The following is a 142,294-nucleotide window of genomic DNA, read 5'->3' as shown; positions in this document are numbered from 1 at the left end:
AAGATCCTGACTTTGAATTATAAGTCTCAAAATCCAGTGTTCAGGTTCATTTGGCCTGACAATACCTTATTAGTGAAAACTCTTTCAATGATCTTTCTGTCTGGTTTTCTGCCTTTATTCAGTTTCTGGACTGAACATTTCTCATTGTCTTCTTAACTCATGGATGCATTCAAAGGGATTTTTTTTCTTTTATTTTCTTTAGCATTTTAGTTGTTTTCAGTGGGAAGTTTCAAACTTGACTCTTATTTCACCATGTCATCAGAAACAAAAGTAGAATTTTTTTTATCCTCACCCTAAGATATGTTTACTGATTTTAGAGAGAGAGGAAAGGGGAGAGAGAAAGGGGGAGAGAGAGAAAGGGGGAGAGAGAGAGAAAGGGGGAGAGAGAGAGAGAAACATTGATATGAGAGAGAAACATCCTTTGGTTGCCTTCTGTATGTGCCCTGACTAGGAATCGAACCCATAGCCTTTTGTTGTCAGGAGGACACTCCAGCCAACTGAACCACTGAGCCAGGGCTCAAAAGTTGAATTTCTTATAATTCTTTTAAACTCTTCTATTTTTGTTCAGTTAGTTTTTTAATAATTAAATTTATTGAAGTAAAACTTACATGTAATATTTTACACATTAAATGTATAGTTCAATGAGTTTTGACAGATGCATATATACTCTTATGTAACTACCATCAAAATCAAAATATAGAACATTTTCATCACCCCAGAAAGTTCCCTCAAGCCTCTTTGTACTCAATTCCTCACTCTATCCCCAGTACCAGGCAACTATTGGCCTACTATTATTATACATGGCTTCTGACTTTTCTGGGACTTCATATAGATAGAATCATATGGTATGGTCTTTTGGGCCAGATTTTCTCCATTCAACATAGTTTTGAATATTCCTCTATATGGTTGTATGTATGAGTAGTTCATTCCTTTTAGTTGCTGAGTAATAATCCATTGTTTAAATATATCATATTCAAGTATTTTTTGTGATAATTTATGCATATTTCAGGGCAGAGAAAAATGAGCCAATAAACAGGATAAGAGGTATGTTATTAATGTGGAAGGTTAACATGGGAGATTCCTGCTGTATTTTCCTTATTAAATAAAATCCTTCTATGTCTTTATTCAACCATTTTAATTTGATCTAAAAGTCTGAATTTAGCTTTTTAAAAAAAATTTAATATTTTATTTTTTATGCTATTACAGTTGTCCCACTTCTCCCCCCTTCATCCTCTCCACCCAGACCACCCCCCACTTCCATAATCAGTCCCCTCACCATTGTCCATGTCCATGGGTCCTTCAATATGTTCTTTGACTAATCCCTTCTTCTTCTTTCATTCAGTCCCCACTTCCTCACTCCCCTCTTATAGCTGTCAGTCTGTTCTATGATTTTATGCCTCTGGTTCTATTTTGCTCATTAATTTATTGTGTTCATTAAATTCCTGTTATAAATGAGATCACATGGCATTTGTCTTTCACTTATTGGTTTCTTTCACTTAGCATAACAGTTCCATCCATGCTGTTGCGAAAGGTAGGAATTCCTTCTTTCTTCCTGCTGCGTAGTATTCCGTTGTATAGATGTACCATTTTTTTAATCCACTCATCTACAGATGGGCACTTAGGCTGTTTCCAAATCTTGGCTATTATAAACAGCACTGTTATGAACATGAGGTGCCACAGTAAATTCTTTAGTATTTGAATTTCAGGATTCTTTGGGTATGTTCCCAGCAGTGGAAACACTGGGTCAAAAAGCATTTCCATTTTTAGTTTTTTGAGGAAACTTCATACTGTTTTCCACAGTGGCTGCACCAGTCTGTATTCCCACCAACTGTGCGCTAGAGTTCTCCTTTTCTCCACTTTCTCACCAGCATTTGTTGTTTGTTGATTTATTAATGATAGCCATTTTGACAGGTGTGAAGTGATATTTCATTGTGGTTTTAATCTGCATCTCTCTGATGGCTAGTGATGTTGAGTGTCTTTTCATATGTCTGTGGGCCATCTGTATGTCCACACTTGGAGAAGTGTCTATTCAGGTCCTTTGCCCATTTTTTAAATGGATTATTTAAATTATTTCCTGATGTTGAGTTATATAAGTTCTTTATATATTTTGGAGATTAAACACTTGTCTGATATATTAGTGGCAAATATGTACTCCCATATAGTCGGTTCCTTCTTTATTTTGATGATGGTTTCTTTAACTATGAAGAAGCTTTTTAGTTTGATGTAGTTCCATTTGTTTATTTTTTCCTTTATTTCCCTTGCCCTAGGAAATATATTGGCAAAAACATTGCTACTCAAGATATCTGAAATTTTACTGCCTGTGTTTTCCTCTATGATTTTTATGGTATCACGACTTATATTTATGTTTTTTATCCATTTTGAGTTTATTCTGGTGTGTGGTGTAAGACAGTGGTCTAGTTTCATTTTTTTGCATGTACCAGTCCAGTTCTCCCAACACCAGTTATTGAAGAAATTATCTTTACTCCATTGTATGCTCTTGCCTCCTTTGTCAAATATTAATTGACCATAAGGACATGGGATTATTTCTGGTCTCTCTATTCTGTTCCTTTTCTGTTGACCTATGTGTCTCTTCTTATGCCAGTACCAAGTCTGGTAGTTTGATATCAGGTATTGTGATTCCTCCAACTTTGTAATTTTGTTCTTTTTTCTCAAGATTGCTGAGGCTATTTGGGTCATTATTGGTTCCATATAAATTTTTGGAATATTTGTTCTATATTTGTGAAATATTCCATTGGTATCTTAATAAGAATTGCATTGAGACTTCCAACCAAGATGGAGGTGTAGGTCAATACACTTTGCCTCCTTGCACAACCAAAAGTTCAACAACAAATTTAAAAACAAAAACCAACCAGAACTCCCAGAAAATCAAACTGTATGGAAGTCTGACAACCAAGGAGTTAAGAAGAAACATTCATCCAGACTGGTAGGAGAGGCCGAGATAGCCAGACAGAGAGGACACACAACAAGGCAGCAGCTACAAGACTGGGTGGGTAAGACAGTGGCTGGCGATCCCACATTTTAGTGCAGAATAACCAGGAAGAATGACAGGGGAGCAAGACAGACCACACAATCTAGGGTTCCAGCGCAGGAAAACAAAGCCTCAAAACCTCTGGCTGTAAAAATTTATGGGAGAAAGCAGTGGGAGAAACCCCCAGCTTCACAGCCGAGTTTTATGGAGAGACCTATGGGGTCCTAGAACATACACAAACCCACCCACTCGGGAATCAGCACCAGAAGAGCCCAATTTGCTTGTAGGATGCAGGAGAAGTGACTGAAAGCAGGGTAAGAGCCGAACAAGCGGTATTGTTCCCTCTCTGACCTCTCCCCCACAGACAGTGCCACCACACAACATGAATTGTCCCACTCAAAGGTATTAGAGAATACCTAAGTCTCTGCCCCTCTCAATATAACAGGTGCACTGAGACAAAGAAATATGATGCAAATGAAAGAACAGATCAAGCTTTTTCTGAAGAATCAAGGTAGTGGAGGAGTGAATGGAAGTCACACTGACCTCCTCCGAGGACCAATCTGGAATTACAACTAAATTGTAGAGAAATCACCTGGAACAAACAATTGAACAATAGCAAGAGAGGAACCTTATAACCTCGTAGACAGAAGAAACAGCTTTAGCACAATCTAACTGGTAAGGAGTGCGGTAGAGACTCAAGAAGGCAGGCAGGGTGCCCATGGGTGGCAGTACCAGGATATTGAAATGGCCAGTTGGATCGCCCTGAGAAGAGCGGGGTCTAAACCATACAGAGGGATCTCCAGCCTACAGCACCAGAGCCCAAAAAGTACACAGAAAACAGCCACCTGCGAAGAGTGACAGGGTTGCTCTCTGCCAGAGACAGGCGGCTGGAGACACAAAGAGCTGTTTCAAGAGCCAATGAATAAATTTTTATTTGCAGCCACTTACTCTGGTCTTCGGCAAAGGTGGGGGCAGAGTGGGCTAGAGATGCCTGAGGAGAGGCTGGGGACAGAGGCTTTGGGGAGAGAACAGAGAGAGTAGCGGGTGGGATCTCAGTGCTGACTCCTCCCCTATACAGCAGCAGCCATCTTGCTCAGGCAGAGATCACTCCCCTGAGGAGCATTAGAGGACCCAATAACCCTGCCTCCAGGAGGGACTCCACCCTGCCCTGATCTGTCTAAGCCGGCCTGCTGAGTACAGAGTGACTAGATTAACAGCTGAAGGAGACAGTTACAGATAGTAGATTCTTGGAAGTCTCGAACAAACTCCCTAAGGCCAGACAGGGACATATCTGACATCATCAGAGGCAGATCCAGAAAGCAAAAACAGCAGTTTCCTACCCTAGAAGTTCACACCACAAAGTCAGGAAATCAAGATAGATCAATTTAAGAAGGAAAAGCAAAAAAGAAGAGTCTCACAAATAATGGGAAGACAAAGAAATACCCCCCACTCGAAGGGAAAGGAGGACTCCCCCGACAGAGAACTAAATAAAATAGAGGCAAGTAAGTTATCAGATATTGAGTTCCAAACAACAGTTCTAAGGAAGCTCATTGAGCTCAGTGAGCTCAGAGAGAATTACAAAAAACTACAGGGAAACTACGAGGAACTTACTGAAAACTATATCAACATGAAAAAAGACATAGAAACTATCAATAAGAGACAAGAGGAAATGAAAAATACAGTTTCTGAGTTGAAGAACACAGTAGAAGGAATAAAAAGCAGGTTAGATGAAGCCAATGATCAAATCAGCACGCTGGAGGACAAGGTAGAAAAAAGCTCCCAAAAGAGCAAGAAAATGAAAAAAGACTCAAAAAGAATGAAGAGGCGTTTAGGGAAATGCACGACAACCTGAAACACAGTAGTATCCGTATAGTGGGGATACCAGAAGGAGAAGAAGAGGAGAAAGGATAGAGAACCTGTTTGAAAAAGTAATGATGGAAAATAGACTTCCAGGAGATCCAGGAAGCTCAGAGAGTCCCAAGGAATTTGGACCCAAGGAAGCACACACCAAGGCACATCATAATTAAGTTACCCAAGATTAAAGATAAGGAGAGAATCTTAAAAGCAGCAAGAGAAAAGGAGACAGTTACCTACAAAGGAGTTCCCATAAGATAATCAGCTGATTTCTCAAAAGAAACCTTACAGGCAAGAAGGGGCTGGCAAGAAGTATTCAAAGTCACGAAAGACAAGGACTTACATCCAAGGTTAGTCTATACAGCAAAGCTATGCTTTAGAATGGAAGGGCAGATAAAGTGCTTCCCAGATAAGGTAAAGTTAGAGGAGTTCGTCATCACCAAGCCCTTATTACATGAAATGTTAAAGAGACTTTTCCAAAAAAAAGATGAAGATCAGGAACTATGAAGAGTAAAATGACAACAAACTCACAACTATCAACAACTGAACCTAAAAACAAAAACAAAAACAAACTAAGCAAACAACTAGAACAGGAACAGAATCACAGAAATGGAGATCAGAGGGGCGGGGAGGGAGGAGAATGGGAGAAAAGGTACAGGGAATAAGAAGCATAATTGGTAGGTACAAAATATACAGGGGGAGGTTAAGAGTAGTGTAGGAAGGGGGAAGCCAAAGAACTTATATGTATGAACCATGAACATGAACTAGGAGGTGAGAATGATGGTGGGAGCAGGGTACAGGGCTGAGGGAAATGAAAGGAGGAAAATGGGATAACTGTATATTTTTTAAAATATATACTTAACATATGTTACTTAACATACTTAACACATACTTAAAAAAGAACTGCACTAAATATAGAATAGAATTGCAAGCAATCTATAGATTGCTTTGGGTAGTATAGGCATTTTAATGATGTTAATTCTTCCAATCCATGAACATGGTATATGGTTCCACTTATGTGTATCTTCCTCGTTTTATTTCTTCAGTGTCTTACAATTTTTCAAATAGATCTTTTACCTCCTTGGTTAAATTTATTCCTAGGCACTTTATATTTTTGTTGTTGTTGTTACAACCATAAATGATGGGATTGTTTTATTAGTTTCTCTCTCTTTCTTTAAAAAATATATATTGTTTTCATTACACTATTACAGTTGTCCTGATTTTCCCCCTTTGTCCCTCTCCACCAAGTACCCATATTCCCTTCAGAAATCTCCCCCTCTTATTTCATGTCCATGGGTCATACATATAAGTTTTTTGGCTACTTATCCTCACCTTTCCCCCTCACAGCTGATAACCCTCCAAATGATCTCCATATCTATTATTCTTTTCCTGTTCTGGTTGTTTACTTAGTTTGTTTTTTAGATTCAATTGTTGATAAGTTGTTTATTTATTGCCATTTTAATGTTCAGAGTTTTGTTCTTCTTTTTATTATATAATTCCCTTAATATTTCATATAATAATGGCTTAGTGATGATGAACTCCTTTGGTTTTACTTTGTCAGGGAAGCGCTTTATCTGCCCTTCCATTCTAAATGATAGCTTTGCTTGTTAGAGTAATCTACATTGTAGGTCCTTGCTTTTCATCACTTTGGATACTTCTTGCCAGTCCCTTCTAGCCTGAAAAGTTTCTTTTGAGAAATCAGCTGACAGTTTTATGGGAACTCCTTTGTAGATAACTATCTACAAAGTAGATTCTCTTGCTGCTTTTAAAATTCTCTCTTTATCTTTAACCTTTGGCATTTTAATTATGATGTGTCCTGGTGTGGTCCTTTTTGGGTCCAATCTGTTTGGGACTCTCTGTGTTTCCTTGACTTGTATGTCTATTTCCTCCACCAAATTAGGGAAATTTTCTTTCACTATTTTTTCAAATCAGTTTTCAATTTCTTGCTCTCCTCTTCTCCTTTTGACACCCCTATGATTCAGATATTGGTATGTTTGGAGAAGCCCCAAAGCCTCCTTATTCTATCCTTGTTTGTTTTGTTTTGTTTTTTGAATTCTTTTTTCCTCTTGCTGTTATGATTGAATGCTTTTCTCTTCCTTATGTTCCAAATTGTTGATTTGATTCTCAGCTCCATCCCCTCCACTGTTGGTTCCCTGTAGATTTTTCTTCATTTCACTTAATGTAACTTTCATTTCTGCCTGGGTCTCTTTTATGCTGTTGAAGTACCCAGTGAGTTCCTTGAGCATCCTGATAATCAATATTTTGAATTCTGCATCTGATATCTTGCTTATTTCCATTTCATTTAGTTCTTTTTCTAGAATTTTCTTCTTTTCTTTCATTTGGCCCATATTTCTTTGTCTCCTCAACTTGGCAGCCCCCTCATGTTTGTTTCTGTGTGTTAGGTAGAGCTGCTTTGACTCCCTGTCTTAATAGCGTGACCTATTGTATAAAAGCACACGTGTAGGTTGTATAGAGCGGAGCCTTAGGTAATTGCCAGGGCGGGGCAACCCATGTCACAGCTCTGTGGCTCCAAGTGTGTGAGAGGGCCTGGAGAGGGGACAATGCTGCCTAGCCTCTGGAGTTTTGCCGCAGGAGAGAGTTGTCCTGCTGCCAGTCACTTCACTTTCTCCCATTATGCCATTGGTGCCCTTCCAGCTGTTGTCCTGGTGCTGAATCCCAGAAGGGGTTAGTCTACATAAGTCCTAAGTCCATTGCAGGCCCTTTATGAGGAGTTTCCAGACTATCCTGCAGTTTCTTCTGCCACCCAACCCCCACTGATTTTTATAGCCAGAAGCTATGGGGGCTTATCTTCCTGTTGCTGGACTCCTGGGCTTGGTAGTCTGGTCTGGGGCTTGGATCTCTTGCTCTCAAGGTGTCACTCCCAATTTTTATCCATCACACGTGGTTGTGGCACCACCTGTTCCATGTCTCTGCACCTCTCCCTGCATCTCTACATCTCTTCCCTTCCTACCCATCTGGATGATTGTGGCTTCTTTTAATCCTTGGTTTTTGGACTTCCATACAGCTCAACCTTCTGATGAATCTGGGTGATATTAGTTTTGTAGTCCAGTAATTTTTGCTCTAGTTCTGTGAGGAAGCAAAGTGTGTTTACCTCCACCTTCATCTTGAGTGGAAGCCCTGTGCTGCTCCTGTACCTCCCCATGCATGAGCTCTTTAGGTCAGCACCACTCTAGTTTCTCTTTCTGATTGATCATTATTGGTGTATAAAAATGCCATCGATTTCTGAATGTTGACTTTGTATCCTGCTACTTTGCCAAATTCATTTATGAGGTTGAGTAGTTTGTTTTGGTGGAGCCTATAGGGTTTTCTATGTACATTACCATGTCATCTGTGAAGAATGACAGCTCTACCTGCTCCATTCCAATTTGGATGCCTTTTATTTCTTCTTGTCTGATCACTGTGGCTAGGACTTCCAGTACTATCTTGAATAAGTGTGGTGGACACTCATGTCTTGTTCCTGGTTTTAAGGGAAATGCTTTTAGTGTTTGCCCATTGATTATGGCAGTAGGCCATAGAAAGAGGTTGGCAGTAGGTTTTTCATATATGGCTTTATTATGTTGAGGGATGCTCTCTCTATTCCCATTTTGGTGAGTGTTTTTACCATAAATTGGTGTTAGATTTTATCAAATGCCTTTTCTGCATCTATTGATATGATCATGTGATTTTTTTTGTCCTTCATTTTGTTTATGTATTATATCACATTTTTTGATTTGTGGATATTGTACCATCCTTGCATTCCTGGAATAAAACCCACTTGATCATGGTGTATGATCTTTTTGATGTATTGCTGGATCCAGCTTCCTAATATTTTTTTTAAAGATTTTATTTATTTATTTTTAAAGAGAGGGGACAGGAGGGAGAAAGAGAAAGAAAGAAATATTGATGTGTGAGAGAAACACTGCTCGGTTGCCTCTTACATGCCCCCAACTGGGGACCTGGCCCACAACCAGGCATGTGCCCTGACTGGGAATTGAACTGGCAAGCTTTTTGGTCTGCAGGCCAGCACTGAATCCACTGAGCCACACCAAGCAGGGCCAGTTTGCTATTTTATTGAGGATTTTTGCACCTATGTTCATCAGAGATATTGGCCTGTACTTTTCTTTCTTTATTGTATCTTAACCTGGTTTTGGAATTAGAATAATACTGGTCTCATAAAAAGAGTTTGAAAGTCTTCCCTCTTCTTGAATTTTTTGGAATAGTTAGAGAAGGATAGGTGTTAGTTCTTACATGAATGATTGGTTAAATTTCACCTGTGAAGCAGTCTGGTCCAGGGCTTTTGTGTGCCAGGAGTTTTTTTTATTATTGTTTCAATTTCTCTGTTGTATTTGGTCCATTTAGGTTTTCTGCTTCTTCCTGATTCAGTTTCAAAAGATTGTATGTTTCTAGAAATTTATCCATTTTGCCCATGGTGTCCAGTTTCTTGAAAAATAGTTGTTCATAGTAATTTATTACAACCCTTTGAATTTCTGTGGTATTGGTTGTTACTTCTCCCCTTTCACTTCTGATTTTATTTATTTGAATCCTCTCTCTTTTTTTCTTGGTGAGTCTGGTTAAAGGTTTGTCAATATTGTTTATCTTTTCAAAGAACCAGCTCCTGGATTCGTTGATCTTTTGAATTGTTTTTTCAGTTTTTATGTCATTGATTTCTGCTCTAATTTGGATTATTTCCTTCCTTCTCTTTACTCTGGGCTTTCTTTGTTGTTCTTTTTCTAGATCTTTTATATGTAGGTTTAGGCTGTTTATTTTAGCTTTCTATGCAAACTAACGAAACTCCAGAGCCTGGACTTAAAAGCAAGACTCAAAAATCAACAAAAAGACATTCCTTATGAAAGTAATGAAGATGTTTCCTCTTCCTTGCAGCAGCAGAGGAAGATATATCATTCTGCATTATGACACTAGTTCAAGGAATATGATTTGAGAAGGGGTTAGAACAGGACCATTTACAAAAATGTCAATCTTGTTTTTCACTTCTACTTTTGCAAATGGAGACTTGGTGACTACTATTATCAACTTGCTCTGTTCTCTCTTAATATAAATAGGTCCTTGAAAGTATGACTTGAATAAAGGGGTCCTGTAAAACTTTCTCCTGGGAAAATTACTTTCAAAATAAACCTATAGTTCTTATTAGTTTTCTTACATGATCATGTACTTGATTTATCACCCAAATAATATTGTGCTAATTGGTATTTTTATGTTCCTATACAGTATGACTATTGTAAGCATAAATACTGTCTTCTCAAATCAGAAGATAATTGGCATAATGTAAAACATAAACCCTCCTAATTCTGTTAGGTTTATTATTATCACAAAGAGATTGAGCCTGGCTTCATTTAAATTAATGAATGGGAATAATTGTGAAAGAGACTCCCTCCAGAAGCAGGAAAGCATAAGAATCATTTACACTTATGGTAATAGTGTGATTACAAAATCACATCACATGTGCCAAGAAAATATATGTCATTTTCTATAACCGATCAAATCTTCATAACCCCAATACCACTAGTTGTTTGGTAACTTAATCTTGCCAACTAAGAGAATCCCCATCTCTTTCAGTTTAAACAGACTCTTCTTGGCAAAAAAAAGCCCCTTTCAAGCAAATTCTGATGTCTTTAGAGAGTCTCCTCCTCTTGCTTCTTTCTAATACATCTTCAGGGAGTATGAAATGGCTATGTGACTTCTGGTCACATAGTGGATGGAGAGTCTTAAATCTATTCTCAGAGGGTGCCTGGCACCCCCGGTTTCTGAAACACTTTTCTGTCTTTCTGATCACTGGGAACCTTGTTGGCAACTGTCCTTGAGGTCTGCATGCAATGAAGTCTTGGTCTAATCTCTTGGCTCAATCAAGACTGAACAGTGCCTCCATCGATATCTCAGCCTTATTTTGGCTCTTGTTGACCCTGAGGATCTCTCTAAGTCTTATCTATGTCCTGCATGTGTTGCTGGTTTAAGCTGAAACACTATTCCTCGGAAACACTGGGGTGTCTCAGGATATATAGGAGGCAATCTCATGCCCTCTTTGTCTGCTTATGGCACATTACCACATCTACATTTCTGTGTATGGCCAGAGAGAGAGGGGATTTGAGGCACAACTCATCCACTCTTGAATACCTCAAAGTCTAAGTTCTTTGCTTTACCTCTGACTTCCCCTTTCTTCCTCAACTCAAGGGATTTTTAATTTCTCTGGAACTATAAAGAAAAAGATCTGTATCAGAAAATTTTCTTTCAACACTATTGTTTATAAAATTTATGAATTGGGGCTGTCAGTCTCCTGGATTTTTACATTGAAAACTTTTCTCTCAAACTATTTATCTGCATGAGTTTAAAATAGCAATTTTAAAATGAAAGAGTTGATAGGATATCAAAAAATTTCATTAAGAAAGTAAAAAGCAAGAAACCATATGGAAAAAAACATTTGAAATGTGTATAACTGACAAATGACTCATAGCAGAATATATAAAGAACTCCTAAAAATCAATAAGAAAAAGGGAGACAATCCTAAAACTCCTAAAAATTAGTAAGAAAAAGGGAGACAATCCAATAGAAAAATAAGCAAGAGAATTAAACAAGCAATATACAAGAGGATATTCGAATGACCAATAAACCAATATTAAAAGATACTCAATCTTATTTGTCATTAGGGACATGGAAGTTAAAACATCAATATTATAGTACTTGAATCAATTGTGTTTACAGAATTCACAGATGTGATTGAGTGAGAACATGGAGAGGCTAATGCCATTGAGAGAAGTTCTTTATTGCTTAGAGGAGAAGGGGGCACACACTCCATGCAGGGCCACATGGGGAAGCACCAGGTTGGGTCAGGAAGCAGAAGCAGGAATAGGGGGAAGCATGAGCCACAGTCTTTATTGAGGTTTTTTCAAGAAAGGCAAGGCTGGATAAAGTAAACAGATTAGGATTGGCTGGTTTGAACAACATCGGGAAGCTCTGGACTGCGGAGTGGGCTGTAGTCGTCTGGTACCTAGCCCTGGGTGATTTAGGGGAGGGGAAATATTGACTTGACTTGTGAGAGTGAGATAAAAGACAGTTGGGGGTATGAACTTGAGATTGGTTGGGGAATTTGTAATATTGGTTTGCATGCTCACAAAAGCTGGACTGCAGGGGATATGTAAACAATTTTGGCTATTAGTGTGGTCCTAAGGTTAATGGATGCCAGACAGACAAGTATAGTATCTAAGAAAGCACAGTTAGAACAACCCTACCTCTAGAAAGGCTAAAAGTAAGAAGAGAAACCAACAATACCAAAATTTGGCAAAAATGTGGAGTAACCCTAATATTCATAAGCTGCTGCTGTATAAAGTTCAAGAATATGAAAAACTAATCAAGGATATTATAGAAGTTGGAATAGCGGTTTAATCTTCTTGTGGGAAGTATAACTAAGAAGGAGTGGGGCAAAGAGTATGTTGAGCTAGTGAAGTCTTTTTCCTTGGCATAATTAACAAAAAACAACAGATAAAATACACAACAATAGTTATTTACATATTGTCTCATGGTTACATGAGTTCTCTGGCTCTACCACAATTTAGTACATAGAGATCTTGACCAACTTACCCATTTCACAAGATATCTTGCTGGTTATGACATAAGAAGAAATATATATTTGATCTCTCCCCCCAGTTCCTGTCACAGAGCTCCTAATACACTTATAATTCCTGAGTGATGGGAATGTTAGGAGCATCTTCCACTGAGCTCCTAATTCCCTTGGGGTTTTCCGGATGACTGAAGTGTGTTTTGTTCCAAGGAGGTGACTCTTGGTGGGCTCCTGGATGGCTTCAGGATGGGGGCTGTCACCAGAAAGACCAAGCCATGATTAAAAGCTTGAAACTTTCAGGTTCACAACCATTCCTTGGAGAAGAGAGAGGCTGAAATCCAGTTAATAATCAATGATGTTTATATGGTGACATCTCCATAAAAATCCCTGAACTCTGAGATTTGGAGAGCTTCTGGGTTGGTGAACACATCCACATGCCAGGGGAGGAGGTTGGTACGCAGTGCTCAGGACCCTTCTGGGCTTCACCTTATATGTCTCTTTATCAGGCAGTTCATTTGTATTCTTTTTAATAAACCAGTAATAGTAAATAAAGTGTTTCCCTGGGTTCTGTGAGCAGTTATAGCAAATGATCAAACCTAAGAAGAAGGAACCCCTGATTTGTAGCCAAATCAGACAGAACTGGTCCACTGAATTGATGACATTTGGCTGACATAGTATACTCTACTGTACTAGTAGAGTATAAAACAGCAGGTTCCTTACATGCTTTGGGAAGCACATGTATACCAAAGGACAGGGAGACCACAGTATACAGAGGCCGTCACTTCATTGAAGTTTCCTGGTGTTTTGTGTTTTTGTATACAGGTGTCCCCTCCAAAATGAAAGACAAGTTGCTTTACTTTGTGCTATCTAAAGTAAATGAAACAACAGAGATATCACTTGGGTGAGTTTAGACATAATGTTTACCATATCAGAGTGTACTGCTCTCACCTCCTAACCTGGTCACCTGAACTGAAGCCACATTTGAGTGAGATTCATAGAAAGAGAAGGTTTTCTAGCTGGTCCAGTCTTCAGTGCAGCTTGGTCCTTATTATCCTTTTGACATCTACAGTGTTTGTGGCAGATTGAATTACTGCATGGCCTGTGTCAAATTCTGACAGAAGAATCTCAGCAGAGGCTCTTTGACCATGACCTCTGGCAAGTAAATATTCTCCCTTTGAGAATCAGCTCTCTGCTTGATGATGGGCCTTGGACACAGAATGGTGATGGAACTTAAACTGGTCGTTAGGAGCTGGTTACTATGTGGTCTTCCAGGTGTGAAACTGGGTATGGATCCATCATTAAGTAGAAATGATATATACAAGATGAGGCTTGAGCAGATTGTGAAGACACATGTGGTGTAATGGGGCACAGCCAGGCCCCCCGCAAAGGGTATTTGTAACAGGGTCCAGAGATTGGGGTGTCCAAGAAAAATATTCTCCCCACCCCAGGGCAGGCTGCCATGGGGGATGGGAGCCTTGAGCAGGGCCATTGAGAGTCATTTTGTCTGTCAATAACAGGATAGCTTCATTCTTCAAATGCAAAGAGGGTTATTTTGCATATCACCAAAGCTAATCAGGAAGGCTAAAAAAGACTTATACAGAATGTAACTGGGAGAGAAAGAGGAGAGACAGGGGCCTGCAAGAGAGACAAAAGGACACAGACTCTGGGGAACAGTGTGAAGACCACACAGGAAGAAAAGGAAGAAAGAGGGGAGAAAGGACTCCTGCTAGTGGGCCAGCAGAAGGTGCCACATGGTTATGGATTAAGAGCTGGAGATCACCGTGACGCAATGGATGGTGCTGAGACCCACGAGAGGCCTGCCTAGCCGAGCCCCGGACTTCTGTTCTTTTTCTTCTGAAGGACAGTACCCCTGACTGGCCTAAGTGGGCAAAGGGGGGAAGGCAGGACGGCGTGTGTGCTGGTGATTGTTTTGAAGGGATTTTGATGTTTAAGGGTGACATTTAGCCATTAGTCAAACCTGTAAAACTTTTGAATAAATAGTTCCTTTCCTTTTCCCCAAACTCTGCCATTCAGAGCCGTAATTCCAAGGGCAGTGCGCAAAGGACCCACAACCGAGGGGTCCCGGGGAAGGAGGGTGTTGTTTTTTGGTAATAGCATCTGGGCACCGCCCCCCGCCTCATGGGTCCTTTTGTTCAGTAACAGTGGCTCACAGTACGTAAATCCCTTCTGCTACATTACTACTTCTGCTACCACTATGATCTGAGGAGATGTGCCCTGTTACCAACTGTCTTCTTTCTTTCCCCAGTATGCCAGCATTAGAAAAAAATGGACTGCTGCAAAATTATGGCCCTCAATCAAAGGTGACCCTGAAGGACACTGGGAATAGGAAGGACTTCAAGAACTACATCTATCTGCTAATTTTCTCAGGTGAGAGAGCCTGAGGGAAGAATCTACACTGATCTGTGTGGCTCTGTTGGGTGTCACCCTGCAAAGCAAAAGGTTAACGGTTCAATTCTCAATCAGGGCATGTGCCTAGGTTGCGTGTACGAGAGGCAGCCAATCCATGTTTCTCTCTCACCTCAATGTTTCTCCCCCTCTTTCTCTTTCCCTTTCTCTCTCTCTCTAAAAATAAATAAATAAAATCTTAAAAAAAGAATCTACACTGATTCTTAAATAGATTCTTACTGGTTTAGCTAGATAAAGAATTAGGAATAATATTGAAATGAAATTTGGAGAAGAATAATGTGGATGGAACTCTCAGGATATGCCCAAATGCGAGAATATCTGTCAGGCTTCGGTTGCAGATCACAGATACCACTCTAACCAGTTTAGGAGGAAAGGATTTATTACCAAGGATTAGGTAGTTTATCTAATATTTGGAAGGGCTAGAGGAATGTTTGTTTGTTTGTTTGTTTGTTTGTATTTTGGGGGGGGCACGCTAAGACTGGTAGTAAAAGAATAAGTTTTATGTGGAGCTTGCAGGAGCAACTTGCCGCCTCCAGATACTCACCAATTCTCCTGTGCTTGGATAAGCTGTGACTGCCACCACAGGAAACCATCAAATTCACAAACTGGTTACCACAGAACCACATTCCTTTGCCATAATCCACAGCAGCCAAGTGGATACTTCACACTTTGCCTCTTCTCTATTTAACTCAGTTAATTCAAGTTTAAACTCAAGTCTCATATAAATGCATCTGATTGGCAGAATCTCAATCACATCTGGAACACTAACTGCAACAGGATCTAAAACTTTCAGTGTTTAGCTTCTAGACTATGAGTATAGAAGGCACACTAGAAAGAGATTGGAACATATACTGAGTAAACCAATCTGCAATAGCGAGAATATTTGTATCCTAAGAATAGAAGAGGCTTTCAACAATCAGGTAGACACTATGACCTGTTCTGAGTGACATCAGGCTTCTACGCTAGTTGTCCCAGAGGTTGGTCTATGAACTGATGAACAAAATGACCATGGGACCATTGATGGGCGTTTATGCAAAGAATCAACAATCTGGACTTTCTCACCAAAACTGATCCGACTACTGCCAACTTGGATCCCTTCCATCATGGGGAGGGCACCAATTTGTTCTCATTATAGAAGAAACTTATTTTGGATTTCTTTGTCTTTTTCCTGCCCATGATACTTTTGCCATCATCACCATCTGGACACTTACTGAATGCCTTATAGTAACATATCACACAATGGTGCTTTTGACCAAGGAAATTCATAGTGGAAGAAGTGAGGTAGTTGGGATACACAATTCAACCCTTATGGGATTCCTTAGTCTGGCGTTATTGAGTGGACATATTGAAGTCTTAGTTTTGCAACTGCAAACTGATTTGCAAACTGGAAGACAAGATCTTGTAATATTAGAGTACTATCCTGCAGAATGTGTCGTGCTCAGAACCAGTGACCAATTATAGTGGAGCTATTGCTCTCATAGTCTGAATTCACAAGTCTGGGGAGGAGGGTATAAAGTGAGGTGGTACCCTTTAAACTTATACTTTCACCTGTAACAAATCACCACAAATGTAGTGGCCAAAACCAACACATATATTACCTTACAGTTGTGGAGGTCAGAAGCCTCAAAATGGTTCTCAACCGGGATAAAATCAAATGTCATTATGGCTGTGTTACTTTTGGAGGCTCAGGGTAAATCTGTTGCCTTGGCTTTTCCAGCTTCTAGAGGCAGCACATATTCCCTGGCTCATGGCCCCCTTCCGTTTTCAAAGGCAGAAACGGCTTGTCAAGTCTTTTTTTTTTAATTATATTTTATCGATTATGCTATTAGAGTTGTCCTGATTTTCCCCCCTTTTCCCCTCCACCCAGCACCCTCCACTCCCTCAGGAAATCCACTCACCATTGTTCATGTCCATGGGTCATGTGTTTTAATTATGATGTGCCTTGGAGTGGGTCTCTTTGCATCCATCTTGTTTGGCACTCTCTGTGTTTTCTGGACTTACATGTCTACTTCCTTCACCAAATTAGGGAAGTTTTCTTTCATTACTTTTTCAAAGATTTCTAATTTCTTGCTCTTCCTCTTCTCCTTCTGGCACCCCTATGGTGTGAATGTTGGACATCTTGACATTGTCCCAGAGGCTGCTTATACTATCCTCATTTTATTGGATTCTTTTTTCTTCTCATTCTTCTCATGGGTTGTCTTTAGTTCCTTATGTTCCAAATCATTGATTTGATTCTTGGCTTCATCCACTCTACTGTTGTTTCCTGTAAATTGTTCTTTATTTCAATTAGTGTATCCTTTGTTTCTGACTGGATCTTTTTCATGCTGTTGAGGTTCTTACCAAGTTCCATGAGCATCCCTATAACCAGTTTTGAACTCTGCATCTGATAGATTGTTTATCTCCATTTCGTTTACCTCTTTTTCTGGAGTTTTGATCTGTTCTTTCATTTGGGCTATGTTCTTTTGTCTCCTCGTTTTGGCAGTCTCCCTGTGTTTGTTTCTATAAATTAGGTAGAGCTGCTTTGACTCCATGTCTTGGTAGCATGGCATAATGTAGTAGGTGTCCTGTAGGGTCCAGCAGCACAGCCTCCGTGATTACCCAGTGACTACTGGATTACCTCCGTGATTACCTGAGTACTTGAGGTGTGCCCTTCATATGGGCTGAATACACCCTCCTCTTGTAGTTGAGCCTTGGATGCTGTTGGCAGGTCAACAGGAGGGATTTAGCCAGGCCAGTCAGCTGCAGCAACTGGCTGTGATCACCTACCACCAACCTGTGCTCTCTGTGGAGGATCCACTGGGCAGGGGCAGAGTGGTGATGACATGACATGGTCTGTAGCTGTCCACTGGGTGTGCTGGCCCTGGGGTTCCCTGGGTGGTGTAGGCCAAGGTCAGCCCCCACCTGTGTTTTGCCCAGGTCAACCTGCCTGAGCTATAAAGAAATCTGAGATGGCTGCTATTTGTGCTGAGTTTGGAGATTCCCAGGTGAAGCGAAGCTGTGAATCTGAACTGGCTGCTACTAAGACTCACTGAAGCCAGCTATTTCTTGTTTGATAGGATTTAGGAAGTTACGAAGCTTGAGGCAAGATCTGCCGTTCATATGGAAAAGCAGCTTGGGTGATCACTTATATTGGGTGGGGCAGAGTCTCTGAGGATCTCCAAGGCAGGTCAAGCAGTGTTAGCCAGGTTGATGGAGTCTCAGATGTGGCTCTAGCTTACTGGCTTGATGGAGGGAGGGTTTAGAAAAGGGACAATGGCCTCTTCTCACCTTGACAGCAGACACTTCAGTTTCTCCCTATGTGCCACTGGTGCCTTTCAAGCTGCTATTCCAGTGCTGGAACTCAGAGGAAGTGAATCTTAGTAGCTGAGTTTGTGTGTGGGTTCTTTAAGAGGAACTGCTTAGGGCTCCAGAAATTTCTTCCAGCAACTCAATCCCTACTGTTTTTTGCAGCCAGGTGTTGTGGGGACTTATCTTCCTGACACTGGAACCCTAGGCTGGGGGGGCCTGGTATAGAGCTGGGACTCCTTGCTCCCAAGATATCCCTCCTGAATTTTTAACTACCATATGTGGGTGTGGGACCAGGCCATTCTGTATCTATGCTCCTACCATTCTGTATTGATGTGGTTTCTTTAATTCTGTTATTGTCAGACATCCATTCAACTCAATTTCTGATGGTTCTGGGCGATAGCTGTTCTATATTTTAGTTGTAATTTTGACATGGTATGTGAAGAGGCGAGCCACGTCTGCTTATGCCACCATCTTGACAGGGAGTCTCCGTCAAATCTTTCTCATGCTTGATCACTGACGTGGACTCTCCTGCTTCTCCCTTTCATTTATAAGGTAACTACCTGTGATTACAGTGGGTCCACCTGGATAATTCAAGATAGTCTCCCCATCTCAAGGTCAGCTGATTTGCAACCTTAATGCCTTCTGCAACTTTAATTCCCTCTCCCCATGCAAACTAACATATTCACAGGTTTTAAATTTTCTGCCTACCACAGCATCTACCAACTCTAGGCTCTGCTGCTAGGACAGATTCTATCAGTAGGCATAACAGTTGAGGGTCAGATTGCCATGTGGCCATTTCAGACTCCTCTTTGAAGTGAATCAACAGAGAAAAATAGAAATTACAGTATTGACAAGAATCACTCATTCTAATTTTCAAGAAGAAATGATTGTGACTGCACAATTGGCCAAGAAGCATATGGATGGGACCCAGAGGACCTCCTGGAGTGCATCCTCACATGGCTGCATCCAGTACTGAAGTTAGTGAAAGATTCCTTCAACCTCTTGAATAGGCAGGACAACCAAGGATCCTTCTGAAATGAGATTTTGGACACATACTGGGTGATTAGCACTAGCCAGCTGAATTTCTACATAAAGGCAAAGAAAACATGGAACTTGTAGAGAGGGTAGAAGTCACAAATAGCCACATCCTTATAATCAGTTGTGAAAATGAGAACTGTAGTCTCTACCCATATTTCCTTTTGTTTTTCCCTACATATATTCATATATCTAGATGAGGTTCCATTTTTTTTTCTCTCTTTTCCCTTAAAAATGGTGTGTTGGTGATTGATAACTTTAGAAGTTAGTCTACAGAAATATCAAGATGAGACTGGGTAGAACTAGAAGTGGACATCTCGGAAACACTGGACTTGGAGCTGGATGCAGGGACTGTGGAAACTTTAGGCTGCCTTTTTTGGAGAAGGTAGTGAGTGACTTTCATTTATAAAAGGAATGTTTAAACTGTGTTGGATAGGAGAATTATTTTTTGAAAGAGTAAGTTGGGGAGAAGAAAGTATGTGGATAATGGGCCATAAGAGGGATTTTCTGAGTCTTGGTCTTTAGATTTCACATCAATAATCTGAAGTGCACAATTTACATTCGATCATTTTATTTTTTGCATAAGTTAGCAAAGTTGATTTTTTTTATTTTGCTTCCAACTAAAAACCCTGAGTGACACAGCCTCCCAGCCTGTTTTTACCTCTTCCTCTCTCTCTTCACACCTATCAATTCTTCCTAAAACATAGAAAGGGTAGATTACTTTTGGTGTGTGTGTGTGTCATCCTACACAAAAATCTCCAAAGTCTTCTCCACTGCTTTTGGGCAAACTCTAAACTCCTTACTCTGGAATCTAAGGTTCTCACCAGGCTGAAGCCAAGCTACCTTTCCAAATGTGTCTTTGCCTGCTCCCCTTTAAAAGTGCAGAATTCAAGCCAGATTGTATCTTGACTGCCTTGGGAATCACCCAAGAACATTACAGGGTAACCTTTTCTCAGGACAGAGGAGTGTAGCCTTCTTTGACCAACCCAGTCCTCAAAAAGGTCTCCATATGCAGAACTCCTGTCTGCAACAAGTGGACTTAATGATTCACCACCTCATGATATGTTTTTATTTTTTATGGATATCTTGAGCTGCTACAGAAAAACAAACAAATCTGTGAGCATCTCAAAGCTAAGGCCACATCTAATTCATCTTTATAGACCAGTATCTAACAATGTTCCTAGCAGCTATTATTAGAGTTTTAAAAAATTCAGGGATATTAATTTTTTTTATTTTTGCAAGTAACAGTACTGATATGTGTTAGTTTAAACTTAAAAATAGAATCTGTGAGAAAGTTAATTTTATGTGTCAACTTGTCTGGGCCATGGTGCCCAGATTTTGGTTAAACCTTATTCTGGGTATCTTTGTGCAGGTATTTTTGGATGAAGTTAGCATTTAGATTGGTGGACTTTGAGTAACTCAGATGACCTCATGCAATCAGTTTAAGTGACCTCTCCCAAACAAGAAGAAATTATGTTAGCAGAGAGCCTTCAGACTCAAACTGCAACTCTCCCCTGAGTTCATAGTCTGCTGGCCTACTCTGCAGGTTTTAGACGTGCCAAGCTGCCACAATTGCATGAGAAATTCTTTATAATAAATCTCTCTGTATACATTCACATCCTATTGGTTCTGTTTCTCTGGAGAACCCTACCTAATACATAAGGTTATTAGGTTATCATGGTATGGTAAGAAATATATTTAGTCTTTGTCCTCAGTTTCTGGCACAAACCTCCTAAAAACTTTGGAATTTCCTGAGTGATAGAAGTGTCTTTGGTTATTCCTAAGGAGCCCCTTATGAGTACACCTGAGTTTATTAGAGTGTGGTAACTTAGGATGGGGTCCCTAAAGAGTTTTAGAATGGGGCTGGTCAGCAGAAAGACCAAGTAATTAGAAGGCTGGAACTTCCGGCTCCATTCACCAGCCTTTGGGAAGAGGAAGAACATGGGCTGCAGGAGCTCTATAAAGTCTTGAACAATGAGATTTGATTAGCTTCTAGGCTGGTAAATGCATCCATGTGCTGGGGGAGGGGCCCACCCCAGTTCCACAAGGACAAAAGCTCTTGTGCTCAGACCCTTCTGAACCTCACTCAATGCACCTCTTCGTCTGGCTGTTCATCTGTATCCTTTATAATAAACTGGTAAACAAATGTAAATATTTCCCTGAGCTTTGTAAACCATTCTAACAAATGATTGAACCCCAGGAGAGGATTATAAGAACCTCTGATTTACAGCCAGCCAGTCAGAAGTACAGATGACAGTCTGGACTTGTGATTGTTGTCCGAAGTGGGGGCAGTCTTGTAGGACTGAGCCCTGAACCCATGGGATCTGATGCTATCTTCAGGTGTCAGAATTTAGTTAAATTTGTAGGACATCCTGTTGGTTGGAGAATTTGAGAATTGCTTGATGAAATTGGAAAACATTCCAGAATTATCTCATAAAGTCCAAGAGAAATTTTAACAATCAGATATTGCGAAGAAAAGTAACCAAGGTATCCATTGGAACCTAAGCAGCTGGAGTTATGCAGACCATTGCCAATAATGTGACTCAGCACGTAATGGTTCTGTGCATTGGTGTCTCTTAATGCAAAACTCCCAGGAGAAACAAAATGATTGGCTCAACTTGAGTCAGATGTCCATCCATGCTTCAATCAACTGTGACCAGGGAGTGGTATCTCAGAGCACAAACGTGGTTGGAAGTGACATGTCCTTTGGGGGAGGCAACTCCCAGAGAAGGGTGAATTTGTTGTGATGACCACAACAAATTATGGTATAGCAAAAAAGAATATTATAATTTTACTTCTCATATTACTATTTTTGATCCCAACTTGACCACAAGCACTTTGAAGGTAAGAAAGTTGAAGGATAATCATTAGCTCATATGAGAACTATTGATAATGTAAAGAAGATTCAAGCTATGTCTGCTTTGGGATTCAGTCTTGCCTTAGCAGGTCTGATGAACCAGCGGGGAGGGCCTGGTAAACTAGGCTGGGGACCATTCTTGGGAAAAAACTCATTCTAAGGGAACAGAGAATCTGACAGATAAACTTTGACTAATGACAAAGTCTCAGTAATGGTTAATTGTATGTGTTAACTTAGACTGGTGATGAGGTACCCAGACATTTGGTCAAATATTATTGTGGATGGGTCTGTGAGAGTGTATTTCGGTGATATTAATTTTTTTTTATTTTTTAAAGATTTTATTTATTTACTTTTAGAGAGAGGGGCAAGGGAGGGAGAAAGAGAAGGAGAGAAAAAGCAAGGTGCAAGACGTGCATCAGATCAGTTGCCCATCTCACATTTCCCCAACTGGGGACCTGGCCCACATGTGCCCTGACCAGGAACCAAACTGGTAACCTTTCAGTTCACAGGCTCATGCTCAACCCACTGAGCCACGTCAGCCAGCATAGATAAGATTAAAATTTTAATTGGTAGACTGAGTAAAGCAGATTTCCCTCCTTAATGTGAGTAGACTTCAATCAGCTGAAGGCCTGAGTAGAACAAAAAGGCTGACCTTCTCACAAGTAAGAGGGAACTACTCCAGCCTAGCTGCTGAACTAGGACATCAGTTTCCCCTGCCTTTGGGAAATCAAAAAACAAAAACATTGGCTTTTCTTGGGTCACAAGCCTGGTAGCTTTCCGGCTGGAACTATATCATCGGTTATTGTGGACAAAAAGGGGCCACAATACTGAACCTGACAAGCCCAGGAGAGGCCTGTGTGGCAGACTTATTAACTCAGAGACCTATAGTAACCACAAAGGATGGTTAAAACTTATTAACTAAAAGCAGTTTATGGCAGGTAGTCATGTCCTAGGCTAGAATCTTCCCTGACAAAAGTCAATCTTTACCTTAATTAAGCCTGTCTATTACCTTTTTGCATCTACAATAACATACCTTTGGAATGTCGAAATAATTTCCTTTTTCTCAACCTCTCAAAGCACAGATACCACGCAAGAGCACCAGAGCACCAGAGTGGAGACCACAAATCCTCTCATTATTATTGAGTTAATTGTTGACTGTTAAATTAGCCTGTACCCATGTATGTAAAAGAAGGATGTGTCTATCATTTTACTTCTTATCCAGTCCCAGAAGTGTTCCTGCTTTGCTTTCTCCTATAACCCACTCACATCCTCTCTTTTGATTGTAATGTATAAAGCAGGATGCATAACTGCTATTCTCTGGAGCATTTTCTCAATCCATTGAGATTTTGCTTCCCAGCAACTGTTGTCAGTTTGGCTCAAATGAACTCATAAAAATTCTTACAGGTTTGGATGTTTCTTACGTTGATACTATCCTGAGTCTCCAGCTTGCCACTTAATAGATCTTGGGACTTCCCTATCTCCATAATTGTGTAAACCAACTCTTATTTAAAACAAACAAACAAACAAACAAAAAAATCCCTCTCTCTCCTGAAATCCTAATGGGAAATTCAAGTCAGTTCTTACTTAGGCTATTTGCATATTGCAACAATCTCCTGTTTTCTTTAAAAAAAAAATCTCTCTTTCCTGTTGGTTCTGTTTCCCTGGAGAACTCTGACTAATACAGTCTCAGATGTAAAAGGAGTGCAGCAGGTGTTATTTTTAATTCACAATTCAGGTAAAAAATAAAACCTCTTAATTTTTTATAACTCAATTTCATTTTAAAAATATTTGCTTATTTTAGAGAGAGGGGAAGGGAGGGGAAAAGATAGGGAGAGAAACATCGATTAGTTGCCTCTTGTATGTGCCCCGACCAGGAGATCGAGCCTGGACATGTGCCCTGCTCAGGAAATCAAACTGGGACATTTCACTTTGCAGGGATGATGCCCAGCAAACTGAGCCACACTTGTCAGGGCTCAATTTCATTGTTAGTTTTGAAATCCCTTTTGATATCATAACCATTGTGTTAGATTAGTGGTCCCCAATGAACCATACCTTCATGTATTCATTTGCTTTTGTGTAGTCCCCTCCCACATTGACTCTGGTCTTGGTCAATTGACTTGCTCTAGTCAATAGGATTTTAGCAAGTGTGATGCCAGTAGAGGTTTGATAAGCATAGGCATATGAAAAGCTTGCATATCCTCTTGTATTGTTTCCTCTTGGATACTGGATGTTAGGTCTCTGTCTCTGTCTGTCTGTCTGTCTGTCTGTCTGTCTCTCTGTTCTCTCCCTGTGTTGTCCAGCAAAGTGCCAGACTTCTTATGTAGTACCTCAGACACCTAAAAGCTAGGCACATAAAAGCATTGCGAAAAAGGAAAAAATGAAAGCTGCTAGACCTCCTAAAGTTCAGGCACAGAACTGGCCCAGTGTCATTTCCATGATATTCTACTGGTTAATGTGAATCATAGACCAGACTACATTCAGAGTTGGAAAGGACTATCCACCAGAATAATTATTAGGAGGTATAATTCATTGGGGGCCATCTTTGAAGAGCTTTCACAGATGGTGTGGCTGGGTATTAGGTCTAAATTGAAAATTATTTTTCACTCAGTATTTTGCTGCATTTTACTTATTGAGAAGTCCAGTACCAGTCTGAAACCTGATCCTCTATTGCACCCTCTTTTTTCTCTCTGGATGATTTTAGGATATTCTCTATCTTCTGGTAGGCTTTTAGACGGGCCTTTGTCCACTCATTATATTGGAAACTCAGAGGGCCTTCAAAAATTATTTTATTTCTTTGATAATTTTTTCCTCACCTTTAGCCCTGATCTCTCTGGAGTTCCTATTGGTCAGATGTTAGATTTTCTGAAATGATCATCTATTCTTTAAAAGTCTTGTTTGTCTCTGTTGTCCACATCATTGGCATTTGTTCCACTTTCTAGATTTCCTTGTCTTTAAATTCCACTCTTCAATTTAAATTGTTATCTTGCCCATTAGATTTTTAACTTTCAAGCACTCTTTCTCATTTTGCTTTTATATCCTATTTCTTTTCTTTGTTTCATGATTGCAATACCATCTCATATCTTTTTGAGGATATTATTTTTAGTTCTAATTTTCTTTTGGTCCCCTTTCTTCTGCTGTTCCTCTGAGTCTCCCTCCCTCCCTCCCTCCCTCCCTCCCTTCCTTCCTTCCTTCCTTCCTTCCTTCCTTCCTTCCTTCCTTCCTTCTTTCCTTCCTTCCTTTGATCTCTTTGATCTCTGATGTTCAGGTAGAGTTTGTTCTCAGCTGGTGATCCTTGGCTGTCACCTATAGTTAAGAGAGAAGCTCTAAGAAGCTGAACAGCTTTAGGTGCAGCATGTGGGCTTCATTGAAGAGCTCCCCAAATGTTAGTATTTCTAGGCCTTTTCTCTAGAATGATTCAGTTTCTTCAAGGGAGAATCCTCCAGTCTCCTGGCTAGACATATGGACCTGCTTGCTTGCATTTTGGAAGCAGGTAAAGAAAGGACTGGAAGGTCTTGACAGGCTTTTGTCCTTTTGTCCGTGTAGTGTCTCATCATCCTGCTCTGCTGAAGAGACTGCTCCAGAAGTAATCTCCCGTCTTCTATCAGGGAAGGGAAGGAGCAGTCATCTGGCTACCTGGGCTAGGAAGAGATCAGGGATCCATCTGCTGCTTATGCCAAATTTAAACCCAATCTTACTCTTCCAGTTTTGCCCCCAATCCCACCTTCAGAGTTACCTGGCATCTCTAAGACAGTGAGGGTGCTGAGTATGAACTATCGGGTTTCTTCTCGGCTACCCCTACTTCTCATTCCCTTTATTCTTTGTATTTCTGTCCTTTTTGTTCCTTGGTCTTGTTTTCTCTTTAAATTGAGGCAACATTTACATAACAACAAAAAAAAATTTAAAGTGAACAATCCAGGGGTGTTTAGGGCATTCCTATCTCCAGGTAAGGCCACATTTTGAGGTATTAGGAGTTAGGACTCCAGTGTATCTTCTTCTGGGGGATACAATTAAACCCATAAAGGTGGCATTGATATTAGGTGGGGATTAGCATCATTTGCCACATTTACTTAGAGAAAGAATCATTGGGCTTGTCCTCTGTAGCAGGATGAGGAACTTGTCCAGGCAAGGGTAGCCTGGGAATAGGAGTCAAGCCCATAGGAGTAAGGAGGGCTTCTGTTCCACGGGGGTGAACTGCTGTGGGCTTCAGGAGCATGGGTGGGTTCAGGAGGATGTTCCCAAGATGGAAGCTGGCAGCAGCAGCCTGACACAAGGTGCCGGAGTCCAAGCAGAGTGAGAAGAGTGTGCAGGGGAAGGGGTGGTGATGGCAGTGGGAGGTTGGTAGCGTCCTGGGTGGCTGATCGATCAGGAAAGTTCGCCGGCTATTTGGATTTCCTCTTTTGAGAACTTATTCTAGTATTTTGTCCTTGTTTCAGTTGGGGTATCCATTTTCTTCTCTGTTTATAGTTGTTTATATGATGTGGTTATGAGTCCTTTTTATGTGTAGCATATACCTTTTCCCACACCATTCTCTTAATGCTATCTTTTGATAAATAGAGGTTCTTAATTATCCTAAAGTCAAATTTACCCTGTTAGTTGTGTTAGCCTCAGGTCCTCAGAAACCAGGATCTAATTTTATTATCAAGAAGTTTAGGGAACCAGTGTGAGAGACCAGGTGCATGAAGCAGAAAAGAAAGGAGAAAAAACAGGATGCTTCATCATCCTCATTGCCACTATATTAAACTGATTGCTGGATCTGGAGATTGTGTCCTCAATAAACAAATTTTGTGTCAAAACCATCCTAGGAGAAGTGAGACAAGGGAAGAAATGGGGGCAAGTTATTCACTAGCTCCTGTCTCCCATTGATCAAAATTCCACTCCACAGGGCATTATCTTCCTCACACTCCCAGGTTACACATATAAATTTATACCTTTAGGAAAGACAAAACCCTTTACTGTCATTTTAATGAGGTTTAGGGACTTAATAGTGATAAATGCATGGATTGAATCCACCATCCTTAACATAAAATTGTATTAACCTAATTGGTTATTACTGGTATATAGAAACATTGATGATATCAGGGAATTGCCATTTCAGCCACTGAACAGGGAGTGTTTATGCTCTGTTCTCATCTAAAGACTGTCAACATTTTTGTCCTCTACCCACTTGGCACATAGCTTTATGTAAAGCTATAGCCCCAAGCAGAAGTTTGGTAATAGTCTTGTTCAACTTGTATGTAGTGGCTGGGATGTTCTTGGCCTCAAGCTGAAAACCTGGCCCAGGCCCTGCACCATCCTGGAAGGCACTTAAATCTCCATCCACAGGAGCCAAATCTCTGACTGCTATCTTTGCCATCAAAGACCAGGCCTGTGCCTTCAGCATATTCACAAGGGTGTTTATCTTGTTTTAAAGCCTGCATCTCCACTTTTCTCTTTTCAAGTTTTATCTCTCATTGCTCTATGTCTGCTACGGGTGTGTGTGTGTGTGTGTGTGTGTGTGTGTGTGTGTGTGCGTGCGCGCGCGCGCGCGCACGTGTGTGTGTTTGAAAGCCTTAACCTATTTCACCATTCTCATGAGAAGTCTAGTAATTTTCTTGAATTGATGACAACAGTTGTGACAGGATATTAATTAGATTCTTCCTGGTGTCTTTGGAGTTTCAGCAAAGGCTTCAAAAACAGAAAACAAGAAAACAGAAGCCAGGTAGCCCCTTCCCTCATCTACCTCACAGGGAGTTGGGAAGAAATTATGAAGCAGTCTGCGAGCATCATCCAAGCTAAGTCTATATAAGAGAATGAGGATTGTGTTGGAGAGTTACCCATGGGCTGGGAGAAAAAGGCCTCCATTCCCTTTGTCTAAAGCCAAGTGAGATAGAGGCCTCCAATAGCACCTCTCAATTCTTGGCTTATATATCCTGGGGTTCAGAAGTCTATAGGGACTGATGTCATGACTTCCACCTAACAATGTCCAAAAGCATGATGCTGGCTGACTAGCTGTCCTGGGATGACAAGTAAAGTGGGTGGCACAGAGAACAAGCTGTCAGGAGACAGTGCACAGGAATGCATTGTCCTGTGGTCAAGTATACCTAGACGAAAACTGACCTGGAGTAATTTAAAAAGGATCCTTCCCACGAGGGGTGCCCAGAGACAAAAGGGCCCCAAGAGACTGAACTTTATATGGGATCAACTGCTGGAAGGCCAAGGACCGGAAGGGGAGAGGAGTCATAAGCAGTCAACCAGAGGTGGGCCATTGCTTCAGTCCCAGCAACAGAGTCATAACAAAGCCCACAAAGGTGACATTGGAGAGAAAGAGCCATTTGTGAGTCTTCCATGTCCACAGGGAACCAACTTTAGAAGACAACAGTACCCTGCTAAGGCCAGGAAAGACTGTGCTCTTTTCCACTAATTTCTTCTCCTGTACCAAACCCTTGGTTAGCGAGTGGCGTGGTTTGTGGTGGGGGTGTCAGAAATAGCAGCTAGCCAGTGGGAGAGGAGGAGTAAACTCTGGGAAGTAAAAGGCAGGGATATGGAGAAGCCTGGCACACCTTCCTTCATCATAGCCATCTTTGGCTGAAGCAGGCAAGAGCTGAAGAAGGGGAGAAGCTTTAGCTTGAATGAGCTTTTAGAGTTGCAATTATTATACTGGACAAGATGCTTTTGTTACTGCAGTAAGACTATTTGTGTGACTAAAAAGTACTTGAAAAGGGATCTGTGAAAGATTCCATGTAGGACATTGAAAGAATTATTCAAAGGGCAGGTTGAAGGGGAAGGAGAAGAGTTTTTCAATTATATACCATGAGGTCCAGCTGCCTTTATAAAAAATAATTATTCAATATTAAAAGGATTGAGAAAGAAAAGTTGATACAGAGTATAACTAACCTTGATTTCAAATGTATTAACTCCATGTATCTATAAATACCTATCCACATTTTTTTAAAAAAGATTTTACTTATTTATTTTTAGAGAGAGGGGAAGGGAGGGAGAGAGGGAAACATCCATGCGTGGTTGCTTCTAGAGCGCCCCCCACCCCGCCAGGAACCCTGCCTGCAACCCTGGCACGTGCCCTGACAATCAAATCAGTGGTCCTTTGGTTCACAGGCTGGTACTCAATCCACTGAACCACACCAGCCAGGGCCACATTTTCTTCATGTTTATTTAGATCCCACCAAAACATGAGTAACCAAAATTCAGATATAGTCTAGTAAAAGGGCACACCTCTGGCATATTTTAAATTATTTTTCATTAAAGTGACTTTTATGGCTTTTTAATTTTATATAAATTATATAAATAACCCCAAAGTCACAAAACACAGACGAGAAAAAACAAACAATCAAAAAACACCTCCATAATAGTCATATTAGGTGAGGTTATACTGTGGTAGCAAATTATGCCCCAAATCTTAGTACTTAACACAACAAAGTTTTATTCCGTTCATAGTACATGTTCAACTAGGATAGGAGTGGGGCTCTGCTTCACTCAGGGACCAAGGCTGACAGGCTGAACCATCTGGAACACATAGTTTCCTCAGTTGCCCACATCAAGGGAAAAGAGGACATGGAAAGTTTATAGTAACTACTCTTTCTTGATTAGGCTTGGAGGTTATACAAAGTGCTTGCATTCACATTCCATAGTGACTGGAACTAGTCAGATGGCCCCCTTTCTGAAAGGGGAAAGGAAGTATCCTTTTCCTCCTGCCCAGAATGAGAAGAGAACCAGCTATCCATAAGCCCTGATTATATGGCCTAGATCTCCTAGTCCCACCAACCCAGAGATGATTAAAATCAAGTTCTCTAGACTATTTTATATGGCAGCTTCACTTACTTAGACTGTCACCATTTTCTGACAGGTCTTTCATGCTATGGAACTCATGTATCCAAATCTCTGAGGTCTGCTCTTTGTTTCATAGGACAAATGAAATATATTCCAGATTGCTCAGAAACCTGGCATATTACTCATATTTTTTGGTTAAGGGTCATCATATTCTCAGATTGCTTTATTTTCTTTTACTTCCATCATCTATCCTGGTATTTCTTTTACTTCCATTATTTAAAAATCTTTTTATTGTAAGTAACACAACAAAAGAGAACAATAAAATTGGATTTAGAGGTGGAATGTTAGTATTTGGCAGGGTTCATTCATTAGCTGAGTAACTCATTTCTTCACTATGGCTTCCCAGTCTACAGATAATCTCAATGCATGTTTGAAAGAAAATTGGCTATCCATTTGTGAAAAATAATTTTAGATTTAATTTAACAGATTATGTGAGGATTCATACATAAAATTCTCAGTAAACTGAATATGGAAACAAAAATCATTAAAGTGTTAAAATTTATATAGAAGACTTAATAACCTTGATATGATTAAGGTCTCCTAAGAGCCACAAAACCCAAAAGTCACAAATTGGAAATGCAAATGCCCATGGGGAGCAGGCAGGTAATGTTAAGGAGTGAAGTAAACTGAATAAAATCAAATGGTAAAAATTTTTCTTACTTTTACTGAGCTATGATGTAAGCATATGCCATTATATGAATATGTGAAATTGGATACATCTTAAATTCAATATATAAGTAAATTAGAAAGTGGAAATCTTTTATAATTACTTTTTTCCTTTGTTTTGACTTTGCTTTGGAATCAGAAACTTGATTTTCATACCAATTTCATGTATTGTGTTTCTAGTTGCTAGAAGAAAATTGTTAAGCCAGCTGTTGTTTTATTTTAAAGAGTTTGACTTGTCAGGGTCAAAATTTTTTTGCATGTTTTAACCTTTTTTTTTTTGTATGTGTTTTGCCTTCTTCTTGACTTTCGTACTTAATAAGCAGAGCTCTGCAACTGGGGACTACTCTACAGACAGGTGTCCAGGAACATTATGGTCACAGGTTGGGGGGTGTCAGTTGCTCACATCCCCCAGTCACTCACAGGTCTTCTCAATGTGGACTTATTACCAGCAATGTTGGCTCTTGGTTCTTGAGTTCAGCAAAGAAAGAATTCAGAACTCTAGTGCAAGAGAAATTTTGTTTAGTATGCAAAGTCAAAGTGCATGTGAAGGGAAGATTCAAACAGGCTGCTCAGAGAGCTGCCTTGGCCCTTTAGAAAGAGTCACAGAAGCAGAAGAGGAGGGCCAGATGGGCTTCTTGGATTCAGGAAACAAGTTACAGAGGCAAAATAAGGATCTTGGAGACAGGTTCAGGGGATTAGCCGGGGAAAAGATGACTGCTGCTCCCCTGGTTGCACATCTCCTGGGAACCTTTAGAGCTTAGGAGAAAGAAAACAAAGATATGTGCCTGGAGGAAGAAGGGAAGTCCAACTGGGTCTTTTGTCTTAAGAGTTTTTATCTGCTTTCTAAAGGCAGGAGATTTAGGGGAGGTCTCAGGGAGGATCTCAATAACGATGCACCAGGTTTCCAGGTGTATACTTTAATATGCTGACAAATCAAAATGAGCATGTAGGTCATTCTCTGGTCAGTTTTGCCTTCAAAGAATGTCACTGAAGAGGAACCTGGACCAAGAGGGTCTTCCCTAGCACAGTCTGGACTGTGTAAGATAGACCTTACATTAATTATCTGATTGTAAATTGCTGGGCTAGTTTGTTCAGCTGTCTGTCTGTTTTCCCAATCCACTTGCCATGGAATTTTCCTAGCTTCTTACTATCCTGCCTCAGACTCATGGTGGTAAGTGATCTTCCACATGAACTAAGTGTTCTGGTTGAGAGACTGAAATCTTACTCTGATGTTTGCTTGGAGTTGAATTTTTTACCTTTATCCCACACTTTCCCACCCTCAGCTTCAACGTCTAGAAAGCAGGCAAATTGTAAACTGATGGTTGTCAGTGGGCTTCTGTGAGGGGCCATGACTTTGATGGTGGCTGTTGCTCAGGTGCACAACCTAGTGTTTGGGAGGTTATTTATATTTACATCACTTATAACAATTTATTGTCCGCACCTAAATTAATAGGGTTGGGGGCAAGAGAATAACCAAGGTAAGAGCAGGAGAAGATTGAAGGTGCTCCCAAAAGCCTCAGAGCCCTCAGCGGCCCCGCGCCTCCAGCATCCAAGGAAGATCAGCCCCACTCCTCTCGCTTCCGTTCCTCCCCACCCTTCTTCCCTAGTCACCCTAAACAGAGGCCTTCGGTGTCACGTGGTCGCGGGGGGGAAGTGGGCGGCTCAGCAGCCGCCATCTTGAGGGCTTGGAGGCGGAGCCTGTGGAGAGCAGGTCGCGCGCTTCACTTCCCCTCCCCTCGCCCTTCCTCCCGCCGGCTTCTGCGCTCCTCCCCACTTCTGGCTGGTGTGGCCGCTCCCTGACTGGGGAAGCGGGGAGCCCCAGAGGGCGGGGGGGTGTGTCGGACGCGTGCTCGCGCCCTCCAACCGCTATCCGCGGCCGCGGCCGCGCGCTCGGCCGGCACCCCCCCGCCACCCCCGCCCGGGACGGCGCGGGGTAGAGAGAAGGGGGCTGCCCCGGCTGTGGGGGCGGCGCGAGGCGGCCGTGGCGGCCAAGGCTGCAGCTGCGGCGGTACACTGGTGCCGCGCATCTAGGGCGCCCGCGGGTCAGACTTGCCACCGCGAACGCTACTGCCGGAGCCATGTACCGCAGCGGCTCCCGCTCCTCCGGCTCTTCACATCGGCCTAAAGAGAGCGGCGGGAGCTGCCCGCGCACCGGCCGCGGCTCCGGCTCCTCCTCAGGCCCGGCTCGCCGCACGTCGCCGCCCTGCGGCTCCTCCTCGTCGCGGACCCCGGCCCGCCGGCCCCGCTCGCCTTCAGGGCACCGCGGCCGCCGGGCTTCGCCTTCCCCGCCACGGGGTCGCCGCGGCTCCCCGTCACCACCCCGCGGCCGCCGGGCCTCGCCGTCCCCGCCGCGGGGTCGTCGCGTCTCCCCGTCCCCACCGAGGGCCCGTCGCGGTTCCCCGTCGCCGCCGCGGAGCCGACGACTCTTCCCTCCGGGCCCGGCGGGTTTCCGAGGCAGCAGCCGTGGGGAGTCCCGCTCCGACTTCTCCCGGGACGGCCGCGGAGACCATCCAGGCGACAGCGGCAGCCGGGTAATCACACCTTTTGGCCAGGACTCGCTTCGTACCCTAGTCCCGTCACCCAGGGTTTTCGCTTCCAGAAACGCCCTCAAGCGCCCGCGCCTCCAGGCCTCCAGGCCAGGGTCCCAAAATCGCTCCTCCACCCCCTCGGCTAAGCCTGAACCTGGAGGTTCCTTGTCACCCGGGGGAGCTTCAATTACACAATGAGGACTCGGGACCCGCTCGGGCTCCAGGTCCGGAGGCAGTGCTCCATTTCCTGGGAATAGGTTGGTTGTCGCGCTGTGGGTGAGGTGTGGAAAAGTTTGCCAGGGCCAAGGAAATTTTCTCCAAACCGTGTGTCTGGTACTTTTTCAATAGTTGATGCTTTCTCAAAGTTGCATGATTTTGTATTCCGTTAGACCCGAGCTGCCCCCTGGATCACAGAAAAGACACTGTAATATCTTTATGGAGAGTTAGCGTTGTTTAAACTGTGCCAGGGTAGACATCTACACTGTAAATATTGGCTATCAATTGGAGCTGCTTCTCAGAAATGAAGTGTGCATTCCCACAGTCATTTTAATAATCGTTATCACTGAGCTATGTGGAAGTAATTAGGCTTAGCCCTTCAATGTATACATTCTCTTTGAACATCAACAAACCTTTGAAGTGAGACATTTAAAATTATTCCCTATTAAAAAACAGCTGAGGGTCCAGAGAAGTTTAAGTAATTTAACCAAGGTCAGGCAGTGAAGTGGTGACACTGTGATTTAATTCATATCTGCCTGGTTCCCTTTTTTGTTTTTTTGTTGTTAATCATTATGTTTCCCTGCTAGAGGGACAGAGAATGAGGTTTAAAAAGTTTGGTTTGGACATAATATTGACCTGTTACCATAAGCATTATTCTAGTAGAGCCTCTGGGTAGGGTCTGGTGTTTTGTGTTTTGATTTTATTTTCAGTTCACCAGTCTTTTCAAACCCCATGACAAAGTTTCTGTCTTCTTGAGGGTCTCTAACGGTATGCCCTGGGCACTCTGGTCATAGGCGAATTGACTTGTCACTAAATTAAGATTTTCACAGATGAGCAGCTGCAGTCTGAGTGTTAGTTACTACAGAGTAAGCAAGGAAAACAGAACACTTGTTTCCAAACCTCCCTTTTCTTCTCCAATGCACAACCTGTTTGCTCCATTTTTTTCTGTCTCAGTAAGTGACATCACACATTGTTCAGCCCCAGACAGTCATCATCTCCCTTTTTCCAAGCCTGATCTGTCAGATTAATTTCATCTGTCTAACCTGTCAGCTCTATCTCAAGAATACATCCCCAAACTGTCCTCCTCCTGCCATCACTTTATTATGTCTTCCCTGGGTTATTACATTACATTAAGCTCCTTTACACTCCACCCTTGTTACCTTCCAGTTTATTCTGTACCCAACAATCAACATGATTTTTAAAGGTTTATTTTATACATTTGAGAAGTATTTATTAAACATCTGCCATGTGTTAGGTGCTGTTATGGGTCCTGGGGGCATGAGTGAGCAAACCAGTTAAAAACTCTGCCTTCGTAGAGTTTATATTCTAGCAGAGGGAGTTGGGTAATAAATAAAATAGAGAAGTAAAATGTTTGGCATGTTAAATGCCTAAGAAAATAGAGAAGGGAGGTATAATTTTTGATAGGGTAGCCAGGGAAGGCCTCTGGGAAGGTGACTTAATAAAGACCCCCAAGGAGATGAGGGCATGGGTAGTTTGGGCATCTGGAGGAAGAATGTAGTCAAATCATACCACTTTCCTGCTTGAGATCCCTCTGTGGCTTCTTATGTTATTCTTAAGAATAAAATCCAGATTTCCTAACAGGGTTCTCCCTCTCTTCTGTCACTCTTATGCAGTCACAATGGTCACCTTTCTATTGTTAGTCAAAACCTGCTAAGCTCATTACAGAGCTTGTTCCTTTCGCCTGAAACATCTTTCCATCTATTCTCTACAAAACTGACATCATTCAGATCTCAGGTGAAATGATATCACCTCAGAAAATCCTTCTCTAACCATCCTATTAGATGTAGTTCCTTTTTCTCCAGTCTCTTTTGTGTTATGTTTTAATGACTTTCTGGCACTTAGCTATCAGAAGTACTTTTCAACTGTTTTTGAGTTGCCTCCTTCACTAGAAATGTATAGGTTCTGGGAGCAAACTTAATTCACTTCTCTAGTCCCATGCCCAGTACTAGTAAAATGAAAGAACGAGAGGTCACTGGGAGGGTTCAAAGTGTGGGCTTTCATCTAAGAAAGTGATAGTTTTTTAAAAAGTGCTGTATTTTTGGAGTAGTATATTACCATAGCCATTTCTCACCCTGTTGGACCACAACTTTGTGACTAGAGAGGAGAACATTTTTGGGTATAGGGATCTTTTGACCTCTTGACTACTGTATTATCTTTTGCTTTTGTAGAGACGTTCTCCTGGTCTGCGATCTGATTCTTCTTTGGAACAGAGCTTAAGGATCACTGTTGGCAATGACCACTTCTGTGTTGGCATTCCAGAACGGCGGCGGCTTAGTGATCGACTGGGTTCACCAGTGGATAATCTGGAGGATGTGGACAGGTAGGCTTCATCTGAGGCAGGGGTATTATGGCAGTTGAAGGTAGAAATGTTGATGGTTTCTGAAGGGTGTATTTGAAAGAGTCGTGCCAGCAGTGAAGTTATTATGCCTGATGTCCATTACAAAGTATAACATTTGAAAAGGCTTTCTGAGAAGGGAGAGAATATTAACGTAGACTCTGTTGCTGAGAGAAAGAAGAAAAGACTAAAGGTCATCCAGGTCCAAACTGGAAAAAGGAAAGCTGAGGGAATATAAACAGAGTTTCCCACATTAAAACAGTTGAGCCCTAGCTTGTGTGGCTAAGTGGATTGAGCACTGGCCTGCGAACCAAAGGGTCGCTGGTCCAATTCCCAGCATAGGGTACATGCCTGGGTTGCAGGCCAGGTCTCCAGCAGGGGACACATGAAATGCAACCACACATTGATGTTTCTCTCCCTCTCTTCCCCTCTCTAAAAATAAATAAATAAAATCTTTTTTAAAAATTAAAAAAAACAGTTGAGATGATATGGATTCTAAAATACTGGTATTAGGGGTTCTTTCTGCAAAGGAAAGTTCTGGACAAAATAGGAATCTTTAATAGTGTTATTTTTCTGCTTGTCCAGGCTGAATTATAGATTCAGAAAGGATTTAGATAAATTCACATGTAACATGTATATCCATATTAAATACACAGGCATTAATAGAAAGTTAAAGATCTTTAAAATTATTACTACTTTACAACTATTAAGTGCTGAGGAAGGGCAGATACACTCCACAGAGTGTTAAATATAAATGTCAGGTATAGGAACTTAACTATAAATGGGAAGTAAATAATCATATTAGATGCTTTTAACCTCACAAAGTAAAAGAAGGACAGGAGTGCAGGGAAAACACTCAGATTCTGAGAGCTGAGAACTGTGTCTTTGATGGTGTCTGCTCTGCACATTGGAGTTTTCAGAAATGATTATCAGTAGCAATAAATCAATGTAATGTTCTTTCAAACTAAGACTTCATGCAGTGGCACACAGAGCATAGGCAGGCAGGTGGGGGACAGCTGGCAGGAAGTCTGAGGACCAGTGCTGCTCTTTGGTAATATTTACTTCAAAGCTCCAGTGGCTATTTGATGCATTGAAACAAGACAGCATGGTCCAGTGTCATATAACACTGAAGCTTCTGAAGATAGGGCTACAGGGTATGTGACTCTATCACTTAATTGAGGAAACAGTCCTTGCCCCTCTGGCTGCTTCTATTTTAGGAGATGATTGAGTAGGCACTGTGAGTGGGTGGTGCATGATGTGATTATCTTCCTTCCTTGCTGAGGTTTTGAGGTAACTTTAGCATTTCCTCTTGGTAGGCCTAGGGTGTCACCTCTCTTTCCATGAGCTTCATTAAAGCATGTGTTCTTCAGATAGCCATTTGTTGGTTTTTAAATTATAAAAATTAAAATTTCCCTTCTAGGGAGTTTACGGCAGTAATCTTTCTAGAATCATGTATTTCAGAGACAAGTCTATTTTAGAGAAAGTGAGATTAAGGTTCTGAAAGGCGGTACCAGGCCATTCTTCTGAATTTCTGCCCCCTGTACTCTTGCTCAATATAGTTTGGGTAGATAATTACTCTCCATTAAAATCAGGCCATAGGAGAATTGGCATTCTCAGGGTGTCTCCTGAAAGTGAATCCAGTTTTCAGCTAATGAAATAATCTGTGTCCACCCTTGTATGTAGGTTTTTGTTTATTTTTTTTCCCCTAAGATCCCCAAATTCTTTCTCTTCTCTTATTCAATCTGTTAAATTTTATGTCAGGTTTGGGTTGTGGCCATATTGCCAGGATTATCAGTATCCTCACCTTGGCAGCTCTGTATGTAGGACTGTAACACTCTGATATGGGAACATGATCAAATTGTGTGGAAACGGTTTCTAAAGCCTTGTGGATGTGAGGTTGATTTCCCTTGGTTATCAAAGTACTCTGTACATTGTAAGTTCCATTCACAAAATTAGGAATTATTACACCCTAACTCCTCCTTGCCCTGACATATGTAGGAGTGGGATTTGCCTTCTGATTTGCCTGAGGGAAAAGGCAGGAGCCAACAGCTTCCTTCAGGCATTTTGGGGAATCAGCAGAGGAAAAGAATGGAAAGTTTGGACTCTTGAGGACCTTTTTTTAAACAGCTTTATTGAGCCATAATTCATATACCATACAATTCACTCATTTAAAATGTTCAGTGACTTTTAGTATATTCACAGAGTTTTAGTATATTCAAAAAAGTCTGCATTCATGCCACTATGGTTAATTTTAGAACATTTTTATTACTTGTACTCTTAACTATTAGTCTTCCACACTGCCTGCCTAGCCTATCACTAATCTACTTTCTATCTCTATGGATTTTCCCATTCTGGGTATTTCATATAAGTAGACTCATATAATATATGGTCCTTTGTGACTGGCTTCTTTCACTTGATTTTTCAAGATTTAGTCATGTTGCAGCATATAATTGTACTTCATTCCTTTTTGTTGCTGATAATATTTCATTGTAGGTGTTTTGTTTATCCATTCATTAGTGATGTATAGATGGGTAACATCTGAATTGTTTCCACTTTTTGGCTATTATGAATAATGGTGCTGTGAACATTGGTGTACAAATTTCTTTGTGGACATAATGTTACCATATATGATTTTTAACTTGTTTAATGATGTTTGTAAATACAAAAAAAAGTAGAATAGTACAGTGAACCTCGTACCCATCACCCACACCCAACAATCAGTTTTTTTAATATATAAATAGTCCTTATTTTAGGAAAGAGTTGGTGTTAACCAAAGCTTTTAGAGAGTCTGTCACTGGAATACTCTGAGCTACAGAGCATCAGGTGGCCCTTTTTAGGGCTCATTTTTACTGCAGCCAGTTCTTTGACTTATCCTTTGGGAGACCTAGAGAAGGAGGAGAGGAACTTCTAATAAACAACTTGATTTTTGCCTGTATTTACATGATGATTCATTATTTTAAGTTTCTATGTGTTCTTTCACTGTTTTTTGCCCCGTTTTGCTGGAGATTGCAAATCTGAACTGAGACTTTCTGGAAGTTATTATTTCTAGCTTCTTGGTATTTAGTGCTGGATTAGATCTTGGGTTATTATGCCATTTGGTGGTGACAATAATGTTTCTAGTGGGGAGCTGAATGTGGGAGCATGCGTGAACTTGCTACTTCTGTTTTATCGCCTTCACTATTAGTGATCAGAGACTTTTTGTATGGTAGGTGGTGTTCTAACAATGGAGTGACTAGCAATGGACATTACTCTCTGGAAATAGGTGTGTTTATGGCTGACAAACCTACAAAGTAAAATATTACTCTAGTTACATTTGGTTTCAGATATTGTCCTTGGTTTATTCCCATTTTTTTCCTATTTCATTCTACATTGAGAGCTTAAAATTCCTCAGGTTCTTGGGGAAGAGGTAAGTAATGTGGACCTGGATTCACACAGATGACATCCTTTTAGAGGAGGTGATAAAGTTTATCCTTGGTAGTCTTTCATAAAGTTATTTATAGCTGTTAACCAGGTCTAAAACTGAAAAAAGACTGGGCTGGTGAATAAAAAAAGGCAATTCTTTGATATTCTGCTAACTTAATTCCAAAGACAAGAAAGCAACTATTAAAAAAAAGAAGAAAAAAAAAAGTCGTTTCTAGAAACTCACAAAAAACAAAAGTAGCTACCAGAAACTGTAGAAGACACCAATAATCACCATCCTTTGGATGGTAATTCATTCTGGAATGTGAATGACATGTAAATTTTTCATTCAGATTACTTAAAAGTTGTATGCTTAAAGTGCTAGAGGCTCTTTATTTCCGTCTGTGATTTAGATTAGAAATTTTCTTTTTGGGCAGTAGAAGCTCTGTGACCATAATGCCCCAAAAGTTTAAGACTTGTGTGTGGTATAGAACTCTGAGTTGAAAAGACAGATGTCCCATCTTGTATTTTTACCTTCATGTCTCAAAGGTCCAAGACCTTTTTAGTTCTGTGAAGTGAAAATATATAGTGAACCAAACCATCACAAACTCTTTCCTGGGCCCAAAATTAGCAGAGTGCATGTGGATACCCAGGCAAAGCAGGAAAAGAGAGTAACAAAACAAGCTGTGAGGAAGTTTTATGGTTTTTATAATATGTGAGCCAGCAAAACAAAGCACTGGAAAACCTTCTGAAACTTACGAGAAAATCATTGCAAATTTTTCCCTCACAGTGCAATCCCTCTTTTCCAAACGAAATACTGTCTAGAGCTTTACTATATAAACAGATGAAGTTGGGGCTAGTATGATTCAATGAGGTGGAAGGCCCAGAGCCATGCAGACTCTACTCTCCTAGTACGTCCTTCCTTTAGGCAGCTCCTGAGTACTGTTCAGAATCTCTGTGGAGCACAATTTGAAAATCAGTGACCCAGATCTGTGTTTTTCCAATTTTAAGGTGCATACAGATCACCTGGAGGTCTTGTTAAAATGCAGATTCCAATTTAGTAAGCCTCAGTGGAGCCTGACAATTTGTATTTCTAAAAAGTTCCCAGGTAATACTGACGCTGCCAATTCAAACCACATGTTTAGTAGCAAAGAGCTAGAATTTATCTAGTGTGGAGTTGTGTAATCCAGAGCTCTTTGTATACTGGTAGCGGTGTTTTCACATTTCCTAAGTCCTAACATGATATTCTGCATCCCCAAAGTCTAGTCAAAGAAGTCAGCCTAAGAGCTCTTTCTATATAGATTAGTAGTATCTCCCCTTTATTATAGGCTAAAGCTGCTTGTGCCTTGCCTGGGGAAAGGGAAGGGAAGTGTGTTCCAAGAATATATATATATATTCTTGAACTTTATGATTATTGTCTTATGTCCAAAGCATTCTACAGCACCGTTGTTGAATGTCAGTCTTGTCTGGTCCTTCTCTTTCCAAGTCCACTGTATTCAGTAAGTCTTGTCTCTTTTCTCAGGGATGACTTGACTGATGATTCTGTCTTCACGCGAAGCTCTCAATGCTCTCGAGGTCTTGAAAGATATATTTCCCGGGATGAGGGGCCTCTCAGTCCCTTTTTGGGACAGCTTGATGAGGACTACCGAACAAGGGAAACTTTCCTGCATCGTTCTGATTATAGTTCTCATATCACTTGTCATGATGAGATGTTGCATGGAACAGAACGGAGTAGAGACAAACTCAAAGGTTCCTACTCTATACGACCTGAGGAAAGGAGCCGGGAGGCCAAACGGCCCCGTTATGATGACACAGAGAAGATGCACAGCCTGGGTAGTGATCACCCAAATTTTACATCAGGAACCCGCAACTATAGACAGCGTAGACGGAGCCCAAGCCCTAGATTTCTAGACCCTGAGTTTCGAGAGCTGGACCTTGCCAGGAGAAAACGAGAGGAAGAGGAAGAGCGAAGTAGGAGCTTGAGTCAGGAGCTGGTGGGAGTTGATGGTAGCACGAGCTGTCCCATCCCTGGATTATCAGGTGTCCTAACAGCATCAGAGCCAGGATATTCTTTACATCAGCCTGAGGAAGTATCTGTGATGCCGAAGAAATCGATTCTGAAGAAGCGGATTGAGGTGGACATGGAGCCTTCCGTGCAGGTCTCTGTTACATTTCTGCTATGGTCTCTTGTTAGTTCCTTTAATATCTTAAAGCCTGGTTTCTTTTCTGGGTGCTCTGTCCCTGATGGTATCTTCGGGTAATATATGCTAGACCAACATTGTTATGCCTATGAGCTGCACTTTCCAGATCTCCCCAAAGGAAACTAGGTTTCATAATGCACCAGTGAGGGGCTTCTATTGTCATATATTAGGTTTCCTAACAAACATTTTGGAGACTATCTATTGTAGCTATTTCTCTAAATTAAGATGCCCTGTAGGAATCGTTGCCTATGAATTTCTTGGAAATGAAGCTTGCAGGGCAAAGGAAAATGATCTAAATTTTCCTCATCTCTCTTTAGAGAGAAAACAAAATATATGAGTGGTAGGACACTAGACCAGAAATCAGGTAATTCTGATTCTGGACCCACGTCTGCCACCAACTTGCTATGTATTTAGTTTCAGAGAGATGGGAAGGGAGGGAGAGAAAGAGAGAGAGAGAAAAACATTGATATGCAAGACACACATCAATCGTTTGCCTCTTGCATGTCCCTGACTGGTGACCTGGCCTGCAACCCACGCATGTGCCCTGACTGGGATTCGAACTGGTGACCTTCCAGTTCGCAGGTCGGCAATCAATCCACTGAGCCACACCAGCCAGGGCTATATTTTGTTAACTTCATTTTTATTTTTGACACTCTTACAGATGTCCTCATTTTGCCCTGCCCCTTTGCTTACCTCTACCCAGCCCCAGCCCTGCCTTCCTCTGGCCTTGATTTTTTTTTTTTTTTTTAACCTATAAAAATATGGTCAGGCATGAGCACTGATGTTTACCTGTCCTCTTAAGAGCTAAAGGTTTCTAAAGAGTTGCTACAGGCACTTAGGGAAGCAAGGGGAGGCTGATCAACTAGTTTTTCAGAGTTTCCTAACTCCACTCCAGCTAAAGCAGCTTTATACTTTTATATGTTTTTTTTTTCCTTTGGGAATTCATAGAAAACAAGTAAGCTCGGACATCTCTAAAGTTCTTTTGAATTTAAATTCCTTGATAAGGACTACAACGAATGGGCAAAAGTGAGGATTCAATCCAATCTGCCTTATTTCCTGTTTCTTTTTGCCATAGCAGAAACGTCTGGAAAATGGGGGCCCAAATCTTGAACCTCCCTGACTAAGGATACTGTACTTTCCTTTTATCCATACTTATCTTTCCCCTATTAATTCAAGAATAACAAAGCATCTAAATATGTATCTCCTTTGCTAGTTTTCTGAGTTTCTACATAGAGACCAAATTGGTTTTGTTTGTCTTTGCAGCTTGAGAGTTTTTCCAGCAATACCAGCTCCAGCCAGGATCACCCTCTGTACTCTGGACATCCATCTGTTCCACTGAGTGGTGCTATTGCTGCTTTTGCTTCAGAGATTGAAAGCAACAAGGGAACTATGGTAGATACTACCCTGAAGGAATCTCAGGGCAACCTCTACCAATGGGGTCCCCTCCCTGGGATGCCCAAAGACAACAGTCCTCTCAGAGAGAAGTTTGGAAGTTTTCTGTGCCACAAGGAGAAATTGGATATGAAGGCTGAGGGACCTGAGCGACACACAGACTTCTTGCTTCCCCATGAGAGAGCTAGCCAAGATGGCAGTGGTTTTTCCCGCATTCTGAGCATGTTGGCAGATTCTACCAGTACACAGGAAAAAAGACGACGTAGCTTCCCTGACATTGAAGATGAAGAGAAATTTCTCTATGGAGATGAAGAAGAGGATTTAAAGGCAGAATCTCCACCAAAGCCCCTCGGGGGTTCTGAGAGTGAAGTTATGAGGCAGAAGGCAAGCTCCCTGCCCACGTCAGCTCCAGCTGTAAAGCTAGAATCAATAGAAGAGTCCAATCCAGAATATGCCAAGATTCATGATTTGCTCAAAACCATAGGCCTGGATATTGGGGTAACAGAAATTAGTAAACTGGCTGCGCGTACCCAGGAACGACTTCATGGCAAGAAGCCATCACGTTCCTCCACTGACCGCCGTTCTTCAGTTGACCGGCACTTTTCAGCAGACCACTGTTCCTCAGTTGACCGCCGTTTCTCAGCTGATCGGTGTTCCTCAGATCCTCACAAATTAGAGAGCAGGGAGGCACACCATAGCAATGCTCATTCCCCAGAGGTGTCCCATCCACATCCAGTCTCCCCTGTGGATCCTTACCTGCTCACAAAAAACAGCCCCCCATTCCTAAAGTCTGACCATCCAGTGGGTCATATTGCAGGACCAGAAGTGGTTGGCAGTGGGTTTCAGTCATCTGTTGCAGTCAGGTGCCTATTGCCATCAGCCCCATCTGCCCCAATTAGACTTTCACACCCTGCTTCTTTATCTCAGTTTCATGTGCCAAGGCCCTCTCAGTTTGCTGCAGCTCGGATACCTTCAAACTACCAGGGACCTGCCATTCCCCCTGCTTCCTTTGATGCCTATAGGCACTACATGGCATATGCAGCCTCTAGGTGGCCCATGTACCCCACCTCTCAACCATCAAAGCATCCTCTGCCTGAACCACACCGGGTAATGCCAGTTACCAAGCAAGCTACTCGTAGCCGTCCCAATCTCCGTGTGATCCCCACTGTGACTCCTGCTGAGCCCAAGCAGGAGGAGTCAGTGCTGAGTTCAATTCCTACTGCCCAAGTGCCTGTCCAGGTGTCCATCCCATCACTCATAAGATATAATCCGGAAAAGCTCTCTGATGAAAAGAATCGTGCTTCCCAGAAGCAGAAGGTGAATATTAGCTTTGGGGATCCTGTGCCTGAGTCTTTTAACATAAATACGTATTTGTCTTTTAAAGGGAGCTGAAAAGTTTTAAGGCCCTTTTACTTTAAGTTCTTTGGAGGCTGCTATCATCACCCTAATTAATGTATGTGTCCTCTCTGTTTTTCTTACATGTTTTCTCATTAAGACTAAAGTCTGGCTGTAGGTCCCATCGTGATTGCTAGACTTCTTTTTTCTTATTTAAGTTTATTTCTCTATTCAAATTATTTGCTTCAGAACACTATGGATAGGAGCTGGGAGCGTTGAAGTCTTCAATATGACCTCATCAGGGAGTAAGGAACCAAAATTGGGTTGTATGAAGGAGAATCAAATAAATCTGTTTCATCCCAGTAAGTTTTGGATCCTTTTCCTGTAGTGATTATGGGGGTTAATAGCTAATAACTAGTTGTTGCTTGACAATTAAACCAATAAATAAGCTTTTCTTGTACTGGTTTAGAGTCCAGGAATAACATTTTTATGGCTTTTTTAAAGTAGTTTTTATACTATCATGGTTCATTGAGTTCCCAGGCTGTAGGAAGGGAGCAGTGGCTGGGGTAAAGGTATAATAATTCTAGATATTTTAGGGCAGTAGGTAAAAATTAAGCAGGGACATGCAATAATAAATAGAAGAATTTCAAATGGAAATACATGTATTGTTAATTTTCAAACAACATAACTAATAACTCACTTTTTTTAGGAACATAAAAATAAGTATAAATTTGACTTGCTGATAAAATAAGACCTAAGGAGAAAAAAGAAAAAATTAGAGGACTAATCTCTTTTTTCCCCAGGTTAGGAGAAATATAGCTAATCCTTGAGAAGACCAAAAAAAAATCTGTCTTTCATTTTGTTGAAGTCTTTTAGGAAAGAAGGGTAGGTTCAAAAAGACGAAACCTAACTGAAAGACACTAGAAACTGGGCGTTTTCCCTTTAAGAATCTAGCACTTAAGTCGGGTCTGATAATAACGCAAGTTTTCACACTTGCCCCTTAATAGACAAGTCATTTTTTTTTTCCATTAGGTGGTAGTGATATAATTGAAAGATCATGAGCTTTAGGTCACTTAAACCTGGATTTTAAACTCTTACTATATGACCTTGAATATGTTACTTAATTTTTCACAACCTCAATTTTCTTACTATAAAACAGAGATAATGTCATGAGGATTAAATAAAATGATACGATGTAATGCAGCTAAAACACCCTCACCCATAACATACTTTCTTCTTGATGGGTCCCTTTGGGCTTAGAACCACTAACAGTTGCTGTCAGTAGTGTTAAAATGGATAGTGCAGTACTTCCCATATAAAAATAATACTTTTGGGGCTATGTAGCTCTAGAAAGGATAGTTCTATTCTGGAACTTGGGTCAGAATGATGTATCACCTTCACTGTGAAGTCAGAGCTTCAGTGTACAGGCATTTAGATTCTTGCATTCAGGTATTATCCAGCATGAGGGCTTATGAACAAGTACAGTAGGAAAGGGAGGCTGTTGGAGGCTGAAGCACTCTCTTACCATTTTGTATTTTGCAGGTTATTAAAGAGAGGGAAAAGCTAAAGAGTGACCGGGAAGCTCGGCAGAAGAAGATGTACTATCTCAGGACCGAGTTGGAGCGACTTCATAAACAACAAGGTATCAGACATTCCTTTGCACGGCTGCCTTTTTGTAGTAACTTGAGTAAATGACCTAAATGAAGAGCTTTGGGAACTCTCAGGTCCAGTGACCTGAAGTCACACTTTTAAAAAGCTTTTTTGAGCTAATTAGACTAATAGAAAAGTGACAATCATAGTGTAAATAATTCTCATGTATTCTCCGTGATTACTAGCATTTTACTACATTTGCTTTATCCCTTTTTTCCCTTTCAATCTGTATGTGTGTGTAATTTTTCCTTATGCCTTTAAGAGCAAGTCATAAATATGATGATCTTTTACTCCTAAATAATCCAGTGTCTTTCTCCTAACAACAAAAAAATTGACTTATATAATCATAGTACATTTACCAAAATTAGGAAATTAACAGTAATGTACTAGTCTGCTGATATTATTCATATTTTACCAGTTGTCCAGATAATGTTCTACTACAAAAAAAAAAAAGCAAGATTATACATTGCATTCAGTTCTTTTAGTCTCCTTTAATCTGTAACAATTTCTGAATATTTATATTTCATGACATTGACATTTTAGAAGAGAAGAAGTGGCCCTGGCCAGGTGGCTCAGTTGGTTGGAGCATCGTCCCGTATACCAAAAAGGTTGTGGTTCACTCCCTGGTCGCGGTGTGTGTTGGAGGCAGTGGATCAATGTTTCTCTCTAACATTGGTGTTTCTTTATCTCTCCCTTCTCCCTAAAAATCTATATCCATACATACATACAAATACGTGTATATATATATATATATATTTTTTTTTTTTTTAAGTTTTTAAAAAGAAATCACATATTTTGTAGACTGTCCTTTAATTTTGGTTTGTCTGATGTTTCCTCATTCAGTTCAGGTTATGAATTCAGGTTAGCAGGAACATCACAGAAGTGAGGCTAAGTTGATATCAAATGTTGATTTGTCCCATAACTGGTGATGTCAACTTTGATCATTTGGTTAAGGTGGTGTCTGCCAGGTTTCTCCACTGTAAAGTTACTATTTTACCCTTTTAATTAATAAGTATCTTATAGGGGAGATACTTTGAAACTATGTAAATATTCAGTTGCTCCTCAAATTTATGCCTACTAGTTTTAGTATTCATTGATGTTCTGGCCTGACTTAATTATTATTATCATGGTTGGTAAATAGTGATTTTCTAATTTTATCACTCTATCTTTATTGGCTTTCTGTTGTAAGGAGGAGCTCTCTACCACCCCTGCACTTCCATTTATTTATCCATTTATATCAGTGTGAACTCATGGATTCTTCATTCAATAGATTATAATAAATGCTTCTAATTATTTATTTTCATACTTAAAACATGCCAGATTTGGCCAGTGGGACCCCTTTAAGTTGACTCTGCTGTCCTTTTAATATGTCCTCATCATTTTTTGAGGACTTCCTTACTTTTTGGCCCAAAAAGATGTCCCATGGTACCTCTTTTGATTCCTTCTCTTCATTTATGCTTTTAAGAATTAACATATACCCCAAGGAAAGAATACAACAAGGTTTCTAAATACTACAGCTTGGTGAAAGCACGGAAAAACAGAGTGGGAGAAGTTATAATTTCTTCTGTTCGGGTTTGGACTATTTAGGGATCAGACTCTGATTTTTGCCCTCTGAATAATTCTTTGCTTCTCTGAAGAGGATAGCCACTAAATTCATAGTTAAAACATCTCTTAATCTTTTTGGAGGATACAGGCACACAAACTTGTATTTTGGGGATTCATGGAGGCCCTGAAGCCTATCTGTAGATCCTTAGGTAATAACCCCTACCTGAAAGATAATGTAATCACTTATCCTTTACCTCCATGGAAGCTTTACCTCAACCAGCCCATGTGGATAGAGAGTCCCACTTGCTTTTAAAAAGTTTTATGGGAAATATTTTGTGACCAAAAGTCTTGAGAGATTACTACTAATTACAGAAAAATAATTTGCCTTAACTTAGTTTCCTTGTGTTTCTCCCTATTGACATTTGACTACTTAGGGGAAATGCTGCGCAAGAAACGAAGGGAGAAGGATGGCCACAAAGACCCACTCCTGGTGGAAGTGAGTCGACTTCAGGATAACATTATGAAGGACATAGCAGAACTTCGACAAGAGGCAGAAGAGGCCGAAAAGAAACAATCTGAACTGGACAAAGTGGCTCAGATCTTGGGAATTAACATTTTGGATAAATCCCAGAAGTCTTCAAATGACAGTAAAGAGCATACAGAGAAGCCTGGGAAAGCAGAAAAATCTAAGAGCCCAGAAAAAGTATTATCATACTCAAACTCTTTGAACAGCAAGGTAAAAACTCAACATTTCCATTTCTATTATATTTTTTATTTTTATGGACTCCTAAAGAAGCTTTCTAACCATTTTCTTAGCTTCCTTTTCCAATCTATTTTTACTATTGTTAGAGTTTTGTAAAGCATAGATCAAATTATGATAGTGTCCAGAATTTTAGCAGTTTCCTATTGCCCACAAAATACTGAGGGAATCCTAAACCCTCAGTATTCAGAGCCTTCTATGTTCTTGTTCTAGCATTTACCCACTCACATTTGGGCTTCTAGTCTTACCATAACTTATATGTACCATTTTATGGGTTCATGTTTGGAACAAGATCACATGATCACAAGATTACATTTCTGTTCTAAAATCAGTATTTGACATAGGGAATCACCTACTGTTAAAAATGTTTCTTTCCTTAGTTTCTATCACACTTCCGTCCTTCCTATTATTCTGGCTGCTATTGATTAGTCTCCTTTGCTGCCTATTCTCTTGTACCTAATCTTTAACTATTTTAGTTCTTCAGGGCTCAATCCTAGGTAAGTCATCCAGAATTCTGCTTTCTTCTTAGGTCATTTTGTCCAGCTCTATGCTGAAATACCATGCTGACATCTTCTAGTTTTATATTCTAGCTCAAATGATTTTTTTTTTTTTTTGAGCTCCAAACCTAAGTGTCCAACAGGCTACTCACCATTTCTACTTCATTTTCTCATAGACACCTCAAAGTCAACATATCCTAAACTAGTGATTGTGCTCAACCTCCCTCTAACTTTTCTTTCCTCCGATGTTACCCATCTCAATAAATGGCACTACTATCCTACAGTTCTCATGCCAACAACCTAAAAAACATTCTTAGTGCTTTCCTCTCACTTACTGCTCCATACCAAATCAAGAACAGATACTGCCAGTTCTCCCTCCAAAGTAAATCTCAGTTCCATCCATTTTACCATTTCCATTGCCATCGAAGTTCAAGCCACCTTCAGTTCTTGCTTATACTGCTACACTCTTATTTCTTCCTCCACATACAGCCAGTGATCATGATACTTTCTTGCCTACCTCTTCATCCTCATTTCATGTATCTTTTTCCGCTTGCTCACTATGATTTCATTACTGGCCTTTTCAGTCCTCAAATCTGTCATTTCCTCTAACATCTTTGCATTTTCTCTTCCTTCTGGTTACCATGCAAATCCCACTTTTTCCTTATCCCTTTTAACTAACTCATGTTCATTCTTCAGGTTGTAGCTTAAATTATTTCCCTGACTCCCTTCCTGATTTCCCAGGCTATTAAAATTGACTAATACACACTGATAATACTTATAATTTTTTGTCTTAACATTTATGAGAGTTATAAAGTTATATGTGTTCCCCAAATTAGGTTTTAAGGTTCAAGGGACAGGGACTGTATCTGTCTCATTCTTCAATATAATCCCCAATATGTATCTCAGTGCCTGACACATAGTAAATGAGTAGTGCTCAATAAATATTAAACTGTATTTTAGACTCCTACAGCCCCAAAATGCTTGCCCTTTTCTAGATGGGCAATACGCTATTTTGTGTTTCTAATTTTGCATTAATGATCCTCTTAGCCTGGATTAATTTTTCTTCTCAACCCCATTTGTCCACTAAGGCCCGACTTGAATACTGCATTCTCCATGAAAAACTCCTGAATTCTATCCAGATTTAGTCAAAAAGATTTTATTTATTTATTTTTAGAGGGGAAGGGAGAGAGAAGGGGAGGGAGAGAAACATCAATGTGTGGTTGCCTCTTCCGCAATCCCTACTGGGCACCTGGCCCGCAACCCAGGCATGTGCCCTGACTGGGAATCAAACCGGTGATCTCTTGGTTGGCAGGCCGGCACTCAGTCCACTGAGCCATACCAGCCACAGCCCTTCTTTAGCACTCTTAATGTATTACTTTGTTTCTTTATAAGATATATTTCATTCTGTCATATTTAAAACATAATTTACAAAATGTCTATTCTCACTGCTGTCTCTTTTAGTAAATGAGAGCCTCTTGAGAATAAAAGAGTATAACTTTTACTCTTCATATTTACCATGACATCCAGTATGTGTAGAATATAGTAGATGTTGAGCTAATGTTTGAGGGACGTTGAGAGTAGAGGATATTGTGTATTCTCTATCAACCAAACTGTAATTATTCCATGTGTTTCTAGGAGAGTTCTCTTTCTCAGTCGAGTAAGACTATTCTTTTATACCAGGGCTATTGAGTTAGGGCATTAATGTGAGAAGAGCTTCAAAGTTCTGGCCCTTTATAGTTGAGTTATACATTGTTTTGGAGTCTGTTTATACATCAACCCCATGATAATCTGTCATCTTTCTTTGAGTGAATCTTCATGATCTCTGAACCAATAGGGATATGTTGCAATTCAGTTTTCATTTCAGCAATAAGGAACATTGTGTCTCTAACCTCTATTGGTATTTCTTTCTTTGCCTCTCTTTCAAATGCATATTTGATTTTTTGGTTTTCTATTCATTTCATAAAAATAAATATTTTCATAATTGCATTCACCTAGAGACAACTGTTATTAATATCTTGGTGTATATTATTCCAAATGCTTAACAAATATTTATTAATCTGTAAGAAAGTGCCAGGCACTATTTTAGAAATGGGAAGAAAAGCAGGAAACTGTATAGACAAGGTTCTTGTTCCTTATTCTCATCAAATAGGAGAAGATAGACAATAAATAAACAAGTTCAGATTAGATAATGACAGGTGCCTAAAAAAACAAAACAGGATAAAGAATATAGAGTAGTTAGGGAAGGTCTTTTGTATAAGGTAGCATTTGATATTCTATGCCTATTCACATATCTATTAATTATTCAAATGTATTTTCTTACATACTTTTCACAGTATGTATAATGAACATCTTTCAATGTCAATAAATAGACTTCTCTAATAACATTTTTAATGACCTTATTTTTTTGTGGTAGTATCGTTACCAAAATTCATTTAATCAATCAACTCCCCCGTTGCTTGACATAATAATTTCCTTAGGATAAATGTTAAGGAATGAAATTGCTGGGTCAAAGAGTATGAAGAATTTTAATATGTAATATGTATTTCTAGATTTTCATCCAGAAAGATGGTGCCAATTAATACTCACCAACAATGTATGCATATGCCCATCCCTCACCTGCTGCGTGTGTTCTCCCTAGTGTCTGTTGAATAAAACTCTAGCAGGGAAGGATTATTTTTGAAGTGCAAATTGTTGCTTTTTCTCTATCCTGTCTTCCTTTTCCCATCAGTCAATATTACATGTGCCCAGTTCCCTGACCTTGTCTGCTATAGATCCTCATGTATACTTAGCCACTGTGTTTTCCAAAATTACCTTTTTTCTGTTCCTCACTACCTAACATTAACCAAAATTGTTATTTCCTGTCTGTTTCCCAGTTTGCTGACAAATGAATTAATATTAAAATACTTACTGATAACTTAATGTTTGGGAATTAATATGTTTTAAAAGAGAATTCATATTAACTCAGAGGTATTAAATTGGTGGTATGAAATACCAGTAGTGCCCTGGCTGGTGTGACTCAGTGGACTGAGCACTGGCCTGCAAACCAAAGGGTTGCTGTTTTGATTCCTGGTTGGGACACATGCCTGGGTTTCGGGACAAGTCCACAGTTAGTGCACGTGCGAGGCAACCGATCAATGTTTCTTGCACACATTAGTGTTTCTCTTCCTTTCACCCTCCCTTCCCCCTCTCTTAAAAATAAGTAAAATCTTTAAAAAATAATACCACCAATGGTGGTATTTTAGGCAGTTAGAAATATTTTACCCAAATTTCTCTAAGTCATCCCATATAAACTACTGTCTGCTTTGTGCACAACATCAGCCCTGCCCTGCAGTGTTCCATACCAGTATGCATCTGTGGTGAGTTCACTGTCATCTAGTCTCTGCATTTACATAACCTGTCAATTACCTTTTCCATTTGGTTTTTCTTCCCTCCATAGTTGTCATTATGATTTTTAAATTTAAGTATTGTATTTAATTGCATAGTAACACTTTCAACATCTACCAAAGGGTATACAGTTCTCCACTGCCCCTCTCCAGAGGCAGCTAGCATTTCAATAATCTTGAGTATTCTCCTAGATATTTTAGGATAAGCAAAATATAAGGAAATGTATTGCCATTACCATTGTGATTTATTTTCCATTAGAGAAAGCACTCTGGAGTCTAATTAGTTCTGTTTGAGCCTTAGAGACAGATTTCTTGTGGGGTGTTACCCAGTTTTTGCAGCTTTAGGGGCTGGAAATATGATCATAGAGGCCTATTTCTATAATTGTGATAGGCTACTTGCTTTTTCTGAGAAAACAGATCTAAACTGCCTTGAATTCCTAAGTGCAGGTTTTTTTCCCTGTAGGACTCAAAGGTAAACAATGAGAATTCTCATACTAAGAGCCCCAAGCCTGCGGAGAGCCCCCAGCCAGCTGCTAAGCAATCTGATCAGCCCATTGCTGCGTATGAGTATTATGATGCTGGCAATCATTGGTGCAAGGACTGCAACACCATCTGTGGGACCATGTTTGACTTCTTCACCCATATGCACAATAAGAAGCACACACAGGTAAGTACCCTGCCCTCTGTTATTTCTACTCTCACTCTCTTCCCCTCAAACTTCTATACCCCCATCTGCATTACAAAGCTGGCAAATGAAACATTCTCATATGGGCAGGAGCCCCAATATGAAGAGCCAAGAGATACCAGCAAAGGAGTCACCATCCCCAGGGCTCAGTCCAGGGGACCTGCCTGTAACTAAACACCATGACAAGTGTAAGTGAGGCTTCGGCCTCTTTTGATTCCTTGAGTACCTGATTATTTGTTTTATTTTATCCATTGCTGGTACTTGCTCTAACATATGTTTACCTTTTCCACAGGTGATTTCCGTTTAAACAGTTGGCAGAGTGGGTGGGGGTGGGTACTTGGGGCCTTCTGGTCCTTCTGTTGTGTAGGGAAAAAAGAAAAGTGGGGCATTGAGTTTTTAGTGCTGTTGTGTGAGCGCCTCTGCCTCTTGCAAATAGACACTGGATCCCTACAACAGACCTTGGGCTTCAAAGACCCAGAGTGAGGCCAAACAAGATACTGTAAAGCGCACTGACAAGATAACTGTTCCTGCGAAAGGTATGTTTCCCCTCTGGCTTTTTTGTGGTTTCCTCATAGTCAAGGAGGAGGGGTCCCTGAACTAAGGTGCTAGGAAGCAGCATAGGGTGAGACCTGAATACTTGTTTTGACAAAGCTGTAAAAATGCCTTCTATGTGCAAAACAGTGTACTAGGACCTGAAGAAATACAGAGCTGTATAAGACAAGAATGATCTCTACCTATGTGGCCAAAAGTCTAACAAATATTAAACATACGTATACTATTTTAAAATATAATTTTCTTTGTCCCTGGCTTATGCACTAAAATCTTACTTATTTGAAATCCAGGTTAAAAAAAAAAACACTAAAAAGTGCAGTAATTTAACTGCCTTTTCAACTAAGAAATATTTTTGAATAGTCATTATTAAGGGGGTAAATTGAGAAGTAGAAAGTTTCTTTGTCTTTAAACTTCTCAATGTCTTACTTTCATAAGCACTCAATGCTGCTACATCCTTTAGATCTGAAGAAGATAGATCATTTCAGAGTCATTAATATCAACATGAGAGAACCTCATACAAATGGTACTGGGCTAACTATTTGGGATTATAGTTTTTAAATCTCCTAAAATACTTAGTGCTAGATGGAGTTTAAGAAGACCTGGCAACAGAAGTGAATCTAGCACAGGAAACTCCTGAATATACCAGTTAGTGTTCCCAAGAGGTAGAAGGCATAGAGGTTCTGAGTTCAAACTTAAGTTGGGAAGGCTGTACCATTGGAATTCATCTAAATGCTACTTCTGACTCAAAAATGGGTAATGTCCTCTGTACCATTAACCATTTTAATTGCAAAGAAGAAGAGGGATTTCCTTTGGTTGCTCTCATCCTAGGTGGAAATGACTTATTTTCTTGACCATCTTCCACTTCTTCCAGGCTCTGAATTTCTGATTCCCATCACTGGATATTACTGCCAGCTCTGTGAAGAATTTTTGGGGGATCCAATTTCTGGAGAGCAACATGTGAAGGGTCACCAACACAATGAGAAATATAAGGTTGGTCTTTGTAGTAGCCTGTGAAGTTTCCCCACTTTCTGCAGTAATCCTTTTGACTTTGTCAAACAAGTTGAGAGCCAGAAAAAGTCATTAACACTTCAAATTCCATATAAATACTAGGAGGTTCTCCATCCTAGTGAGAGATGCTGACCTGATAGAACCATTTACATCCTTGAGCAAAATGACTTCTAGAGATTAGCAGGGCCAAGATTTTCTCTTTTATAGTACTTTGACTAGTTGTTGAACCTTTACCTTTTCTCTTCCCAGAAATATGTGATTGAAAACCCATTGTATGAGGAGCGGCGGAATCTGGACCGCCAAGCTGGCTTGGCTGTGGTCCTGGAGACAGAACGGCGACGTCAGAGTGAGCTAAAGCGCAAACTTACTGAGAAACCAAAGGAAGAGAAGAAAGAAAAAAAGGCAAAGATCATGAAAGAAGTAAAGGAAGATGAGAAGGTCTCTGAGGAATTAGAGGACCAACTCTCTGAGGGTGAGAACTCCCCTGAAAAGGCTGAAAACAAGAGGAAGCTTGGCATCCAACTCCAATTAAAAGAAGAAGTAAAGAAAGAATCACCAGCATCTTCTTCTTTTGGGAAATTCAGTTGGAAGAAGCCAGAAAAAGAGGAGGAAAAATGTTCAGTGGTCCAGAGTATTCCCAAGGAAGAGATAGAAGGCAGTAAGGACAAAGAGGATGTTAAAGCTGAAGCTGGGAAGGCAAAGCCCATCAAAATCAAGCTCTCTGGGAAAACTGTTGTTGCACATACTAGCCCTTGGATGCCTGTTGTGACAACTTCAACCCAGACTAAGATCCGACCCAACCTGCCTATCCCATCCACAGTCCTCCGCAAGTCAGGGTCAACCACAGTCAGCAAACCAGCTCCTCTTAACACCTTTCTATCCATCAAGTCTTCTGGAACCACTCCTAAGCCTTTGCCCGTGGTTAAAGAGTCTTCATCTGATCTCCTCTTACCACCCGACATAATCTCCAAAGCATTTGGAGGGGAAGAGGTGATTCTAAAAGGGTCTCCAGAGGAAAAAATGGTGCTGGCTGAAAAGAATGAGCCATCCCATATACCTGAACAAATGCTCCTACCTCCTCCACCACCTCCTCCGCCCCCACCCCCACCACCTCCAGTTATACCTCATCCAGCTGCAGCTGCCCCTTCTTCTGCTCAAGCAAAGGCTGTCTTGGCTCCAGTAAAATCAAATCCAGCTGTATCTCACACTCTTAACTCTTGCTTCCTGGGTCCTAACATTTTGAATCCAGTGTTGCCAGTAGCCATCATGGCCTCAGCACACCCAGCTGCCATTCCTTCTGATGAGACAGCTCCTGGGGTGAGTGAGAGTGACCGGGACCAGACCCTATTCTCTGTGTTAGTGCGCCCACCACCTCCCCTCTCAAGTGTGTTCAGTGAACAAGCCAAAAAATTGGAAAAGCGAAATTCATGCTTAGCCACAGCCAATGCTAAGGACCTGTATGACATATTCTATAGTAGTGGTGGAAAGGGGACTCCTGAGACTAAACTGAGTGGTGGTCCATTGGCCAATGGGGAAAACAGCAACTTCTCTAGAGTCGAAAGTTCAGACACATTTTCCACTTCTACTTTGAACAACGGTGCATCCCAAGAGGAGTTCCCTCCAGACAGAAGTTTGGTTTCTGCTCCTTCAGTTGGAAACCCTAAAAAACCTATTGCAAAAACTCTGGTGTCCCTAGAGAAATGGCCAGTTGTAGAACATGTAGACTCAAAAAACAGAGGCAGTAGCTATGGCTTCCTACAGCCTCTGACAAGGTTGTGCCAAAGCAAACCTTATGAAACTATTACCCCAAAGACAGACACTTTGGCTTTGTGGACTTCTACCTCCTTCCAGAGTGACAGTAATAGGGTTGTATCTCCAGAGGGGAAAATTGAGCTTGACTTTGGAGAGCCAGGGCCACCAGGTGTAGGGCCAGCCCCTCAGCTGTCAGATGTATGCTGTAATACCATGGCATCTCAGAAGTTGGTAGAAACCCACTGCATGGAACCTGGTAACAAGGATGAAAGCCAAGAGCACCACAAAGCTAAGGATTGTGGAGAAAGTGAGATAGAGACAAACGCTGAACTAAAACAAAGGGGAGCAAAGCTCCCTGAGAGGATAGTAGGAAAGAGAACAGGCATCAGTGTTGGGCCCAATAACATAGAGGATTGTAATTTGAACCATAAGAGCAGATATATGTGTGAGGGAAAAATAGAACAGCCCAAGTTGCAAATGACTGACAGAAAGACTGAACAGTCCAAGAAATTGATAACAGGAAGTGAAATTCAGAGTGAAGTGATTGAATTGAATGCACAGGCACTCTCTTCCACAAAGGCAAAAATAGACTCATTTCCACCAGAAGCTAGGTCTTTACTTCAGAACCCACAAGACACAGTTGTGAAAATTTCTGCCCCAGAATTACTTCAGTCCGCAGCCAGATCAGATACATGTTTAACAGATAGTGCACAGGAGCAAGAAGTTTCAACTGGTAGCGAGGAGTGCCTAGAAAATTCAACTCCAGAATCAGCTTCCAGGGCCTCAAGGTACAGAAGCCTCAAGAGAGAAAAATCAAAAGAAAGTCAGGATAAATTGATCTGTGACCTGGTTCTTTGGGATGAGAACAAGAAGCCAGAAACCTGGAAGAGCCCAGAGAAACCAGAAGCAGAAGCCCTGGAGCTACAAGATGGCCATCCAGAATTAACAATGGCAATAGAAAGCAAGGCCTTAGAAGACTTTGAAGTTACAGACTTGAAAGTAACAGAGCTTGCTGCCCAAGGGAACCTGGGAGATATGGTTGTTGAGTTCTGCAGTACTCCAGTAGACCCAGCACACAGATCTCCAACCTCCCTGTCTCAGAAAGTATGTGAAGAAAATTCTGTGTCAACTGTAAGATGTAATCCCTCCACTCTCAATGACTTTGAACCAATCCCATCCTTTTCTGAGTTTCCCTTAGATTCTCCCAAAACCCAGGTGCTTAACTTCGGAGCAGAGGGTGAGCAAAATTCATCTAGTTCCAGAAGTGGGAGGATCACTCCTAACATTTTGAAAACTCAACTTCCTATAGAAAATGTTGACCTTGGCTTGGGGAGCCTAGAGGGAACACACCAACCCCTTGACCTGTTAGCAGGAGGAATGATGCCTGAGGAAATAGAAGAAACTTCTCAATTAGAGAAACAAGATTCACTTGTGGAATCAGAAACAATTAATCCTGCAGGCCTTGGGCCATCTCCTTGCCTTCCAGACCTTGTTGACTTCGTCACACGGACATCTGGAATTCAAAAAGAGAAGTTATGTTCTCATCTGTCTATGCCAGGTGATGCTTCTGAGTGCAGCTCCTTGGATGTGGGACCACTACAGCTAGAAACAGTGAAGGCATCCATCACAGAGGTAGCAATTCCTCAAGTAAATGAGGACAATGACAACCCTTCAAGTTTAGTAAAATCTTTGGCTTCAGAGGCCCCTACAAGGGAGCAGGTAGTTCGAGACAATACTGTCCCTCAGGAAATACCTACACAAGAAGCTGCAGTTGATGCCATCCAGGACCACACAGAATCCAGTGTTCACAACTAAGAATACATATCCAGAGCTACTTGTGGATGAATCAAATTGGCTTCTAGAAATCAGGTGCCCAGATGATCCAAGATTACTTGGCTATCTCATCTGGAACCTACACCATGAGATGGCAGTCAGCATCTTACAGCAGATGTTCATGGAAGCTAAAAAATTTACCTCCTTTTTTCCTTTCTCCTTAAGATACTAGACAAATCAGTCATAATTTCTATACATATCTGTAAAAAGAAGTGTTTTCTCTTGTTTTTTTTGTTTGTTTGCCAATTTATTTTCTCTTTGTCATTAAAATCAAATGTCTATCTGGCTCACCACATAGTGTGCTTTGATTGTATTTTGCCTTTGACTCTGCCATTTCTGGAACGTGGGGGAGGAGGAAGACAGCTGACTTCTCCGATTGCTGTGTTGTATCTCCACCTAATTTTCTGGGCAGCTTGATGGGTCTTTAGGAAAAACACCAGAAAGCCTGCAGAAATGGAAAACCGATGAAGGAAGGATTGTTCATCTCTTAGGTTTCCATTTGGATGGGCCTGCCTTAACATTGTTTGAAATGCAGTGTGAGTAGCTCTTTTGTTTACTGTTTACTTCCTTGTGGCATGTCAACCCCCAATGCTTTCCTTATTCTGTTGCTTTTGCCTGAAATGGCCCTGATAACCAACAAACCTGTTTGGAAATCACCTCAGTAAACATGGAAGAAAATCTAGCGGGCTCACTTTTGGAGGACAACAACTCGGTAAGGCTTATTCATGGCTCAATGTCAGGAACAGATATGCTTTTTTTGGGTCACTTTTATTTTCGAAATGGCTTTTGTTCATTGTATTGTGATGGGGTTAAATTGCTTAGCAGCCATTTCTGTTCTGAAAAGGTAGAAGATCTGAAACTTTCTGGGATTGGACTTATTGTCTGTTCTACAACCCATATGTATTCCTCCCTCTACCTCTCTTTCCCAAGTTATTTCCACCATAGTGTGATGTTTTGGGTTGTACATTTTTGTTCAAATGATTAAAGAATTTATGAGCTGGCTTGGACAAGTTTAACTTTATTTTTAATGTGTTATTTGGAATAAATGCATTAATCTCATGTTTCTCTGGATTTTTGTGTTTAAACCACACACATTTGACCTTCACAGGAAAACTAAAGCAGTGAACCCTCCACAGCCCTATTGACTATACCCTTCATTTTTTTTGGGGGGGGGGGTGTTCCTTCATGTCAGATTGTTAGGTTATAGTCTGTGCCCCAGTGCTGCCTATATGGGTAGTAAGCAGAGGACAGTGATCTAGTTCTGGCATCTTTTTATTGTGAAGCTTTTTGTGTGCCCTTGTGTTGACTCTCCCTGTGCTCCTCAGGAAACAGTTCACCCAAGAACACTCATATTCTTGCTGAGAGTGCTCTTGGGAATCAGGGAGCTTGGTCCTCAGGTATTCTAATTTCTGTTCCAGTTTCCTCTTGACAGCTCATGTCAGCAATCTATAAACTATCTCAACCGAGACTTCAGAGTTACTCTTCCCCTAAGCCCCCTTCCCCAACTGCTCAAAACTAATACAAAGTTGATCCTTTTTCCTAAGAATTATTTTTCTTCCTGTTTCCTGTGTGCAGAGCTACAGAATTCCTACGTTGAGTTTGGGGAGGCTATTTACTTTTTCTAGAGCCTTGACTAATGTTTGTTTAAAGTTGTCCTGGCCTCTCTTTATCATATTGTGGGGAGGGCATGATTTGGGAGAGTTAGGTCCTTAAATGTTTCTCAGCCATTTGCCCTGCTGTTACTTGAGACAAGTTACTTCACCTCACTATGCCACAAGTATTGTTTTTTTCCTTCTTTAAGATGATCATTATCTCCATCTCGGCACCAAACATGTACAGGGTCAGGCCTTCCTGAGTAGTTGTCTAAGGTTGCTTTTTTAGGCTAAAGCCTGAGTTCAAATGTACTTTTCTGACTTGGAAACCAGACTGATTCAGAAGGTGCCCTTTAGAAAAAAGTAAACCCAGGTGAGCTTCAGAGATATATTTGTTCTTCCAGAAAACTCCCCATTCTGGAGAATTCAGAGAAAAGAAGAGTTTAAAATGCTAGCTGTTAACTGATTTTCAGGCCTGTTCCCTAAATTCCACCACCCTTTAGGGACAGATGGGTAGGTTTAGGGAAAGTCGGGTGGGATTAATCGTATTCAGATACTACTCACTCAATCTCATTCAGAATTTTTTTCCAGTTTGGGAGGAGACCACCTGAGAAGGGCAGAATTAATTCAGATAGCTGGGGCTGGAGTACTTTGTGCAACTCCTCCTGTATTCCCTTGATAACTTGAAGCTTTATACCAAAGGCATCTACCATTCTCAAAGGTTTTCTAGAATAATGGCCATGTAAGAGCTGAAGCAACAGCATTCTTCATATTTGTCTTGAACCAGCAGAGAGAGTTTTTAGATTCTGTGGTTTGGGCAGGAAGTGTTTGTTGCTGGCTTCTAATCCGTGGGATCTAGCTTTGGAACCCATCCAGAGAAGCTATATGAAAGGGCAGAATTCTAACCCATTTGTTTGCTCCTAGAGGTAGGGCCTATTTTTATTCAGTTCTATCGTGGTACTGAGTAAATTTTTACCTTAGGAGACAAAGGCAAAGGTCCTAGTCTTTACGTGAGGCTTATGGTATGTAACTGTGTTTTAAATTTCTACAAGTATCAAAGTTTTTGTTGAATTCTCTCAACTGTGAGAACAAGTAATGAGCAGTTAGGTTTAAATTTGGGCAAAAACTTATTTTACCTAAGTTGTATAAATAATACCCTAAGAATTACCCTTGGCTTTGCGAATGGAGACCTCTTTCTTATAAGCCCTATTTCTCCTATTTACAGCTAGCTTCAGAACATGCAGTACTCTTAAAAACTTTTCTATCAAGTATTCCCACTTTACCCCATGTTATTCCACCTCTTAAAATCACCTCTGGCTTGTGTGGCTCAGTTGGAGCATCATCCAATAGACAGAAAGGTCATGGGTTTGATTTCCAGTCAAAGCATGTGCCCCGGTTGCAGGTTTTATCCCCAGTTGGGGCACATACAAGAAGGCAACCAATCGATGTTTCTCAAATGAGTTTCTCCCTGTCTCTGAGAGCAATGAAAAATGTCCTCAGGTGAGGGTTTAAAAAAAATTCTTGTTAAGTTAAAAAGTTAGCTAATGTTTTGGCAGCAAAGCATGACAGCATATGCCCATTTACCAGGCTGCCAGGTTCAGGGACTTGGGAAGAACGGTGAGAGGTATGTTTGGGTTTGGGGAGAGATGTTAAATGTATTTTCTTCAATGGGTAGGGGTGAGTCCAGGGAGGAGATGGTGTAAAAAGAAAGTCAGGTATAGTTTTTAAAATATACATTCCTAAACCTTGGTTCTCATCTTAACCAAGCTTACCTACCAAGCCCAGGATGAGAATCTAATAAGCAAGATCTTCGTTTATTAACAACTTTGTGAGAAAACAGACAAATGAAAATTGTTTAGGGTTTTGAGTATATTTCTTCTGTATTTAGAGTTTAATTTTGTAATGTTTATATAATTTTAAATAAAAAGTTATATATACAATAATAATAATTCATTGATAAGCCAAGCAGTTGAATTTACAATGAAAATCTTCTGCCCTTAAAAAAAAAATCACTATCCTGATTTGCCTTCAACCCTTACACATTTTCAAAAGACCACGTACAGCCCTCGCCAGGTGGCTTAGTTCATTGGAGTGTCATCCTGCACACCATAAGGTTGTGGGTTCCATCCCAGTCAGGACACATATCTGGGTTGCAGGTTTGATCTCCAGTTGGGGTGCTCATGGGAATCAACTGATGAATGTTTCTCTGTCACATTGATGTTTCCCTCTCTCTCTAGAATCAATTTTTTTTAAACCATTTACATTTTCATTGTAGCACTTAATGTGGTTATATTTTACATTTATGTTTCTTTGATTAAATATATGCCTCACTTCCTTCCAAGTAGATTATAAACTCTCTGAAGCAGGATAGTCTGTCATTGCTTACTGTTTTTTCATCCTTGTGTTTACAGTGCACAGTTACTGGCACAAAAAGAGTGCTCAATAAAAATCTGTTAAAAGGATCAATGTGGTAACAGTAACTTTTTAATTAACGGTTTAATTGACAGTTTATAAGTTAATAACTTTAAATTGCTGATTGTATTTCTTGGGTGCTTAGCACTCTAGAAGCCAACTTGTCCTCTTTCTTCTCTCCTGGATCTTTGTATATCAAGCACTATTTATAACAGTGAGTGCATATCAAGACTTCCAATGGCCCCTTCGTTTCAACATCATTCTGGAATAGTGGTGCCAGTCTAGAAGTGGGACACACTGGCCCTGAAACTCCTAGAAGAAATACTGAGGTTGGGAAATAGGGGTAAACTGACCTTAGATTCAGCAATAAAAGGCTTTGGGGACCCTAATTTTCAGATGGCTCCCTTTCTCCTTCCAGCCAGATTTCATAGGCATGTTGAAGTCAGTTGGTCAAACCCCAAATATCTCTGATTTGGCTGAAGGAGTAATTCAACCCTTCATGGCCCAACATCTTGTCACCTCATCAAAACTCTATATCAAGCTGCCAATTTTATTCCTGGAAGGGAACAAAAAAATTAACCAAAAAAGGTCGCCTTTGGAAGAGGGAAGAGGGATGCTTTCACTTTTTATTTTGTATCTTTATTTTAAACATACCATTAAAATGCATTTTTATATAAAATACAAATATTTTATACACAAAGCATGTACATACATATATAAAATATATAAATTTTGTATCAGAATTATGTGGTGCTGTGGAATTATAGACCAGATTTTTCTTGCTATATACTGTATAGAAAATATAAATGCATTAAATATATTAAAAATTGTTTTTTCAAGTTGTGTCTCTCCCACTTAGTGCATTCCTGTCTTCACTCATCTCGTCAGTTTCCCATAATTACAAATAGGCCTTGCTGCTTTTCCTTCAAGGCTCCTCCATAAATTCCTCTACTCCCATTAAGGCTGGGCAACATACATTCTTCAAGAATCTCCATTCTTAAAGAAAACCATTCTTTTTTTTCTTCCTCTCTTCTGTTCCCTTTCTCTTACCTCTACCTCTGTTGAGTTGGTTATGCATTTCCTTTCATGCTGTATAAGTACTTGGACATTAAATTACATAAATCAAATACTTGTCTTCACAAAGCTTACTTTAATGGAGGTACACAAAGTCCGTTGCATGCAAAAAGACAAGATAACCCATATGTATTGACTGAAAGCTTTAGTACCTTTTGTTCCTTCTACTTGTGGAGGATTGGGCGAGAAAGGAATTTTGTAGAAGTAAGGGAAATGAGCATGCTTAATAGAAGTGAATGAGCAGGGTAAAAATGGAATCAGTTACATAATGGTAGAGGATGTAGAGAAAGATAGCAAAGAGATAAAATCAACCATACTGAGGTATTATTTTTCTTTCATCTCTCTGATACTTTGCCCATACTGTAATTCTCTCCAGCCCTCCTATAGCCTACTATATAAGAATAGTGATGACGTTTACTGACTCTCACCTACCTATCCTTTCTTTTCAGGAGCAATTGCAGAAGTTTTCAGATTTCCAGAAGGAAGAACTGCAGAAGACATCTCTGCCTCCCAAGGAGGCAGGAATACAAGCCACAGATACCACAGAAATGATGAGTGCCCTTGGGGCCAGTAGGCAGTTACCTCTAGGATCTGACTCCCAGAAGGTGGGTATGGCTGCTGGGGTAGGAATGAGTTGTGAGAAGGCCCTGTCATTTTAGCTGCCAGTAAATGTTGAGTTGGGTGAGTAAATATATACGTATGTCTATATCTTTGTATTAGTAGAGGAGGAACAAGATGAAGATAAGCATAGAAGAGATAGATTTTAAATTTGCCACTCCTCATCTCAAATTATCTCCTAACTTCCATCACTCATTTTGTGCCATAATACTTGTTTTAAGCTGTGGAGTTCAGCTTCTGGGCCGTGGGTCCAAAAGTTCCCAGTCAGTAGAATATCTCCCATCTTGATTTCAGCCTTTCTTACTGGTCCATACAAGAACCAAGGTAAAAAATGCATGTCTTTAGAGGAGAGGGTATGAGTAGACAAAGCAGGCTCCACAAACAATCACAAAGGGATTATTTAAACAATCCTGGGATTTCAGAGTTCAGGACAGGTGTTAACCAGATTTAATTCAGTCTTACTAACTCCCCTACATATATTGAAACATCTGGTGCACAGAAGCAGGCAAGCATAATTTCAAAATACCAAGGAAACACCTTACTCTCTGTCCATCTAAATTGCCAGTTTGTATTTCTTTTGTACTTTGGGACTGTAGGCTCAGGAACGCAGTGAGGATGAGAGCCAGAACTGAATAAATTTTAGCTGAGCTTCAAGTTCTTTAAACTCTAGACTCATTTAAACCTGAGCTTCCCTTGCTCCAGATATACCCTTAAAAATATTAGCTGAGTTTTGTTCCTGATATGTAAATCCAGGCACTTTCAGTGTCTTGGAAGTCAAGTTCACTGCCCAAATAAATCTATGATTTGGGTAACTTTTGGGAATACTCATAACACTACAACTAAAATTGTACAACCAATGCCATCAATAAGATAAGGGGTAAGATGTATCTCAGGGCCTCTTGCTGCTGAGCTTATATCAGTTGACTACTCATTCCTAAGCCATGACCCTGTAGATGAGGCAATGGAAAGCAGCCTGGTGCTAGGGCTGCTAACATTTTGTCACCACCGCTTTCTCTCCCTTGCTCCAGCCCAAAACCTGTTTCTCATCAGCTGCCACATTCCTCTGTTCAGGGTCAGTCAAGAGTATTGGTCACAGCTTTCGTTCCTAACTGTAACTCACCTACTAACAAGCCCTGGTTTGCTGCTTAGACCCACATTTTCCAGTGGTGTCTGAAGTCCACCTCGAAAATGTGTTGATCTGGGAGATGGGAAGGGGGAAAGGGAACATCTGTTCGAATATTGTTTTTCCCTTTGGGATTCTTTTGTATGTTAGAATTCACATATATTTTGAATGATGAAATATTTATTTTTTTATCTTTTTTTTCTTTTTAATTTTTATACTTTTAATATAATACAAATAATAATTGAATATATTCTCAAACAATAGAAAAGCACATGGAATGAATTGTGTAAGTACCATCCTCAATTCTACACACACACAAGGGACGGCTAAGTTTGGTACATACCATTCCAAGATTTTTTCTTTTCTATGCATTTGCATAATGTGTATATATACATGTGTTTTAATATATGTAAATTGTGCAGTTTCCCTTTTCACTCCCAAGCCTTAGAGATCTTCCTGTGTCTGTAAGGACCTCTTTTTGGTAATGGCTACATTTAGTATTTAGAATACTAAAACAGAAATACACTGGATCCACCCTCTCCCTTGTTAATGGGCACTTGGGTCATTTAAAGTTGTTCTGCATTAGCACCAGTTCTTCAGGGAAGATTGTGCATTCATCTCTGTGCTTAAGCCTGAGCATTTCTGTAGAATAGAATCCTAAAATATTCTTGCATCAAAGGGTTTGTTTTTCAACTGGATAGATATAGCCCTTCAAAATGCAACATTGTCCCCAGAGCAGGTACTTATTCACACTGGGTGCACAAGAATCGCTTCTCCTCATCCTTCCTGATATCAGCTGGTTGTTTGTTTTTTTTTAATTTAAAATTTCAAATCTGGTAAATTAGTGAAATCCAACAAGGTATTCATATTGTTTTGCAACCATTACCACCATCCATTTTCAAAATTCTTTTCATCTTGCAAAACTGAATCTCTGTACCCATTAAAGAGTGACTCCCCACTTCCCCCACCTCCTCCCCACCCCTGGCAGCCACCATTCTATTTTCTGTCTCTATGAATTTGGCTACTTCTAGGTACCTCATATAAGGATTTGTCTTTTTCGTGACTGGTTTCACACTGCAAAGTGTCCTAAAGGCTCATCCAGGTATCACAATTTTCTTCTTTGTGTAATATGCTACACTTTGTTCATCTATTTATAATATTTTATTTTCAACTATCTTTGGCTGCACAGAAATTCCAAATGTCTGTGTAATCCACTCTGCAATCTCATTATTTCTGTGCTTTGTTTAGTTTAGGAAGGTCTTTTTTTTTTTTTTTTTTTTTTTTTTTACCTAAAATTATCTTGTCTCCTAATACAGAATTTTGTTTTTTTACATTTGGTTCTTTACAATATCATACTTTTGTTTAAGGTTAAAAATAAGGATTAACAGTTTTTTTCTAGAGTTATCTTGATAGCAATTTATTTAGTCATCCATCTTTTTTCCCCCACTCACTTGAAATCCTGTTTTTATAGTAAAGTAAACTTCTGCTTCTACAAGGGCCTGTTTCCGAACTTTACTGTGTTTCACTGATCTTTTTCTGTCTCTTTTTAGGTCAGTACCATCCTGTGTTAAGTGCTATAGCTTTATAGTATTTTATACCTATTAGCACCTATTTGTACTTTTTAAAAAATTTTAGAAATGATTCTTGTACATTTTCTCTTTTTGTATAAACTTTATAAATAGCTTGTCAAGTCTAGTAAAATCCTGTTGAAATTTTTCTGAGGATTCCCCTGGGCTTATCATTGTCAGTGATTTTTTATTCCTCAGTATGCAATCCAGTGTGAGCTCTGAGCTTGGAGGAAGAGGTGCCATGTGAAGGTGCTGCCCTTTGGGGAGGGACTTTCCTGGTTTCATGTTCCACGTTAGCTGTGCCAACTTCTGTCAAAGTGACTTTTAACTCTTCCTAGCCTTAATGTCCTTGACTGTGTATGGAGATGATAATAGAATCTCCTCAATAGGCTGGTGGAGAACGAATGCATGTAAATCATGCAGCAAAGCGCCTGACAGAGTTAGCACCCAACATATGCCTGCTGGGATTACTGCCATAGAAGGAACAAATATGGCTGGTGTGGCTCAGTGGATTGAGCACTGGCCTGTGGACTAAAATGTTGTTAAAAATGCTTTAATTCCCAATCAGGGCACATGCCTGGGGTACAGGCCAGGCCCCTGGTCAGGGGCATGTGAGAGACAACCAACTGATGTTTTTCTTGCGCATCAATGTTTTTCTCCCTCTCTTTCTCCCACCTTTCCCCTCTCTCTAAAATAAATTAAAGAAATATTTTTTAAAATAGTTAATATAACTTTATATTTTACATAAGATCCCCCTTCTAAAGTGTATAATTTATTAATTTTTAATATCTTCAAGATTGTGGCACCATCACCTCTAATGGTGAATCTATCACCATACTAAATCTAATGAATCTAATGGTGATCTAATTCCAGAAAATTTCTTTCACCATACTAAACAAAAAAACACAAGCACTCCCAATTATCCCCTACCCGAAAATCACTACAATCACCAATCTTTCTATCTCTATGGATTTACCTGCTCTGGGCAATTCATATAAATGTACAATATGTGATCTTTTGTGACTGGCTTCTTTCACTTAACATAATGTTTTTAAGGTTCATCCATGTGATACTGTGTATCAGTTCTTCATTATATTTTAGAGTTGAATAATATTCCACTGTATATCACATTTGTTTATCCATTAGTTGATGGAGATTTGAGTTACTTCCACTTTTGGGTGATTATTAGTAATGCTGCTTGAACATCTGTGAACAAGTATTTGTGTGGACATGAGTTTTTCAGTTCTCTTACATTTATATGGGGTCATATAAATAGTAATTTTAATTTGGAATAAAATTTTATAACAAGGGATAAGATGCATATAAAAAACAAAAGCATAAATTAGACTTCCAGCCAAGATGGAGGTGTAGGTAGGTACACTTTACTTCCGCGAACAACCAAAATAAGGACAACAGCAAATTTAAAAACAGAAATAACCACAAGTGCCAGAAAATTGAACTGTATGGAAGTCTGACAACAAAGGAGCTAAAGAAGAAACATTCATCTAGACCAGTAGGATGGGCAGAGACGGGCAGCAGGGGCAGAGAGGACATGCGGCAAGGCTGCAGCTGGGGGACCAGACAGATGAGTTGGTGGCTGGCAGACCAGGCAGACCCACATCTGCATGAGGATAAACTGGAGGAACAGCTGGAGAGCGAGACAGACTGTACAATCCAGGGTTCCAGTGTGGTAAAAGAAAACCTCAAAACCTATGGCTATAAAAACCTGTGGGGGTTGAGGCAGCAGGAGAAACTCCTAGAGTCACAGGAGAGTCCATTGGAGAGACCCACAGTGTCCTAGAATGTACACAAACTCACCCACCCATGAATCAGCACCAGAATTCTGGGCCCACTTTGCTCTTGGGTAGCAGGACTGAAAGTGACTGAAAGCTGGCCAAGGGCGGAGCAAGCAGCATTGTTCCCTCTGGGACCCCTCCCTCATAGACAGCATCACAACTCAGCAACCTGGGTTGCCCTGCCCTGGTGAATACCTAAAACTACACCCCTTCCAACGATTTCCAAGACATGCTGAGACAAAGAAATATGGCCCAAATTAAAGAACAGATCAAAGCTCCAAAAATAGAACTAAGTGATGAACAGATAGCCAACCTACCAGATGCACAATTCAAAACACTGGTAATCTGGATGCTCACCGAATTGGTTGAGTATAGTCGCAAAATGGAGGAAAAAGTGAAGGCTATGCAAAGTGAAACAAAGAAAAATATACAGGTAACCAACAGTAAACAGAAGGAAACTGAGACTTAAATCAATGAGTGGGAGCAAAAGGAAGAGATAAACATTCAATCAGAACAGAATGAAGAAGCAAGAATTCAAAAAAAAATGAGGAGAGGCTTAGGAACCTCTGGAACAACTTTAAACGATCCAACATCTGAATCTTAGGGGTGCAAGAAGGAGAATAGGAAGAGCAAGAAATTGAAAACTTATTTGAAAAAAGAATGAAGGAGAACTTCCCCAATCTGGCCAAGGAAATAGACTTCCAGGAGATCCGGGAAGCTCAGAAAGTCCCAAAGAAGTTGGGCCCAAGGAAGCACACACCAAGGCACATCATAGTTAAGTTATCCAAGATTAAAGATAAGGAAAGAATCTTAAAGGCAGCAAGAGAAAAGGAGACAGTTACCTTCAGAGGAGTTCCTATAAGACTGTCAGCTGATTTCTTGAAAGAAACATTACAGGCAAGGAGGAGCTGGCAAGAAGTTTTCAAAGTTATGAAAGGCAAGGACCTACATCCAAGATTACTCTATCCAGCAAAGCTATTATTTAGAATGGAAGGGCAGATAAAATGCTTCCCAGATAAGGTAAAGTTAAAGGAGTTCATCATCACCAAGCCCTTATTATGTGAAATGTTAAAGGGACTTATCTAAGAAAAAGATAAACTATGAACAGTAAAACGGGGAAGGGAGGGAGAAGAATGGGGGGAAATGTGCAGGGAATAAGCAGCATAAATAGCTGGTACAAAATAGGCAGGGGGAGTTTAAGAATGGTATGGGAAATGGAGAAGCCAGAGGACTCATATGTACAACCCATGGACATGAACTAAGGGGGGCGGGGGCGGGGGAGAGGCTGAGGGGTGGGGCAGTGTAGGGTGGAGAGGAATAAAAGGGAGAAAAAATGAGACAACTGTAATAGCATAGTCAATAAAACATGTACTTTAAAAAAGGCAGGGTACAACATTTCAGGTACTGTGTAAAAACAACTGGATAAGAAAGGGGGTTAAAAAAACAATAGTGGCTTCATCATGCTAACAGGATCATGGGTGACTCTTTTCTTTTTACTTTATTCTAAAAGTTCTTTAGTGTTATTGAATTTCTTTCATAATAATATATATATTTTTAAAAACCAAAATCACACACATCACAAGTGTTAAACTCAGTAATTCTCACAAAGCAAACACACCTGGGTAACCAACACCCAAATCAAAAAATAGAATATGACCAACACCCCTGAAGCACCCTCGCATGTCCTCAACCAGTCACTGCTTTCCCCAAATGTAACCACTATTCTATCAAGTGTTAGTTTTGCTTTTTGATGGAGATGAAATTCACATAACATAAAATTAACCACTTTAAAGTTAACAATTCAGTGGCATTTAGTGTATTCATAATGTTGCCACCATTACCTTTGTCTAGTTTTGAAAACATTTCATCACCCCAAAATAAAACCCTGTGTCCATTAAACAGTTAGTTCCCATTACTACCATCCCACAGCCCCTGGCAATCACCAGTCTGCCTTCTGTTTCTATGGATTTACAGATTCCAGATATTTCATATAAATGGAGTCATGCAGTATGTGACCTTGTCTGTCTAGCTTCTTTCGCTTAGCATTATGTTTTTGAGGTTCATCCATGTCATAGCATGTATTACTATTTCATTACTTTTTATGGCTGAATAATATTCCATTGTATGTTTATGCCACCATTTGCTTATCCATTCATTTGTTGATGGACATTTGGGTTGTTTTCACCTTTTGGCTATTGTCAATAGTACTGCTATGAACATTAATGTGTAAGTATTTGTTTAGTATCTTTTTTCATTTCTTTTTGGTGTATTCTTAGAAGTAGAATTGATGCATCATATAGCTATTCTATGTTTAACTTTTTGAGGAACTGCCTAACTTTTTCACAGCATCTGAATCATTTTTTACCTTTACCAGCAATGTACGATGGTTCCAGCCTCTCCATATCCATAATACTTGTTCTTTTAAAAAATATTCTATAGCTATCCTAGTATTTCATTATGGTTTTGCTTTACATTTCCCTTGTGACTAATGATATTGAGCATCTTTTCATGTGCTTGTGGTCATCTATATCTCTTCTTTGGAGAAACATCTAGTGAAGTCCTTTGCCCATTTTTACATTTGAGTTGTTTATCTTTTTGCTGTAGAATTATAAGGATTCTTTATATACAAGGTCTGTCCGAGAAAAGTCCAGCCATTGTTAATATAATGAGAATGGTTTGTGCTACATCGATGTAACCTAGTAGCTAAGAAGACTGGACTGGAATGCGCTCGGATGCATGGACAATGACAACTTCATGGTACCTGTCAGTGGGAGCAGCAGACACCACTGAGTGAGCATGTATACTGTGTGGCCATCACGTTCAAGAGGACTAAGTGAGTAGAGCAACAAATCTGCATCAAATTTTGTGTTAAGCTTGAACATTCCTCCACAGAAACTATTCAGATGATTCAGAAGACCGCAGCTATGGGCCACTGGTGATTGGCAGCTTCATCATGATGACACACCCGCTTATGCATCACATCTTGTGCAGAGTTTTTTTGAGAAATGTCAAATCACCCAGGTGACTCAGCCCTCCTACAGCCCAGATTTGGCGCCCTGTAACTTCTGGCTTTTCCCCAAACTAATATCACCTTTGAAAGGGAAAAGATTTCAGACCATTGATGAAATTCAGGGAAATATAACAGGGCAGCTGATGGCTATCGGGAGAACTGTGTGAGGTCCCAAGGTGTGTACTTTGATGGGGACAGAGGTGTCATTGTCCTACATACCATGTTTCTTGTATCTTCTATCTTCTTCAGTAAATGTCTTTATTTTTCATATTATGTGGTTGGATACTTTCTGAACACATCACACACACACACACACACACACACACACACACACACAAATCCCTTTATCAGATATTAGGATTTAAAAATATTTTTTCTCAACATAGGTTGTATTTTCACTTTTTTAATAATCTCCTTTGATGTACAAAAAACCCCTTAATTTTGATGAAGTTCAATGTATCTTTTATGGTTTTGGTGTAATATTTAAGACTCCATTACCAATCCAAGGTGATAAAGAATTACCCCCATGTTTTCTTCTAAGAGTTTAGTAGTTTTAGCTCTTATATTTAGCTAAATATAAGATTCATTTTTTGTTAATTTTTGCATATAGTATGAAGTAGGGGTCCAACTGCATTCTGTTGCATGTGGATATCCATTGTTCCAGCACCATTTTTTGAAGAAACTGTCTTTTCCCCATTGAAAGGACTTAGCACTTTTGTTGGAAATCAGTTGGCCATAGATTTATGAATTTATTTCTGGACTTTCAATTCTATTTCATTAGTTTTTTAAATTTAATTTATTGGGGCATTACTTAGTAAAATTATATATGTTTCAGGTATACAATTCTATAATATATCATCCGTATAGTGTATTGTGTGTTTCCCATGCCAAGTCAAGTCTCCTTTATCACCATTTATTCCCCTTCTCCCCTCCCCACCCCTCCCCTCCCTACCCCACCATAAGCCTCTTCTACTTCCCCTTCCTCTCGTAATCCCTACCTCCCTTCCTCTCGTAATCACCATGCTGTTGTCCGTGTCTATGAGTTTGTTTTTTGCTTAATCCCTTCACTCTTTTCTCCTAGCTCTATAACTCCCCTCCCATCTGACAGCTGTCAGTCTGTTCTCTATGAATTCGTTTCTATTTTGTTTGTTTATTTTGCTCATTAGATTTCACATATGAGTGAAATCACAGGGTACTTGCCTTTCTCTGGCTTATTTAATGTTGCATAATGCTCTCTAAGGCCACACATGCTGTTGCAAAGGGTAAGATTTCCTTTTTATGGCTGAATAGTATTCCATTGTGTAAATGTACAACAGCTCTTTTTTTACCAACTCACCTACTGATTGACACTTGGGCTGCTTCAAAATCTTGGCTATTGTAAATAGTACTGCAATGAACATAAGGGTGCTTATATTCTTTCAAATTAGCATTTCAGGTTTCCTTGGATAAAGTTCCAAAAGTGGAATTGCCAGGTCATAAGGCAGTTCCAGTTTTCATTTTTGAAGTACAGTGGTACCTCAGTACTCATTAATTCATTCCAGAACTTGTGAAAAGTGCTGAAAGTGATGCATACTGAATGATGAAGCATTTTCTCTTACAGGGATGCGTTGTAATTCATACAAGTTCTAGCAAGTGCAACAAGTCCTGAGCAAGTGCCAAGTGCTGAAACATTTTTAGTCAAAATAAGATGACTACAGGATTTGACAAGCTCTAAAGACGATGAGTACTGAGGTATGACTGTAACTCCATACTGCTTTCCACAGTGGCTGCACCAATCTGCATTCCCACCATCAGTACATGAGGATTTCCTTTTCTCCACATCTTTACCAACACTTGTTCTTTGTTAATTTATTGATGATCGTCACCATGACAAGGGTGATCTCTCACTGTGGTTTTAATTTGCATTTCTCTGATGATTAGTGACATTGAACATCTTTTCGTATGTCTGTTGGCCATATGTATGTCCTCTTTGGAGAAGTGTCTGTTCAGGTCCTTTACCTGTTTTTTAATTGGATTTTTTTTTTTTTGGTGTTGAGTTTTATAAGCTCTTTACAAATTTTAGATATTAATCCCTTATCAGATGTATTGGTGAATATGTCCTCCCATTCAGTGAGTTGTCTTTTTTTTTAAATTTTGTTGATAGCTTCCTTTGTTGTGCAAAAACTTTTTAGTTTAATGTAGCACCATTGGTTTATTTATTTTTTTGTTTCCCTTGCCCAAGGAGATATACCAGAAAGAATATTGCTATAAGAAATATCCAAGATTTTACTGCCTATGTTTTCTTCTAGGGTTTTTATGGTTTTGAGTCTAACATTTAAATCTTTAATTCATTTTGAGTTTATTCCTGTGTATGGTGTAAGAAGGTGGTCTAGTTTCATTTTTTTTTTAATATATCTGTCCAATTTTACCAACTATCTTTACCCTATTATATGTTTTGGCCTCGTCTGTCAAATATTAATTGAGTATAATGGCATGGGTTTATTTCTGGGCTCTCTATTCTGTTCTTTTGATCTATATATCTGTTTTTATGCCAGTACCAAGCTGTTTTGATTACTATAGCCTTGTAGTATAGTTTGATAGCAGGTAGCATGATTCCTCCAACTTTGTTCTTTCTCAAGATTGCTGTGGCCATTTAGGGTCTTTTGTAGTTCCATATAAATTTTTGTTCTAGTTCTGTGAAATACACAATTAATATCTTGATAGGCCTTGCATTGAATCTATAGATTGCTTTGTGTAGTATGGATATTTTATTGAATTGTTTTCCACAGCAGTTGCACCACTTCACATTCCTGCCAGAAATATGTGTTTCATTTTCTCCACATCTTTTCCAGTACTTGTTTTTCTATTGTTGTTTTTTTCTTATAGCCATCCTAGTGGGTGTGAAATGGTATCTCCTTATGGTTTTGATTTGCATTTCTTTATTTACTAATGATGTTGATCATCTTTTCATGTGTTTATTGGTCATTTTAATATCTTCTTTGGAGAACTATCCAAATATTTTGCCCATTTTTAATTGGATTACTTATCTAAGATCCATATCTTATATATTATTTTCTAGTCTTTTTTCTTAAATGTTATACTGAAAATCATGTATTAAGAAAATATGTAAATGAAGAACCTACAGTGTCAGAATTTTATACATCATGTAATTCTAAAATACAAGAAGGAGCACTTCTACCTGTGTAAAGATCCATGTTGTATTAATAAGGAGCCTTTTTTAAAAAAAATAATTATCTTTTTTTCTTTTAAAGATTTTATTTATTTATTTTTAGAGAGAGGGAAAGGGAGGGAGGAAGAGAGGGAGAGAAACATCAATGCATGGTTGCCTCTTACACGCCCCCTACTGGGGATCTGGCCTGCAACCCAGGCATGTACCCTGACTGGGAATCAAACAGGCGACCCTTTGGTTTGCTGGCTGGCATTCAACCCACTGAACCATACCATCCAAGGCTAATTAGGAGTCTTTTGGTTGTAACAGAAACCTAACTCAAATAAGCCTAAGAAAAAATGGATAGGGGGTAATTTATGCCTTGGTAACTGAGAAACTGAGGCAGAGTTAGATCCAGGAGGTTAAAAGATGTCATCAGGACTCTCTCTTCTCCATTTCCTCAGCTCTGCTTGCCTCATTTTCTGTCATCTCAGGGGCAAGAGAGCCCCAGCACACTCAAGCTACCATGGTCCTTATAGGCTTCTCTCTAGAAAATGAGAATGTATCTTTCCTTATAACACCACAAAGTCTCAGGGAGGATGTCGATTAGTGTGACTTGGGCAACATTTCTATCCCTGAACAATTACCGTGGCAAAGTAAATTAAGTACTCAGACTAGGCCCTTATCATAAGCTCACAATGAGAAGGCAGAGTCTACTCTACTGAACAATTTAGACTAATTTAAATTAATATGGAATGGGGTAAAATGAGATTCTCCAAAGGAAATGCTTTATACAGAAAATAAAATGTCCCCTATAGAGATGCAGAAGTTCAGTGCCTTTTTTGTTTATAGCCATTCTCTTTGTGGCTGCTTATCAAGAAATGGATGCTCAAGTTCTTGTCCCTACCAAGATACTGGTAATTTTTATCCTTTTTTTTAAATGGTGGTTGGGATGGAGAGCTAGTAAGAGATCAGAAATAAAGATCTTATAGCTCTGCCTGTTTCAAAAGCTTGGAAGATGAGAAAAAGACCAGTCATTTTGGAGTTGGCAAGAGGCTGGAAATTGACTCCTGATTCAGTGACCTTGAGCTTCACGGAGCAACTGAAAGACTCTATAAAGGTAAGCATTTGCAGTGTCTTAATTTATCAGATTAAACTGTTTTAGTTCCATTAACATAGTCTCATGACCTGGAAGGACTTCTTTTGGGGGGTTGAGAGGGTGAGAGGGCTATTCTTATATATTGTAAATGAACTACCCCCTAGACCTTAATAAGAAGATGAGGAAATTGCTGGTAGTTTACACCAGGGAGCATTGTCACCATTTATAAACAAGCTGACCACCAAGTCTCCTCTTCTTTTCTTCTCAATTTCCAACATATGGATACATTTTTCATGATGCAAATTATTTAGAGGTAGTTATTTTTATATACTTTCAGATGAAATATGCATTTCTGGGTGATAATTGAGAAGCCAAATACATCTTTGCATGGAAAACAATCTTTTAAAGCTGTTGTTAATTTCTTCATGCGTGCAAGTTGAAGGTAGCCATGGCAAAGGGTCAGGGGATCCTTTCCTGCAGTCTTGATTCTGAATTAGTCCAGCCAATGTCACTGAATCACAAAATGTACTCCACTCAGTAGCCCCAAGCAGCTAACCACAAGTATCAATAGCTCTTATTCTGTATATACAAAGTACTCTCAAGAAGTTCCTGTGATGGCAAGTTGATGCTGGAAAACAAGGGGAAAAAAGTCAGACTCTTGTAAGAACTATAAATAATGTGTGACTATACAGCAGCAATTCTTCCCAGGTGAGAAGATTAGTGTATGTTTAAGAATGCATTACAGTCTGTATGTGTATGTTTCTATCTTTATTTTTTGTTTTTTAAAGTAATATAAACAATAGAAAGTAAAGCTTTCTAGTTAGAGGCTATATTCGGAAGATAGAATGAGAAAGTACAAGGGTTATTAGGAATAAAAGTTAAGAAACAATAAAGATGTAAAGCTGATTTTTCATTAACATACCAGAAAATGTGAAACCTTTCAAAAAAGTCATGTAGGAACAAAGTTTTTGATGTCTTAAAAGTCACAAGCATATGGCCATGTACATGAACAAGTCTGCAAAGATATAACATGAATATCTTATAACAAGTTTATAGTTGTCATCAAAAACTCACTGCAATGGGCCCAGGCTGGTGTAACTCAGTGGAATGAGTGCCAGCCTGAGAACCGAAGCGTTGCTGGTTCAATTCCCAGTCAGGGCAGATGCCTAGGTTGCAGGCCAGGTCCCCAGTGTGGGACACACAAGGGACAACCACACATTAATGTTTCTCTCCTTCTCTTCCTCCCCCCTCTCTAAAAATAAACAAATAAAATTGTTTATTTATTTAAAAAAAACCCAAAATACCTCACAGCAATGGTAACCTGACACATAACAAGCAACCATATTTATAAGGTGCTTTACAGTTTCATAACACTTTCCCACATTCTCTTTTGCCATATATTTGATGATAGATATAATTGTGCTACCTGCTAATTAAGCTTAATTAGTAAGTTCTTGTGAATTACTGTAGTTAGTGGGGCTGGTTCCCTGCCAAAGGAAAATTTCAGTTCTCTCTTTACTTTATTAGTTACCTAGTATTTATAATCAAAATCAGTTTAAATCACATTCCATTTTGCCTCATACATGCAGATCCTTATGTATATTAAGAAACAAACTTCTGAGTTCTTACTCCTAAACAGCTGAGCTTCCCTTGCTCCAGGGCTTTTGTTGTAACAAAACTCTCAACCCCTACCATGCCCTTCCTAATCCCATATCTATCCCATCAGCCCTCATCTACTCATACTTGAGGAAAACTTGTATATAACATTTAACATTCATTCACCAGTAAGTATTTATTGAACATTACGTTCCAAAGATTGAACAAAGCACTGGAAGCATACACAGTGGTTGGCAAAGCAGTCCTGGTCCCTGCCCTCATGAAGCGCATAGACTAAGGGGTAGACAAAGCCTAGACTGGGGATGGGGGGCAGAAAGTTAGTAGACCTATTTTACTCTTCCACTAAGCTGCAAACCTAGCCTTTATCATGGGTCTCCGTTTGTCAATTTCTTCACATTTGGTTCAGCACTCAGTCAGGAAAACCAAAACTGTCATAGACTGTGTTCCCTCTTTGCTCCAGCACAGGCTTTTAAATGACAGAGTGCCTGGGGCCAATAGCCTGTTAATGAGTAGGTGAGAAGAAGCTGAGGTTAAGTAGGAATTAGTGAGGTGAAGATAGTGAGGAAGCAAGCTTCCAGAAAAAAAGATAGAATTTGCAAAGACCCTGAGGCAGGAGAGAGAGTGGGCAGCTCATTTAGTGTGGTTGTGGGATCAGGGGCAGGGTTTGATGCAATGGGAGAAAGGGCTAGAAGGCTGGAAAGGTGGAGGCTCCTGGAGCCAAGTTAAAAACTTTGTCTTGAGGGCACTAAGAAGCCATGGAAAAGTATTAATGACATTTCCTGGCCTCTTGCATTTCAACCCATTATTTACCAATATAGACCCTCTTTTCTTTAGGTACAGACATGCTGTACTGGCAAGTATAGTACCATTTCAGACTGAAACACATAGGTAACTTAGCAGAAACCATGTTTAGTAGCATGGAGCAGAAAGAGTATGAGCTCTAGAATCAGAATGCTTGGGTCTATATGATATTGAACAAATTTCTTCTCCAAGCTATTTTACTGTACAATTGGTAATATAACATTTAAACTCCTCATCAGGTTGTTGTAGGGTCAGAAATAACAAGTACAGTGCCTATGTCTGGCACGCCATAGGTAGTAGCTGCCACTATTTTAGCAATGCTTTCTTGCTAACACAAATTTCAAACTCCTTTTTGGGAATGGCATCACAAAAGCATATATTGTCAAATTGTGGCAAAACCCTAAAGGTCATTATTCCTGCATCCTTTCTGCAACACTAACGATCATTTGGTTTGTTGTCCAGCATTACTTATAACTTCCAGAGACAGGAAGCACACTACTGTCTAAAACAGCCACTCCATGTTATTACTCTATTAGATAGCTCTTTTTTTGGACTGAGTTCAGATCAACTTTCCTGTATTTATCTACTGAGACCCCTCTAGCCAGGGGTCTTGCTAGTGCCTCTAATGTCTCTTCTATGTGATAACCCTCCAGGTATTTGAAGTAATTATATTTACCACCACTCACCTAGAGTTGTAAAGCTTTTTTTCCTGCCTAACAACAACAATAAAGGGGACAATTAATCAAGAAAACACAGCTATCCTAAAATATACACCTACCTAACAATAGAGCTTAAAAACATGGAGTAAAAAGTGATAGAGGGAGATTTTAATAATAATAATAATAATAATAATGGTCATTTGCTGGGCATCCACACTATACTTAGTGCTGTAGATATACAGATAAGTCAGTCAATCCTATCAATTGAAGAAAGACAAATAAATGCAATATAACATTACAGATTCTCTGACAGAGATCTGTGCAGGAAAAAGGAGGGGGTAGGGGACACCAAGGGACAGTCATCTTTATGAAGGAGGAGACTGTTCTTATAAGGGATGACACAAACTGCACCCTGACAATTGAGTAGGTAATACAGTAGTACCCCTTGTCCGCAGTTTCACATTCTGCAGTTTCAGTTACCTGCAGTCAGCCATGGCAGTCTGAAATACTAAATGGAAAATTCCAGAAATAAACAATTCTTAAGTTTTAAAATGTAGCATAATGAAATTTCATGTAGTCCCACTACGTCCCTCCTGAGAGATAAACCCACCCTTTGTCCAGCCTGTCCACCCTGTATATGCTACAGTCTGTTAGTCATTTAGTAGCCATCTCAGTTATCAGACCACTGTTGCTGTATCACAGTGCTTGTGTTCAAAGTCCTTATTTTGCTTCTATTGTTACAATTGTTCTATTTTATTATTAGTTATTGTTAATCTCTGTCTAATTTGTAAATTAAACTTTATCATATAGGCATATATGGTTCAGTACTTACTATCTGTGGTTTCAGGCATCCACCAGGGGGTCTTAGACTATATCCCCTGCAGATAAAGGGGACTACTGTACCTACACTCAATTAGACTTAGCCATTTGTGGAATTTGTTATAAAATACCCTTTTAGAGGCTTTAGTCACACGAAGTATTCAAAACAGCCACTATCAGTAAATGCAAATACATTCCTACAAGAAATGTTAATTTTCCCTATTAGCTTTCTTTACAAAGCCTCTTTTAGAGTAAGAATAATGGAAACCAGACAAGGAAGAAGAGTAGAATATTTGATTTGCTCTATCTGCAAATAGATGGCAATTATTTGGAAAGGAGGAGCCACAACTACATTTTCTTAAGCAGTGAAATAGAAGAGATGAGGCATACTATGTTTGTTATGGCCATACAGTATAGACTATGTAGAGCAGTAAAGCATTTGCCCCACTGACATTGTAAGTTGTGTAAAAGCAGCATGGTATTCACACTCTAATGCCTGTTTCTTCTAGTGGGGCCCTGTGCTGGATCCTAGTGTCACAGGTGGGCACAGGTAACCAGGTTCTTGGTGATCGCAGACAAAAAATTGAACTGAACACACAGGGTTTATAGCAGAAAGCGAGAGAAAGAGAATTAATTAAGCCACACAGAACATGGGAGCAGGCCAAGTCTGAGTAGAGCGGAGCTGAGAAGAGCAGAGCAGAACCTAACAGCAGCAGCCCCAAACTCTGGGACTAGAGGGCTTTTATTCCTCTAGGGTGGGTCTCCCACAATGCTAATTTATTATAATGATATTATAATGAAGCAGGAGTCAGGTAGCATCTTCTGCACAGGTGCATTCCTGATTCACTAGGATTCAATGCTTTTCCAGAATGCAAAAACTACCAGTCTTAGAACAGGGTCTCCACCCTTTATCCATGTTCTTTATCTTAGCCCTGGGGCAACTCTGGAGTTTCCTCCTTCCTGACTATCTCTGGCCTCACAAGGGTAAAGGTGACCTGTCTAGGAGGTTGGGGCATGCGTACAATGTGATCCAAAGCAGAAAGAGCTAGAAAGTCTTAGAAAAGGATCATCTGATGTGCACTCAAAATGCTGAGGGTAGATCCTTGGGCAGATGAAGCTAGCCCTTCCTAAAGGAGGCAGCATATCTCAGAATAAATACAAAAATTAAGTCCTCCCAACCTCCTGGAGTGGGACCTTCTCCTTCAGCACCATAGAGAGCAAAGGCAGTGAACTTTGAGCTGCTGCCTTCAAGAAGAAACAAATAAGACAGAAACCTAAGAGTAAAATATCGGTGGAGACTAAAACTGTTATATTTTTTAAGTTTGTTCAAAAAAAGAAGCCCTTCAAGGAAAAATTATAAGCGTAAGGACCTTGAAATATTCCTTAAAACAAGAAACAAATGATGAGAAAGTGTAGAAAAGTTTTTTCACAGTGTGCAAGCCTTGCATGTTTAGAAATCAATGAGGGGGATAAAACAAGTATTGTTATGAGCAAAAAGTACTGATGAAGACAAGTAAGGGAAACAAGAAAGTTGAGTGGAAGTTCATAAACACCAGTTCCATCCCCATTGTCCAGTTGAGGGGACTGAAATTCAGAGAGGGTGATGGATTCCAGACACAAATTAGGACTCCTTTCACTCAGCAGGGCACAGCACTGCAGCCCTGACTTCACAAAACAGAGGAACTTACTCCAAAAAAAATCCTCATTTCACCATGATACTTCATCAAGGAGTTGTCTACTCTGCTGGAGCACAAGGTAACCAACTCACTCTTCTGTCCCTCATTTGCTGGGCTAGCTTTTTTTTTTTTTTTTTAATAAAATAGTTCACTTCAGGGCATTATTATTATCGCATTATTTTTATTGAGACATTATATTATACTGAGACATTATATTATACCGAGACATTAGTGACATATTCACATACTGTAAAGTTCACTCTTTTGAGGTGTATAATTCATTGATTTTTTTTTTTTAGTATATTCATGAGGTTGTGCAACTATCACCACTATCTAATTCCAGTTTATTTTCATCTCCTTGTAAAGAGACCTCATATCCATTAGCAGATATTCCCAATCACCCCTCCCCCAAACCCCAAGCAACCAATCACTAATCTCTGCTTTCATGGGTTTTCTTATTCTAGACATTTCACATAAATGGAATCATAAAATGTGTAGTGGTATGTGTCTGGGTTCCTTCACTTAACAATGTTTTTATGGTTCATGTTAATGGCATGTATCAGTGCTTCATTCCTTTTTATAGCTGAATGATATTCTCTCCTGGTTATACCACATTTTGTCAGTTGGATTGTTTCTATCTTTTAGCTATTGTGAATAGAGGTACTGTGGATATTCATGTACAAGATTTTATGTGGACAAATGCTTTCATTTTTCTTAGATATATACCTAGGAGTGCAGTTGCTGGGTCATATGGTAACTCTGTGTTTAATTTTTTGAGGAATTGCCAGACTCTTTTCCAAGCACATTCCCATCAACAGTATATGAAGGATCCAAGTTTGCCACATCCTCACTAACACTTGTTATTACCTTTTTTTTAATAGTCATTCTAATAGATGTAAAATAGTATCTCATTATGGTTCTGGTTTTCATTTCCCTAATGACTCATGATGTTACCATCTTTTCATGTGTTTCTTGGCCATTTGTATATCTTCTTTGGAAAAGTATCTATTCATATTCTTTGTTCATTTTCTAGTTGGGTTGTCTTTTTATTATTGAGTTGTGACAGTCCTTTATACATTTGGGTTACCCTTATCAGATACATATCTGCTGATGTTTTTTTCCCACTGTGGGTTTCAACTTTTGAAGTGTCCTTTGAAGCACTGCTGAGCTATTTTTAATAAATATTAAAACATCCTAAACTAAATTAGGAATATGTCATTGATGTCAGTATTATACACTAAATTTAATAAGCATTAAGGTTTTACAAGCAAACTATTGTTTGCAGACCACATTTTGAGGCTTCCAAACTAAGGGCCTCGAGTTCATGATGATAGCTATTGCTTTTAGAGCATTCATATGCCAGGTACTGTTTGGGCACTCTTCATGTATTAACTTATCTAATTCTCACAAAAATCCTATGATGTAGAGAATTATCATCATACGCATTGTACCAAACAGAGGCAGAGAAAGGTTAAGCAATTTGCCTGAAGCCAAAGAGTAAAGTAACAGATATGGGCTCCAGATTCCGTTGCTCTCAACTATCTGCAAGACTGCCTAGGTGGAATTTAAACCATTTTAAAGCCTCACTTTAAAGCATGCCTAAACCCTCGCTTTGGCTTTGAAATAAGAGTGCTTTCCTGGCGTGTACCACTCTAGGCATTTTCCCTCTTGGTACCAAGCCAGGTGTCTTCATTGCTCCCACCTCTCCCTTTTTGGCCTCAGAATCCTCTCACCTTGCCAACTGTCAGAGGCTTTAGTTTGAAAATAATTGCGAAGTCGCCTGCGTCCCGCAGGTGGAGCAGTGCTAAATTTCTGGCAGCTAATGGGCTTCGAGGAGCAGCGGATTCAGCCCAATGAGGCTCGAGCCATGGGTGGAGCCAGCAGAAGGGGCGGAACAGAGTCCCTGCGGGGTGCCCACTGTGCGGAGCCTGCTGCCCTCGGAGCCTGCTGCCCTCAGCGGAGCCATGAGTTGGACCTGCCCACGCTGCCAGCAACCTGTTTTCTTCGGTGAGCCCCGGGCTGAGGAGAGGGAGACGTCTGGGCGAGTGTGAGCAGCTGGGTTCCCAGAGGACACGAGGAGCTGGCAAAGGGTGTGATCCCAGACCCCCCTTCCACCTCTCGGGCATGGCACTCTGGCGGGAAGGGGCTGGCCTCCTGGAGACACTCCCTGCTGTCTCTGGAAAGCAGGGTGGGACTGAGGAGGGAAAGGAGGGCGTCCTCTGCTTGGCTTGGCTCCCCTGAAGCCCCGGGTCTACCTTGGTCCTCACAGCAGAGAAGGTGAGCTCCCTGGGCAAGAACTGGCACCGCTTCTGCCTGAAATGTGAGCACTGCCACAGTGTCCTGTCCCCCGGAGGGCATGCAGAGGTGAGACCTATGTCTGTCACTGTGTCCCAGGCACCAGCCCCATTGTGGCCCTGGAGGCTCACGAAAGGCACCCTCAGTAGCTAACTCCCAAGACCACTACCACTTGCAGGGTGGCCCCCACACCAGCCAGGATTTCTGGACCCTGAGTTTCACTGGTGGACTTCATGCCATTTGAGTGGGATGAGAGGGCAGCAACGCTGCTTCCTGACGTTTTCTTGCCCTTTTCCCCTGACCACAGCGGCAATTCTGGCATGCCCGCCCATCCTGACCCCTCCCAGCCCCACTAGCCCAGGCCAGGGGACAGACGCACCTGGCAGCCTGTTTGGGGGGAAGGCCTGTGGAGTACGGGAGAAGCCCCCTTGGCCCTGAGCAACCCTCTTTCCTCTGCTTTTGCCTAGCACAATGGGAGGCCGTATTGCCACAAACCATGCTATGGGGCTCTCTTTGGACCCAGGGGTAAGTACCAGCCAGAAAGGAGGCAGAGGGCAGCAAAAACCCTCCCCATGGAAGGAGAACTGGAGACTCAAGCCTGACCTCCCTTCTTCTTTCTACAGGGGTGAACATTGGTGGTGTGGGCTCCTACCTCTACAACTCCCCCATTCCCACCCCTGCCAATACCACTCCCCTCAGCCCCAGCAGCTTCAGCCCCCCAAGGCCCAGGACTGGCCTTCCTCAGGGCAAGAAAAGTAAGTGAGGCTGGACCCCAGCTACCTTTCCTCCTAAGCCTTCCCAGGCTGGAACAGGGTGGGACCAGGTGGCAGTCTCTCACATAGTCCTCTGCCTCATTCCTACAACTTTGTTCGTGGATGTCAAAATCTTCCTTTATCTGCAACCCCTTTTTCTATGTTCCCTCATGTCAGCTGCTGAGTTCAGAGGTAAAGTGGGCAGATGGGCATTACCACCCCCATTTTACAGGTGAGGAAACTGAGGGCGAGAGAGGGCAAGTGACCTTTTGTAGTCACAGCTAGTCAGAGGCAAAGTTGGCCTGGAACTCAGGCCTCTCCCAGGCCATGGCCATGGAAGGAGAGACTTATGAGTGAGGAGTCACTGAGACAGGGCCAGCCCCTCACATCCTTCTACCTCCCCCCTCTTCCGTGTTCCTTTCTTCTGTCCTCTGCAGTGGGCAATGACACTGTGCTCCCCAACACCTGACACCCCTGCCCTGGCCAGCTCCTGTATCAGTTCAGGTTTCCTGAGGATTGAGTTGCTAACTGGGTTGGGCTGGTGGGCATGTGAGCCCCTGGGAGGATGAGAAGGAAGCAAGTGGTCGCTCTTGCAGATAGGGGTAGGACAGGACGTTGGGTCAGAGGGGACTCAGCTCTGTCTGAGGAAGGCATACTTATGTCCATCCAGGTGGGAGGCTCTGGGGTAAGTATGGCTTTTGGAAGAAAACAGTGCCATATGCAGGCTGGCACTAGAGGGCCCTACTTAGACCTGGCCCCCACCTCAGCCCTAGCCAGGGCCTCTTCTCCTTAAAGGCCCTTTGCACATGAAGACATTCACTGGGGAGACCTCACTGTGCCCTGGCTGTGAAGAACCTGTCTATTTTGGTAAGTGACAAGGGAAAGTGGAGAGGGGAGTGAGTGCAAGGTGGGCATCAGAGGGCAGGGAGGTGGTGTGAGGCAGGTGGGTCTCCCTGCCCTGCCCGTAGGGCTACTACCTCTCTCTACCACCAGCTGAGAAGGTGATGTCTTTGGGAAGAAATTGGCACCGACCCTGTCTGAGGTGCCAGCGCTGCCGGAAGACCCTGACTGCTGGGAGTCATGCTGAGGTGAGCAAGAAAGGGATGGGTGGTTATGTTGGGAGGAGAAAGGCTGGAGATAGGAAAAGAGCCAAGCTGAGAGGGCTCTCTTTCTCTCTGTGTCCCAGCATGACGGCGTCCCCTACTGCCACATCCCCTGCTACGGCTACCTGTTTGGCCCCAAAGGTGGGCAGCTCCACCCTAGACGCTGGGCCTAAAGTATGGCATGTGGGTCTGTGGGGATGTGTGGACAACTTCCCCTGTAGTCAGACATATCCCAGATCCTTCCCAGTTCCCTCTAGCCCTCAGCCCAGTAACCCCCGTCCCCAAGGCCCTTGGTGATGGGGCTCTCTCCTTCAGGCGTGAACATTGGTGATGTGGGCTGCTACATCTATGACCCCGTGGAGATAAAATCGAAATAAGATGCTCACAGGAGAGGTCACCCTAACTTGGGCCTCCGGACATCCCCTCCATGCTCCAGTGGGAGCTACAGAATCCTTCAGTCCCATGGAGGTAGGGGAAGGTGGGATTCTGGCAGCCTGGGCCTCAGCTCCATGGTAGACCAGAAAGTCTAGACACTCTGCCAAGTCATCCCTTTCCCATTCCTATCTGCTCAGGGGAATTGGGCCACCCCATTCTGAACGGTGGCTTCCTGGCCTTCCCAATGTCTTTCCCCAGCACATTATATAACTTCAAGGTATTCATAAGACTTGTCTTTATCCTGGCTTCTCCAATAAAATGTTGGCTCCCATTCCTTCAACTCTTCTTTGGGCATGAGGTCTGGACAGTGGGTTGGAGGGTGGAGAGTGTGGGGGGTAGGGGATGCATTACCCTGCAAAGTGCCAGCTGTGGAGCAAAGAGCTCTGTTCTCCAGGTCCCCTAGCCCTCAGCACCACACAGTGGTGCCCACAGCCCTGTTGGTACCAGAGGTCATCATAGGACAGTCCCTCCTTCAGCACCATCTCTAGAAGAAGCACCATATTGAGCATCTCATTGAGCATGACAACAGATAGATCCTGTGGTGAGGTCTGTTTAAGAAGCTTCATTATCCATTTGACAGATGAACAGACTGAGGCCCAAAAAGGGAAAGCCACATGCCCAAAGTCACACAGCAAATCAGTGGCCAAGCTGAGATCAGAAGCTAGCACCAGATTCAGTTGCTTCCCATCCAGGGCTTGTCCTGCAGCTCCATACTGCTGCCTCAACCCAGAAGCACAGAATCCCCCAGCTATGAGAGGAGTGCCAGAATTCTCCGGCAGCCCACTGCATTCTGGGAAGTTGCTCTATTGCTAGAAGATGGATGAGAACAGAGAGGGGCACAGAAAGCAAATCCAGTCTTGAGCAGAGAGCTCTATGCCCCCAGCTCTGACCACAGGGTCTTCCCTTTTGCTCTCCCAGCCCCTGATGCAGAACTTTTGTGGAAGGCCTGCTCCTTAAACCACTCAGTCGTGGACCTGCTTCATGGGCATCTGTTCCTCCTGAAGGCCGGATGGGGCCCTGGGGAGGAATGAATCATGAGCAATGGTGGGGTTTAGCCCCTGAGCCTGCCACCCCAGCCTGCCCCATTGGTGCTGGCCTAGGGCTTCCCCAATTCCTGGTATATAAACATGTTTACTCCCACAAGTGACTCCCACACATGGACTTGTTTGCTTTTATACCCATAGTTGATGTACTTCAGGTCATTCACCTGTGCACACTTGCATACATGTACCAGATACACACATGCAGACATCTCTTCCTCTGAGTCCCACCTAAGGTGTCAGGTACCTGAGCACCCATACCCACATGCATGTGCACACACCTCTTCCTCTCCACGTCCTGGATGGTCTCTGGCAGCTGTGCCTTCCTTGTCTCTGGCAGCAGGAGGGCAGTGCAGGCAGCCAGCAGGGCAATCCCCCCATAAGTGAGCTTGGGCAGTGACACCCATACTCCATCCAGCAAGGCTGCCAGTGGGGCCAAAGAGCCCCCCAGCCGGCCCACCAGTGCAGTCAGCCCCATCCCTGTCTGTCTGTTCAGAGAAAGGATGGGGGAGGGGGTTTGTACTCACAGCTACTTGGGGTAATGCCTCATGGGGCTCGCTGCCCAGGGCTGGCAGGGCAGTACCCTTTGGTACTCCCTTACCTCCCCCCGAGACAGCTAAGAAAGCTGGGGTTTCTTTCCGGTGGTCTTCCCACCTACCCCCTGGCCAGGAGCCCCCAAGCCAACACCCACCAGAGTTTGAGGACCACTCTAACAGTATACCAGTCAGGTATCACTGAAAGAAAAGAAACATCACCAGAAAGGGGATGGGGAAGAGGGTCAAGGGCTCATACAGACTCTGCCATGTTGTTAGAGAAGGTGCAAGGCTTTCTAATCATACCCAGCTGCCTACAACTCTCCTCTTCACCTGCCAGTAGCTAGTTGAAAGGGCCCCAGGCCTTATGTCTGGTGACAACTCCCAGGCTGTTGGGGATGGGATGGGCAGATAGGGCTTTTTGCCGCTATTTTAAAGGAAGTTTTCTGACCTCGCTCAGGGTCACTTAGTAAAGAAAATAAAATGTCCCCGCCTTCTCCCAGATTGAGGCAAACAGAGGCTGTGGTGATTAACTGTATTCCGAATGCAGTGCAAGGAATGGGTGAGAGGGATTGGGGTACAGTGTGTCGTGTGTATGTGGGGGTGCTGGTAAAAGATGAGACCGACAAATTCCTCAGGCTTGCTTGGGACTCACGGTTCCCTTACCTGAGCACAGTAGGGTACAACTCCGAGGTAAAAAGGTAGACAGTGGTGAAGGCAGCTTCAGAAAAACCTTTCCCTAGCACCGCCAGGGCGGTGCGCCAGGACACCATCTCTGAAGGGAAAGAGGTTCAGACAGTAAGGCTCCCAGGATGATAAGTGAAGTCTCCAGAGAGAGGTCGGAACTTAACTGGTCTTAAGTCAGGGCTTCGGGATAGGGCGGGGTTTCTTGGCCAGGGGGCGGGGCCACGGGAATGGGCGGGGCCCCGGTGCCAGGCCTACCCGAGGACAGCAGCAACCTGGCGCCCAAGGTGAGGGCGGTGCCCAGCAGCGCTCCTGCGACTGTGAGACGGCGTCCTACGTAGCGCACAAACAAGTAGACCAGCAGTTTGAAGGGCAGCTCCACGATCCCGAACAGCAGCTGCGTCAGGTACACGTTCACCCCCAGCCCCGACAAGTCCAGGCTCAGGCCGTAATAGGAGAAGTTCACTGCAAACCTGAGAGGGGTCGGGGTCGCGATGCCACTCAGAGGCCTCTTTCCCACCCACCTTGTCCTCTCAGGGAACCTTGACTTTTTAGAGGGACTGCAACCACCGCCTAGTGACCAGAGCACGTTTGCCTAATCTTCACAGCAACCCTGTGAGGTAACAACTAAAGCATCCATTTTACAGAAGGGACAACTGTCCAAGGTCTCACAATAAAGAAGTGGCAGAGCCTGAATTTGAACCCACGTGTCTGATGCCTGCTCCATCTCCTGACCTTCCAGAGCCCCATCCCCTCCACCCCTCCACCTACTACGCCCACCCCTGCCCTCCACAGTTACAGTTCACTTGTCCAGTTTCCTGTCACACTCAGCATCATCCTGATGCCGGCCCCGCCCTCCACTCACCCCCACCCTGCCAGGCCCAGGCCAGCACCCTCCTCACCACACCACCATACAGCACAGTGAGATGTGTCGGAGCCGTGGTGTTCGGAACAGGTCAAGGTATGAAGGTCTTCGGACCACCCGCTCTGCAGCTGCCACTTTGCTCAGCTCCTGGTGTGGGAGGAGGAGAGTTTGTGACATGGAGTTGACTGTGGCCTTGGCAAGGCGCATTGTTCTCTCAGGGTCTCTATTCTTCCCTTCTGCATTGGAAGGGAGCAATGCACATGGGAGCTGAGTAAAGGAAGCAAAGTCAAGGGTCTGGCCCACCAGAGGACATCGCAGGAGAACCTACACTCAAGCCGGGAGCTTTTCCTGTACACACAGTGGGCCCCGGGGAGGGGATGCTTGACACAGGCCGTGCACACACATGTACTTGCATGCACTCACACACACATTCACCCTTACCTCCAGGCTCAGGCCATCCTTACCCACAGGCCGCCCATTGAGCTTGGCACAGCAGAGCAGGTACCTGTGGGCCTCCTCCAAGCGGCCCTGGGTCAGGAGCCAGCGTGCAGACTCTGGCACCCACCTGGGGGACAGTGGGAGGCTCTTCGGTCAGTCAGCACCCTAAGACATGCCTCCCTCCTGGGCACGCCACAGGCTGTCCCCTCAGCCTGGAACATCTTCCCAACCCTCCTTACCTGATGAATTTTTATTCGTTGTTTAAGGCCAAATTTAAAAAACTACCTTTTCCCACACTTCTTTGCTCAGGACTAGGTTCTCCATAGTATGGGAGTCCCTTCTCTACTCAACTGAATTGGTCTCACCCCCAAAACCTCAGCCCCCAGGAAGAGTCACCCACTTTTCCCACAGGTGACAGGAGAGCATAGGACGGAGAGACAGACATACAGACATACCCAGAGGGATCATCCAAAGCCAGTTTACTTGGAGAAGGTAATGAAATGCCCACCCTGCCTGGACTTTCACCCTCCTACTACAACTTCCTACCTCTGTGCTGATCTTGTCCTTATCCCCACCCCTCCAGGGCACCAGCCTCAGTTTGTGCTTGGCTCTGTCTCTCATGTGTCCATCTCCATCTGTCCCTCTGAAGCTTTCAGTCCTGCTGTCTGTCACTACCTCGCACTGGTTCTGTCTCTGTCTCTCTGTTTCTCTGTCTGTCTCTCTCTATATTTTGTTCTGTGTTTCTCTGCATCTCATGTATTGGTCTCTGTCTCTGTCTCTTCATCACTGACTGTTTCTCATTCTCTTTGTCTCTGTATCTTTGTCTCTGAATCTCAGTCTCTGATTAATTCTGTCTCTGGCCTCCTGTATTTCCCACTCCCCAGCTGCCCAAAGGCCTCACCAGAGGCTGAGGATGCCTGGGACACAAGGCAGCGTGACAGCCAGCAGAAGCCATCGCCAGTCCCGTATCAGGTACCCAACCAGAGCGAGCAGCATCATGCCCCCTGACCAGAAGGTGCTGCTCAGGACACCTGCCACAGTGCGGTGTTCCACGTCCAGCCACTCCAGCTCTGGGCGCACAGCCGGAGACAGGAAGACAGTTAGCAAGGGACAGATAGGCTTAGTCTCACCCTTGACAACTGTCTCCCTCCATCCCTTTAGGCCCTGCCCGTTCTTTGCCTGCCTCACCCAGTGGCATCACGATGATGGTGAAGCCAGCCAGGGCTGCGCCAGTGAGGGTGCGGATGATTGCAAACATGATGTAGCTGACAGAGGCTGCAGAGGCCACGCCCATCACCAGGGAACTCACATAGGCCACCAGCAGCAGGCGGCGGCGCCCAAACCTGCACCGGGGTCATGCAGGGTTAGCTCCCTGTACAGGGGAGGTCCCAAGACAGGTAGACTAGGCCCAGGCCCCAGCTAGTGGGAGAAGGTTCTCCACCCCACTCCCTTATTGTCCACCCCACCTTACCCCACCTGTCAGACAGGTATCCGAAGGCCACAGCCCCCACCAGCACACCGGCGAAGAAGAAGGTGGAAGTGGCTCTGTTCAGGCCTTTCTGCTCACACACCAGGTCCCACTGCAGGGTCAGGCAAGGAGGGGTCTCCCATGGGAATGGGCCCCTCTCCAATTGGTACTAACCCCCTCTCCAGACCCTGGGGCCTTCTGGGGTCAACTGCGCCATCCTGGTACCTCCATGTCAGATAACAAAACCCCAACTGTTCACCTCAGCTTGGGGAGTGGGAGACTTCGCCTCTCCCCAATCCTGCAACTACAGCTTCTTCCCATGGAGGGCCTTGACCATGACAAAATGGGTCCTGCTCTTCCTCAGAGAGATTCTGCCCCGACCTGCACAGAACTCCAGATGGATTATGTAAATCCCAGACCTGGGGTCCAAAAGAGGAAGGGAGAGAAGGAGGCCTCTATTGTTTCTCCATCTCTTACTGCAGACACACCCTTCTCAACGCTCGGCCCCATTCCCTGGAGCCACCTTCGCCCTTCCCTGCCTTAATCGCTTCCCAATAATAATACCAGCTCCCCTGTGCAGGTTCCTTACTACAAGCCCTGTGCTTTAAATTCATAAACCTTACCTACAGATGGGTAAACTGAGACTCTAGGAAGTAAAATAATGTACCTAATGCCCACATAGTAATCACCCAAGGCAATGGCAGACCCATCCCACTCACGTGTCCCCCCGCCTCCTGGCTTGGGTACCTCGGTTGCAATGGTGGAGGAGAACTCTGAGTGGTCGTACTCCCAGCCCTGAGGGCACGGCTCTGTGGAGGCCTCAGCCTGCAGCTCCTTGAGACTCTGCCCTTCTTCCCATAATGTAGTGTTGGGGAGGGCCTGGGGGTAGGTGAAGCGGAGGCAGGAGCTGAGCCTGCCATTGGGCTCCCGGGGGAGGTAGGCTTCCAACCATGTGTCCTGGTGGCTGAAGTTGACAGGGGTGTCAGGCAGGGCACAACGATGGGCAGGCACAGCAGCCAGGAAGACGGGTAGGAGGAAGTGCATGGGCATCAGTATGCGAGGCAGGGCCAGCAGGGCCATATTCCGAAGTTGGAAGGGCCCAAAGCCTCCCACCTGGTCTAGCAGCTCCTCGAATCCCATGCCACCCACCTACTAACTCTCCCCAAAACGGGCTCCTTCTATAGTATCAGCTTAGCTCACCCAACACTTGGACCCTTGGACTCTGGAGGCGGGAGCAAACAAACTGGTAGGCAGAGAGCCTGCAGCCACATTCCAGCCCTCAGGGGCCGGCCCAAAACTGGGCCTTCCCTGGCCACCCAGGTCTCCAGGGATCCCTGCCTGTGTAGCCCAGTGCCTATGAGGAAGGGGCCGCCATCCATTCAGAGAGGATGGCTCCAGGGTCCTGGGACTTACATATTGGTGCTCAGGGTCCAAGTCGGGTAGCCTCAGGCTGCTATAATGGCTAGCTAGGTGTGTAGGAGACAACCACCTTACCCTTTGATCAGCAAAGCTCCAAGGTTCCTAAGAGGAAGCATCTCCCGGACATGGTGTCCGCTCTCCTTGGATGCCCTTTGTCCTATGAAACCCACATGGCCTGGCTGGCAGCCCAGGATTCAAAATCTGGTGAAGGGTTCTTATTGCTGAGCCAGCCACTCACCCTGTTATTTATTTATTTCAAAGTGAGAAAGAGGGTGAGAGAAACATCAGTTGTGTGAGAGAAACATCAACTGGTTGCCTCTCACATGTCCCCAACTGGGGACCACAACCTAGGCATGTGCCCTGACTGGGAATCAAACCGGTGACCTTTCAGTTTTCAGGTTGACACTCAGTCCACTGAGCCACACCAGCCAGGGCTGTACCCTGTGGGATTTATGTCCCCACCTGGAGCTTATGCCCTGGCCTGAGACACACCTGGAACTACAGTGGGCAGCCTGGCCAATCTGGGGATTCCAGACCCATCACCCTCCCACTTCTTCACTCAAGGGCTCTTCCCATACACACAGGCCCTCCTGCCTGCCTCTACCCCTATTTTTAGGGGCTTCCGAAATTGCTCCTGAGGAGGTGCGTAGGGAAGGAGAAGGTTTGCCAAGGTCCTTCTATAGGACCTGCAGTGCCTAAGACTGAATTTTTCTGATATTCCCCGTTCAATTCTCACTCATGGCCTCTGCCACAGCAGAAACCAGCAATGTCAAGTTTTTTTAAAATCTGATATTCCAAACACCAGGTTGCCAGAGCTGGGAGGTTGTCAAATTGTGTTTCAAGGTCTCCAGATTTCTAAACAAATAAGCTTCAAAGGGGCCCAGGCTTTTTAAAAAGTTTGAAAATGACTAATTTAATCTAGCCCCCATTTTGAACAGATAAAGAAATGGAGTGTATGGTTTGCTGGGGTCACCTAGTGACTCAACAGCAGAACTGAAGAGAGGACTGGGACCCCTGACTCTGGCCCAGGACTTTGGCCTCAGCTGCTGAGCTGCAGATGTTCCAGTCTGCACTAGGCTGGGCCCCCCTCAAAGAGCTCTGGGAAAAGAGCTAAATCAGTGCCATGGAGTGTGTTCAAGGTGGTGCTAATAGGCACGGGGGTGAGGGCAGTGATTTGGAGGTGGTGATAGGAGGTAATAATAGATAAGAGACATTTGTTGAGTCTCTAGTGCAACCTAAGCACTTGGTGGGGTACAACGATGCCTCAGACACAATCCCTGCCGTCAGTGAGCGTACAGTCTTAGCTGGAGGGTTAAAACAAGTTATATAAACCTTCCTTATCGCAATGACATTCTTGCTCTTTGACTTAGAAATTGCATCGAGTCTCATCCCTTTCAACCCATTCCCCACGCACCTACCACAATGAACATTTTAAAACAAATGTGACAGGGGACTGTCTCTGTTTAAAACCCTTCAACAGCCCTGGCTCATCTGCCTCGGTTGGAGCGTTGTCCCACATACGAAAAGGTCACTGTTTCAATCCACAGTCAGGGCACATGCCTAGATTGCGAGTTCGATCCTCTTCCTAGTCAGGGTGCACATGGGAGGCAACCAATGTTTCTCCCTCACATTGATATTTCTCTCTCTCTCTCTCTCTCTCTCTCTCCTCCTCCCTCTATCTCTAAAATCAATAAACAGATTTTAAAAATAATTTTTAGCCCTGGCTGGTGTGGCTCAGTGGATTGAACGCTGGCCTATGACCTGGAAGGTCACAGGTTCTCTTCCTATGCAGGGCACATGCCTGGGTTGCAGGCCAAGTCCCCAGTTGCAGGCATGTGAGAGGCAACCGATCGATGATGTTTCTCTCCCTCTCTTTCTCCCTCCCTTCCCCATTCTCTAAAAATAAATAAATAAAATATTTTTAAAAAGAATCATTTTAAATAAACGAATGAATGAATGAATAAATAAATAAATAAAACCCTTCACCAGCTCCCACTGCTGGAGGGTAAAAGTCTAACTCCCTAGCCCAAGACTGGCTCCTCTCCACCCTGATTCTGGACCCCCCCCCACCATACCTCCTTCCCTCCAGTTCCCCAAACACACCAGCCTGTTGGCACCTCACACCTTGGGGCAGGCCCTTGACCAGCACTCACCTCTCTCTTATTCACCTGGTAGATGCCCAAGACACCTTGGAGACCAGCTGAAGGGTGAGACAACTCCTACCCATTGACTCTCACTCACACGTGATTCCCATGCTGTTGATGCCTCCCTCATTTGATACTATATAATCATATTATTTATATAAAAATATAAAACACTGTAACACTTCCAGCTCCTGAGAGGTAAGTTTTGCAGCCATCGTCATTTCTGTGGTCCATCCCGGGGCTCCGCAGGGGAATACTCTGAGGTTTATCCACAGCTGGAGAAAACAGCCAGTGAGGCCAGGCCTGGGCATCGGCTGTGATGCCTGTGTCTTCACAATGGGGATCTCTCTCCTGCCTTAACGTGAGAAATAGCTGATAGTCATACAGTGGTCACCTCTCCCTCTTTGCTTCAGTGCCCGTGAAACGCAGATCTACATCTGCAGCCCCTTTCTACAGAGAGTAATTTGGCAGTAACTATACCCCTGGCTTCACCTTATCCCCTGCCTTCAGCCCCTGCGGCAGCTCTGCTCTCTGAGGCCATCAGGAGTGGTGGTGACAACGACCATGATATGTATGTGGAGGCAGATGATGGAGCTGGACAGGCAAGGTATGAAATGCCAAGAGTCTAACCAGAGGGTAGATAAGCTCTGGACCACCAGTTAAGAACTGTTTTTAATTAAATTTTTAACTATCCCCATCCTCCTCCACCCTGGAAATTCAAACCTGGGCTGAGAGGCCCAGACTGAGGAGACCTTCATTTATACAGGACCAGGTGGAAAGGAGCCTTGTGCACTGGAAAAATAACAACTCCTTAGTTGAAATTATTACTAGAACTGTTGGAGGATTTGGGGAAGAATAAGTTCCTAATATAAACAATTTCCGATTTGGGATTGTTTTGCAATAGGGACTTCCTAAACTTTAGGACTTCTTATTGTTTTACCCCTCTCTGCACTGGGTGGCCTCAGCTGACCTCCTCACCTTAGCTGGGGTTTCACCGATTGTTAACCATCACTATAACCCATGTAATCATTTCCCACATTGGCGATGGTGGTAATGATGGAATCAATTGTCGTGGTAAGTATGATGGTAGGATGGTATAGTAGAGATGGAGGTGGGAATACTGATGGTAGAAATTAATAGTGATGGGAGTGCTTGGAGTGAGAATGAGGGGCATGGGGCTCGGGATAGTGGTAATAATGATGTGGTTACGTGGGCAGTGATGGTGACGAGGATTTTATAGATGATACTGACGGTGGCAGTGGTGATAGATGACGGAGATGGTGGTGGCAATGGTGACAGTGATGGAGCCTCGTTGAGAGAAGGGTATGTGTGATTTGAGTGATGAATGCCGGGAATGGTGGGTGGTAGAGTTAGAGGTGGGTAAGGGAGATAGAGGTGACGACTGTGCTAAAACTGGTGGTGGTGGTAATGGGTGATGTGACACCACTTTGGGTTTAATGGTACATAGAATAAGGAGGAATGTAGAAGGTGCCGCCTGGAGCTGATGAAAATGAGCTTGTATCATATTTCCTTCTGACCTATAGTCGAGTCCCCATGACCACGCTGACTCTCCACCTCCATCACCTCGTCGCCATGGACGATGATCAGGATCCTGCATCTACTGAGTACTTGGAAGGTCATTCTGACCATCCTTCAATATTGAGCTAGTCTCAGCTCTTGCCCTGGTCTTGACTCCTGCATAGCCAATGGGAAGGTCTCAGCAGACCCCAGCATCTGATGATCAGAGACATGACACCCTCCACACTCTCACCATGGTCTCTTTTCTCCAAGGTGCCCCAACTAAGGGGCCTTTCCTGCCTATTAACAAAGGGCCCTCCCCCAACGTCCCTGATCTTATAGCCTCTAGCTAGCCCCTGACCGAGAAACCTTGCTCAAACCACTTAGTTTTTTGTGCCACTGTCCTCAGAGCTCTATTGGCCACAGGGCACAAAAGGGAAATATCTTTCTGGGGGAGTAGGGAAGAGGTCGGCCAGGAGCTGGGCAGGTCCTAACATGCGGAGCATCGGGTAGGCTCTGACTGGGCCTTGGGGAGTCAGTATGCCTCACAGGTCTCGGGCTCCTGGAGAACAGGGTGAGCAGGGGTTCTCTGCAACCCTCTAAAGCCATTCCCCTGCCCCAGACCTGGTCCTGTCCCCTTCAATCCCCTCTCTGCTCCCTGATTCATACCTGTGACCACCACACTGAACCGCAAGCAGTTGTTAAACCTTTGCACGTTCCTTGCCCATGCTGCTCCCTCTGCAAGAATATCCTCTCCTCTTTACCTGGCTAAGTCTTGTTCGTCTTCCAAAATTCAGTCTAAGTCACATTGATCTGAAGGCCTTCCTTGAAGCTCCCAGTCTCTGCGTGAACCTTGTGTATCAGTGCACACAATACATGTAAAGTGATAGTTAATTTACAACCACCTCCTCACGGCTCACTGTGGGTTGTCTCAATTCCTCACAATGTCCCATGTCTGGCAGCCTCCGGTACATGTGGGGCTCAGCAATAGCCTCCAGAATTAGTTGAATGAAGGATTGAACTAATCCTTAATGAAGGACTGAAGGAATGTAAAATAATGAATGAGTGATCCATAGAATTCTTTTATTCATTCATTCTCAATAATAATAAAATAAATGTAAAATAGAACAAGATACCATTTTTCATCTAGAATATTTGATTATTCTAGGGATTTAAACTAGAATTAGATTTGGAGAAGTAAGCAAAGACCAAAGCAAGGATATTAATTTTGGCACTATTTGAAATAGTGAAAGGTTGGAGGGGGGGGATCTAATGAAAAATCAACATGTAGCTGGTTAAATGAATTAAGGAATATTCAGGCCATTAAAAAGAACATAAGGATCCTCATACATTACTGGTGAGAATGTAAAATGGTATAACTACTGTGAAAAAGTGTGGTAACTCCTCAAAATATTAAACATAGAGTTACCATATGACCCAGCAACTCTATTTTGGATATTTGCACAGGGCATAAATCAAAGAGAAATGAAAAAGTATGTCCACACAAACACTTGTAAACAAATATTCATTGCAGCATTATTCATAATAGCCAACAGGTAGAAAAAAAGCCCCAAATCCATGATGAATGGTTAAACAAAATGCAGTCTATCCATACAGTGGGATGTTATTCAGCCATGAAAAGGAATGAAGTACTGACAAACGCTAAAATACAGGTGAACCTTGAAAACACGCTAAGTGAAAGGGGGCAATCACAAAGAACCACATATCGTGTGATTCCAATTATATGATATGTCCAGGATAAAAAATCTTCATAGAGCTATAAAGTGGGAGACTAATGGTGGCATAGGACTGGAGGGGTTGGGAGAAATGGGAGTGCCTGCCAATGGAGATGGAGTTTCTTTTTGGGGTGATGGAAATGTTCTAAAACTGAGTGCGGCGATGGTTGCACAGCCTATGGATACACTACCTCTATGTGATCATATTCATAGATAAGGGGCTCTTGTGTTTTATTTTACATGCTTTTAGTATTTGCCTTTTTACTGTAAACATGACCCACTTTTGACATTTTTAAACAAGGAAGATGAAAGTATGTGAGCGCCCCACTGAAGGCTGGTGAATCAGGCGCTAGAGCCCCCTGCCATCCACGTCGAAGAAAAGGGGGTTCCAGGAGGCCGCTGCAGGGAATGGAAGATGGTTACCCAGGTTCTGGGATGTAAATTAACTATCAGGCTTTTTAATGGGGTGCGTCTGAATTGTCTTCTTGGAGGGAGAGCAGGACCTTGGCGCCTGAGCTCCTTTAAGTCTGATCCCAGGCAGCGCCAGGAACTTGCCCTGGGGCAGAAATTGTTTATGTGTTGCCTGGATGGAAGATTCACACTTCATGAACCTAGGGTTTAAAATGCAGAAGGTACAGCAAGTACCTATTCCAAAGCCTTCTTTCCCCAATCTTCCCTCCCAGAAGCAACCCGAGACCTCTAACTCATCTAAATAGGTGCACATTATACACACAGTTCTTTGACTTAGTCTTGGTCTTAGTCTTAGAGAACAGTCCGTAAGTGTCTATGAAGAGCTACCTCTTTCACTGTAAAGCCTCATATTACCCCATGGTGGGGTCCCCATCATATATGGGTGGCCACACTCTGTTAATCAACCCCAACAAAGAGACATTTAGATTACATTTGAATGTCTGTTTTTACAGGCCCACAGTCTCTTATCCAAACCATTGGGATCCTGTTTCTTTCAGAATTCAGATATTACACACACACACACACACACACACACACACGTGTGAATATTTAGAAAGGCAATTCAGTACATACTCCATGCAGTATGAAACCCCCTAATCAGATCTAAGACGGCAAATGGGTATGATAAATGGAATTAATAAAGACTATGAATAGTTTTGTCAGGTTTTGGTAACAAATGAGTTTGTGCCAATCTAATGAAAAACTCCCCATTTTCAGAACTGTTTAGGCTTCAGAATTGCAGATGAGGCTTTGTGCAGCTATACAAAGAATACTGCAATGAATAATTTTAGACACACAATTTTGTGTTTATAAGTATATACATAGGATACATTTCTAGAAGTGCTGGGCCACAGGCTACGTTCATTTGTGATTTTCATAGATTTTGCCAGAATAACGACCATTGTTCTTCCTTGCCTGTGAGCTGCGGCGCTCCGTGGTTTTCTGGACACCTCACTTGTGTCTGTTAACTTCTGGGCAATGGAAATTCTTCCTCCCTCCCTTTCTGGCCCTTGGGAGAGGCAACCAAGGGCTGAGAGAACGCAAACTTTGCCATCAGAGATAGCAGGTCAGTCCCCTTCCACCAGCGTGACCCTGAGTGAGTTACCTGCGTCCTCCAGGGCTTCCATGTCCTCTTCTGTAGAGACAGTCTGCTCCAGAACAGCCCCTCCCCACTTGCCCACCAACCTGTGCTCTTCTCTCCTGCCCGCTCCCTGTCCAGGGCCTGGGCTCTGCCCTCTCCCCCAAAAGGAAGAAGAGTCCAGGTCAACAGAAAGAAAGGTCCACAGGCTTTTTAATGGTGTGATGGCTACTTCCCTTCTGAGACCCGCTCTAATCATGACAGCGGCTTCCAGGGTGTTTGGGGGAGGGGATGGTCCGTGGACAGGTGCAAGGTGGGCAGAGGCCATGCAGTGACTGGGATGGGGGTGGAGGGGGAGTGTTACATTCTGTTTGGCATGTAAACATTCTTCAGTGGCTTCTCTGGGAACAGGGAGGCAACTCCTTGCCCCCCACCCACCCCTGCCCACCAGGGCTGGTCCCTGGAGCTGAGAAGACTGAGCAAGCCAGGCCCCTGTGAGGAGCTGGGAAGGGGGGAGCCCATGTGCCCGAGGCACAGCCCCTCTCCTGCACCCTCTTGGTGCACAGTGAGGCAGGGGAGGGAAGGCGTGTTCTCTGGTGAGCAGCCCCGCCTCTGAGCCAGAGACACAGGTTGTAATGATGAGGGAGTGCTGGAAGGGCTCAGTGGGAATGGTGGTATGACGTTCTTTTATAGAGAAGGGGCTCAGGACCCACAGGACTTGGTGGAGGGGGTGGGTGCTCAAGGGACAGGAGGCTGCAGCTAGGGGTGGGGCACTGGAAGATGTGGTTTCCTCTGCCCTTGATCCTTCCTGGGGAGAGAAGCAGAGTCCTCTCACCTCCTCCCACATTCACCCCTGCTCCTCCTCTCCCAACCTGGGTGACATTCGATGAGGCAGAGGCCTGAGATCAATTGGGAGCCCTAGGGAGGTCTGATTTCCCAAGGACAGACAGGGTTTTGCAGCTCTGCCCAGCTTTGGTGTTGGGTGAAGCTGGGGGGTGGGATGGGCCTGGGCTCTCTCAGGTCACCTCCCTTTCCTCCCAACACCAAACCAGGGTATTGTTGGTCCTGGGGCAGGGGTGAGGCTGGGGGCCCTACATTCACAGTTCGGTTGGTGGCAAGGAGCAGGCCCAGGACCTGGGCACGAGGGGTCATGCCCTGGCCCCACCTGGCAGGAGCTGATTGTCATTCAGAGAAGCTCTAGGTGGGAGGGAGTGGTCCCTCCTCCACCCCCTCTGCTCGACCCAGAGGGCAGTAGAGGCCTTGGGAGGGTCTCAGGTTGACAAGGAGAGCTCTGTCCAGAGAGGTTTCCTGAGTGTTCTGGGAGCTTCTGCATCAGCATGGGGTGGAACTCAAAGGCTGTCCACCCTGGAGTCCTCCCCTAGTCAGGTCTGCAGAGAAGCCACCACCTTGGCATGGAAACAGCTGCCCAAGCCTGCTGTCTCTCCATGAGGGGCTTCCGCTGGCACCAGCAGGCTGCTCCCTGGGCCAACTTCCTCGTGGGCATCCTTCTAAGCGACGAGCGCTGGGTGCTGCCAGACCACTGGGGCATGCCGGGGCCTTTCTTCCTCCTCCCCGGTGGTCTTGCCTTGTTCTCCATGACTCAGGGAAGAACAGAAGGGACAGACCAAGGGACACAGGCTGTGGGTATTGAGGATGGAGGAGGCCCGCAGGGGACCTGTCCCTGATAGGCAGGGTTGGCCGTCCCTTCAACAGCCAGTGTACTGCTTGGCCCAGCCACGGGAAGCTGGGGTCTGTGATGAGCTGGGATGAGAGCTCTGCACAAGCCAGACCTGGGAGGAGGCCCCTTATCCATTCATGGAGCAGTACAGTCCTCGCCTTCTGCAGGGACAGCTCAGCTATATGATTTGGAATTAGAACAAGAGGGGACAAGCCGAAGGGTGAACTGGGGAGGAGAGGACTGGCACTGGATCCATCACACAAGCATACAATCTGAAAGTTAGAAGGGCCTTTCTGCCTTGAGCCCAGGGGCCAGCTGTCTGGCTGTCTGTCTCTGTTTCTTTTCTCTCTGCCCACTGGGGGAGATGATGGTCACAGCCAGGAGAACAGGGAGGGTGACCTGGCCAGAACTGTGTTCCTGAATCTCCAAAGGGCCAGAGAGAGATGATCATCAGCCATTCTCCACCTCCACTGAACCCAGGAGAGAAGGGAGATGCCGAAACTGCAGTAGGCAAGATTGAGGTTAGATGGCAACATGGAATTCCTGATGTGAGGGGTCCTGAGTACTAGATGAGGGGCCAAGAGACAGGTGAAACTTCTCTACACACCCTCCTCCAACTTCCCACTTGACCAGGCATGCAGCCCACACAGGCTCCATGGTTCCCACTGAGACCCCACTCAAATTTAAGAGGAGGAGGGGCTTTGCACCTCAGAGGCGCAGGAGAGTAACAACCATCACCTGCCCACTGACTCCTACAGGGTGTCCAGGATGGAGCTGACTTTGGGGCCCCCTCACACCTGAGTAGACCAATGGCCCCTCGGTCCCACCTTCCCAGCTCCAGTCTAGCCGCTGAGAAGTGGTCCCTCCCAGGAAACTGTGGGGTTGCCCGCTAGGGGAGGCTGAAGCCTCCACTTCCAGAATTTGAGGCTGCCTTTCTGAAAAGGGCGGGGCCGGCGGAGGGGTCGGGGGCTTTGGCTGGAAGAGTGTTGGGAGGCGGAATAGGCTCTGTAGGTGTAAGCAGAGGTGTGTTGGAGGGTGGAGCATGGAGAGCAGCAGAGGCCTAGTGGGTGAGCGGGGTGTCCCCATTGAGCGGGGTCCTCGGTGAAGAGTGGCTGAGCCTTCCCGGGGCAGAGGGTGAGCCAGCCCCACCAGAAGGGCGGCAGGAAGTGGGAGGTGACTGGGAAAGGATGGGGAGGCGAGCGCGACCCCTGCGACGCGGTGCCCCCCACCGGTAGGGCCTGGCCGGCGGAAGGGCGAGGCAGGCGCTGGCGCGCGCTGTGGCGGATGCTGGCGGGAAGCTGGGGCCGCGGGTGGCGCGCATCAGGCGCGTAAGGCTGTGCTGGGAGCTGTTCCAGTGTGGCCGACTGCAGGTTGGGGGCTGGAGTGAGGATGGGAGGCCGCGCAGAGCCGCGCGCGTCATTATCTGGCCCCTGCCCGGCCCTCCGCGACACTTGCCCGGCCTTTGGTTGCTGCGCGCTGAGTCTGGAGTTTCCCTCTGGGTCCTTTCTTGGGGCCTCCTGGGGAGGGGATGCCGTCAGGCTCGGGCCGGGCCTGCGGGGCGCCCCGGGATGGAGGGCCCCCGGCCCGGGCCTGGTGCGACGGGGAGGGGCTCTCTTTTCGGGACAGGGACTGGCTCCGAGGAGACGCGCTGGGATTGCGCGCGGTGGAGGCTGGGAGACCCGGACTGCGAGGCGCCGGAGGCCTGGTGCTGGCTTGGGCGCGCCCTGGGCCGTGGCCGCGTCCAGTGGGCTGTTTGGGGCGGAGGTCAGTAGCAGTGGCCGACCCTGGGGGCTTCTGCAGCTGGAGCCTGAGGGAGGAGCAGAGGACAGAAGGCAAGAGAAAAGAAGGCACAAAAAAAAAAAAGAAAAGAAAAGAAATTTTCAGAATCTCTCTGAAGACATTTTCAGAATCGCAGTGAGCTCTGGAGTCCAGCACCCTCAGACCTGGTTGAGAACATGGCACAGATGGATAAACTGAGGCCTATTGCTCCATCCTCTAGGGCAGGACCTGTGCCCCCCCCCCCCCCCCCCCAGGCTGCTACTGAAAGAGCTTGCTCCAGGCTTTCTTTGACATCTCTATTTCATCTTTCAAATTCCCATGGATTTTACATTCTACTCTATAATATACCCACGTCTATATAAATATGAATAATGTTTTCTCCCAACTATTCTGGGCTTTATCCTTCGGCTTCAAATGCCCCATGGCACATCAGGGGCTGTGTGTAGACCCGACTGGCCACCGTCAACCTTTCCCAAAACTGGCCAAAACTTTCCTTTGGCACTCCTCCCCTCCGGGCATGCTCTCTGTGTCCACTCCCTTGACTCCAGGGACAGGCCTTGGGCCTAAGTCAGAAGAGAGACTGCCGGGGAGGTGGTGGACAGGAGGTATAGTTGAGGATCCTTCCTGAATCTTCAATAGCCCCTGACCTCTGGGGAAGCCCCTGCCGGTGGAGGCCTTCTGTGGTCACCCCCTGCCCACCCTGGGGCTGGCAGTGGTTTCTCACCTGCTGGTGATGGCTGTGTCAGATGCTGGGGCTGAGCCATGGGGTCTGCCAGGGGGCTGCTGGGCTGGGGCAGGCGTGGACATGCGGATGCTGATAGGGCGGGGGATCCGGCTCCGGGTGGTAGCTGCCTGCCCGACCTTCCTGGGCACAGAGGGCTCAGAGGCAGGCGTGTCCTCCTCAGAGCCCGTGCCCGAGAGCGTCTCAGAGGCACGGCACTGCTCCTCGCTGGAGGAGGATGAGGCCCCAGAGGCCAGCCGCAACAGCAGGCGGCCCTGCCTCTTCTCCATCACCAGCCGGGCCAGGTCCTGCTGTGGTCTTGCCCTCTTGCCCCACCGCTCTTTGGCCGACAGTGAACCCGAGGGCTCTGAGCCCGTGTCCTCCTCGGACAGCAGGACAGGTATACGGCTCCTGGAGCGAGGGCCTGGCATGGCACGGTGGCTGGGGGTGATGGAGGCCAGTTTTTCGGGGCCTGGTTCCAGCGAGGATGCTGGGGCTGGCCCGTCAGCAAGGGATGAGGCTTTGGGCAGTGAGTCCATGGCCACCTCCAAGGGGGTGTCCCCTGGAGGGCCAGACAGGGCACAGCTCTCCAGCCCTGCCTGGGCAACACCATTCTCCAGGGGCACAGAGACGCCTTCCTCTGCAGCCCTCCCATCAGAGGGCACCTCCAGGCCCAGCTCAGCCCCAGAGCTGAGATCCTCAGGCCGTGAGGCTTGTCCACCGGAAGACATGACGTTGAGGTGGGTTTTCTCTGCAATGTGCACAAAGGTCCTCTCAACTTTGGTGAAGGGTGAAGAGGTGACTGCCACTCCCCCGGCCCCTGTGATCACTGCTGTGGTCCCCGGCCCTGTCCCAGGCCCAGGGGGCTTGGGCTCGGACTTGAGGATGGAGGACAGGGTGCCTGGCTCAGATACGTCCAGCTGACTGCCGGTGGGCTGCGGCCGCTCATGTTGAGGAGTGAGAGCCGCCAGAGTGCCCAGGTCAGGGTCAGGGGCCAGGTCGGCAGTGACAGGCGACTTCTTCATGTCGCCAGGGGAGACGAGCACCAGCGTTTTGGAGCCCTCCTCAGGCTCCAGGTCCCCATCAGCCATGGAGGCCCGGCCCCTGGACTCCTTCTGATCGTCGGCCAGCAGCGTGGACGGGGCACCCTCTTGGCTCCGGTCCGTGCTCCTCTCGCTCCCTTCACTGCTGGAGCCACTGTGAGGCCCCAGTGCCTGCTCCAGGGCTACTGCCTCCTCCTCCACCTCCTCCTCCTCATTCTCCTCCTCCTCCTCCTCTTCCTCCTCCTCTTCCTCCTCCTCCTCCTCCTCGTCTTCTTCCTCTTCCTCCTCTTCCTCCTCCTCTTCCTCCTTCCCATTAGCTTGAGGCTGAACAGGAGTCAGTGGGACCTGGGGGGTGGTGAGCAGCATGTGCGAGAAGCCCACCCTCCGGACCCTGTTGAGCAACCGAGCCCGTTCTCGGTAATCGGAAAGGTCTTTCTTGAAGTCCTGGTAGGGCAGACTCAGAGGCACAGCTCGTGGGAGACCATTCACCTCAAATGGGGGCGCCACGGAGAACACCTGCAAGGGGCACACACAGGGACCCACTGAGGTCACCCACCCTTCCGGGCCCAAGAAGACCTGGACTGCACCCACGAGCTAGGAGGCCCATGTGCCCAGCTGTGTCCACAGAGTATGAGCTCCATGAGGGTAGGCACTGGGTCTGTTTTGCTCATTGCTCTATCCCCAGGGCCTAGAGTGGAGCTCAGTCAATCTCCGGTGAACGCTTATGTCCATGCTCCAAGTCCTGTGAAGTCCCAGGCCCTGATCCTGGTGGCTTTTCTGTTTCTCAGTCTCCCATTTCCCTCACTCCTCTCCTCACCACGTGCATCCTGAAACCCAGAGCCACTCTAGTTCAATCGACAGAATAAAATGACCATTGCAAGGCAGATCGACCCTCCCTTTTACATATGAGGAAACCAGGTCCACAGAGGGGCCCTCACCACCTCCTCACAGGACACAATTCCTCTGTAGCCAGGGAGCTGGCTGTCCAAGGCCACCAGAGCCCGTGTGGGACAAGGCAAAGTTCAGGCAAGGCCACTGGAGCTCCAGAACCCTTCCCTTCTGCCTCTTCCTGGCCTATCAGCCAGGAATTTTCCAGAATTCTGCAGGTGTTTTGAGTCCACACTTCCTCAAGGAATTCACAGCCCACCTATGAAGGGCAGTTTCTTTTCATTTGATTAGGTTTTCCCCGTTGACACTTTGTACAGAGTCCTTGGCAATTTGAGGGCCCAGTCTTGGTTTCCTAAGACCCCTGCCACGTCTCCCCTTAGCCTCCTTCCTTCCAGACTAGAAAAGCCTGACCACCTTATCAGAACCTCAGCTGCTGCATCTTCTCCAGCTCTACGCTGCCAATCCACACCCCCCGCACCAGGCACCCACAGTGTATCGGGCCCCGTCTAGGCTGACGTGGCTTTTTTCCAGGTGTGACGGTGCCAACGGTGTCCAGCACTTTGTTAGCCTCTTTGCTCACACTGGGCCTCCGTCTTCCTAAACGCAGCCCATCCAGACCAGAAGCCGCAGAGATATCCTGACATCTCCAGCACCTTCGGGTGCCACGCAGACTCTCTGGGAGTCCTGCCAAGCATCCTCTTTGGCACCTGTGTCTGCTGCCCCAGTCCGTGGGTACAGCCCTGTCTTGCCTGGTGGTTTCCCAGCCACTGGCCTGTTTTCTCCATCCCATACTGCTCACCCACTGTCCCATAGCCGCCTGAGGGATCTTCCTGACATTTAAATCTGATCCCATCTCTCTGCTTCAAACCTGCAGAAGCCTCCACCGGCCCCCGCAGTCCTCAGGAGGCATTTCCAATCCTTGGTTTGGCACAGGAGAAGCCACATGCCCTTCTGCCCCATGATCTGGCTCCTCTTCTGCTCCGGACTTACTTCTAGCGGCACCCTCTGATCCCCTGCCCCACACCCCGGCCATTCAGATGCCACCAGTAGTTCCCTAAATGCATCATGCATCTCACACTTCTGGGTCTTTTCCTAGGCAGTTTCCTCTGCCCGGGGATCCTCCTCACCCCTTCTGTTCACATGAAAAATTCCTGTTCTTCCAGCACTTGGCTCAAACAGCTCCTCTTCCAAAAGCCTTCTTGTCCACCCCACCCAAGCAGACTTCACCACCCTCCTTTGTACTTGTTTTCCCACCTCCTTCCATTAGAGCAACTTCTGCCCTCTATTCCACATGCAGGTGTTTGCCTGCTTCTCTCTCCTCAGAAACACTAAGCCCCTTGAGAGTTTTTACTTTATTCAGTCATTATTCACGAAGAAGTCCTGAGTCTGTGAATCCAGTGTTACACAAGATAGACATGGCCCTTACTTTCATGGGGTGCGCAGTCTCTGTACTGGGAGGTGAAATGGGGATAACGCTCGCTCCACAAAGGCCGCGATCATAAATGAGAGCATACAAGCAATGGATCTAGCATGTAGCAGTTTCACGATAAATGTTACCTCCCTCCCACCCCACTCCTACCCTGATTTAGAGATCATTGCCTCTCTCCCCAACTCCAGAAACACCCAAGTACCACACCTATGGGGGAGAGGGTCATGGGTAAAGGAGGGGTTCGGCCAGCTGACGTCTCTGTGCAAATAGCCCAAAGGCTGGTGGAGGGGGAAGGCAGGAATCCCCCAGGCCAAGGACCCGCCCAAGGCTGTCTGTGACTTCTCCCATCCCCAACTGACATTTTTCTGGGGGTCAAACCATTGAGTGAGGCCTTGATGGACGAGGTTGGAGAGGGGGAAGTGATGCAAGACAGGGCAGCGTCAGACCCTAGACAGGACCTCAGCACGCCCTGTCAGAGTCAGACAGGAAGCTTCCTCAGAGCGCTGTGCCCTTCATGTCCTGCCTGGAAGTCCCTAGCAATTGTTTCCTTTTTCTGCACCATTCTCATTCTTCACTTATTCATTTAGCAAACATTAGGCACTGTTTCCGTGCCAGGCCTTGTGCCATGGCCCTTTGCTATGTTTAATAACCAACATCAAGGCTAGAGAAGATGACTGGGCAGAGGTGGAGAACGGTGCTGTGAGCTCCTGTGTTTGTGGACCAGGTGGTGGTACTGAGAGCCAGGGACAGGGAGACAAACATAAAGCTCTGATCATGTCTCCCTCCTGCCCAGCTCAGAACTCACCCACCCAGCACCAGACACATCCCACCTCCAGGGGTATCCTTCTACCCCACCAGGCATCCTTTCTCAGCAGAACCTCTGCCTATTTTCCCTGCCCATCCCTGACACATTGGGCATCCCTGGCAGGACCACCTTTTCCTCTGGCCAGGTCCTAGATCTTTCTGAAAAAAGCCCCATCCCTAGGATGGACTCGCCTCTCACAGTGCCCACATTAGATGGTCACAGCTTGAATCCTCTCTCTTTCCACCTCAAAGCACCACCTCCCTTCTATTACATGGGAGGGAGGAGGAACAAGAACTGAAAATCAGGCATAGGTGGTAACATCAGACGGGAAAACTACATTGGAAAGAGGCGTTGACATGCCCGAGTCACAAGGCCCGTCGGCCTGGCTGCACCAGAATTCTCTCCACTGTCTCACTGGCCTCCCACCCTCACAAGCAGGGAAACCTGGGATCCTCTGCTCTCTAGCAGGAAGGGCTGCGAACTTCACAGTGGGGAGGGCTTTGTCCTAAGGATCACCGCCAAGCCCACCTCCACCTGGCCATGCTCAGTTTTCTATTTTAAAATCCCTCTGCCCTGCCAGGTCTGGCTCCTGTGGGCCTCCCCTGGATGCCTGAGCCCAGTGAGGATTCATTCATGCAGTCGCCCGTGCAGCCCAGGGCTCACTCACTCAGCCAGCGATCACTAGACAGCTTCTGTGTGCATGGCCCTGGAGGCCGGGGACACCATGAGAGGGGGACAGCAGAGATACCTGCCCTCCATTCCAGTTCAGAGGGAAGCAAGAATGCTGGGTGTCAGCAGGGGATGGAGGGGTCTGGGGAAGCTCACGTCTTCCTGCTCCCTCCCCAGGGCAGCGACCTTTTATGATTCAGTTTTGCCTATTGTGACTCTCCAGCCTGGTTTGGTACAGCATTATTTGGGGCTGCTTCTTAAAAATACCGAGTCCTACTCTCCAGATTCTGTAGAGCAGAGATGAGACCCAGAAATCTGTTTAAAGCTCCCTGGTGATTTTACTGGAGTTTGGCAGACGGCAGATGTCATAGGGTGAATCACAGAAGGAGGGCAGGCAGGCCGTTGGAGCTGAGACACTCAGAACGAAGGCCCTAGCCCACTCCCTCCCCGGGACGGTGCCCAGAGCAGGGGGCCCGGGTCTCATTAGCATCAGAACCTAGGCCAAGACCACGTTTCCTCCAGTCAGCAGGAAACATGAAGGGAGATGGGTAGACCTGACTCCCATCTTCCCCTGCCACCAACAAAACTGGGCTCTCTTCAGCCCTGACTTCTCTGACGCTGACACTGGGGACAGGTTACTCCACACACTCCCATCCCCACACCGGGTGCACAGAGCAGCTCTCCTGCCTGGACCCTGGCCAGGCCCAGACACTGCACACCACATATCAGCCCACAGGTGCCAAGGTCGAATAGGGGGTCTGCCGCGTGACAAAAGCAGGAGAGTGAGCCTTGATGCCCACCTTTCCCCCACTGTGGGGGGGGGGGCTCGGGAGGACATTGTGCCTCTCAGAGCAGTGCCCCCCTCTTTACTCAGCAGCCACCAGGCACACACCTCCCACCGCCCCCTTTCCCAGGGGAAGCTCTGCCTTGCCACAACTGTCCAGCCTGAAAACTGGAGATGAGAAGAAGTCAAGTGTGGCCTCCTCTGCTCACCACCGCCTTTCCCAGATTCTTCCCCTGTCTGTTTGGGCCTCTGCTCTCAGACCACATCTGCCCAGCCAAAAGCCTTACCTCTGTCCTTCCACCCCACACCCAGGAGTGCCACCCACCCCCGACTCACTGGCCAGTGACAGACCCCTGCGTGGAAGAGGTAAGATGACCTGGGAAGGCGCTGCCTACCCTAGATCTAGACAGATCTCCCCGCTTGACCTCCAGGTCTCATTGTCCCCAACCCATCCCTGACTGCCCCAGGACAAGGAGCAGACAGCCTGGGGACATTCTAAATGCTCTGGAGGTCCAGGGATGCAGCTGTAGCTTGGCCTTTTGCCCCAATATTTGCTTCAGGCCCCAAGGAGAGAGGCGTTTTCCTCTTTTGGCGCTGCGTGGACAGGCCTGCAGGGTGGGGTGGGAATCTGAGGGGAGAGGGAGAGCCCCCCCCCCACCCTCTGCCATCTCAGAAGGCTGTTCAACAGGGGCTCTCCTTCTCCCTGTCCCCACGATCTCATTCACCCAGTTCTCCCTCAACCCACGTGCTATCCTTACACCCCCACGTTCTCACTGATCTCCCTCAACAGACCCTTCTCCCCAGGCCAGGGCTACCTCAGATCCCCCATCAGAGCAGAGAGGCAGGGAAAGGCTCCCGTGGTGGCCTCACAGAGCTCTCTGGGACCTGGCTTCCCACCCCATTTCACCCACGATTCAACAGTCTGATCCACACAGAAACCCGCAGCGGGCCCACACTTCTCCTCCTGACCTTGGCAAGTCAGCAAGCGGGCAGGTTTGGGTTGGGCCCCAGAGACCAGAGTCCAGTCTCAAGCCCATCCTCCGGATGAAAGGCTGGGACCTGACAGAGAGTGGTGCTCACGTCCAAACAGGCTGAAACTTCCTGGGGGTCCCCTGGCCCGCCCCAGTCAGCCCAGGTCTCAGCTGCAGGTTAGGCTGCGGCTGGATCCACTGATCTGGAATCCGCGCCCACCCCACCCCTGAGTCAGGGAAAGATGAGCCCCTGTCCTCTGCCCAACCAGGGAACGCCAGAGTTGGGGTCTGCGTGAGGGGTGGGTTAGGAAGGAGGTGGGTGAAAGAAAGCAGGCGAAGCCCAGGTTCCTGGAAGGCGTCTTTAATCAGAATTTGGTAGTACACAAGCTCTCCGGATTGTCTGCATTAACATACAGGGACTTAAAAAGGCACAAGATCCCTCGCACAGCGACGCGCGTGATGGCGGGGCGCCCCCATCCCCGCCCGTGCTCAGCCGTGTGCGTGTGGGTGCGTGTCCGTGTCCCACCCCCGTGGCGGCGCCGCGCGTGTGCGTGTCGGTTTCAAGTGTTGGATTTGTACAGTACTCGCAGTCTAGGGGCGGGGCTCAGTGCATGCTCTTCTACCCGGGCCCGGGGCCCCGACGCCGCTGTGTAGACTGAGGACGCACCCCGGAGAGAGAAAGGGGGAGGGAGCGTCCCATCTTCGTGTGTGCGGTTTTGAGTGTTTCGTGCATGCTTACGCTGGCCGGGTCAGGGAATAGTGCAAGCTTATAATACAGTATTATTGCAGTACAAAAGGAGGGCGGGGATTTATGATGGGAGGGGGAGGCTCAGGAATAAACCGGCTGGGACGCGGGAGGGTCCTCTTGCCAACCCCCTTCCCATCCCTCGCTCCCCTCTCCACCGCGATTAGGGAAAGCCTCCTGACGCTGCGAGGGGGTTCCTCAGGTCCTTGGAGAGAAGGGTCTCAGCTGGGCCCCGGGGCTGAGCTCCCTCCATCCCGCCAGTCCCGGCCTCTCAGGGGGCAGGGGCCAGCTCTCTCCTGCTCAATACTGCCAGCCGCGAGAGCCCCAAACCCCGCCTCCTCCCTCACAGAAGCCCCTCCAAGTGAGGGGAGGGGTCGACGGAGCAAGTGCAAAGGAAGCAGATGTTGGTCCCTGAGTTTTATTTTCGGGGTGAGGAAGGAGAAGAGCCGGAAGTGGGGGGCAAGTTTGGGGTCTCCCCTAGGGCCCTCAGTGGTGGAGTGGGGTGGAGCAGGAGACAAGGACGCTGAGGGGTGGGCCAAAGGAGGGTGTTGGGTGGCTCTGAGAGACCTAGGCTCCAATCTTGGCTCCCCCCTCTACTCTGGGCTCTTTGGCATCCAATTGCAAGGCCAATTATTTGGGGGTTGGGGGACAGCCGTGTGGGCGGTGAGGTAACCGGAATCAGTGGTGGGGCAATGGAGGCTCTTGGAGCCTGGAAAACGGGCCAGCTCCCCCTCCCAGCCCTTCGTTTGCACCCCCGACCTGGAAGCACTGGGGGACGAGCCCCACTCCAGCCCCTGCCCCGCCCCGCCCCGCCCCGCCCCGGAGCCAGGGACCCGGAGGTCGCAAGCCGGTGGAGGGGAAAGCGAACGCGGACTTAACGCAACGTCGGGCGCAGGGGGCGCTAACCCAAGTGAAGTATTTAGCAGCAGGCAGCTCGGCGGATTGGGGGCGCAGGACAGGGGCTGAAGTCCCTCGGGGTCGCACACGGAGACGGAGCGCCCGGGACGGAAGCTCTGGGGACGGGTGGGACGGGGATCGGAGGCCGGGCGACCCCCTGGTCACGCCAGTAGCAGCTAGTTAAAAAGATGGAACGTACATTCGTGGTGCGCGACGGCGGCACGGGCAGGGGCGTGACACGGGCGGGTCCCGGGGACAGGGACAGAGTGGAAAGTAATGGCTGGGGTCCGTTACACTCGGAAACCTGCGAGAGGTGCCGGGAAACGCGGTCCCTGTGCTCTCCGTGGCTGGGGGCCTGCCAGTTTGCTGTCCGGAGAGTGGCGGAGTGTGCACACAGCTACGCAGTGTGTGTCTGTGTGCGTGTGTGCGCCAGTTAGTATGACAAAGTGAACCCCACCTCCCCCAGCCTGTGCAGGTAGAAAAGAGGGTACGTGGGGGAACTGACCGCGGAACCAAGTGGAAGGTGAGGTCTAGGAAGGTTGCCATACCTTCGGGTTTCATTGCCCCTCCTCCCCCACTGCTGCTGCTTCTCAACTCTTCCCTTGGGGGAGGAGGCCGTTCGGGCTCAGGGCCTCCCTGGGCTGGGAGGGTGGGGAACCATTGGGGATATTGGAGGGATGTGGTCCTCAGGCCGGGAGCCTCTCCCTTAGGGAGAAGGATGCTTTAAAATTTCCAGAGGCTGACCCACCGGTCCCAGGGGCACCTCTGTTCCTAATGGGAATAATGTGAACTTTGGGGACATGCCCCCAACTTAAGGAGAGGGATTTACCACAGTCCCTGATACCAAGAGCTGCCCGTCGTGTGTGTGGGGGGGCTGATAACTGCCCTTTGGGTTGGGATCTCAGTGGAGTTGGGGGAGGGTGGAGCCCACGGGGTTCAGGCCCTCCTTAGGGGTCTACACTTCCATCCTCGGGTGCAAGTCAACCAACCCAAGGACAGCAGAGGATGCAGCACTCACTCTCTGTGCTCCCACAGCCGGGGCTCCCACCAGGCCCCCTTACGCACGGTCCCCTCCCCTGGCCATCCAGTGCAGACACACTGACCCAGCTCCTTCATCTCGCCTCACTAGCCCAGACTCCCTTCCCCCACTGCCTGGGCAGACAGCACTACCCCTCCCCAGAAAAAGGGCCCTGGGCAGGGCAGAGGAGAGAAATAGTCAAGGAGGGTCCAGGGACCCTCCACAAAGAGGACCCCTGGCTTTTCCTGGGGTTGGAGAGGCCCGCCCCCCAGCCTGGAGAAGTAAGGGTTAATGTGCTAGCGTGGTTCAGAGATGCCATCATCTCCCACCTGGGCAGCTTTAGGCCCATTTTCCCCAAAACTGGAAATACAAAGGGAGACTGTTAGGTTCTGGATGCTAGTGGTTGGGAGTGTTGCGAGGTTATTGCTGTGACCCAAGCTGCCTTGAGTGTGCGGGGGAATCTACTCATCATGGAGAATTAAACAAAGCATTCCTTACTGGCTCGGGGTTCTGTCCACAGAGAAAATACTGGTTCTATGAGGAGGGCCCCACTCACCACGAACAAGCCCACTGGCCCACACACACATTCAGGCCCACTCAACAGCACATACGCGCAGCATGGATCACACATCCCTACCGGCTGTGAGCTCTCTCCTCTAAGAAGCCCACCTGGTCTGAGGAAGAACACTGCCCCCCTTCGAAAGCTGCAGCCGTGGACAGAGGGGGCAGACAGTGCTCAGGCTCACAGAGGCTGCAAGCTGAGTTTGGGGTCTCTGCCTGTAAACCGGTTTTGTTTGGCTCACACAGTGATTTTTCTTTTAAAAGTGGGGTTTACAAAAAAAATAGATGCCAATAATTAAAAATTGGGAGATTTCACATAAAGATTGGAGATTTCAGCAACGATTGGCTGAGCAGAGGATGGTGGGGGGGCCCCCTGCTGACTGCAGTTCCCAAACCTGCCCCCTCCCTGACACCGCTTGGCTTCTCTTGACCAGTGAATCGGTGACACTCAGCTCAGACCCCCGTGGTCGGTGCTTACCAGCTTCATACCCTGGGAGCCTGACCCGAGGATCCCACCAAGACCACCGAGGTCAGGGTTTTGAGCATCTGCTTTCTCACTGTAACTCTTACTCGGCCACCTAATCCCCAGGGCTGCCTGGGGATGCGAGGTGGTGTGGTCTCTGGAGAGACAGGCTCTGCCTTCTCAACCAACCCCAGTACTCAGAGCGCCCGACCTGGACCCCATCCAAGTCTGGCTCACAGACAAGCTCCCTTCTTACTAGATGGGGCCAGGAGGAGGGCAGGTAAACGGACCAGCACGCAGACTGAAAAACTTCAAAACTCCTATCAGACAAGACCTCAGTTATTCGGCATTGGCAGGGGTTTTTTAAAAATATTGTTTTTGTAAATTAAATATTCTAATTAATCCATTAAATGCAGATAATATGGGGATCCACCTCATAGGCCAGCAATTTTCAACCTTTTTTCATCTCGTGGCACACAGAAACTAATTAATAAAATTCTGCAGCACACCAAAATATATATATTTTTGCCGATCTGACAAAAAATAGGTATAATTTTGACTCATTCACACTGGACAGCTATCACTGTGTTGGCTGCTGTCATTTTTTTATTTGACGGTCTGAGGGGAAAGAGGTCAGTGCCCCTGACTAGGTATCACGTGTTTTAAAAATCACTGTCATGGGCTATTATGAGGGTTAAATTAGTTAATTTTGTAAAGTGCTTAGACCACTGCCTGGCACATAATAAGCACCGGGTGCCAGTGACTGTTAAATGAAATAGAAAATAACTAATTGGAAGCCACTCCTGTATGGTGGGTATGACTATAAGGTACCAAAACGGCATTTTCAAAGTACAACAGAGTGCTGCCTCTTTTCAAAGCTGACCTTGGGGAGGCTGTGTGCTTTCCCAAAGCAGGCGTTTAGTTCTCCTCTTTGAGAGGAGAACTCCTTCAGAGAAAAAGAGCCTGACAACATTGCAGGCTCACAGCTTCGCTGCCCGGCCCGGGGCCTGGAGACAGGCCGCTCAGCTCCAGCTCAGGCAGGTCTCTGCCGGGCTTCACATGAACTTGATCCAACCATGTGGCTTCCTTAGCTGTTTCCAAAAGTCAAAGCCACCCTCCAAAGATAATAATATTATCAATATCACCTCCAGTTAGCTCAGGGCTTTATGGCTTATAAGACACTCTCTGCCCTACGAGGGAGGGCTTGCAAAAGAGTGTCCCTCAAAGGACAAAATGTTTTGAACATGATCTTACTTTAAAGGACACACCCTCCCTCACAGCTATCAGTTCTGGGGATGTGTGTGTGTGTGTGTGTGTGTGTGTGTAAATTCGGCCACCTTTGGAAGGGAGTCTCCACCTCCAAAGGCTTTGGAAACTGTAATATGCATCTAATGCTGAAACAAGGCTGAAGGTAGTGCCATCGTCTCTGGTAAGTCACAAGGCACTTTGGGATCTTAGAGTACCCCAGGGTTCTGGCCACTGAGTGGGAGCTGTGCTCAGGGTCGGGTAGTGGAACCCTCTAGAAGGGAATGCCAGCTAAGAGGATGCTTGGTTTTACCCAACCCCAGACAGAGCAGGGCACCCGGCCCCCACTGTTGCTGACCTTTGGAGCGGCTGGTGGACAGACTCCCCTTTACTTCACTCCCTGCCACTAGCTGGGGAGGATGGGAAGAGGGCCAAAGGGTGGGGGACAGTGCCGGAAGGTGGGAGTGGGGTTACTATACATCCCACCCCCTCACCTTTGTGCTTAGTGTTGTCTGTTCCTTCTCGAGAAGGTTCTACCCTGACTCCTCCTTTACTTTCGGCAACCCAAAACAGCCTAGAGGGGAGGTCCAAAGTGAGCGGCCAGAACTGAGGGTGGGGTGGGGCAGGGCACACGCTTCAGTCTTAGATGGTGAAGGTGCTCCTGGCCTAGACATCCTGGGGGTGGGGGGGTAAGTGGAGAAAGGGGTGAGGTGGGTGCGCGTGTAGCTCACGTGGGTGAGCCATGCCACCACAGTGCTGGCCACCCATGAGGGCACCTCCCCTTCCAGATTCCCGCCCACTTATGGCACCCCCAGGCTAGGACGAGCTCCCTGAGGCCTCCGCCCCAACCAGAGATAGCTGCGGAGCTGAAGGGGGAGTGGAGGGGAAGCAGAGGTCAAGGGGAGAAGCGGGTAGAGAGAGAGCCAGGATGAGAGCTGGTACATAGGAACCTATGAAGGACTGCACAAATGTCGTTCTGACTCCCTCACACACACGCGTGCACACTCACTCATACACACTCCCACGGAATTGTGCAGTACACAGCCTAAGCAGCCGCCCAGGCAGCCCCGCCACACGCACAAATGTCCGTATATAAGCACGCTCACACTCACTCGCAAGCGTGAGGGCAGGCACACACGCACAGCAGGCACACACAGCCTCACTGCAACAAACATTTTGCAAACCTTCAGGCCTCCTCCCTTCCCTCCTCACACAGGCGCCGTCCTTCCTGGTGCCCGCTTCATCGCTGCCTCCTCACCTCGGGGAACAGGGGCGCTGGCTGACATGGGCAGGAATGAAGAGAGGGAACCGTGGGGTTCCCTGTGGTGACAGGTTAGGGGCCGAGGAATGGGCAGGAAGGGCAAAGCAATATGGCGTCCCCGCCCCCACCCATCTCCAGCTCCCCGTCTGGTCTGTCTCCCCTTGTGCTCTGACTTTTCTCCACAGCCCCTTCGGACCAGCCAGCCTGGCTGAGCACCTACAGGAAGGAGTCACCCTCTGAGAGGGGCAGTGGTGGAATTTGTCCTGAGCGCATTCTTAACAGCCACCCTCTATGCCCCAGCTTCTAGACCGGGTCCCCGCGCCCTAGGCTCCCGCTCCCTCGGCCCCGTTCGTCCATCCTCAGCTCCCAAGGAGCTGGGCCAGGCAACCAGTCTCACCATGCGTGACCGCACCCCTGCCTGCGGGAAGGGGCAGCCTACAGCAGGCTGGGCTCCAGGCCTCCTAGGGCAGGATGTGGGAGGCAGGGACTCTGTCCTCCATGACGGTGGCATGTGAAAGGGCTCGCTGGGTCTCAGGACTGCTTGCCCCACATCACCGAGTACAGAGGCACCCCTCACCAAGCCCCAAACCTGGCGGGCCAGACCCCCATCTCATACAAAGGGCCACACCTCGGCCCACACAGATGGGCAGGCGCCCACAGCCCACCGAGTCGGGGCCCAGTTCTGCCACCCCCCTCGGGTGGACCAGGCCTGGCCGCGCCAAGAGATCACATATTAAACAGAATAAACCCCGTGCTAGACTGACCCTGACCCAGCACGCCTCACCTCCCTGACCTTGGTTTCTGCTGGACTCTGGACTCACTGGTGGCTCCAGCCAAGTGCCCCCATCCTATCCCTGAAACTGCACGGACAGCACCACCCCCTCCTGTACCATTTGACTGGCACAGAGCAAAGGGAGAGGGTGAGAGTGGGGGTATTACAGTACCTTGGGCCAACGTATTGGGGGCTGTATTGCACGGTGGGGTGGATGGGATGTGTGTGTGTGATTATTGCGTCCTGGGAAGGAACCATGGTCTCTGCCTGCTCCCCGCCCCCCCCACCTGCCCCCTCCAGGAGGGGGGGGGCCCAGCCTAGGTCTTGTGGGTGAAGCGGGCCCACACCTGCTGCAGCTGGGACCGCGAGATGCGGAGCACCGAGGGCACGAGTCTGTGGTTGCCGGCGGCGAGGGGCGCGTGGCGCCGGTGAGGCGCCCGCACGGGGCTGCTCTCCGCCGAGCGGCTGCGCTGAATGAGGGAACCGGAGGAGCCCGAGGAGCCGCCGCCGCCGGGGTGAGGGTAATGCTCGGTCTCCAGCGTGGAGGAGGAGAATACGGAGGACGCCAGTCGTCGCAGGGGGCTGTACCGCGGGAGGGAGTGCCCCGAGAGTCTGTCCTCCTCCAACTGAAAGAGACCAAGAGAGTGGAGGGAAAAGAGGTGTCAGGCACAGACTGGACAGCTCCGTCTCGGGGACCACCCACCGCGCACAGCCCCTGCGGCGACAGCGTCCCAGGCTGGGGGGCAGGGTCGGGCCGGGTGGAGGGGGCGCAGACCACCGCGTCCTGCCTCAGAACCTAGGCTCTGGCCTCCAGCGCCCATCCCCCGCCTCCTCTCTGGCACTTCTCACACTGTGGTCTCCAGCAGAGACCTTGGCCACTCCCTTCCTGGGGGAACCGTTCCTGGCTTAGCTGCCTGGCTTCCTAGCTCAGAGTCAGTGTCCCCTGCGCCGGGGAATCCCCGGCTCTGCCATCGCTGCTGCCCTGAGTTGGCAGCTGTGCGGGGTCTGTCTCCCCAGCTGGGCTCTGTGTCCTCATGAGGTCTAGAGATCACAGTCTCCTCTGTCGTGGCGTCCCCACTCCATCACTGGGGCATGCCAGGGTTTCAGTGACACCTATCCTACGAGTAGGATCCCCGAGTCCAACCACTCATGGCTGAATCCCAACTCCACCACTTACTACCTGGGAGACCTCAGGCAAGTTACTTCCTTCAGTTCTCCATGCCTCAGCTTCCTCGTCTGTGAAATGATGAGGGACAGCAGCCCCTACCTCACAGGGCTGTTACAAGGGTTAGCTGTTACAATATGCAGAGCACGGAGACCAGCACCTGCGTGGAGTAAATGCTGTGTCATGTCAGCTGCTTTATTGTCCTTTAAATCCCTCTTGAGAACAAAGAAAGGGATACAGCCTGGCAAGAGGAGGAGCAAGTAGAAATCAGTTCTCCCTGGGAAGTGGCTTTTTCCCTGTCCTCGCTGAGGCTGAGCCGCGGGACAGCTGTGGCAGGAGCTTGGGCGACTCTCTGCCATCAGGAGGAATCATGACTTGTGCCCTCCTGCCCTCGTGTCCTCAGAGGGAAGAGGAAAAATGGGACTGAGAGTCCCAGGCATGGGGGGATGGAAACGGTGACTTTAGGGTCACCAGACTTCTCTCATGCTGCCCCCGAGCTCTTCCTGGGACTGAGGCCAGTTTAAATAGATTTTGGTGGGGCAGTGAGGGCTGGCTGTGCCAGCTGCTAGGGGGCTAAAGGGGGATGGGGCTCAGGGCACTCAGCTCTGGCTTCATCCCTGCGCTGATGTTAAATGGGAGCACGGGGACCCACCATGGAGACTCCAGCAGAGGGAGGTGGAGAGAGGATACTCTGATAAGATCATCTCTGCCCTCATGCTGCTTTTCCTTCCAGCTTCTTTTCAGCCAAGACCAGGATCTTTCGGAGCTGGTCCCGTCAGCACTGAGGGTGAGGGGTCTAAGGCCCACCGCACGTCACCAAGGGACAGAAGCACCCACAGTTGCCACAGCCCATCTCACGCACACGTGGGTGGCTCAAGTTTAACAGCCCTGCCAGGCGCTGGTCAGCTGCCAGGGGGAGTCAAGCCCAGCACACTCCTGTCTCTTCGGGCCAGGCCGCCACCTGTGACTGTCTTCAACCCCCAGCTGAACTAGCACCGATCAGACCGCTCCAGCTTCCCAGGCGGCCTCCCTGCTCCTAGCAAAGAAGAGCTCTCTGTTCTCTCCTCCAAGGCCCTCAATCATGAACCCCCAAGTCTACTCTGTGCATTTCCACCCTACCCTTCTTGACTGTGAGCTCTGAAAGAGCAGGACTGGAAGCCTTATTCGTCTTTGTCCCCCAGCCCCTAGTGCACTGCCTGGCACTTGGCAGAGAAACATCCCCATGGCTGCCAACAAGTGTCCATGGGCTCCAGGAATGCTGACCTGCTGTGTTATTAGCCAGAGATGACCTGGCAAACATTGGCCTCCAAATCACACACTGTCTGACACTCTCCCCTCTGCCCTAGTTTCCCCAGCCACTTCCAGTTTGCACCTTAAATTCCCAGAAAAGAACACAAGGTATGTGTAAAGAAAAATATTTAAAGTACAAGGGCATGCACACCAAAGAGCTACTGGTGTGCCTGGTTCTAAATTTGTGCCTGGTCCCACATTATCCTCATCCCTGCTCATGATGGGGGTAGGTGACAGAGTCACAGGTGCTCATGTCTTTAAGGACAGCTGGTACAGGGAAGTTCATACATCAGACTGAGCAGATTGAGCTGGGTGTGGGAGGGGTTCCTTGCAGAGAGGTGGCAGTTGGAGAGTCCCTACAGAGACTCCCTGCCCGCCTTGAACCATTTAATGTGGTTATGAGGTGAGTGGGGAGGGAAATTCCACAAACCGTGGTTTCAGTGTGCAGCCAGGTTTAGGAGCCCCCACACAGACAAGCTCGGGACTCCTTCCAGACCAAAGGAAAAAGGAAGCCCTGGCTGGTATGGCTCAGTGGACTGAGTGCTGGCCTGCAAACCAAAAGATTGCCAGTTCAATTCCCGATCAGGACACATTCTGGGTTGTGGACCAGGTCCCTAGTCAGAGCAGCCGATCGATGTTTCTCCCCTTGTTTTTCTCCCTCTCTTCCCCTCTCTCTAAAAACAAGTAAATACAATCTTTTTAAAAAAGACTATCTGTATGTTTTTTTAAAAGAAAGAAAGAAGGAGAAAAGGAAAAAAATGCCAGTCCATTTTCTCTTCTTCCCCTCCCCTTGACCAAGGAAGGTCTCTGCAGGGGCCCCCCTGCTGTGCTGGAACACTTGGCCAAACACGTCATGCTCCACGTACTCACACACGGACACACACAGAGGCCACCGTGCACACTGCACTGACATGCCCATGGGCACACCTGTTGACATGGCCAAACTGGGTGAACATGTGTGCTGGCGTGCAAAACACACACATGAACACACACATATACACATCAGTCTGATTCTCTGATCCCGCGCAAGCCACCTGCTCTCTCACGCCTGTGATTTGCTCCTCTCCTAAATACAAAGGCCTCAGACTGAGTGGCCCGGAGCAGGACCCTGGACTCAGGTGCCTGGACTCAAATCCTGGCTCTCCCACTTACCGGCTGCTGACCCTGGGCTAAAGACTCAGCTCCTCTAAGCCTCCACTTCTTTAGCTTTCAAATGGGGGTTGCCCGTTCACAGTATTGTTGCAGGGAGTACACATGCAAAATATGAGAGTGCTGAGAACAGTGACAGCTGCCATTATTTTCATTAGAATTATTACTGTGATTGTTATTCACCTCCCTGCTTTGACATTCCAGGCTTCTGTGGTTCTCTACACACTCACGGACTCACCCGACCTTACACGGACGCACTGTCGTGTGCCCCAACATGCATGTGCACACACATGCACACACCCACACACTGATGCACACTCCTGTGCTAGGCTGACACAGAAAGGCACACACTCAGTTGCAGAATGCTAACCAACTTCACTTCTGTCCGAAAACCAACTCCCACAATCCCCTAACACCACCTCCAGATGCACACGAGTCATCACTCACTGAGACAAGCAGTGCCTGCCCACGTCCCATGTGGAAATTGAGCTCAGCACCAACTCACTGTACAATAGGCCTGTGTCTGCTCTCCCAAATCTCTCTCCTCACCCCCTTGGACAGGGTTCCCCGATGTGAGGATGACTCCCAGGACACGTGTGGGAAGCAGGCAGCTCGGCTCCCTCCCTCTGAGGCCCAATTAGCACAGGTACCAGGAAGGGAGCGGCAGAGCCCAGAGCCAGGAACTAGGCCCCCTGACTTTAATTCTGGGCTCCCTCTCTGCCCCGCATCACCACTGTCGGGCTTCTTCCTGGAATCTGCACTTCCTGTGGGTACAATATATTGTGCACATGATTTCTGATGCCTCGGGTACCCAGTACAGAGTAGATGCTCAGTAGGTGTGGAATACATAAAGGGAGTGAGTAAGTGAATGAATGAGAGGGCAGCAGGGGAGCCCCAGGCAGACCTTGCTCCTAGTGCTTCCCCAGTGCTGGTCCCAGGGGAATAAGGTTCAGGTCAGCAGCACAGCCCTGCTGGCCCGCACCCTGCCCCAGGCGAGCCACCAGCTCAGGCTGGCTCGGACATCTGGGGGTGAGGCCTCATGGCACCCGCTTTTTGAGCCACCAATTTTCCAGAATCCAGGGCAAGGCCAGGATGCCCACCTCTCGGGACCTGAACTCAGAGGCCCTCTCTTCTAGACACAGGGATGGGTCCCAAATACACAGCCCTGCCTGGGGCTGCCCTTCCCCAGGGCACCTGCGTGCTCCCAGGCCGGGCCTCCTGATCTGAGCGCGTAGCAGAACTGGCCCTGGCCCTGCACCCTGGCATCTCCCAGAGCCCCCTGGGGGCCTGTCTCCAATGTGGCATGATAAAGGGAAGCGCCGCACAGTCCCTGAGCCCTCCAGCACCCCCTCCTGAGCTCTCCCCAACACCTCTGAGAGAACATGGGCCCCATTCAGTGCCCAGGGTAAGAGCTGGTGCCACTTCCTGGATCAGACAGAGATTATCTCCTTCCCTACAGAGGAGCCCGTCTAGGCCGTTGGCCTTCTGCCTATTCTGACACCCCATCCTTGCCAGAGAAAGGAACCAAAATACCATGAGACATGCTGCGGATCCTTTGCCTGGCATTTACGATTCGGCCACCATCTGACACCAACCCCAACCCCTGTCCTTCCAGCCTTGTCCCTCATTCCTCCCATACGAGAAGGTTCCACCGCAGCCTAACCGGGTCCTCCCAAGGCCCCCAACACGCCCACCTTGTGCCCAGTCTACGGTCCCTCCAGCCCTGGCTCCATTTCCCTATCACTGTCCGTCCATCCTGGCTCTCAGGGTTCACCTCCTGCATGGAGCCTACCCCCACCTCAGGAAACCCCCCTGCCCCTCCCTGCTGCCCCCACTCCCCTCAGCCACCCCTTTCCTGGTTTCCAGGACGCCCCTCCCTGGGTGCTCCTCCCACATTTTGGCCCCTCTTTCTCAATCTTTCTCAAGGGCTCCTTTTTCTCTTCTTCTCTCCAAAGGTGAGTGTTTTCTGGTTCTGCCCTCCCCCTTGACTCTCCCCACCCCATCCCCGAGTCGTCTTGGGCAACATCGCCCACTACAGAGGCTTCCATGACTCCCAAACCCATATCTACAGCTGAAATCCTCCCGAGCTCTGAGGCCTCCATGTGACCATCCCACAGTATCATGAGGTCATTGTGTTCAAATATGAGTCCATGTTCCTTCAAACCACTGACCGATGGCCCTGCCGTCCAGCCAGAAGGCTGGGCATCGGCCGAGACCCGCTCTGGTCTATCGCAGCCCCAACGCCTCCTGGCTCCATGCACTTTGCCCCACATCCGGAGACCCCACCCTGATCCAAGCCACCAGGGCACCCTCCTGCTGGTGCCTGCCATGTGACCTTTCTGCTTAGAGTTTATTGCCCTTCCAATCCACTTCCCACACAGTAGCCAGAGGGATCATTACAAAGAACCAGTGTAATCATGTCGCACCCCTGTTTAAAAGACTTCAGTGGCTCACCAAGCTTTCATATCGAGCCCCAACCCCTTAGCTTAGCCTCAAGGCCCTCCAGGATGGGGCCCAGGACCTACCTTGCAGCCTCATCTGCTGCAACATGCAATCAGCACAGTGCTTCCTGATTGCCACCTCCAGGCCTTTGCACATGCTGTCCTCTTGGCCTAGGAGGCCTTTCTCCTGCTTTGTCACCTGGGTGACACTCCCATAATGCAAGGTTCAACTCAGAACTTGGAGGGTACTTCCTCCGGGAAGCCTTGCCTGCCCTCTGAGCATAACTCCAGGCCCTGAAACCTGTCTGTCTTCACCACAGCATGCAACCGGTCGCTGGCCGATAGCCCCTGTGGAGCACATGGGGAGCGCTCCAGACTCCCGTGCCAGGACCGTGGGTGTCCAGGGGTGGAGGGTGGGGTGCAGATCCAGCCTTACCTGTCTCTGAGGGCCGGTGGGGTCCGACTCTCTCCGTCGAGGGCGAGGTCCCGAGTGCAGGGGCGAATGGAAAGGGCTGCCGGATGTGGGGGGCTGCGATGTCTCTGACCGGCCATCGGCCTGGCTCAGCTGAGGTTGTGGGGGCTGGAATGGCATCTGCCGTGGGTCCTCCTCAGCCAGTGTCTGCATGCTGCGTCCACGGAGCCGGACAGTGGGCTCTGGCCCTGGCCGCCGCCGCTCCTCACCCTCTTCAGGAAGCGGCCGCAGCTCTTCTGGCTCCTCGTCCGTGGTGCCTGATGTGCTGGGCTCAGCCCCCGGGGGGAAGTCCTTGAGCTCCGTCTCCTTGTCAATGATGACCCACTCCTTGCTGTCGAAGTCTTCCTCCTCAGCCAGCGGCACGGAACGGAAGGCGTTGCTCAGGGCCTCCTGCTCCACGGAGGCTGACACGTCCATGCGGCCACTGGCCTGCCGGTCGGCCTGGCCAGTGTCCACCGACAGCATCTGGGCCGGCTGTGAGGAGCAGGCCTGGCGTGAGGGTGAGCCGGGCAGATCCATTCGTGACCTGCAAAACCATTCCAGGTGGGTCTCAGGGCCCAGCCTCTGGACCCCCAAGGACCCTCCACAGGTGTCAGGGTGGACGGCGACACCTGGACCCTCCTGACCACGGCACCTCTTCACCCTGGGAGAGGCCCAGTCACCTTCTGGGTTGTCACCCTCCACCCCCAATCCCTGTAAAGATTTCATTCATTCATTCATTCATTCATTCATTCATTCTTACATTCATATATTCATTCGACACATTTGTGAATGCTGTATTCCAACAATATAAACATCCAGGAAATAAAATCTGGTTCTGTGTTCAAGGCACTGTCTCCTCCAGACCATTCCAGGGAAACTGAATCTTGCTAAAGCCAACTTTCTGTTCTCCTGTCCAGTGCTCACACCCTATCAGCAGCCCCCTCCATCCAGGGCAAACAGCTACCCGCCCTCGAGTTTGCAGGTGGTTTTTCTAATCTCTTCTACTACCACCATCTGGCCTTGCCTGACTGGTCTCACAACCTTCAACAAACTCCAGTGGCTTCCAGCCCCGAGGACAAAGTCCACATTCCTTACTTTGGCACTCAAGGTCCTTGGTTGCCAGGCCATGCCCCGCTTCCCCATTCCCCTAGCCAGACGCATCTCAGATTCACACGCTTTCCCCAAATTGCCCAAGTGCTCCCACCTCTGTGCCTTTGCGCACGCTGTTCCCTCCACAAGGCCTGTCCTTCTATCCTTTGCTGTCCATCCCAGCTCAGATGTCCCCTCCTGTGGGGAGCCTTCCACCCTCCACAGAGGTTAGCTGGCCTTCCTGGTGCTCCCTGTGCCCGCTTTCCTCACAGAGCAGAGCTCGTGTGTGTTTCCGTATCCGCCTCCCCAAGGGGCTGGGAGCTCTGCCGGGCAGGGAACGGCCGTCAGACTGCTCGCTTCGGGGGCACGGATCCCGTCCTGGGGCTTCTCTTTCACTGTCACCTTAACTGTGCTGTGAATCTCGTACTCCTATTAGAGTGTGTCAGCCACGGGCGTACTGGCCCCCGTGTGAGGAGGAGCGGTCACTACGAAAGGAACAACTGCCCTTCCCCAAATGCCTGGGGAGCCCCACCGAGAACCGCGATGGCTTAGCTCCTCTGGCGCACGCACATCCTCACGCTCAGCCCGCACATCCTCACGCTCAGCCCGCGGGCAGGGGGCTGACTTTCATTCTCCCCCAGCATCGGGCCTGTGAGCGGGAGGGGTGCAGATCTGAAGTCAGCTGTGGAGCTTGTTCAGCATACTGCCACCCCGGCCTACATGGGGCCTGCCAGATCAACGCAGTATATTTATTGATTTGTCAAGGCTTAAAATAAAAACACCCCTGAGGGAGGACACTCAGAGTCTGACCTGTATACTCCCATGTAAAGGGCTGATGTCACTTCCTTTCCTGAGAGCTTTGCTTCGATGGACAGAAAGGAGAGGAAGGGCACCACAGGTAGGGAAGGGCAGAAGGTCGGGTGGATGGTGAAGAGTGGAGTGGGAACTGAGGGGGAAGGTGGGAAATCCGAATCCCATCTGCTTCGTACTTTCCCCTTTCCCCAGCGCCCCAGGGCCCGCCCAAGCAGTCTGCCCTGCCTCTGAGCCCCTGAGAACTGTCCGGAGGAGCCCTCCGCGGCCCTCTCCTTTACCTGCCATCTCTGAAACACGGGTCCACTCTGAGCCAAGCCAACTGGCTCTTCGGACCTGTCTTTGTTCAGGGTACTTCCCACCTCTTTTCTCCACTTATAACCCTCCGTCATCTCTCCCTGTTTCCAGAACCCTCCAGGCGACCATGGATGAGATGTAGGCCAACCTGTGCAAGTGTGAGTGTGTGAGAGTGAGCGTGAGGGCTTCTGGCTCCCTGAACACAGGGTCCGCATCGTCCCTCTGCCCTGGGGTCACCGCAGCGACTGCCACAGGGCTCCGTGTCTCAGGCAGCTCCACACCTCAGGGAGCACTGTGCCTGACCTCGCAGGTGGAGTGCAGGTTGGGGCCGAATCCAGAGGTGGGGCCAGGGCTGAGGCGGGGCATGAAGACCCACGCTGCCTGGGCGTGGAAAGGACTTCAGCCCCTCCACCCCGCGCCCCGCCCCCCGCCCCAGAGCTGGGCCCAGGGAAGAGATCCCCTTCCTGGTGCAGAGAAGTCTTCAGCCCTGCTGTGGGGTGAAGCCCCACTCAAAGCAAGGGTGGTAGGGACATCTCTCTTCTGCCTGAAGTCCTATCCATCAGATCTGGCCCTAGTCCTTGCTCGCCATTGGCCACCCAAGGCTCATCTTAGCTGTAAACTCTCCAACACTTACTTCCGCAAACCAGGTCCCCTCCCTGACAGCCCATCCCTCCTCAAGCTTAGAGCTTCCTGAACCCTTCTCAGGCCCCTCCCCAGAAGCCGAAAGGAACTTAGTCAGCTGTCTGAGGCGTCTGCAATTAATCTCTAGAGCAAGAGGTTCTGGAAGGACATCCACCTACTAACTCTCTCCTCACCTCTTTCTGGGCCTGGGGACCCAGCCTACCCCTCCTGCAGTCTGTTCCCCCCTCCACATCCCTCGTGGCACAAGGTAGGACCTCCACAAACCCCATCCCTTCTCGAGGCTCCATCACCGTGTCTGCCCCAAATCCGACCTTTCCTCCAGGGCAGCCGTGTGAAGGTGGAGGGGACCGGGGCCCTGGACCATCCCTTGGTCCCAGACCCACCTCCTCTCATGTAGCTCCACCCGCCCATCCGCAGTGGAGAGCCTCTCTGACTCAGGGCTGTTGACCCTCCGGTAGCGCAGAGAGCGGACTGGGGTTGTAGGTGAGTCTGGTGGGGCACGCACTGGGGAGCTGGGGACCCCCACACCTCGGTTCTGCTCCTCTTCCACCACGCAGGGGGTCTGCAGGAGAGGGGAGTTCCGTGAGTGGGTCAGGTGGTTTTCTCAGGGCGAAGGAGACAAAGGGAGGTCAAGCACAAGGGTGTTGGTGACCCTGAGAGGTGGCAAGGCCGTGGAGGCCGGGCAAGCAGGTCTGGGGCCAGGAGAGGGCGCTCAGGAGGGCAGGGGAGGGGCCCGGGATTCGGAAAGCCACCCTGTCCCTCTCCCTGGCTGCAGTTACTTTGCCAATGTTGATTCGGAGTTTGTTCCGGTTGACATCTGTCTCCTCCCAGACTTCAGCCTCAGGACCCCCAGGATGGGGGGCAAGGTGGAGGCCAGGGCCCAGCCCCTCGGGGGCCCGCCCAGGCAGGAGTGGGGGTGCGTTCTCCTGGTCACTCAGGTGCTCGCCCTGCAGCACGTCCTCGGTGTTCTCCCGGAGCAGGTCTCCAGGCACTGGCGTCACGTTGACCACCCTGGAGAGGCCAGGAGGAGACAATGGGCGGGGCCGGCAGCGGTGCCCTCTCCTGCCAGCACAGGCCCTGGAGGCCACTGCCACCAGTGGGCGTGGGCACAGGGGAGGCCCCAGCAGGAGTGGGGGTGTCCCCAGGCCCATCAGCACCACAGCTCGTAAAGCCTCTGAGACAAGGCTGTGCCCAGGCTGGCAGCAGCTGTAAGAAGGTGTGGCCGCAGGATGGACGCCCCGCCACCCAGCTCTGTTTAAAAGATCCCACAGCCTTCCAGGCCCTGCGGGGTTTCCACTGCAGTTCATTGGTTGGCTTCCTTTATACCAGGAATGGTCTAGAGAGAAGAATCACTTTGGAGCTCCTTGAACAGTGTCTTTACAGAACTGGGCACCGTAATGTGCTGAGAAGTCCTGTTGAGTCTCCTACCCAAATGTGTGCCTGGAGCCCCTGCCCACATCTCCCTCTGGCTCATTCCCAGGGTTGGGCGGGGAGCCCCTTCTCACACTGGCCACCTCTGTCTTTGTGCTTGTCACGTGGTTCTGACATTGCTGACCCATCGGTTACAAATACCCTCGACTCAGTTGAGAGCACTCGGAGGGCAAGCACTGCGCGGTTCTCTCTGTGCCCCTAGTGGTGGGGATCCAGATATGTTCGCTAAATGAACACACTTGAACCTGGAGAAACAACAAACTGTGGGGCTCAGACAATTTCACTCAGGGCTTCCTGATGTCCACTAAGGTCAACAGCTCCAAATGTGGACCCCATTCCATGCCTAGACTGAGAGTGCCGATGTAGCAGAACTTCCTGGGGTTCGAGAACTCCACTGTTGAGCTCCACTTAGTGAGCTCTTAGCGTAGAACTCCACTAGGAAAAGGAGAGATGGCCAGGTGTGTTCAGGTAGGAAGAGGAGAAAAGAGCTGGGTTCTAGGGTGGCAGCCCCAGGCAGAGCTCATACGGTTCCCCCCCAGCCATCGCCCCTCCCGAGACTCACCCAAACATGGCTGCCGTCTGCCGGGTGTTCTGCTGGGGTGGGGTGGAGGTGCTCGTGGACAGGAGGGCGTCGGTGCCCGCCTTCTCCCAGTCAAAGGCCTCATTCTCAGCGATGCCCCGCTCCTTCATGCTGTTCTCAAACACTGACATGATCAACTGCAGGGGGCGAGGGTGTGGGAGGACAGAGAGGTTGACCCTGGGGCTAGCCAGGAGGCGGGGACCGCGGCTGGGCTGCAGGGGGGAGACAGGGGCCTTCCAGGGCAGGGGTAGGCCATGAGGAGGCGTTGGAAGGAGAAGGGCACATTGATTTTTAAATGAAAACATGCACACAATATACAAATCAGCATGCAAATTATCACCTTGGTTTAAGCCCCACTGGCTGGACATAAGCCCCCTGATATCTGTCCCCTGATTACCATCCCCAGACTCCTTTGCCATTTTCACCATCTCAGCCATCGCAACAGCAGCCCAGAGCCCCCGGAAGTTTCCCAACCCACCACCCGGGGTCATGGTGCGCACAGGCAGCTTCCTCTGTCTGCAGTGTCTTCCCACTCGTCCATCAGTCCATCCTCTCTGAAGCCTTCCCTGACTCCCCACCTTGGCTGGGCACAGCGCATCGGCCTGAACTGTTCACACGCCTCCCTGCCAGCTCTACACCTCTAGCGGCCGGCATGGGGCTCCGCACGGGGTGTGCTCTCCTCTCTTTGGTCTGGGGGACCCCCAAGGTTGAGCTAAGAATGGGGGACATGGCCTCCTACTGCCCAAGTGAGGCGTCTCTGCCAGCAACCATGGCTCTGTGCTCAGAAGGTGGCGGGCAGTTGTAGACCCTCTGAATCCCCCAGACCATTCCACTCTGGCTTTGCTCTCTCCAGAACACAGGGCAGGCTCTCTCTGTTGCAGGACCTGCTTCATTGAGTGCCCACTGTGTGCCCAACACTGTGCTCCCCACGGCGGCACACAGTGGGTCCAGGCAGGACATTGCTGACGTTTCCCCCACTCTTGGATCAGGGTCAGCAAGTCCCATAGGGGTGCAGGGATGGCGCCTTGGAAAGTGCACTGGACTTGGAGTCAGAAGATGTGCCCGAGCCCGGCCCTGCTCCTAACCAGGCTGTCAGGCCTCAGTTTCCTCATCTATGATATGGAGACGATCATCCCACTTGGAGTCCTGCAGAGTTTTGGTGTAAAGTGCTTGAAAGCACTCGGCTTCATGAAATGTTAAATGCTAAAATGATAACGTAAGGAACACACAATTATCACCAAAGGCTTGTTTTGAAGCTTAAATGAATTAATGCATGAAAAGCACTGAAAACAGGGTAAGCTCTTGATAAATCTTAACTATGCCTACTGTTTATAAGAGTGCAAAACAGTTTCGTGCAGTTGGAAGACGAGGGGGAGATGGTGAGGGCCAAGCCGGCAGGGACGAAGGGCCTCGGCAGGAGGGTGCTGCTCGTGATGGTCGCCCACAGAGAGGTATCCGGGGATGCAGGCGGGTGGCAGGCTCCCACCTGGTAATCAGGCTTGGTGAAGTAGTCGAGGCTGGCGATGTGGTCCAGGAAAAGGTGGAACTCGGAGGGCATGTGCTTCAGTAGCATCCGGTGCTCATACTTCTCCTTGATCATCCCCACCTGCTCCTGGAGGCAAGAGACGCAGGTAGATGGAGCCTCAGCTGCCCCCATGCACCCCGCCACCTCCTCAGACCCAGCTGCACAGGGCTCACTTTGTCCTTGATCTTCCTCCAGGGCAGCTGGCCCACTGCAAACTCCACCAACATGTAGAAGAGGGACCACAGGTCATCGTGGCGGCCCATCTCCTGGGGGTGGAGGGGTGGGGTCACCCACAGCTCTCAGGTCCTTCCCTGAGAGCAGGGCGCTGACCCTTCACTGAGGTCTATCAGTCAAAGAGGCCTGACACCCAGGTTTCTAGGGGCAGAACTGAGGTCTCCCTGAAGTCCTGGCTCCCTCCCCTACCCACCGGCATACATAGGACCCCAGTCAGAACTTCTGTGTGTGCTTTCTCACCCCACAGAGATTTGCGTTGGGAACAGAGAGGAGCAGGTGCCCCGAAACAAGAAAGAAGGGTAAGTCAAGGGCAGAGCCTCTTTCCAATGGGGGTCTCTAAAGTGGCAGCTTCCAGCCCTGCCCCATCCTTCTCCGATGCTCATCCCGACCTCCAGAGCTGCCCACCCTACCCTCTCCCTCAGCACCATACTCCACTCCGGACCTGTGCCTTTCCTGCCCTCACATCCCTCAGCCCTGGCTCTGCCACTCACCCGGTTCTTGTGGGCATTGACTGAGGCATATCGAACAGTCCCTCGAAACCCGGCCACATTCCGAGGCTGCAGAGGAGAAAATACCGCCAGGAACCTCACGGGCTGCCCCTGACCTTGGCCTCATTTCAGCCATGCTTACTAAGCCTACCTCTGCCTACTTTAACCCTGACCGCCTCCCTGAGGCACCCCCACCCCTGCCATGTTGGCCTGGTCAGGAACAAACCTGGCACGCCCACCCAGTCCTAACCGTGTCTCCTGACCCTGCGTCCGTCCTTGACCAGAGTGGGCAGACAGATCACAGAGTGGATGCAGCATCCATCAAGAGCCCAGGCTAAGGGAGAGAGGGGATGAGCCGAATGTGGACAGAGGTGGGTGCTGCTGGTACTGAACACAAGCGGGGCCTGTTCAGGCAGCTGCGGGAAAACCTGGTGAAGCGTCCCCGGGAGGCCGGGCTCGCGCACAGCGGTACTCACGGGCCGAACGTCCCCCGTGGTGTTGGTGTACTGCCGGGCCAGCCCGAAGTCCAGCATGTAGCACTTCCTGTAGGTAGACGGCAGCCTGCCCATGGCAAAGTTTGACTGCAGGAAGACGGCAGCTGTGAGCCGCGGGCTCCAACCCGACCTGGCTCACCCCGAAGGGCACCAGGAGACATGGTGAGGGACCCTCAGCTCACCTACGCTCACAGAAGAGTAAAACACCAGCATTCGTGGCTGGTCAGAGCACCTCATATGAGAGGCAAGTGAGATTATCCTCATTTTAGAGATGAGGAAACTGAAGTTCAAAGAGTTTAGGGAGCTTGTCCAAGATCACACAGCAACTGATGACCCAGCTAGCTGACGGCTCAAACAAGGTCTGTCTGGCCCTACGTCCTTGGAACCCCCAGCAGGGCAGGGAGGCTTAGTCTAACTAAGGCTGGAGGATACCTACGTTGTTCTTGCTGTGTGACCTAGGGCCATTCAAGGGACCTCTCTGGCCTGGTTTTACCCCTTAAGATTGGCAGTTTTTTCCAGCCAAGATCCAAGACGTCACAAAATTAGCATTTGAGATTCCTTACAAAGCCCCAGCCCCTGGTCCCCTTCCCTCGGCCCTCTCGTACTTCCCCACTCTCTGCACCTTTCTAGGTTGAAGGACTGTTCAGGTCGGGGTGAGAGAAAGGAAAAGAAGAGAAGTACAGGAGAGGGCGTGGGGCGGACAGGGGTGTGTGCCCCTGCGAGGCAAGTGAGAGGCAGAGGTGAGGCTTGGGATAGAAAAGAAACTGTTCTGGAGAGGAAACCAGGGGCCCAGAGAGGGAGGGAAGGTGTGTGTGGGAGGGAGGAGCGCTGTGCGTGGAGGGCAGGATGCGGTAGGGCAGGCCTCACCGGCTTGATGTCGCGGTGCAGGAAGCCTACGGAATGGATGGCCTCAATGGACTCCAGGATCTGCTTGCCCAGCCGCAGCGTGGTGCTCAGCGTGAAGGTGCCTCGCGGCTGACTACGACGCAGGTCAGCTAGGTTCCGGCCCTGGGGGAGAAGGGTGACCCTGCTCAGCATCTGTCCCAGCCACCACCACTGTAACAGTCTGCCCAGCCTCCCGCCACCCCCTGAAAGGCCTGGGCCTACTCCCCACTCCTCCCGGGGCCGCAGTCTCCCTTCCCCACGCCCCGCGGCAGGAACCACACCCACGTTCTTGGGTGAGACTGGAGGGAGGACGGGCCACAGGGACTCACCTGGAGCTGCATTACCACGTAGTTAAACTTCTCATTCCGGCCGCAGCCAATGAACCGGCACACGTGGTCTTTCCCTGAGGGGCACAGACAGGGGTCTCCCAACGTCTACTCCTTCTCCCTCACGTCCAACCGAGATGGGTTCCTAGGAGGTGCACTCTGGATTCCTGGTCCCCCAGCCCTGGCCCCGTGGCCACATTGCCTACCACCACCCTCTGCCTTAGCCCCATCATTGCTCTAAGACTCTGGTCCCATCTCACCTCGTCCATCACCTCCCCCTCAGCCCCTTCCCTCCACCACACAGCCCTCCTCCCCAGCACCCCTCCCTTCTACCCTCCTGCCCTAGGCCCGAACCTTGCAGCTTTTTGAGCACAGCCACCTCCATCTTGAGGACCTGCTTGGGCTGCTGGGCTGACTCCACCTTGAGGGCCACATTCTCCCTGGTCAGCAGGTCCATGGCCTCGTAGATTTCACCAAAGCCCCCGCCCCCAATCTTTTTCAGCTACAGAGACAGGGAGGGAATAGGGGACACAGGGATCAGACTGAGCAGTTCCTCATCCCGCCCATTGCTGGGGGGCCATGCCCTTCACTGATGAGGGCAGAGGCCATCCTTCAAGGGAAGGACCTCAGGTCTCCCATCTTTGCCCCCGCCACCAGGGCCCCCACCTCCTTTATTAGTGTGGGAGACAGAGAGCTCAGCCATGGGTGGACAACCACACACACACACACACACACACACACACACATACACACAGTCAGATGTTAGAGTGGGCAGTGTGAACGGGTATGAAACACGTGACTTCATGCAGACATGGAGACAAGGTTATACAGGATTCTGAGGACAACTGTATCCTCAGGATGGGCCATCATGAATCTTTTCTTCTCTGGAAGGGCAATAAATATCACGCTTTTCCCAATCCCCTGCCCAGATTGAGCAACGTCCAGAAGGAACACTAATTTCCAGACCCTGCCAGCTTCAGGGCAGATTCCCCAGGAGGCGGTTGGCAGAATCCTGAAAGGTGTCACCAGAGTATGTGGAGGGGGGAGTTTTTGAGGGTGGAGACTCAGGAAAAGGTGCTCACTGCCCATGCCTGCTACTGAAGCTCACATCACTCCCCAGACCTCTGGTCAGGTCCCCAAAACCACAGTGAGCCTCCTCTTTGGGGCTGGGGACGCTGTGGGAGCATGTGGGAACGGAGGTTTGGAGAGAATCTGTGTATTCCCTGGGGCAGGGCGGTGGAGATCTAACCCTCTGGGTCCTCCTCCTCTAGCATCCCAGGGCAGGTAGTGAGAAAAGACGGAGGGAACTGTGCTGGAGGAAGAACCAGCAAGGGGAGATGAGCAAAGCTGAGTTATGGGAGGGAAGAAAGTCATGTCAAGTCAGAGGCCCAGGGGTCTTAAGGGTGAGGGTGCTGCTGGCAATGATGGAAGGGGGGAGGAGGTGCTGAGTTCTAAGTTGGGACTTCTTTGATTTAAGAAAGATGTACAGCCCAATTCTCGCCTCCTCAGGGAGCCTGCCCCTCATGGCTGATGGAGCCCTCACTTGTGTCCTTCTGGCTTGTAACTGCTCAGCCACAGCTGGTCTTGCTAATGATTGAGCGGAGGCTGCTCTGATGGGCCAGCCTGTAACAGACTCCGAGCATCCTGCAAGTCTGAGCCCTCCCCTTAGCATTTATTCAGTACTTGGGTGCCCACTAAATGTCGAATGATGGTTGCAGTATGGGACTGAAGGGAGGAAGGAGGCAGGGCAGAGCTGAGGACTGGGGGTATCCAGCAGGTGGCAACTGAAACCACTCTAGAAAGAGAAGGACAAAGGGAAGATTTAGAAGAGAAGTTAGAAGGTTAGATGGGCTCTTGAAGACTCTTGTGTCCAGGAAGGAGACAGGGAAAGCGGGAGGGGGAAGGAGAGTGAAAAATCAGAGTCCCCCTCTACTTGAGACAAAAGTTGAAGGTCAGATTTCTAGAAGAATTTCAGAACCAGGAGGGGACAGGCACAGACTTGAGGGAAGCAATGGCATGATGGCATGTCTTCCTCTGGGAACCTCTAAACTCAGGGTAGATTTTAGCATCTTCTGAATTCCTTTGTGGTTTGCTGCATGCAAGCACGCGGGAAAGGGCCCAGGGAGGGGAACAACCATGTCTTGCTTCTGTGCTCCAGACTCACAAATATCATCTCAGCTCATTCCCAAAGGTGTGCAACAACACAGGGGAGGAAGGTCATAGGAGTCACCATTTTTTACAGAAGAAAAACTGAGGCACAGAGTTAAGAACCTTGCCCCAGGTCACATGGCTAGTAAGTAGCAAAGCCGGGTGTCATTTAAACCTAGGCAATCTTCCCTGGATGGTGTTGCTCAGCCAGGGATTGAATGGCGGCCTGAGAACCAAAGGGTGGCTGGTTCAGTTCCCAGTCAGGGCACATGCTTGGGTTGCTGGACACGTCCCCAGTAGGGGGCGTGCAACAGGCAACCACACATTCATGTTTCTTTCTCCCTCTCTTCCTCTTTCTCTAAAAAAAATAAATAAATAAAATCTTTAAAATATATATTTTAAAAAATGGACCTAGGCAATGATGCAGAACACACACTCTGAACCACAATGTTATAGGAACAGTTGATCACACTGGAATTAAATGTCGGGGCTGAAATTCAAGCTCAGATCTACTAGGCTCCGAAATCCTTGCTGGGGATGGCAAGAAGGGCTCGGGGCAGCCAAGACATTTCTGACACCTACTCCCCACTTTTCCAGGGTGCCCGAGGGTATTTCTCTACCACCTCCATTTCCAAACAGAGCTTATTTCCCCTTTCTTAGTCCCCTTCTTACACCCACCTTCTCTTTACAGAGCCTCCCTGGGATGAAGAGCTGGGCACCTGCACCCACCCCCTTACCCAACACCCCTCATCCCTGGACCTTCATCCATGGGCCACAGCAGGCACAGAGACTAGGCCCATAATACTCTTAGGGGGCAATGAAAATGCTTTAATTTCTTTTAAAATCAAAAGGAGAAAAAATTAACTTTTAGGTAAAAAAATTTTAATATCTAATATTAAGTTATTCCTCTTTATACCAATCATAGAATTATATCTACGATTGTATACCAATCAGTTGTATTGCAGTCATAGAATACAATTTTTAGTACTTTATTATTGAGGGAGGGGCCCAAGGAGAAGTGCCCGGGCCCACGAAAGCTGTAGTGCGGCCCTGCCACAGAGCAGACCCTATTCACGCCCTATCCCCTGCCGAAGGGCCGCCCGAAACTGAAGGAGAAATATGACAGGGCAGGACCAGCATTCTCTTGGGGAAAAGGAAGCCTGGTTTTCTGGCCCAGCTCTGGGTGACCTGGGGTGCAGTCCTTAAATTTTCTGAGGCTCCACTTCTCCTCCTCTGTGAAATGAGAGAGTTGGACTAGAATTGGTCACAAAGACTCCATCAACTCTACGGTCCCGATTCTTCGATGGGCTAATTCTTGGAAAGCATGACTGTTGGCCCAGCAGCCAGACAGATCTGGTTCTACCTCCCAGTCCCAGTAACTTGGCAAGTGAACTAATCTCTGTGCCTCTGTTTCCACACCTGTGAAATGGGGCTGACAGTATCTATATTTTTTCACAGTGTTTGGCGACAGTAAGTGCTCAAAACAAATTCTAAGTTTTTCTTGCTATTACTGTCTGCTAGTCTAACTCTGAGAAGCCTGCCTCAAGAAGAAGAAGATGTTATTATTTTTAAATACCCCACCTAGTGCCACAGACCCTCATCTTCTCTTGGCAATAGCCCATCTCTGGGCAACTTATTCTTGGTTCCTGGGCGCTTCCTCATGCCTCTGCCCCATCCCTCCCGGGGAGAATGCCGAGCGGAAGCATCTGACACCCCAGCATCTCCAGTTCTCCAGGAGGGTGGGGAGTGAGTGTGTAGAGAGGTGCACTGCGTGCATGGCCCTTTTCCCCAACTTCCCTTGTCATTTCTCTTCTCACTCATCTCCTACTTCCTCCCTCAAAAACACAAGGAAATTCTAACCCAAACTCAAGAACACAATCTTTTTCTCACCTCTTCAGTATACATGTCCTTCTGCCTCCAGGCTGCCAGCACCAGGAGCTCCATAACTCCCTCCGCATTACTGCCTGAGCTCTGCCTCCTTCCCCTCCAAACACACCCTCCTACCCCGTCCGTGGAAAAACTGTCTTCCACAGAGCCAGTCCCTGGTGCCAAAAAGGTTGGGGACCCCTGCTCTATTGTATCTTCATTTCTTGATTACTGTCCTTGCTCCTCCTTCCCCAATATCTGTCTCCCATTATTCTCTCTCAGGAAGTTCCCCTCTGGGACATAGACAACCCTACCCTCAGTTATCCCGCTCCTCCAGCTCCACCGCCCCCCCCCCCCCCCCCCCCGCCGACAACATCTCCAACTATTGCACCACCTTTGCCCCTATCCGTGAGCCTCTAAGGGACCTGCCCAGCGAGGTGGCTGTTGCCAAGGAGATCCACCTGCACTCAGGCCCACTCTCCTCTCAACCCAGAACCCTGATGAGCTGAGCTCCTCCCCCCAACACACACACACACACACACACACACACACACACACACACAGAAACAGGCTCAGTATACACCTGATCCGTACACTGGTCCCTGTCTTCCTCCTGGCTCCCCACTCAGGTGCAGACCCACAGCTCACACACTATCACCCCACATCCGCCCCACATCAGCCTGCCTCCGCAATGGTAAGAGGCAAGCAGAGAGCTCCTATGCAACGGAAAGAAAGGGGATGGGACAGGATTGATTTACAGCAGGTCTTGCTCCCCAGGCACTGCCTTTCCCTTAACCGTCACATGTTCCCCTCTCATCGAGACCCAAACCCCCGAGGAGCCTCGGACTACAACTCCCAGCAAGCCGAGCAGCCTGAAGTCCTGGGCTGAGGAGCAAGGCACGCTGGGAGATGGAGTCTCGGCTTGTTGCACCTGCCGCAGCAACCAGTGAGGGGAGGAGGGTGGATGGAGAAGATGGAGTGCGGCTGCGGTGGGAGCAGCCTGCAGGGCCTCTTTCCGGGAACCCAAGCCTCCGCGTCCTCTGCTGCAGCGGAGGGACACAAGCTCACTCACTGCCCTTCACCAAGGGCCGGCAGGGAAAGAGCCCCCGCCCCCACCTTCTTTCTCCCCCACCTTCCTTTCTCCCCCCAACTGAGCTTGCTGCTCCTTCTCCGACAACCAACCAGGAGTTGTTCCAGGCTGGGACCGACCAACTTGACCCTTTCCAACTAGCCAGGAAAGGGGTGAGAGAGGGCGGGGCTAGAGAGAGGGCACTGGGAGCAAGCGACTGTCCACAAGTACAGGCAAAAATAATGACATGCAAGCCGTGTACAAATGAGTTCAGGGGCACCTCCCAGTTAGGATAGGTGCGCAGAAGGCACCAGTCTTCACAGATTTCTAGGTCCCTTCCTCCCCCGGCCCCTCCCTCTGCCCCGCTGGGTCACTCACTCACCACCTTCCAGCGATCCTTGACCACGTAGTTGGCCGGCAGGATGTCGGCCTGCTCCCCTCCCCCACTCATGTTGGTTTCGTCCTTAAGAGCAGCCGCTAGGCACTGCATCCGCCAGCCCGAGGGAGGGGTGTCCGCAGGGCCTGCCCTGGGGGGGCCATCTACCTGAGGGAGTGGAGAGGGGCTGTGAGTGGGGTGGGCCACGGAGCCAGGATCACCTTGCAGATAAGATGATGGGAAGCGCCATTCTAGCAGGCGTCCTACCCTGGGCCCACTGGACAGATGATGCTCCCGGGGCTACCGGTGGGAGCATTGTGTAAGCACCGGGGTGGAGGTCAGAGGAGAAGACAAATACTCTTCACAGGAAGGGAGATACAAACTACAAACTACAAACCGGAGATGTGAAAACCAGCAACACACATTGATGAAAAAGGAGAGGAAAATGATGTGTGAACAAAGAGTCTGGGGAAAAGGTTTCCCAAGGAGACATATGCTAGCTAATGTGGGGGAGACTTGCTACCCAAGGAGCACACGAGACTGGGACCAGTGTTTATACTGGGGAGACCTAGGCCAAGAAGGGCTAGTCTCAGTGACTCGAGCTGTCGCCCCCTGCACCCACACCTTCCCTGTGCCACAAGGCTTATGAAAGGGGAGAACTGCCGACAAAGGGGTGACCCATGGGGACGCACACCAAAGTGACAGAGACCTGCTAACCAACTGTGGGAGGTGCAATAACCTGAGAATGAAGAGATAGGCAACAGCCCCTCAAGGATGGTGTGGAGTGAGGAGGAGGCAGCAGCTGAGAGGCACACCCATTCTCAGTGGTGAGCCCGAACCAAGCAAGGACAGGAGTGATGAGGTGAACATGAGGCAATGGACTCCAGACATGGATTTTAGAGAGAGAGCCGCTGTATGGACACTCGGAGAGAGGCAGGCTGAACTGGGAGGAACTGGGGACTTCAGGGAAGTGGGAACAGCCTAACAGAGGAGTGACAGGAAGCAGCAGGTCTGTGTGGGCATGGGGTGGGAGCGTCTGACCACCCCTATCTGTCGTCCGCTCAGGAACCAACAAGAAAGAACACAGCTCCTGTTGCGTTCGCATAGGTAGAAGGAGGATACCAGGGAGAGAGTCCCAACTGTGAGGGTTGGGAGCCAGCCAGGGTTACTCAGAAAAATGAACGTGTGTGCACCCATGTGCCTGTCTGTGTATCTGTGCATGTATCCCTCTGTGTGTATGTCTTTGTGTGTATGACTGCATGTCTGTGTGTGTCTCTGTGTCTATGTCTGTACACCTGTGCCCGTGGGTGCTTTTGTGTGTTTTTGTGTCTCAGTGTGTGATATGCATGTGTAGGTAGGGGGCCCAAAGAGATAACATTTTGAGATCTCTGCTAACCCAGTACAGGAATAGAATGAGGATCTTTTCTTCTTTTCTTTCCCACTACACTTTTTATAAGCACACCGCCCTGCCCTCACAATGACCCTGGAGAGTCACAGATGGCAGGAAGTCACTCAGGCCGGGCCTGGGGGGCGGTGAGAGGAGGAAAGTGTCTAAGATATCTATGGGTAGCTTGGGAACTCCATTAACCTGTCTTTCCTTGGGATGGGATAATTCCCCAGGGCCCCGCAGTCTAGCCATCTTGGTACAGGGGGCAGCAGGAATGGTGAAGGAAGGGAAGCAACCTTCGACAGGGCATGGTGCGCCGTGAGGGATACGCGGAGAAGGGATCTCCATGGGGAGAGACCATGTCACTCTTTTTCTGTATTTCTTCAAATGACTCAGCTGACTGTTTCCTCCAATCCAGACAACTTCAGAGTATCAGAACTGTGGGGCTATTGAATAGGCCTCTGTTCTCCTTCTGCCAAGTGACCTATGGGGCAGGAATTTGCAGGGCAGAGAGGGCAGTGGCAGGATGAAGGAGAGGTAGGGTTGAGGGGAGTGGGTTCCGGAATATATGCGGAGAAGACAGGTTGAGGACAAGATAAAAGAAGCAATTGAACCACTAGGGAGGGTGCCTTAAGGAGCTGAACTGGGTGGCCTCTGGGGGGCCTTCCAGTCCTGTGATGGTGGGTTCTATAGGTTGATGAGAAAATTTTAGGTCCTGTTCCCATTTTATAGATGGGCAAGTCAAGGAGGAAGAGATAAGGTGGGAAAAGAAAGAGTGGAGGCAGGAGGATAAATGAGGGTTCCCTGCCTCTCCCTATTCACTACCCGTCCCACTCTCTGCCTCAGAGGACTACACTCAACTCAAACTAAGAATGGATGCCACGAACACAAGTAACTTGGCTACCCTCTTACTGTCCCTTAGAACCCTTTGGGTGTGTGGAGGCATGGGTGTGTAGTGAGAGAGGGGACCATGGAGGAGGTCTTCATGAGCATATGTCAGAGAGTGCATGTTTGAGAGCAAGGGGCTAGTAACGTGAGAGAGAGAGAGAGATATCAAGATCTAAGTCGTTGGGAGCTTCTAATGCTTTGTGAGTATAGATGTTGATGTGTAACTATGCAAGGTGTGAGCCAAGTATGTGTGGGAATCTGGGAGCTCAGGTAAGGAGGGGTAATGGAAACAGATGAAAAGGTGTGTGGGAGGGGGCAGAGGGGAATGAAAGGGACCAGGAACGACCGTATCAGAGGAGGGGGTTGAGTAGGATAGAGACAGGTTAGAGATCATGGTGGCAGATGAAGAATCCAGGACCAAGAGAGGGGTTTCTGGGCACAGTTGAAGGAGTGAGGTAGTTGGTAAGAAGGCTAGTGGAAGAAATGGAAGGACTGAGGACAAGGGAGAGAGGTAATGGAGAAAGCTGGAAACGACTTGTCATGAGTGACAGGAGATTGAAGTCACTGGGACAGGGCCAGAGATGAAGAGCGAGGAGCAAATCCCCTGGAGGGCAGGCAGGAATGGGTGGGTATGTGTTGGGGGCAGGGAGCCGGTCCAGGCCTCGGATGCGGCCCAGGATGTGTAGGCCGGCGTCCCAGCGCCGGCGGAGACAGCAGCAGCGGGGAGCGCTGGAGAAAGCTGCGCTGAGAGGGGAGCCAGGCCGAGGCCCGCCGAGGCCGTGGAAGGAGCCCCCACCCGACCCCCGACCCCCGCCCGCCCCGCCGCGCCTCACCTGCTGTGGGCCCGCTGCGGCTGACGCTGCGGCGGCGGAGGCAGCGGCTTGGGGCGGTGCATCCCCCGGGGCTGCGGCGGGGAGGGGGCGGGGGCGGCTCAGTGCGGCGCTGGGCGGCCCGCTCCCTCCGGCGGCGGCCTCCCGACCGGGACCATCCCGGCCCGGCCCGGCCCGGCCCCGATCCTCCTCGGGCGGCGGCGGCAGCGGCGGAGCGGGGAGCTGCCCACAATGCACTGCGCCGCCAGCATCAGCACCAGCCCTGACATCACCGCCCCACCGCCCCGGCTCTTACATCACCGCCCTTTCTTTGACATCACATTTTACTCTGCCCCCTTCTTCACTCCTGCAGCTCTAGGACTCTCTCGCGCGCGCGGTCCTGCTCTAGCTCTTAGGATCTCCTCGCTGACCTCAACCATTCACTTGACCCCATCCCCCAGCAGGGCCCCATCCCTCCTTACCTGTCTACGTAAACCTCACCTGTCTCCATCGCCCTTTTATCTCCTGCCCTCCCAGCATGTTTCTGTAACTCCTCGTCTGTCCCCATCAGCCTCAGCTGATTTCCCCACTCCATCCTCCATATATTTCTGTTACTCTCCTCTAAGCTAATTTCCCTTCACCTGCCATACTCTTCTGCCCCCATTTCTTCTAACACCATCCCTCACCTGCAGCTCTCACCTCAGCACATACATACCTTACCTCCTGGTTCTCTCTCTCTCTCTCTCTCTCTCTCTCTCTCTCTCTCTCCCCTCGTTTCATACTGCTTACCAGATAAGATGCGTGCTCTTTACTGTGACATTAAAAATTCTTCCCAACACAGGCCCACAGAGGCTATTACTACCCTGCTGAGAGACTGAACTGCTCAACATTCACTGAACATATTTTGTACTTTGTCTCTCTCAGGCCCTTCCTTCCATCCTCATGCCTTCGATAAATGCATACTGAGCACTTTTCAACAACAACAACAATAACAACAACAACAATAGCAGAACCTATTTACTCTCGCCAGTCACTATTCTGACTTTATGCATATTAACTCCTTTAATTCTCATAACAACCCTATGAGGTAGCAGTACAAATGTTGTACCCATTTTATAGATGAAGTAACTAAGTTACAGAAATTTGAATAATTCACCTTAGGTTACCCACCTAGCAAGTGGCAGAGCTGGGATTCAAACCCTGGCTCCAGAGTCCATGCTCCTAACTGCTCTGCTGGGAGGAAGTGTCGTTGAGTTGGCAAGAACAGTCAGAGGAGGCATCTCAGATGGGTGCATTCAACTGTAATTTGAAGGATTAGAAGTTTTCCAACAGACAAGTGGTGCCCAGGCAGAGGGTGAGAGAGATTTCCAGGCTGAGAGAAAAACCTGAGGTGAGCTGGGGGTAGGTGTGTGCAAGATGAAGGGCCTTTTGTGCTGTGCTAAGAAGACTCTATTTTCTCCACTTCGTTTTAGAAAGTGTAGTGGATAGTGTAGCGAGCCATCCAGAGACCCCTTCAGAATCTAGGCCGACTCCTTCTTGGGGAACTTCCCCCGCTTAGGGAGATGCCTCATCCAAGACCATGCGCCCTTCCTGGGGCATCCCATATGTGATCAATGATCAGCCTGTGAGTATAAAGGTCTTTCCCCCTTCCCTCAACTTGGGGACAGCTCTGAAAGGACATTCATTTTGAAAATTCCCGAAGGGGCAGCTTCTATTGAGACTGCATCAAAGCTCAGCTTCCCCTCTACCCAATACTGCTCTCTTCATCCCTCCACAGATGTTGGTCCTCAGAGCACTTCCCCATATGCCTATACTGCGTGATGATCTCTGTCTCAGAGTCAGTGTCCAGGACAATGAGACCTTTAGATAGAAAATCACTAAAGAATTCTAAGCAGAGCCCTGGTTGGGTAGCTCAGTTGGTTAGAGCATCGTCCTAGGGCACCAAGGTTGCAGGTTTGACCCTGGTCAGGGCACATACAAGAATCAACCAATGAATGCATAAATAAGTGGAATGACAAATTGATGTTTCTCTTTCTCCCTCCTTCCCCATTCTCTCTCTAAAGATCAATTTTTAAAAAGAATTCTGAGCAGAAATAATACACAGTCTGATTTGGTTTGAATTATTTTCC

At 46.6% G+C, this 142,294-nt stretch overlaps 4 protein-coding genes across 11 annotated transcripts; 2 read left to right on the top strand and 2 right to left on the bottom strand.

Annotated features, from left to right (window-relative positions):
• Window positions 1-32,534: 32,534 nt before the first annotated feature.
• Window positions 32,535-58,604, top strand: ZNF318 (zinc finger protein 318). The gene is made up of 10 exons (XM_054569398.1): window positions 32,535-33,041; window positions 35,444-35,595; window positions 40,532-41,168; window positions 42,474-43,919; window positions 45,480-45,579; window positions 47,567-47,868; window positions 52,236-52,439; window positions 52,894-52,993; window positions 53,881-53,999; window positions 54,267-58,604. The coding sequence occupies exons 1-10, from the start codon at window positions 32,589-32,591 to the stop codon at window positions 57,582-57,584; spliced, it is 6,831 nt and encodes a 2,276-aa protein (XP_054425373.1). The 5' UTR covers window positions 32,535-32,588; the 3' UTR covers window positions 57,585-58,604.
• A 23,929-nt stretch (window positions 58,605-82,533) lies between these two features.
• On the top strand, window positions 82,534-85,463 carry CRIP3 (cysteine rich protein 3). Of its 7 annotated transcripts, none has more exons than XM_054568772.1 (8): window positions 82,534-82,621; window positions 82,884-82,978; window positions 83,377-83,434; window positions 83,533-83,664; window positions 84,457-84,528; window positions 84,655-84,749; window positions 84,848-84,905; window positions 85,080-85,463. In XM_054568772.1, exons 1-8 carry the CDS (start codon window positions 82,579-82,581, stop codon window positions 85,139-85,141), a joined length of 615 nt encoding a protein of 204 aa, XP_054424747.1. In that variant the 5' UTR covers window positions 82,534-82,578; the 3' UTR covers window positions 85,142-85,463. The 7 variants fall into 7 exon arrangements, with proteins under 7 accessions (XP_054424747.1, XP_054424748.1, XP_054424750.1 ...); XM_054568773.1 differs by having other exon boundaries at window positions 84,848-84,947; window positions 85,080-85,122; XM_054568775.1 differs by lacking the exon at window positions 84,848-84,905.
• Window positions 85,464-86,161: 698 nt separating this feature from the next.
• Window positions 86,162-91,367, bottom strand: SLC22A7 (solute carrier family 22 member 7). 2 transcript variants are annotated; one of them, XM_054568769.1, is made up of 10 exons: window positions 90,975-91,367; window positions 90,236-90,363; window positions 89,948-90,102; window positions 89,661-89,829; window positions 88,763-88,886; window positions 88,359-88,468; window positions 87,715-87,929; window positions 87,439-87,547; window positions 86,521-86,727; window positions 86,162-86,216 (listed from the first exon to the last, which is right to left on the bottom strand). In XM_054568769.1, the coding sequence occupies exons 1-10, from the start codon at window positions 91,365-91,367 to the stop codon at window positions 86,162-86,164; spliced, it is 1,665 nt and encodes a 554-aa protein (XP_054424744.1). The 2 variants fall into 2 exon arrangements, with proteins under 2 accessions (XP_054424744.1, XP_054424746.1); XM_054568771.1 differs by having other exon boundaries at window positions 90,236-90,339.
• Window positions 91,368-98,473: 7,106 nt separating this feature from the next.
• TTBK1 (tau tubulin kinase 1) lies at window positions 98,474-140,264 on the bottom strand. Its single transcript, XM_054569396.1, has 15 exons — window positions 140,190-140,264; window positions 137,088-137,249; window positions 131,977-132,124; window positions 131,626-131,699; window positions 131,279-131,419; window positions 130,394-130,498; window positions 129,921-129,986; window positions 129,369-129,461; window positions 129,157-129,282; window positions 127,653-127,807; window positions 126,439-126,670; window positions 126,043-126,221; window positions 122,804-123,365; window positions 102,775-104,330; window positions 98,474-102,078 (listed from the first exon to the last, which is right to left on the bottom strand). The coding sequence occupies exons 2-15, from the start codon at window positions 137,193-137,195 to the stop codon at window positions 101,691-101,693; spliced, it is 3,933 nt and encodes a 1,310-aa protein (XP_054425371.1). The 5' UTR covers window positions 137,196-137,249; window positions 140,190-140,264; the 3' UTR covers window positions 98,474-101,690.
• Window positions 140,265-142,294: the final 2,030 nt, after the last annotated feature.

Source organism: Pteronotus mesoamericanus, unplaced genomic scaffold, assembly GCF_021234165.1.
Source record: "Pteronotus mesoamericanus isolate MK-2021 breed Mesoamerican mustached bat unplaced genomic scaffold, CSHL_Meso_final contig_20, whole genome shotgun sequence".
NCBI lineage: Eukaryota > Metazoa > Chordata > Mammalia > Chiroptera > Mormoopidae > Pteronotus > Pteronotus mesoamericanus.
The sequence above is the reverse complement of the archived record's forward strand: the minus strand, read 5'-3'. Positions and strand labels throughout refer to the sequence as shown.

Coding starts and splice junctions, on each gene's coding strand:
- ZNF318 (XM_054569398.1), top strand. CDS start 32,589: ATGTACCGCAGCGGCTCCCGCTCCTCCGGCTCTTCACATCGGCCTAAA. Junction 41,169..42,473: donor ACATGGAGCCTTCCGTGCAG/GTCTCTGTTACA, acceptor TTGTCTTTGCAG/CTTGAGAGTTTTTCCAGCAA. Junction 45,580..47,566: donor GCGACTTCATAAACAACAAG/GTATCAGACATT, acceptor TTGACTACTTAG/GGGAAATGCTGCGCAAGAAA.
- CRIP3 (XM_054568772.1), top strand. CDS start 82,579: ATGAGTTGGACCTGCCCACGCTGCCAGCAACCTGTTTTCTTCG. Junction 82,622..82,883: donor CCAGCAACCTGTTTTCTTCG/GTGAGCCCCGGG, acceptor TGGTCCTCACAG/CAGAGAAGGTGAGCTCCCTG. Junction 82,979..83,376: donor CCCCCGGAGGGCATGCAGAG/GTGAGACCTATG, acceptor GCTTTTGCCTAG/CACAATGGGAGGCCGTATTG.
- SLC22A7 (XM_054568769.1), bottom strand. CDS start 91,367: ATGGGATTCGAGGAGCTGCTAGACCAGGTGGGAGGCTTTGGGCCCTTC. Junction 90,364..90,974: donor CCTCCACCATTGCAACCGAG/GTACCCAAGCCA, acceptor TTCCCATGGGAG/ACCCCTCCTTGCCTGACCCT. Junction 90,103..90,235: donor TTCGGATACCTGTCTGACAG/GTGGGGTAAGGT, acceptor ACCCCGGTGCAG/GTTTGGGCGCCGCCGCCTGC.
- TTBK1 (XM_054569396.1), bottom strand. CDS start 137,195: ATGCAGTGCCTAGCGGCTGCTCTTAAGGACGAAACCAACATGAGTGGG. Junction 129,987..130,393: donor CCACGGGGGACGTTCGGCCC/GTGAGTACCGCT, acceptor TCTCCTCTGCAG/CCTCGGAATGTGGCCGGGTT. Junction 123,366..126,042: donor GTGGAGCTACATGAGAGGAG/GTGGGTCTGGGA, acceptor ATGGTTTTGCAG/GTCACGAATGGATCTGCCCG.